At 48.3% G+C, this 140,898-nt stretch overlaps 6 protein-coding genes across 10 annotated transcripts; 3 read left to right on the top strand and 3 right to left on the bottom strand.

Annotated features, from left to right (window-relative positions):
* Positions 1-20,316: 20,316 nt before the first annotated feature.
* LOC129555880 (antileukoproteinase-like) lies at positions 20,317-23,867 on the top strand. 2 transcript variants are annotated; one of them, XM_088843742.1, is made up of 5 exons: positions 20,317-20,670; positions 21,810-21,971; positions 22,385-22,534; positions 22,926-23,028; positions 23,612-23,867. In XM_088843742.1, the coding sequence occupies exons 1-4, from the start codon at positions 20,586-20,588 to the stop codon at positions 23,018-23,020; spliced, it is 492 nt and encodes a 163-aa protein (XP_088699868.1). In that variant the 5' UTR covers positions 20,317-20,585; the 3' UTR covers positions 23,021-23,028; positions 23,612-23,867. The 2 variants fall into 2 exon arrangements, with proteins under 2 accessions (XP_088699868.1, XP_055281791.2); XM_055425816.2 differs by lacking the exon at positions 22,926-23,028 and having other exon boundaries at positions 20,349-20,670.
* Positions 23,868-40,889: 17,022 nt separating this feature from the next.
* Positions 40,890-43,229, bottom strand: SLPI (secretory leukocyte peptidase inhibitor). Its single transcript, XM_055425828.2, has 4 exons — positions 43,078-43,229; positions 42,272-42,430; positions 41,654-41,803; positions 40,890-41,072 (listed from the first exon to the last, which is right to left on the bottom strand). Exons 1-4 carry the CDS (start codon positions 43,157-43,159, stop codon positions 41,068-41,070), a joined length of 396 nt encoding a protein of 131 aa, XP_055281803.2. The 5' UTR covers positions 43,160-43,229; the 3' UTR covers positions 40,890-41,067.
* An 18,343-nt stretch (positions 43,230-61,572) lies between these two features.
* MATN4 (matrilin 4) lies at positions 61,573-78,433 on the bottom strand. 3 transcript variants are annotated; one of them, XM_088843739.1, is made up of 10 exons: positions 77,215-77,413; positions 75,756-75,869; positions 74,443-75,012; positions 72,902-73,024; positions 68,134-68,256; positions 67,917-68,039; positions 65,527-65,940; positions 65,273-65,425; positions 61,949-62,055; positions 61,574-61,866 (listed from the first exon to the last, which is right to left on the bottom strand). In XM_088843739.1, the coding sequence occupies exons 1-10, from the start codon at positions 77,231-77,233 to the stop codon at positions 61,807-61,809; spliced, it is 1,806 nt and encodes a 601-aa protein (XP_088699865.1). In that variant the 5' UTR covers positions 77,234-77,413; the 3' UTR covers positions 61,574-61,806. The 3 variants fall into 3 exon arrangements, with proteins under 3 accessions (XP_088699866.1, XP_088699865.1, XP_088699867.1); XM_088843741.1 differs by lacking the exon at positions 77,215-77,413 and adding an exon at positions 78,058-78,433 and having other exon boundaries at positions 61,575-61,866; XM_088843740.1 differs by lacking the exon at positions 68,134-68,256 and having other exon boundaries at positions 61,573-61,866; positions 77,215-77,414.
* RBPJL (recombination signal binding protein for immunoglobulin kappa J region like) lies at positions 76,624-90,155 on the top strand. The gene is made up of 12 exons (XM_055437721.2): positions 76,624-76,802; positions 78,026-78,134; positions 79,434-79,559; positions 80,921-80,991; positions 81,170-81,285; positions 81,577-81,751; positions 83,611-83,748; positions 84,137-84,246; positions 84,530-84,682; positions 85,567-85,722; positions 85,869-85,972; positions 86,084-90,155. The coding sequence occupies exons 1-12, from the start codon at positions 76,784-76,786 to the stop codon at positions 86,358-86,360; spliced, it is 1,554 nt and encodes a 517-aa protein (XP_055293696.2). The 5' UTR covers positions 76,624-76,783; the 3' UTR covers positions 86,361-90,155.
* Positions 90,156-95,010: 4,855 nt separating this feature from the next.
* Positions 95,011-116,228, bottom strand: SDC4 (syndecan 4). Its single transcript, XM_055437744.2, has 5 exons — positions 116,101-116,228; positions 103,527-103,665; positions 102,337-102,383; positions 100,926-101,118; positions 95,011-97,039 (listed from the first exon to the last, which is right to left on the bottom strand). Exons 1-5 carry the CDS (start codon positions 116,170-116,172, stop codon positions 96,888-96,890), a joined length of 603 nt encoding a protein of 200 aa, XP_055293719.1. The 5' UTR covers positions 116,173-116,228; the 3' UTR covers positions 95,011-96,887.
* Positions 116,229-130,905: 14,677 nt separating this feature from the next.
* On the top strand, positions 130,906-137,087 carry SYS1 (SYS1 golgi trafficking protein). 2 transcript variants are annotated; one of them, XM_055437782.2, is made up of 4 exons: positions 130,906-131,073; positions 131,273-131,530; positions 132,979-133,046; positions 134,215-137,087. In XM_055437782.2, the coding sequence occupies exons 2-4, from the start codon at positions 131,369-131,371 to the stop codon at positions 134,453-134,455; spliced, it is 471 nt and encodes a 156-aa protein (XP_055293757.1). In that variant the 5' UTR covers positions 130,906-131,073; positions 131,273-131,368; the 3' UTR covers positions 134,456-137,087. The 2 variants fall into 2 exon arrangements, with proteins under 2 accessions (XP_055293757.1, XP_055293748.1); XM_055437773.2 differs by having other exon boundaries at positions 130,907-131,073; positions 131,289-131,530.
* Positions 137,088-140,898: the final 3,811 nt, after the last annotated feature.

The raw sequence follows: 140,898 nt of genomic DNA, 5'->3' as shown, positions 1-140,898 counted from the left end.
CAGAATGGGCAGGGGGGAGGGGTGCCTGGCTAGCTCGGGGTGGGGGGGAGCACCTCTTTCTTTCCTAGAGCAGGGGTTCAACCCAGTCCTTCCACTGGGCACCCCCGGAAAGGGACCCCTGACAAACAGAGACCAAGCCCTCGTGAGGGCTTCATCTGGGAGTGTGCCTGGACCTCCTGAAAGATCCCTTGCGCAGACGGCGCTGCTGCCACATCCTGTGTGTCTCACCTGCTTCCTGCCTCCCTCTCGCTCCTCTCGTTCTCTGCATCTTCTTCTCTTGCTGTTCATTTTCTTTCCCCTCCGTATCCTTGTCATTTCCGGCTTGTTTTATTACTGTCTTGCTGTCTTTCTCTCCTTTGCCGTCTGGCTCGTCCTGCCGTCTCGGCTTTCATCCAGTGTTTTCACGTGTGTTTTATTTTCTCTCTCTTTCTGTCCTGCTTTGTTCTGTGTCACTGTTATCTTTCTCTGGGCCAGAAACACCTGTGTGGGAGCCCAGCGCATTTCCTCAGGGGTCAGCGACATGGCACGGCCCCTTGTCAGGCTGTCCTTAGCACCCTCCCCATGCCCACCTCTGGGTCATGTCTGCTCACCCACCGCCTTCCTTCTGGTTTCTGGGAATTCCTTTCATCTTCCTGGGAAGATGGTCTCTGAGCCCTTAATTCGACCTCCCTCCTTTGTCTATGTTGTATCTCTTGAGGAAGAGAAAGCTGAAGACTCTCCCCTGCCCAAAACTCCCTACTGGGGTTGGAGCTTCCAGCCAGCCCCTGCCCCCGCCCCTGCCCCCCGAGGGGTGCCAGGATGGCCAGCAGTGTTCAGAGAAGAAGCAATGCTGGCCTCATATTGGTTGCATGAAAGGCAAGAATCCTCCAGCTGTTCTGAACCCATGAGAGGGGCAAAGATGGAGACGGAGGGTAGAGGGTCTTGGGATGCTGGTGTTCAGTTCAGTCACTCAGTTGTGTCTGACGCTTTGCAACCCCATAGACTGCAGCACGCCAAGCCTCCCTGTCCATCACCAACTCTCGAAGCCTACTCAAACTCATGTCCATCACGTTGGTGATGCCATCCAACCATCTCATCCTCTGTTGTTCCCTTCTCCTCCTGCCCTCAATCTGTCCCCGCATCAGGGTCTTTTGCAGTGAGTCAGTTTTTCGCATCAGGTGGCCAAAGTATTGGAGTTTCATCTTTAACATCAGTCCTTCCAATGAATATTCAGGACTGATTTCCTTTAGGATGGACTGGTTGGACCTCCTTGCAGTCCAAGGGACTCTCAAGAGGCTTCTCCAACACCACAGTTCAAAAGCATCAATTCTTCAGCGCTCAGCTTTCTTTATAGTCCAACTCTCACATCCATACATGACCACAGGAAAAACCATAGCCTTGATTGGATGGACCTTTGTTGGTAAAGTAATGTCTCTGCTTTTTATTATGCCATCTAGGTTGGTCATAGCTTTCCTTCCAAGGAGCAAGTGTCTTTTAATTTCATGGCTGCAGTCACCATCTGCAGTGCTTTTGGAGCCCCCCCCCCCACCACCAAATAAAATCTCTCACTGTTTCCATTGTTTCCCCATCTATCTGCTGAAGGTGGCTGGGGATAAGGGCTCGTCCGGTCCCTGCCATTGCCAACTTTGCGAATCTTGATCGTTTGATCAGTTGGTGGAACCTACCTTCAGCCTGACTTGAGATCAGCCACCAGTCAGTCCAGCAGGGGGCTCCCTGGGTTAAAGGACTCAGGTCTGCCTTCATGAGATGCTTAGGCCTCAGTTTGGGAATGGGGCAGTTAGCTTCCATGCAGCAGGTAAGACTGGGCTGTGGTCTTGGACAGTAGGAGGGTTTCAAGCTCCAGACCTGCTCTCTCTAATTCATATGAAGCCTGGGAAGCGTTCAGTGGTGAGAGACACTTGGAAGCTGCTTGGTGTTGACATGAGGGCAAGTGTAGAAAGTGGTGCATCGTCCCTGAGGAAGTAAGAAGTCGGGCCAGGCTCAGATCTCTGAGTCATCTGCCATCAGTCTCCCTCAGCCAGACCTAAGTCCCCTGGAGGTCTGTGCTCTGTGACAGGGGGCTGCCTCAGCAGAACGTTGGCCCTTCCACAACATCTCCCGCTGTCTTTTGGAACAAAACCGCAGAGGATCATGTTGCAGGGCCTCGATGTTTGACCTCTCACCTGGGCCCCGGGCAGGAGATGGTCTGGAGAAGCTGGAGAAGCAGCCCTGACTTAGGGTTCATGAGACTGAAGTCTGAATGTCAGCTTTGCCTGACCGATTTATTGCGGGGGGCGGGTGACGGTGCCTCTCTGACACAGTTGAATGAAAGCCCAGAAATGGACCTTAAACATATTATGGCCCACTAATGTTTGACCTGGGAACCAAGTATACTCAGTGGGGAGAGGAGAGTCTGCAATAAATGGTGCTGGGAAAACTGGATATCCTCATGCAAAAGAAAGGCATTGGACCCCATCTATACCACTTACAGAAATTAGTTTGAAATGGAGTAAGGACTTACACAGAAGACCTGAAATCATTAAATTATGAGGAGACAACAGAGGATGAAATGGTTGGATGGCATCACTGACTCGATGGACCTGAGTTTGAGTAAACTCCGGGAGTTGTGATGGACAGGGAAGCCTGGCATGCTACAGTCCCTGGGGTCGCAAAGGGCTAGACAGGATGAACGACTGAACTGACTAGGAGAAAACAGGGAAAACATTCTTTGACATCAGTCTTGGCAATGATTTTTTGGCTACAACACCAAAATCACAAGCAACAGAAGCAAAAATCAGTAAGTGGAACTACATCAGACTAAAAAGCTGCACAGCAACATCAACAATCAACACAATGAAAAGGTAACCTAAGGGATGGAAGAAAATATTTTCAAATCATATATCTGATAAGGAGGTTAATATCCAAAATCTATAAATAATTCATATAATCAATAGCAGAAATCAAAACAGACCTCCCAATAAAAAAATGGACAGAGGACTTGAATAGACTTTTTCCAAAGAAGACATACAAATGGCTGACAAGTACATGAAGAGGAACTCAACATTACTAATCATCAACGGAAATAGCAAATCAAAACCACAGTGAGATATTGCCCCACATCTATTAGAATGGCTAACATCAAAAAGAAAAGAAATAAAGTGCTGTTGCGGATGTGGAGGAAAGAGAACCTTCACGTACTGTTGGCTGGTACATAAACTGGTAGACCACTGTGAAAAACAATATGGTGGTTCTTCAAAAAATTAAGAATAGAGCTACTGTATGATCCAGCAGTGTCACTTCTGGGTGTATATACAAAGGAGATAAAACCACTGTCTAGAACATCTAAAAAATCACTATTTATTTGCATTTATTTCTAACATGAAGGATAGTTTACTTTATACACTGTTTTTGCTAAACAATATAACTGACAACTCTCCATCTCGGCTCACAGAGACCGTCCTCATTCTATTTTTTAAAATATTGTCCAAATATTTCATTGTGTTGATATATCACAGTTTATTATCCCGTTTTTCTCATCCTGCACAGATAAGCAATCCTTTGCTATTACAAATGACATTACGAATTATGCTAACATGGTTGTTGACACATGTCTTCAGAGTAGATTCCTAGAAATTAGACTGGTGACAGGCTAAAAGCATGTCATTTTGTTAAACATTGCTCAATTCCTATCCCCAGGAACTGCATTATTTTGGATTCCTACCAGCTATGTCTGAGAAAGACTGTTTCTTCGTAGTCTTGGTAATGGAGTTTGCTGTCAAGCTTTTGAATGTCTGCCAGTTTGGCAGACAGGAAACAGTATAGTTTCAACGTGTAGCTTTCCATTCACGTACCTAAACCACAATGCTTTCACTATAGGGGCATTATAGTGTATTTTAACACATGGTAAGGCTAGCCTGTTTTGATGCTTTTCACTTTTAGGGGCTGCCTAGTGTTCTTGCCTGTTTACTTTTTATATGAAGTTTAGAATCAACTTCTTAAAATTTATTGGTACTTTATTGAAATTATACTAATGAAGAAATTTGACATTTTTATTATGTTGTAGTCATTCCATCCAAGGTCAAGGGATGTTCCTATTTAAGCATACTTTTGAATCTTTGACAAATGTTTTAAAATTTTGATTATTTCCTAAGGCATTTATTTCTAGTATTTGAATGTTTTGTTGCATTAAATCCATAATGTCTTACATTAAATCTTTAAACTTTTTCATATGTAAGAATATCCGTGATTTTTGGTGCTAATATAAAATATGATTGAATGCTTTCATCATTTATATGCTTTAGATTTAACATGGAATCTTCTGGCTTCTACAGATACACAATCATGTTATCTACAATGGTGTTTTTATTTCTAATTTTTGTGTGTCTAATTTTTAAAATCCTGTGCAATGCCTTAGCTATTTCTTCCTTTACAATATGAAACAGCAGTGAACTTGGTGGACATGCTCCCCTTCTTCTTAATCTTAATTGAAAAGTCTTTGTGTTTCTCTATTAAAGAGGTTATTAGTCCACTTTTTAGTTTATGTGCTGCTGCTGCTGCTGCTAAGTCGCTTCAGTCGTGTCCGACTCTGTGCGACCCCATAGACGGCAGCTGACCAGGCTCCGCTGTCCCTGGGATTCTCCAGGCAAGAACACTGGAGTGGGTTGCCATTTCCTTCTCCAATGTGTGAAAGTGAAAAGTGAAAGTAAAGTCGCTCAGTCGTGTCTGACTAGTAGTGACCCCATGGACTGCAGCCCACCAGGCTCCTCTGTCCATGCGATTTTCTAGGCAAGAGTACTGGAGTGGCTTGCCATTGCCTTCTCCGTAGTTTATGTGCATATGGCTTTTAAAAATAATAAATAAGTGTTTATTTTTCTGAAGTTCTTTTCAACATTTATGAGAATAAATTCTATCATTTTTTCCTCCTTAGATATATTTAGATAATAAGTTATATTAAAGATTTCCTAATACTTAACCATCTTGTATTTGAGCATAATGAATTATTTTTTTAAATATACTTTGTATTCTGCTTACTAAATTTTATTTTGGATTTTGGAATTAATATTCATTACTGAAATTGATCAGTAGTTTTCTTTTTTGTGTAGTTTTGCCAAGTTGGGATGTCAATTTTGTATCTACTTCAGAAAAAGAATTGGAAAATTATCTTTTTTACACTTTGAAATCATCTAAGCAGTGTTGGAATTTTGTGTCTTGGAAGGAAAGAAGTATAGCAGGAAATGGTTCTCCCCAAAAGCATCTGTGTAGCGTGTGGCCCTGCCAACACTTTGGTTTCAATCCAGTGAAACTACCTTGGACTTTCAGCCTCCAGAACTTTTATGTAAAAGCATAAATGTGTGTTGTTTTAAGTCAGTAAGTTGATGCCAATTTGTTAAAGCAGTCATAAGAATCTAACACAATAGACTGACTGATAGTTATCGCCACATAAAAATTTGGTACAGAGGCATTTTACAGAGCAGCTACAGAATAATGGAGGACTTAACTAGTTTTTTTTTTTAAGGGAATAAAAATGAAATAATAAGGTAATTCATTACAGGAAAGACCTAAATTTTACAGGCATACCTTGGAGATAATGTGGGGTTAGTTCCAGACCACCACAATAAAACAAGTTCACACAAAAAGTTCACATAAACTTTTTGGTTGCCTACTGCATCTAATGATAGAATCATCTCTGTTCATTTCCAAGGCAAACCATCCAACATGACAACAATCCAAGTCTATGCCCCAACCACTAATGCTGAAGAAGTTCTATGAAGACCTACAAGACCTTCTAGAACGAACAACAACAAAAAGATGTCCTTTTCATCATAGGGGACTGGAACGCAAAAGTAGGAAGTCAAGAGATACCTGGAGTAACAGGTAAGTTTGGCCTTGGAGTACAAAATGAAGGGCAAAAGCTAACAGAGTTTTGCCAAGAGAACACATTGGTCATAGCAAACAGCCTCTTCCAGCAACACAAGATACGACTCTACACATGGACATCACCAGATGGTCAATACTGAAATCAAATTGATTATATTCTTTACAGCCAAAGATACGATACAGTCAACAAAAACAAGACCGGGAGCTGACTGTGACTCAGATCATGAACTCCTTATTGCAAAATTCAGACTTAAATTGAAGAAAGTAGGGAAAACCACTAGACCATTCACGTGTGACCTAAGTAAACACCCTTAGGATTATACGGTGGAAGGGACAAATAGATTCAAGGGATTAGATCTGGTAGACAGAGTGCCTGGAGAACTATGGACGGAGGTTTGTGACACTGTACAGGAGGCGGTGATCAAGACTATGACAAAGAAAAAGAAGTGTAAAAAGGCCAAACGGTTGTCTGAGGAGGCCTCACAAACAGCTGAGAAAAGAAGAGAAGCTAAAGGCCTAGGAAAAATACCCAAAGTAATGCTCAAAATTCTCCAAGCCATACTTCAACTGTCCGTGAACCGTGAACTTCCAGATGGTCAAGCTGGATTTAGAAAAAGCAGAGGAACCAGAGTTCAAATTCCCAACATCCACTGGATCATTGAAAAAGCATGAGAGTTCCAGAAAAACATCTCCTTCTGCTTTGTGGACTATGCCAAAGCCGTTGACTGTGTGGATCACAACAAACTGGAAAATTTTTCAAGAGATGGGAATACCAGACCACCCGATCTGCCTCCTGAGACATCTGTATGCAGGTCAAGAAGCAACAGTTAGAACTGGACATGGAAAAACAGACTGGTTCCAAATCAGGGAAGGAGTATGTCAAGGCTGTATGTTGTCACCCTGCTTATTTAATTTATATGCAGTGTACATCATGAGAAATGCCGGGCTGGATGAAGCCCAAGCTGGAATCAAGATTGCCAGTGGAAATATCAATAAACTCAGATATGCAGATCGCACCATCTTTATGGTAGAAAGCAAAAAGGAACTAAAGAGCCTCTTGATGAAAGTGAAAGAGGAGAGTGAAAAATTGGCTGAAAACTCAACACTCAGAAAACTAAAATCATGGTATCCCCTCCCATCACTTCATGGCAAATAGATGGGGAAATAATGGAAACAGTGTCAGACTTTATTTTTTTGGGCTCCAAAATCACTGCAGATGGTGACTGCAGCCTTGAAATGAAAAGCCGCCTGCTCCTTGAAAGAAAAGCTATGACCAACCTGCTGCTGCTGCTGCTAAGTCACTTCAGTCGTGTCCGACTCTGTGTGACCCCATAGACGGGAGCCTGGTGAGATTCTCCAGGCAAGAACACTGGAGTGGGCCGCCATTTCCTTCTCCAATGTGTGAAAGTGAAGTGTGAAAGTGAAGTCGCTCAGTCGTGTCCGACCTAGACAGCATATTAAAAAGCAGAGACATTACCTTGCTGACAAAGGTCTATAGAGTCAAAGCTTTGGTTTTTCAGTCGTCACATATGGATGTGAGAGCTGGACCGTAAAGAAAGCTGAGTGCCAAAGAATCGATGCTTTTGAACTGTGGTGTTGGAGAAGACTCTGTAGAGTCCCTTGGACTGCAAGGAGATCAAACCGGTCCATCCTAAAGGAAATCAACCATGAAGATTCAGGGCAAGGACTGATGCTAAAGCTGAAACTCCAATACTTTGGCCACCTGATGTGAAGAACTGACTCACTGCAAAAGACCCTGATGCTGGGAAAGACTGAAGGCAGGACGAGAAGGGGACAAGGGAGGATGAGATGGCTGGATGGCATCACTGACTCAATGGGTATGAGTTTGAGCAAACTCCAGGAGTTGGTGATGGACAGGGAAGCCTGGCGTGCTACAGTCCATAGGGTCACAAAGAGTCAGACACAGCTGAGTGACTGAACCGAACTGGGTGCATCTCAAAGTTATGTTTGTACTCCAGTGTGTATGTGTGTACTATACACATTTACTGAATATATGTCTACACTATACTATAGTCTATTGTGGGCAAGAGAATTATGTCTAAAAAATGTACACACTTTAATTTAAAAATACGTTATTGCTAAAAAATTCTGATCATCATCTGAACCTTCAGTGAACTGTAGTGATAACATCAAAAGTCACAGATCATAAGTCCCTACAACAGATGTGATCACACTGAAAAAGTTTCAAATATTGCTAGAATTACCAACACATGACACAGAGACAGAAAGTAAGCATATGTTGTTGGAAAAATGGCATTCACAGACTTGCTCCACACAGGATTGCCACAAACCTTCAGTCTGTAAAAACTGCAGCATCTGTGAAGCACAATAAAACAAAGTACAACAAAATGAGATATGGTTGTATAAAGAATGAACTGAGATCATGGTACACAACTCGACTCAGTAGTGACATTTTTACTGAGTTGCAAAACGTCATCCTTGAAAACAGATTTTACCAAGATTGTGATATACTTGTACTGGAAGAGGACAGAGGTTGTAACAGAAACCGCAATTAGAGTTGGGAGGCCGGAAGGGGGCGCTCTTACACACTCTGACCATAGCAGAGCCCAGCAGGAAGACTTCTTCCCTAGCAAAGACTCTGGCAACGAAAAGCCACAGATCTTCTGTTTCCTAGAGTCCTCCTGACTTCCTTGTTTTGTGCCTGTGCACGCTAAGTTGTTCAGTCGTGTCCGATTCTTTGTGAGTCTATCCTCTGTCCATGGGATTCTCCAGGCAAGAATACTGGAATGGGTTGTTGTTTCCTTCTCCAGGGGATCTTCCCCACCCAGGGATGAAACCTGTGTCTCTTATGTCTCCTGAATTGGCAGGTGGGTTCTTTACCACTAATGCCACTTGGGAAGCCCCCACCACCACTTCCTTTTCCTCTCTGTAAAAGCATTCTATTTCCCTTGCTGGGCAGGGACTTTCACTTGGCCCACCATGGTTGCAAACCCCAAACTGCAATTCTTTGCTGATCCTTAATGTTTTGCTGGAGAAATAACTGGCTATCTGTTATTTTATTTTAAGGTCAACATGATCTTCTCCTTTGCCTAAACATCTCGGTCGCTTTCTCTTATTTTTGTTCTGTTTCTTATTCCCTGTGCCTCCTCACGATCTTTCTCTTCATGCCTCTATTTCTGTCTCTGTCTGGATTCCTTTTAATCTGATTTATCTTCTTTGTCTCTTTCTCTTTGTGTGTGTTCCTTACTCTCTTCTTTGCCTGTCTCTGCCTCCATCTCTCAAGTCTCCATCAAGATGCCTCCATCTGTTTGTCTTTAATCTCCACCCCACCCCCGTTTCTGGCATTCTTTGTCTCTGGGTCTGAAACAGGAGTACCTGATCATGAGCTCTACAACTTTCCTCCTAAGCCAGTGATCTTTTCTTGATGGGATAACCTAACTACAACCCCCTGAATGCCCCCTCCCATCACAACTGCTCCCCCACAGGCTGGATTCTTTCACCACCTTATTGCATTGGGGAACCTATCTCCTTCTCACGGCATGTGGGAAGGATGAGAAAGCTGGGTTCTTCCCCTCAAAACCAATCTTTCATGCTAGGGGGCTCAGCCCCCATGATGCCATATGATGGCAGTGCCCAGGCAGAAAAGACACCACCCTAGCCTCTGTTGCAACACATATGGGGATTCCACAGGCATCTCAGACTCCAAAGCAAAGGTCCTGCCCAGAAAAAGTAGTTCCCACTGTATGTCAGTGTCCATTTCCATTGGGGGTTAGTCAGTTGGTGACCCAGTCAGCTAGCCTGGCTATCAGTGCTACATGCCATGAGCTACGGGCACTGCTAGAAGGCTTCCTGGAGGAATCAGTCGCTCTTTCAGGAGTTGCTTGGACCTCAGGTATGGGAGGTATGGTCGTGAGATATGGGAGATATGGGAGAGGTTGATTTCTTTACTAATGCTCAGACCTGGGCTGGGATTTGGCAGTGTGCAGGAGGCATCCAGGGGCATTCTGTAACCTGCACCTCTGTCTTGTCCAGTTAAGGTGAAGCCTGGGAGATGCCAAGGAGATTCTGGCAAGGATGGGGGACTCTACCTGCTGCATCAATGTGAGCAGGATGGCTAGGGTAATAACTTCAAGGGCCACGAGGGCAGTTGTGGGCACATGTGTGCCCCTTCATGAAAGCTAAAGAGGAGGTCCAGGCTTATTTCAACATCCCAATTCATCTTCCACTTGGTCCAGACCCACAGAAAGGGGCTCTCCACCTTGTTCCCGCTGCCAGGCTTCCTGGCCTTCAGTATCATCCCCACTCCCAGTCCTTCAACAAGAGTCCCACAGAGTCACCATCTCAGGGGGTTCCCCCCCCTTACCCATCTCTCTGGTGCCAAGGGCTCAAGGGCACCCAGGAGAAACTGGTAAGGAGATGAGGGAAAGAAGCCTAGCAGTGGTGCCATTTCAGAGGATGTCCCAGACACAGCCTGATCCCAGAGGGCTCTTTGAAGCATTAAAAAGAGGGATTTGGGGGACTTCCCTGAAGGTCCAGTGGTTACGACTCCACCCTTCCAAAGCAGGAGGTGTGAGTTCAATCCTTGATTGGGGAACTAAGAATCCACGTGCTGCGTGGCACAGCCAAAAAAAAATTATTTTAATTAAAAAAAAACACACCAAAAGAGGGGTTTTGTACTCCCATAGTGGTCAAACATTGCCTAGGAGCTGAAGGGAGATCAGAGGAAGTCCCAGGGCATTTCTGGTTCTTCCTCTGGACAAAGGGACTGCAATAGCTCAAAGATGTGCCTCAGGGCAAGATGTTAGCATGAAACACTAATTGGGGTCCTAGACATACAGAGACAATCAAAGGTATTGAAGGCACCTGGGCATGGAAACAACAGTGTTCAATGTAACCAGTTACCCACAGCAGTGCTCCCATCACAGACATCTTTGGTATGAACCCTTGAAGAGAGAGTAGCTTTGATGGGTCAGGAGGTAGTGCCCAGTGCCCTGCTCTGTCTAGTTGGGAAGGTTGGAAGGCATCTGGTGGTACAAAGCCACAGCAGAAGGTCCTCTTACAATGATAAATGTCAACACCAGCCAGTGCAGAAGTGTGTCTAAACATCGTGAGGTCCTGTGTAGGAACGCAATGCATTTACCTCGCAGAAGGGAAAGAGGAAGTCCAAACTCAGATCAAACTTCTTCAATCCAGTTGGCCTCAGTACCCCAGACCCACGGGGAGGGGCTGCCTCCTTAGTTATTTCTGGCAGAGCTTGTGCAAGGCCTCCCTGAAATTAACACCACCCTTGCCCCAGGCAAGGATTCCCAACCAGGTACCTGGGACAGTGCTTTCTCCCAGACGCCTCCGAAGGCCCTGGGCTCATTGTGGGGGCGTTTGCGGGGACATTCGAACCTTACATAAATTTCAAAAGATCCACGTGGAAAGAGCTGGAGCCGGAAAACCCCTGCAGAAAGGATTCAACTGTGAAGCACGTTTATGATGGGAGATCTGACGGCCACAGCTGTCATCCCTTAAATGACTGGAAAGAGAGGGAGTGTGCTTGGAGTGACCTTCCCTTGTTTTCACCAGATTTCCCAATTTCATTTTTCGGTCAAACTCAGCAGGTTTCTACCCTGCCGCCCACCACCAACTTGTTGGCACAAGACCACGGTCTCAGACAGCCAGCCTCATGGTGAAGGGGCCCTCCAATCCCCTTAGAGATTACTGGAATTTTTCAGAGACACTTTTCCAAATGTGAAAACAATACTGTGCATACCAGGACATGGATGAGTGTCTCCCAGGACTAGGGAGGGAGAGGTCAGAGTGTGGCTGAGAGCACTCCCTGGCTTCCTTCACTGGTTCCCTCAAGGAATCATTCATTCAACGCGTACTATGTGTCAGCGTGCCAAACTACACAGACGCCACCCTCCTTCTGACGACAATCGGAGTCTCCACGAGTCAGACACTGAGCTGGATGCTGGGATGTAGTTTTGACTGAGTTCTCCTGGAAGCAGACCCTAAGGCAGTAACCTGAGGACAAATAATTTACGCGGGAAGTGATCCAGGAGGCATTTTTCAGAGAATGGGCTTGTGAGGCAGGGAATGGAAGGAAGCCATAAAGGGGGGCAGGGCTGAGGGGTTTACTGTTGTGGGCACCAGGGGCGCGTCCTGTTGGAAAACTCTGGGAGATTTCATAGAGCCTGCCTTGGAACTTCCCACTGTGGATGAGAAAGAGGAGGTATTTATCCTCCAACTCCTATCTGTCATTGGCTAAGGGCTGCTCCCTGAAACCCCTCAGGCAGAGAATCACAGGCTTATAGTAGATGCCACTGGCATGCAATGGGGTGGAAAGTGCCCTGGGACTATGGATAGGGCAGAGAAGGGGTCGCTGAAAATTTTGGCTGAAATGAACACTTATTATAAAACTTTTAAATTTAAAATTTTATTTTTTAAAAAAGTTATACAAGGAAATGGTAACCCACTCCAGTATTCTTGCCTGGAGAAGCCCATGGACGGAGAAGCCTGGTAGGCTACAGTCCACGGGGTTGCATAGAATCGGACATGGCAGAGCGACGGAACGGAACGGAACGGATACAACTTTAAAATTTTATTTTATCCATTTGGCCATGCCCACAGCATGTGGGATCTTAGTTCCCCAACCAGGTATCGAACACATGCCGCCTGCACCAGGTCTTAACACCCGGACCGCCAGGGAAGCCCCCTCAAGCTCCCCGTCCCAATCTACACAGACTGCTACAGCACAATACCATGAACTGGGTGAGTTAAACCACAGAAATTTGTCTCTCACTGTTCTGAAGTCTGTGAAGTCCAAATTCAAGGCTCTGGAAGATTTCGTGTCTTGTGAGGTTCCCCTTCCCGGTTTGTAGATGGCCACCACCTTCTTGCTGTATCCCACCAGAGAGAGAAAGATCATTCCTCTCATTCCTCTTCTTATAAAGACACTAACCCCAGTATGGCTCAGTTTCATTGAGTTAGACAGGGCTGTGGTCTGTGTGATCAGACTGACTAGTTTTCTGTGATTATGGTTTCAGTGTGTCTGCCCTCTGATGCCTTCTTGCAACACCTACCTTCTTACTTGGGTTTCTCTTACCTTGGACATGGGGTATCTCTTCACGGCTGCTCCAGCAAAGCGCAGCCACTGCTCCTTACCTTGGACCAGGGGTATGTCCTCACGGCTGCCCCTGCTGACCTTGAACGTGGAGTAGCTCCTCTCCGCCCTCCTGCATCTGCGCAGCCACCGCTACTTGGACGTGGGGTAGCTCCTCTTGGCCGCACTTCTGTGCGGTCCATCGCAGCCGGCGCACTTCTGTGCGTCCATCTGATCACACGGACCACAGCCTTGTCTAACTTAATGAAACAGCCATGCCGTGTGGGACCACCCAAGACGGGCGGGTCATGGTGGAGAGGTCTGACAGAATGTGGTCCAGTTGAGAAGGGAATGGCAAACCACTTCAGCATTCTTGCCTTGAGAACCCCATGAACAGTATGAAAAGGCAAAATGATAGGATACTGAAAGAGGAACTCCCCAGGGCAGTAGGTGCCCAATATGTTACTGGAGATCAGAGGAGAAATAACTCCAGAAAGAATGAAGGGATGGAGCCAAAGCAAAAGCAATACCCAGTTGTGGATGGGACCGGTGATAGAAGCAAGGTCCAATGCTGTAAAGAGCAATATTGCATAGGAAACTGGAACGTTAGGTCCACGAATCAAGGCAAATTGGAAGTGGTCAAACAGGAGATGGCAAGAGTGAACATTGACATTCTAGGAATCAGTGAACTAAAATGGACTGGAATGGGTGAATTCAACTCAGATGACCCTTATATCTACTACTGTGGGCAGGAACCCCTTAGAAGAAATGGAGTAGCCATCATGGTCAACAAAAGAGTCCGAAATGCAGTACTTGGATGCAATCTCAAAAACGACAGAATGATCTCTGTTTGTTTCCAAGGCAATATCACAGTAATCCAAGCCTATGCCCCAACCAGTAACGCTGAAGAAGCTGAAGTTGAATGGTTCTATGAAGACCCACTAGACCTTTTAGAACTAACGCACAAAAAAGATGTCCTTTTCATCATAGGGAACTGGAATGCAAATGTAGAAAGTCAAGAAACATCCGGGGTAACAGGTAAATTTGGCTTTGGAGTACGGAATAAAGCAGGGCAAAGGCTAATAGAGTTTTGCCAAGAGAATGCACTGGTCATAGCAAACACCCTCTTCCAACAACACAAGAGAAGACTCTACACATGGACATCACCAGATGGTCAACACCAAAATAAGATTGATTATATTCTTTGCAGCCAGAGATGGAGAAGCTCTATACAGTCAGCAAAAACAAGACCGGGAGCTGACTATGGCTCAGATCATGAACTCCTTATTGCCGAATTCAGACTGAAATTGAAGAAAGTAGGGAAAACCACTAGACCATTCAGATATGACCTAAATCAAATCCCTTATGATTATACAGTGGAAGTGAGAAATAGATTTAAGGGACTAGATCTGATAGACAGACTGCCTGATGAGCTATGGACGGAGGTTCATGATATTGTGCAGGAGACAGGGATCAAGACCATCCCCATGAAAAAGAAATGCAAAAAGAAAAATGGCTGTCTGGGGAGGCCTTACAAATAGCTGTGAAAAGAAGAGAAGCGAAAAGCAAAGGAGAAAAGGAAAGATATAAGCATCTGAATGCAGAGTTCCAAAGAATAGCAAGGAGAGATAAGAAAGCCTTCCTCAGCGATCAATGCAAAGAAATAGAGAAAGAACAGAATAGGGAAGACTAGAGATCTCTTCAAGAAAATTAGAGATACCAAGGGAACATGTCATGCAAGAATGGGCTCAATAAAGGACAGAAATGGTGTGAACCTAACAATGCAAAGAAATAGAGAAACAACAGAATAGGAAAGACTAGAGATCTCTTCAAGAAAATTAGAGATACCAAGGGAACATGTCATGCAAGAATGGGCTCAATAAAGGACAGAAATGGTGTGAACCTAACAGAAGCAGAAGATATTAAAAAGAGGTGGCAAGAATACACAGAAGAACTGTACAAAAAAGATCTTCACGACCAAGATAATCACAATGGTGTGGTCACTCACCTAGAGCCAGACATCCTGGAATGTGAAGTTATGTGGGCCTTAGAAAGCATCACTACAAACAAAGCTAGTGGAGGTGATGGAATTCCAGTTGAGCTATTTCACATCCTGAAAGATGATGCTGTGAAAGTGCTGCACTCAATATGCCAGCAAATTTGGAAAACTCAGCAGTGGCCACAGGACTGGAAAAGGTCAGTTTTCATCCCAATCCCAAAGAAAGGCAATGCCAAAGAATGCTCAAACTACTGCACAATTGCACTTATCTCACACGCTAGTAAAATAATGCTCAAAATTCTCTAAGCCAGGCTTTAGCAATATGTGAACCATGAACTTCCAGATGTTCAAGCAGGTTTTAGAAAAGGCAGAGGCACCAGAGATCAAATTGCCAGCATCCGCTGGATCATGGAGAAAGCAAGAGAGTTCCAGAAAAACATCTATTTCTGCTTTATTGACTATGCCAAAGCCTTTGACTGTGTGGATCACAATAAACTGTGGAAAATTCTTCAAGAGATGGGAATACCAGACCACCTGACCTACCTCTTGAGAAACCTATATGCAGGTCAGGAAGCAACGGTTAGAACTGGACATGGAAAAACAGACAGGTTCCAAATAGGAAAAGGAGTACGTCAAGGTTGTATATTGTCACCCTGCTTATTTAACTTATATGCAGAGTACATCATGAGGAACGCTGGGCTGGAAGAAGCACAAGCTGGAATCAAGATTGCTGGGAGAAATATCAATAACCTCAGATATGCAGATGACACCACCTTTATGGAAGAAAGTGAAGAGGAACTCAAAAGCCTCTTGATGAATGTGAAAGAGGAGAGTGAAAAGGTTGGCTTGAAGCTCAACATTCATAAGACAAAGATCATGGCATCTGGTCCCATCACTTCATGGGAAATAGATGGGGAAACAGTGGAAACAGTGGCAGACTTTATTTTCTTGGGCTCTAAAATCACTGTGGATGCTGATTGCAGCCATGAAATTAAAAGATGCTTACTCCTTGGAAGGAAAGTTATGACCAACCTGGATGGCATATTAAAAAGCAGAGACATTACTTTGCCAACCAAGGTCCGTCTAGTCAAGGCTATGGTTTTTCCCGTGGTCATGTACGGATGTGAGAGTTGGACTGTGGAGAAAGCTGATCGCTGAAGAATTTATGCTTTTGAAGTGTGGTGTTGGAGAAGACTCTTGAGAGTCCCTTGGACTGCAAGGAGATCCAACCAGTCCATCCTAAAGGAGATCAGTCCTGGGTGTTCATTGGAAGGACTGATGCTGAAGATGAAACTCCAATACTTTGGCCACCTCATGCGAAGAGTTGACTCATTTGAAAAGACTCTGATGCTGGGAGGGATTGGGGGCAGGAGGAGAAGGGGATGATAGAGGATGAGATGGCTGGATGGCATCACTGACTCAATGGACATGATGTTGAGTGAACTCCGGGAGTTGGTGATGGACAGGGAGGCATGGCATGCTGTGATTCATGGGATTGCAAAGAGTCAGACATGACTGACTGACTGAACTGAAACTGAACTGAATCCTTGTATTGAAGGCTCCACCCTCATGACCTAATCACCTCCCTAAGGCCCCAGTTCCTAATATCACCACATTGGGTGTTGGGGCTTCAACATAGGAATTTTGAGGGAACACAGACATTCAGACCACAGCGCTATAGTAATAAAGGCACCATGGTATTGACAAAAGGATACACACACTGATCAATGGACAGTGCAGAAGTGAATTCACCTGCAAGTAGTCAATTGACAGTTGACAAAAGTGCAAACGGAATTCATCAGAGAATGAATGGTCTTTTCAACCAGTGATGCCAGAACAGTTGGACATCCATATACAAAACTATGGACCTTGAGCCATACTTCATATCATTTGCAAGAACTCACTCAAAACGAATCATAGACATAAATGCAAAAATGAAAACTATGGAACCTATAGCAGAAAACATAAGAAGAAAACCTCTGTGACCTTAGGTTATGCAATGATTTCTCAGGTACAACACCAAAAGCGTGATGAAGAAAATACTAATGAATGCGACATCATCAAAATTAAAAACTTCTGCTCTTTGAAAAATCACTCTTAAGAAAATGAAAAGACAGGTCACTGAGGACTCCCAATTCAGAAAGAAAGTCACGTTTTAAAGAACCCGATCGTGGGACTTCTCTGGTGATAGAGTGGTTAAGAATCTGCCTTTCAATGGAGGGGACGTGGGTTCAATCCCTGTTTGGAGAACTAAGATCCCACATACCTCAGGGGCAACTAAGCTCCCACACCACACCTAGAGAGAGGACTGCGTGCCAAAACTAAGACCCAACACAGCTAAGTCAATATTGCTGGGTGATTGTACATGGGGATCTGGGTGAGAAAATAGGCTTTCTTTTTAAAATAATTTTCTTTATTTTTGTTGAAGTCATACATGTAGGTAAGAGCTTCCCTAATGGCTCAGATGGTATAGAATCTGCCTGAAATGTGGGATACCCAGGTTTGATCCCTGGCTTGGGAAGATCCCCTGGAGAAGGGAATGACAATCCACTCCAATATTCTTGCCTGGAAAATCCCATGGATGGAGGAGCCTGGAGGCTACAGATCGCAAAGAGTCGTACAGGACTGAGCGACTATCACTCACTCATACAGGAAGATAGACTAAGAAGTCACATGCTTTTACAAAGCATGTTGTGAAGAGTATCGGTTGCTTACCATCAGCCTCCCCCTAGGGGAAACCATGTCTAGTTTATCATTTTGGCATTTGTAGCTCCATTTCCAAGTAATATTCATTGTATTACACCGTGACAAAATAATGCTGCATCTCGACTTTTCAGTTTTAGATCTAGTCCATTGAATTCCCATGGCTGAAAAGGAGACTTTCGTCCACCTCCTTGCTCCCTACACCTCTGGCACCTAGGCTCACCTTCCCACCCGCCTCCCTCCCATCAACACTATATGCTCCTTGTGATTTGATCCACGCTGTTGTTTACATTATCATGATTACGGAAACATGTTATAGTTGAACTCTGTTGTAAACCAAAAGCCTTTTCCCTTCTGACGTGGCTTTTTTATTTTCTCTGAGGTGAAAAACATTGTCTGATTTTGTGTTTGCTACATTTCCTATGTACATTGGGCTTTCCAGGTGGCTCAGTGGTAAAGAATCTGCCTACCAAGCAGGAGACACAGGAGATGAGGGTTCGATCCTGGGATCGGGAAGATCCTCTGGAGGAGGAAACGGCAACCCACTTCAGTAATGTTGCCTGGAGAATTCTGTGGACAGAGGAGCCTGGTGGGCTACAGTCCATGAGGCCGAAAGAGCTGAACTCAACTGAGCGCGTATGAGTTGCTGCTGCTGCTGCTAAGTCGCTTCAGTCGTGTCCGACTCTGTGCGACCCCACAGACGGCAGCGCACCAGGCTCCCCATCCCTGGGATTCTCCAGGCAAGAACACTGGAGTGGGTTGCCATTTCCTTCTCCAATGCATGAAAGTGACAAGTGAAAGTGAAGTCGCTCAGTCGTGTCCGACTCCTAGCAACCCCATGGACTGCAGCTCACCAGGCTCCTCCGTCCACGGGATTCTCCAGGCCAGAGCACTGGAGCGGGTGCCACCGCCTTCTCCGCATGAGTTGAGAGAGCATCCATTCAACCATATCCTTATCACCGGTTGCCCCATCTCTCCGTGGTTCATCGGTGCCAGATGTTCTCTGTTAATCTCACCTTTTGGAAGATGAATTTCCTGCGGCCCTCTGACCCTCTCCAGTCTGCTCTCCTAGTTCTGTTTTTTTCTTTTTTCTTTTGAAGTAGCAAATGTGCAATGCTTTTATTTTTTCTCCTTATATTTCTTAAAATTTTTGTGTCAAAGTAGAGTTGATATCGGAGAAGGCAATGGCAGCCCACTCCAGTACTCTGGCCTGGAAAATCCCATGGACGGAGGAGCCTGGTGGGCTGCAGTCCATGGGGTTGCTACTAGTCAGACACGACTGAGCGACTTCACTTTCACTTTTCACTTTCATGCATTGGAGAAGGAAATGGCAACCCGCTCCAGTGCTCTTGCCTAGAGAAGCCCAGGGACGGCGGAGCCTGGTGGGCTGTTGTCTATGGGGTCGCACAGAGTCGGACACAACTAAAGTGACTTAGCAGCAGTAGTAGCAGCAGAGTTGATATACAATATTATACGTTACAGGTATATTATATAGTGACTGACATTTTAAGGGTTATACTCCGTTTATAGTTATAGTAAAATATTGGCTCTATCCCCCAGGTTGTGCAATATATCCTTGTAGCTTATTTTTGTTTGTACCTCTTAGTCCCCCTGGGCTTCCTGGTGGCGCTAATGGCAAAGAACCTGCCTGCCTATGCAGGAGACGAAAGAGACACAGATTTGATTTCTGGGTTGGGAAGATCCTTTGAACAAGGCCATGGCAACCCACGCCCATATTCTTGCCTGGAGAATACTATAGACAGATGAGGCTAGCAGGCTACAGTCTATAGGGTTGCAAAGAGTCAGACACAACTGAAACGACACTTAGTCCCCTACCCCTATATTGTCCCTCCCCGCTTCCTTCTCCCCACATAACCTCTAGTTTGTTCTATCTGTATTTCTGGCACTCAGCTCTCACTCTGGGATCTTCTGTCACCATCATCTTGGGGACTCTCTTCTTTTCCTCTCCTACATTCTACTTTCTGTATTTCATGCTTTTTTTTTTCTTGGTTTCACCTTAAGAGGCTTTCTTTTGCTATTTAGAATTGTTTAAACTTCTCATCATGTAGCCAGTGTACAATAAATGTCCATTATGATCATGCAAGAGCAGTGAGGATGACTCGGGTGTGAGAGGATTTTTTTGAGCATATGAAATGACACACCTGTTTCAATGGGCTCTTCAGCTGGCTGCTAAGAAGAGCCCCATCGGTTTGTCTCAGGAAACAGGCTCCAACGTGGTTGCTCGCTTCCATTCTGCTAACAGGTAGTGTGTTCACCCTTCAACTTCCTTCCACTCTTTTCGACTCAAGTTCCCCCTCTGCGATCGAGTCCGTTACTGTCATCCCCACTTCACAACTGGGAAAGCTGAAGCCCAGAGAGGTTTTCCCTGCTGTCCCCTCTCCACCTGTCATTCTGCAAAGATTCTCTGTGTGACTGGCCCTGCAAGTATTACATGGTAATAACTCAGGACAGAACAAGAGAAAATGTCACCCGCCCTTTAGGGAAGGGAGTGACCCTGGGTAATGTGGTAACAAATGTGGCAATCCTCCAGAGTCCCGGAGTGTGGGAAAATCATGGCACTTTGAGAGGCCCCAGCTCGCTGATGATTCCGGGTTTCTAACAAGTTCCTTTGTAATGTCCTGTTTGGCTCTCTTTGCCCCTCTCCCACTCCTCCCCAAAGGAGGGTGATTCAGGGTCCCCTAACGTGTTCCCAAGTGGCTTTCTGACACCACCCCCTCCAAGTCTTTCATTCCCCTTCCTAGTCCTCACGCTCTTGCCTAAGGGCAGGAAAGAGCCAGCAACACTCTGGATGGCGGTCACTGTCCTTACCTGAATTTCCTGCTGAGGAAATAGCAGCTGAGAGAACTCAGGGCAGTTCCGGCGGGAGCACACCCATCGGGGCGGGTATAAAGGGTGAGGCTGACACTGGTCACCACCGCCCCACCTGCGCTCAAGATGAAGTCCAGCAGCCTTATCGTCTTCCTGGTGATATTTGCCTTTGGATTCCTGATGCCCTGGGCTGTAGAAGGTGCTCCCAAACGTGAGTTGGACTCTCTCAGGCCATACCCAGGTGCCAGAATCAATGATGGCTCAGGGTGGGAATAACCCCTTCTTTTTAGCCTGGGGGCTGGCCTTGAAGCCCTCTTTCCAGTGGCCTATGGCCCTTAATTTTAAGCATGTCTCTGAGGACTTCAACTAAGAGGGCTTCTGTGTATCCAGAAATAAGCCCCTGTATTTCTTATTTTTCTTTCTCTATAGCTCCTTCTTTACTGTTTAATTTTTTCCTCTGTCACATTATTTTGGTTACTATCTGTTTTAATTTTCCAAATTGTTCTCTGTTTCTCTTAATTTTTTTTTTTGTTGTTGTTGTTGTTAATGGTCACTCTCTATTTCTTTCTATTTGCTGAGAAGCAAATAGAAAGTGTTACTTCCTTCTCAGTTGATCTGTTCTCTTTTGTTTAATCTCGAATGAGTGGCCTCTCCTGCCATCACTGTCTCTTTCTGCCTCCCTCCCAGCCAGCCCTGGGCCAAGGATACCTGACAATGAACTCTGTTCAGCACTCCCTGGAGCTGACTTATACAAACATGCAATAGCTGATTGTGAGATCTTCAGAACTTCTGTGAGGTAGTTGATGTCACATTCCGTTCCATTCCGTTCAGTCGCTCAGTCGTGTCCGACTCTTTGCGACCCATGGACTGTAGCCTACCAGGCTTCTCCGTCCACGGGATTCTCCAGGCAAGAATACTGGAGTGGGTTACCGTTTCCTTCTCCAGGGGATCTTCCCGACCCAGGGATCGAACCCGGGTCTCCCGCAGTGGAGGCAGACGCTTTAACCTCTGAGCCACCAGGGAAGCCCTCACATTGGTAGCTTGAAATAAGGAACAGTGGGAATATTTATGCCAGGGAAATTGGCAAACTCCACAAAGTCTCCGTCTTGAAAGACCTAGTGGCACACCACCATCTCTACCTCCTTTCCCATTGACTCCCTCTTGGTGGAGGGCTTGGCTGAGCTTGGCACTGTCCCACACCGGCCTTGAAACTGGAATCCTAATGGCTCCCTTCATTTCTCTGGGGTCAGCTACTTGGGCTCGGTTTTCTCTCTCACCTGGTTCCTTCTGCAGGATTGTGATCATGACTCAGCGCCAGCTTCTTCTTCCTCATTTGTTCTTACCCTTCAGAAAAAGGTAAACCTGGAGCCTGTCCTTTCATACGCCCTGTGCCGTGCCTTGTATATGAACCCCCTGAATGCCAGAGTGACTGGCAGTGTCCGAAGAGGCAGAAATGCTGCCAGGGTCTTTGTGGCATCAAATGCACGGACCCCGTAGACGCGTCAAAGCCAGGTGAGGAAGTCCAGTCCTGGGAAGGGGGTCAGGGAGGTCTGAGCTTGAGGACACGCTTCTTGGGCAAGTGGAGGCGGCCCGTCTGAACTGGGGTGGAGGATGGGAGAGTCAGGGCTCCTCCACCCGCTCTACCTGCTCTGCTTTCTCAGGCAGACAGTAGGCCAGTTGGTGAGCCTGTCAGCCAGCAGGTCAGTCAGTTCACAAATCAGTCTGTCCATCAGACACACGTATGTCAGACACTGGTAGGGGTCCCATTGGTGGGAGGGAGTCTCCTTTAGGATGTGCACCAGCCTCAGATTGGATCCTGAAGTTGGGGAAGAACCAATTCCCACGTATGGGGTGAAGGTGGAGTTGGGAATTTGGGTGATGTCCCAAGGGGTGAAGCCTCTGAATTGTGACTTTGTTTTCATCAGTTAAAGTCACTCCTGGGAAGTGTCCAGTGGTCACCGGCCACTGTGAGAGGCCCAACTCCTTTAATGACTGCCAGAACGACAGCCACTGCCTGAATGGTTTCAAGTGCTGCAGGGGTCCATGTGGGAATTCATGCGTCCTGCCGGTGAAAGGTTAGAAGATCTAGCAAGCTCCGCATCCCCCTGGACCTTAATATACTCTCAATCTAATGGTACCTTTGTATGTGAAAGAGGTTGCTTGACATCTTCCAGTACTTTTCCATTCCCCAGGCAGATTCTCTGCCCCTCAGTGACCTTCACTCCTTAGTGTTCTCTAGACAAGTCTCAGGAGGCACCTATGACAGGCTGTGCTGTGTCCTAGGAAGGAAATCTTCTTGGAATAAGGCAGGAGGAAGGAGCGTGATACAAGAGGCAAAAGTTCTATCTTTGAATATCATCTCTGCCTCTGACTGACTGTGTGACTATGAGCATCTGATTATTTCATCCTCGACCTCAGTTTCCCCATCTGTAAAATGGATGCAATTATATATATTTCCTTCTCCAGGGGATCTTCCCAACCCAGGGATTGAACGCGGGTCTCCTGCATTGCAGGCAGATGCTTTATCCTCTGAGCCACCAGGGAAGCCCCATCCACGGTGATACTAAATGTAAAAGTGATTTTTAAGATTTGAAGTACAGTTTGCATTCAGAGAATGTTGCTATGGTTATGGCCCTGATTGGCTGAGTTATCTGGAACCACAGGGAACTCTCCGTTCCGTTCCGTCGCTCAGTCATGTCCGACTCTTTGCGACCCCGTGGACTGTAGCCTACCAGGCTTCTCCATCCATGGGATTCTCCAGGCAAGAATACTGGAGTGGGTTACCATTTCCTTCTCCAGGGGATCTTCCTGACCCAGGGATTGAACCCAGGTCTTCCACATTGGAAGCAGACGCTTTAACCTCTGAGCCACCAGGGAAACCCCAGGGAACTCTAGTAAGATGCATAGATGTCAATCTAGCTCAATGCTCTGATTTTATAAGAAGGCAGCAGAGAAGAGCCTGTGAAAAGCCTGGATTCTGTCTTGATTCCTACATCAAAGGCCAGCACCGTTTCAACCATTCCAGAACCATGCTCTCTACTCATCAAAAGGGACCTAGGACTTGGTGGTGGAAGGACCATCTTGGTGGGAAGGATATAGGGGTCACTTAAACAATTCCTGTGCTGAGGCTCCACTTTATTTTCTTTCTACAGATTCATCCTTTCCAGGTCAAAAACATTAGAACTTCCTGGTCTGTGTGCTCTGGGGATTCCCCCCACTCCCCACCCTGCAGGCCTGGAAAACAATGAAAGCACCTTGGTCAAGATGTGGTTTTGTGACCACTGCTCCTTTGGGGACGAGATCTGGCCTGTTTTATCTATGTACCCCAGCATCCAACATGAAGCTTGGCACACGACAGGAAATGCCTGTTGATCCGTGAATAAATAAATGTACTAGATTTTCTCTGCATTTCCATCTTCCTTGACTCTTTTGAGTGTGGGGCTAGGGTATGAGGAGTGAGATGAAGAATAAGATGTCTGAATGTGAGGGGTTTCTCCAAAAACCCATAAAATAGCAATCGGAAGAAGAGAGTGTTTTGGTTCCAAGCAGATACAGGTTTAAATCTTACATTCATAGATTACAGGTTCTGTAGATTTGGGCAATGACTTTGTCCTACTGAGCTGTAGTCTTGTCAACTGTAACACGGAAATGACAACAGCAATGACAGTTTCTTAACGTTATCAGGATTGGAGGTGATAACATGTGAATGGAATAGCTCACTGGCCGTCACAAAGTAGATGCTCAGCAAAAGTTAGACTTACCTCAGAGTAAGCAAGGTGCAAAGAGTTTAAGGAAATGATTACATTTGATGACATCAGGAACAAAACTGACACACACACAAAGTTGAAAGATAAATGAGAGCTTAGAAGTAAATGATTATCACAGACAAAGAAATAGAAAAATACGTGAAGAATTTCTACAGATCAGTAAGAAAAACAGCCAACCTCTTAGAAAAAAAATGAACTATGAATAGGATGGACAATCAAATAAGAGATTATTATAGCAGATTGTATGTAGATATATAGGACCTTCAATGTCACTGCTGCTGCTGCTGCTGCTGCTAAGTCACTTCAGTTGTGTCCGACTCTGTGCGACCCCACAGACAGAAGCCCACCAGGCTCCCCCGTCCCCGGGATTCTCCTAGTTACAAGAAAAAACCAGTAAAACAACCAGACACCATTTTTTATTTTTCAGAATGGCAGGAATGAAAAGTCTACATCGTAGGTCTTCCCTGGTGATCCACTGGTTATGAGTCCACCTGCCAATGCAGGGTTGGTCTTTGGTGCAGGAACATCCCACGTGCGGTGGAGCAACCACTGAAGCCTGTGTACTTAGAGCTTGTGCTCTGCAGCAAGAGAAGCCGCTGCAATGAGAACTCGCTAGCCACAGAGAGTAGACTACACTCGCTGCAACTAGAGAAAGTCCACACACAGCAATGAAGACCCAGTACAGCCAAAAGAGTAAAATAAGCAAATAAATAATTTTAAGAAAGGCTACAATATAAACACTCAGAGACCGTTCATAGTTTGCTGATGGAAATGTAAATTGGTACAATCACTTGGAAGAGTGATCTGGCTATGCCTAATAAAACTAAAAAGTTACATATATCATTTAGCAATTTTCCTTTCAGAAACACAGGAAAGATAAAATATTTGCCAATGGGAATCTAATACATGTATTAGGATGCTTAGCATTAGATTGTTCCAAAGAGTCAGGAACTGATACCAGTCAACATGGCCTGCATTTGTGAAATAGTTAAATTTCATACTTTGATATACTTGCTATGCTGTAGAAAAATAAAAATAAATTTATATGAATCAATATGGAGACTTATCACAGAAAATTTATTAGGAAAATAGCATTGGTGATACAAATGTATAGAATGAAATATTCATATGTATTAAAAAATTACACATAAAGGGACTTCCCTGGTGGTCCAGTGGTTGACTCCATGCTCCCAATACATGGGGCTGGGTTTGATCCCTGGTCAGGGAACTAGATCCCACACGCCAAAACTAAGAGTTTGCATGTCTCAGTTAAAGATCCCAGGACTGCAACTAAGACCTGGCATAACCAAGTAAACAAATAAATATGTTTTTTAAAAGTTGCACATAAATAATCAAGCTGGTTATGAGTACATACCAAAGAATATACACCAAATGCAGGATGATGCCTTCTTTCATAGAAGAGGAATTAAAAATGAGACAGGTAGTACTGACTATGGAAACTGGTTATTTATCTTTAAGATTTAATACATCAATGACATAATGCCATCTCTAACAACATGGATGGACCTTTGCCAACAAGGCTATGGTTTGTCCAGTGGTCATGTATGGATGTGAGAGTTGGACTATAAAGAAAGCTGAGCGCCGAAAAATTGATGCTTTTGAATTGTTGTGTTGGAGAAGACTCTTGAGAGTCCCTTAGACTGCAAAGAGATCCAACCAGTCCATCCTAAAGGAGATCAGTCCTGGGTGTTCATTAGGAGGTCTGATGTTGAAGCTGAAACTCCAATACTTTGGCCACCTGATATGAAGAGCTGACTCATTTGAAAAGACCCTGATGATGGGAAAGATTGAGGGCAGGAGGAGAAGGGGACGACAGAGGATGAGATGGTTGGACGGCATCTCCGACTCAATGGACATGAGTTTGGGTAGGCTCCAGGAGTTGGTGTTGGACAGGGAGGCCTGGTGTGCTGCAGCTCATGGGGTCGCAAAGAGTAGGACATGACTGAGCAACTGAACTGAACTGAACTGGATGGACCTAGAGACTGTCATACTGAGTGAAGTAAGGCAGACAGAGAAATACAAATATCATATGATATCACTTATATTTGGAATCTAAAAAAAATAGTGCAAGTGAACCTATGTACAAAACAGAAATTGGATCACAGATGTAGAAAACAAACTTATGGTTACCAAGGGAGAAAGCAGGGGAGGGATACATTGGGAGACTGACACTGACATATGCACACTACGATATATAAAATAGATAGCTAATAAGAAACTACTGTGTAGCACAAAGAACTCTGTTCAATACTCTAATCACCTATCTGGAAATAGAAGCTAAAAAGAGTAACATGTGTACGCATAACTGACTCACTTTGCTGTACAGCAGAAACTAATACAACATTGTAGATCACCCATTCTCCAATTAAAAAATTAATTTAAAAGATTTACTACTTAAAAATAAAATGAATATATATTGCCACCACTCTAGGTACTTCAAGAATCCAATGTTAGGACAAAACAAATCTTTCTCAAAAAAAAAAAAAAATCTCATTTTCTTTTCCTTCCAAAAGTCACACCTAACACCTAACATGGAGAGTAAGAAACAGAAACTCAAAAACCATCTTGTGTGAAACTAGAAATCGTTTGTATCCAGTGGCTACAATATGGAACTGGAAATAAAAATTTCAAATTGGAGAAAAGTGAAAGCTAAGGGTTTGCAGCAGGAGATATTTATGAGAAGCCCTGTAGAATGCTTCAAAGGCTCTGAAATTAAGAGTAGGAAAGAGAGGGAGATTTTTTCAATAGTGGAGAGGGTGCTGTTTTAATACCTGTACAAATTGTAAAGTCATCATCCTTGAGTTAAATAAATTTTAAGATGAAACTATAAAATTCTTAGGATAAAACACAGAGGTAAATTTTGGCAAATAATTCTTAAATAAGACATCCAAAGCATAAACACTGAAAGAAAAAAGAGAGAAATTTAACTTCATTAAAATTTAAAACTTTGGTGCTTCAAAAGATAGCATCAATAAAGTGAAAGATACTCTACACAGAATGGGAGAAAAAATGTTTACAAATTATGTATCTGATAATTCTTATAACTTAATAATTTAAAAAAACTCACAAGAAAAAAAAAAATAGATTCCCAGGTCTAGGTCTATGTATGCCTGGAACTCAGGCATCTCCTAAAGAAGTTGGAGGCTTTGGTTTCTGCAGAAATTGAAAGGTAGGAACCCTGGGCTCAGCCATTCCTGGCATGGGAAAGAAAGTGAGACATGGCTCTGAAAAAGGGAGGAATCAAAAAACTTTTGTGACTAGTGAGGTCTCCCAGCGGTCTTCCACTCTGGCTAGAACTTATTGTCAACAAGCTTATCTAAAATCAAATATTTGGACCACAAGGCTAATTTTTTCTGCCTTACTGTTTTAAAAGAATGTCTGCCCTTCCAATCCTCTTGGTCAGTTTTGAGTCTGCCCTTCACTGACTGACAGAATTTTGTGCTCAAATCACTAGTCCCTTGGTTTCTTCCTTTTTTAAGAAGCCTGGAGGGTGGGCAGATTTTCTTTCATCCCAACTCTTCACATAGCTCTCCTTTCAGGGAAGTTAGCTCGAGGGGTATCTCTTTCTTTGAACCAAAACAAGCTTTGACTCAGTCTCTCAAGGAAAAGGCAACGTGGATGTTGAGAAACCAGTGAATAAATAAATGTACCAATAAATGTACAAGGTTTCGGGCACAGAGGCTGATTCCCAGCTTGCTGCTGACTCAGTCTGCGACACTGGCCATGTTCCTCGACTCCTTGTATAAAAAAAGGATGAGCCACTTGACCTTTAAGGCTCCACTTTGTTCTGCTGTTTTACGAACTAATGATTCATAGACGCACCTTGGAGGGAAAGTCCCAGTGGGATGGGCCCCCTCATCAAGTTTGGTGAACTCCCTGTGATGAAGGTTCGCTTCTTCACCTCTCAGCCTCATCTCAGGTCATCTTCTCCAGCTCCTGTGGTCAGCTTCCAGGACACCTGCTCACCTGGGGCTTGTGACTTAGGAGTGTCCCAGTGAGTCCAATAACCCTGCCTCGGTGTAGAGATGGAAAAACCTAGACCCAAAGAAAAGATATGCCCAAGATCATAGAGTAAGTCACTGGTGGATCTCAGTATCTTTATCTCCAAGCCTCCTATTCTTTTTCTTTATTTCGAGGTTTTTTTTTTTCCAGATTATATAGTGGCTACTGTAGTGGGCTGTCAGATCCCCTTTGGATGAAGACACTCATTCTCTCTGTCGCTGGGGTGTTGCTCACGCTCACAGCTGAGTCCCTCCCTGGGAATTTTCCTGGGCCATAGTGAGCTGTTTCATCCAAAGTTACACGCCACTCCCAGGGATAATCTGTATCCGCTGACTGGTTGATGCTGGGGTACAAAGGCGTAGCTCCACAGTTTGATTCGGGGCACCTCTGAAGGACCCTCCCCCCAACCCACTCAAAGCTCTCCAGGGGATTGGCTGAGCCTTTGTTGCCATGCATCGCAATTCCACTTCTCCCAGGCCCTGCTTCTCTCTTACGTCTCACAGATGTTGCTTCTCGGTATACAGCCAGCAAACCTCCCGCACACAAGCATCTGCCTCTGAGACCGTTTTCCAGGAAACCTGACCTAAGGAAGATTAGGCAAAATGATCATTGTGACATTCTGGAAAAGGCAAAACTATGGAGACAGTTAAAAGGTCAGTGGTTGCCAGAGATTGGGAAAGGGGAGATAAATAGGCGGACCGCAGAGGATTTTCAGGGCACAGAGAATACTCTGTATGATGTTATAATGACTGATGCATGTCATTATGCATTTGTGCAAACCCATAGAATGTGTAATACCGAGAGAGAGCCTTACTGTAAATGACGGACTTTGGGTGACTGTGACGTGTCGACGTAGGTTCACTGATCGTAACAAATGCACCGCTCTGATGAGGGATGTTGATAATAAGGGGGGCTATACATGTGTGGGGTCAGGGGGTATATGGGAAGTCCTGTACCTTTTTTTAATATTTACTTGTTTAGTTTTGACTGCACTGGGTCTTTGTTGCTGCCCGCAGGCTTTCTCTAGTTGCAGCGAGCGGGTGCTACTCCCCAACTGTGGCTTCTCGTGTGGAGCAGGGGCTCTAGGCACTCGGGCTTCAGCAGCTGTGGTGCACGGACTTAGCTGCTGCACAGCGTGTGAGATCTTCCCGAACCAGGGATCAAACCGGTGTCCCCTGCATTACAAGGCCGACTCCTAACCACTGGATCACCAGGGAAACCTGGAACCTTCTTAGTTTTGCTATGAGCCTGAAAGTACTCTAAAAATGTTAAGTCTTAAAAAAGAATTAGGGAAGCAGAAGGAATTTCTAGACACAAATATTTTTAAATCCATTGATGAGAGTTTCATTTTTAAAAAGTGATCATTGTCCAAAAACTGGAGAAGTACCACTGCTTTTTCAGCATGTGTGCAACCCAGGAGTTTATTTCCTTGCAGGGCTTGGCCTCGTCCCCCTGCTGCAAGATGATAGATGGGCTGGACTGTATTTCCCCGAGCCTGAGATCCTCAGTCTGGAATAACCCTCGCTGAAGATAAGGGAAGGATACAGCAGGATGATCTGGTAAGGTCTTTGGCATTCCATGTTTCTCAAAATTATCTAGAGTGGGCACTGACCCAACACATTTACCTGCTGTCAGTTACAGATAATCTTTATTTGTGCGCCTGTCCAGTGAACACTGGGTGGATGAGATGACAGGCTGAAGGGTAAACATTTGTCAGATTGTGTAGTCTAAATCTACACAAAGAGAAACATTTTCCTAAACCTGCCTGTAATTTGCAAAGCCATCCTCCCCACCAAGCATTGACCTTATTTCACATAGCAGCCCTTTTGTTCCTTTGGAATTGTGACTCTCGCAATCTATGGGGATTAAGAAACAGTTTATAGAGAAGACAAACCAAGGCTTTCACAGGACCACGTGCCCAGGCTTCTTGTCTGAGGTCTCTTGCCTCCTCCCTACCCTTCATCTAGGAGGAAGGTGTGACTTGTTCTGTTTCCAGCGCATTTTGTTCATTGACTGTGATTACACTGTATATTTCATGTCCTCTTTTCTGGTCTGTTACAACACAATTTCCCGATGTCACACAAACTTCATCAATATCTTCACCTTCATCAGAGTGGAGCCACGTCTGTCACCTCTCAGGTACAACATGCACTTGCCTTGGAAAGTCCACGCAGGAAATAATTATTTAGCTGACCTCAGTTAGTGACCACGTTGTTGTCCTCTTCAAGGCTTTGTGGTCATTTCTGTAACTCCACTGGACAAACCAGTTGTGTCTAGTTCTTGGTTTCTATTAAAGATTATGTGTATGTGTAAATCCTTCTGCATGAGTCATGTTTTCTTTAATTCCGATTTCTCTGAGGTCAGATACCTAGAGGTGGAATGTACCAAGTCAAAGCGTTTGGATATTTTTTAAGGCTTTCAACACCAATCATCCCTACTCTCTGCATTCCCCAAGCCCTTCAAGAAACTCAAACGAGGCAGAGGATACAAATGATGGTGTTGAGAATTTTACAGTGTGGGCACTTCCCTGGTGATCCAGTGGTTGAGACTCTATGTTTCCACTGCAGGGAGTGCTGGTTCGATTCCTGGTCAGGGAACTAAGATTCAGCATGCCTCGCAGTGTGGCCAAAATAAACAATAAATTAAAGACCTGTGAACCTATTTACGGGTACTCTACAGTTAAAAAAAAAAAAAAATTTACAGGGTGCCTGGCATATAGTCAGCCCTCAGGAAGAGCTCTTCTCTTTTGAAAAAGATACACAACACACATGTAGACAGACACACAAGAGTGCCCATCAACATGCAGATGTAATCCAATGCATCCAGCCTCTGAGTACTGACCCTTTCTCCTAAATAAAGTATAAGCTCTCCACGGCAGCTGCAAACAGGTTATGCCAGGCTTATCAAACTCGAATGTGTGTAAGAACCATAAAACACATATTCTGATTCAATAATTCTAGCATGGGGCCAGAGATGCTTTACTTCTCCAGCTCCCAAATAAGTACACTGAGGGTTTATGGACCACACTTTGAATCACTAGCAGGTGTGTCACAAAGACACAACAGGCTTGTAGAAACACACATGCAGGCATAGCTGAAAGCCTTCATGAATTTTATGGGCACATGCATTTGTGACTTCTCAAAAATCACTCGGTAATAGGAGATGAAATCTCTAGGGGCATGGACCTATGCTTCATGGGAAAATTTGATCTGTTAGCATCTGCCCAGAACCTAAGAAAAGTTATGATCTGAGAGTGTGATGGTAGAGCCAGGATGGGGTGGGACAGAAAAGAACAGGATAGGACAGCCTGGATATTCTCTCTCTGAAACAAGTGCTGCTCCCATGAAATGCGGCTTGGGCTCCTCAACTGTCCAATCTAGACCTTTCGGGTACCTGGAAGCCTTCACTTCCCCAGGACTAGGCCTCTAAATAGCAGCAGCCTCCCTCATCTGCCCCCAGTTTCCTAGAGGCCCCAGGGTCAGAAAAGCAGGGAGCAATCGGTGAACCTGTGGTTCTCCTTTTCCTTTTCCTAACAGTATCTTTTGTTAAACAGAATTTTAAATGTTATTGTAGTCAAACTTACCAATCTCTTTATGATTAGTATTTTTGTGTCCTCTTTAAAGAATCTTTCTCTATACTGAGGTCATGAAAATATTATCCTGTATCACATTCTAAAAGTTTTACAGTTTTGCCCGTTGTATTGTCTACTTGGAACTGTTTGCATGCTATGAAAGGTTGTGATCAAGTTTCTCTTCTTTCTCCTTCTTTTCTGAAAATATGCATAGGCAGGTGGCCTTTTGCCCCAGTGCTATTTATTGAAAACACTCTTTTCCCTACTGGTTTTCTAGTCAACCCGTGACATAAATCAAATTCCTGCATGTGAAAGGGACTGTTTGGGGCTCTTTATTCTAATTGGTTTGTGTGAGCTTTGAATTTATTGCTTCTCAGCTCCAAATCCATCCTTGATTGCTGGCTTGTAATATGGGAACATTCTCCCTTGTTAGCCAATGTGAGGGCTTCCCTGGTAGCTCAGCTGGTAAAAAGAATCTGCCTGAAATGCAGGAGACCGCGGTTTGATTCCTGGGCCAGGAAGATCCCCTGGAGAAGGGATAGGCTCCCCACTCCAGTATTCTTGGGCTTCCCTGGTGGCTCAGACGGTAAAGAAACTGCCTTCAGTTAGGGAGACCTGGGCTCGATCCCTGGGTTGGGAAGATCGCCTGGAGGAGGGCATGGCAACCCATTCCAGTATTCTGGCCTGGAAAATCCCCATGGACAGAGGAGCCTGGTGGGCTACAGTCCATGGGGTCACAGACAGTTGGACATGACTGAGCGACTAAGCACAGCACAGCTGCCGTGATGTTAATCTTTATTAGTAGTGGGCGCAGGACGGACACAGGAGGGAGGAGAAGGGGGCTCCTTTTCCTGGTTCTAACATGCACTCCTTTTTCTTGCTCTGGCACCACTACCCTGGTGTGTGATGCCCACCCATGGTGCTCACCCAGCAGGTATGTTCAGCAGAACCCCACCTAGCCAGCTCCCAGAAGAGTTCCCAGGACAATCCAGCAGGCTGCTGCTTCCTGGTCAGGGTTTCCCAGTTAGTTCAATAGCACCCCCAGCTGGCCTCTGCCCTCGGACTGTGGCCCAGCTCTGGTTTGGGAAAACTCAGCCAACCAATTTCTCTGCCAACCAATGGACTGCCACCACATCCTCTCTGATAAGTCTGAATCTTAACCTTGGAGAGGATTCACTCTCCGGCAAATTTGTTCTTTCCTTGAGTACTTACTCTCCCTCAGTCCTAGAGCTTTCTTTTTTCCCTTTTTTAGTTATAAGTTTCATATTAAACCTGCCTGGCTCACATTGCTGAGTTGTTTTTTTTTCTGTTGTATATTATTGGTCTGTGAGTCTATCCTTTGCCAATATCACAATATTTTATTTACTTCAATTTATGCTAAATCATAATAATTTGTAGAATAAGTTTTACTGCTTTCTTCCTTTTTTCATGGCCACATTGCATGGCATGTGGGATCTTTATTCCCCGAACAGGGATCAAACCGGTGTCCCCTGCTTTGGAAGGCAAATTATTAACCACTGGACCACCAGGGATGTCCCTATCTTGTTCTTACATTCTTCGTTTATGTTTTTGCTATTCTTGTCCCTTTGCTTTTCCAAATACATTTCTTCAATAGCTTCTGCAAGAGACATACACATGCAAACAAACAGAACAACAATAACCTGTGGGAATTTTTATCCAGGATGGTACCGAATCTATAAATATATCAGGGGAAAGTAAATCTTTATGATCTTAAGGTTTGCAATTTATGAATGTGGTATCTCTTTCTTTCTCTTTAGGTATTCTTTAATTTCTCTTGAAAAATGTTATCATTTTCTCCATAAAGGTTTTGCACATCTTAATCTTATTTGATTTTTTATGAGACTGTAAAAAGTTCATCTTTAATTGTTTCTGGGATATAGAAATATAATTAGTTGTTTACTGCTGAGTGCTGATCTGCCAGAATCAGAAACCAACATCCATGCCCAGTACAGAACCATTCCCTGGGGTGATGAGCCAGCTACCTGGTGGCAGGTTGTTTACATCGGGCCACTTGCATCATGGAAGAGACATCAGGGAATAGACACTCTGGATATGAATTTGCCTTCCCTGTATGCAAAACTACCAGACATGTTCTTACTGAATGCCTTATCCACCTTGCCTTACAATAATGCTCTGATCGAAGAACTCACTTTACAGCAAAAGAAGTGTGGCAAAGGGCCCATGCTCATGGAATTCACCATCATTCTAAAACAAATGACTTGATAGAAAGTGAAATAGCCTTTTGAAGACTCAGCTGGAGGACCAGCCAGATGACAATACCTTGCAGGGCTGGGGCAAGGTTCTCTCGAAGGCTGTCCATTCTCTCAATCAGTGTCCAATATATCTTGCTGTTTCTCCCATAATCAGGATTCATGGGTTCAGAAATCAAGAGGCAGAGACGGAGGGGCACCTCCCACTATGACTCTTAGGGAGCCACTAGCAAATTTTACCTTCTTGTCCCCTTGACTTTGTGCACTGTTGGCCTAGAGGTGTTGGTTCTGGGGGGAGGAACGTTCCTACTAGGTGACACAGCAGTGATCCCATTGAACTGAAAATTAAACTACCATCCGGGTGTGGCCAAAATAAATAAATAAAATAGGACGTCCCTGGTGGCGCAGTGGTTAAGAATCCTCCTGCCAGGGTAGAGGATATGGGTTCGATTCCTGGTCTGGGAAGATTCCACTTGCTGCAGAGCAGCTAAGCCCATGTACCGCAACTACTGAGTACACACTCCAGAGCGTGTGAGACACAGCTCCTGAAGCCCCTGGGCCCAGAGCCTGTGCTCTGCAACAAGAGAAGCCAGAGCAATGAGAAGCCCATGTGCCACAATGAAGAGTAGCCCCAGCTCGCTGCAACTAGAGAAAGCCCTGACAGCAATGAAGACCCAGTGCAACCAAACATTATAAAAATAATAATAAATAAAATAAACTACCATCTGACTACTTTGGGTTCCTCATGTCTCTAAAACAACAGGTAAAGGAGAGAGTTATGGTGTTGTCTGGAGTGGTTGATCATGACTACCAGGGAACACTGGACTATTGCTTAACATTGAAGGTGTGGAAGCATATGTCTGGAATACAGGAGATCCCATAGAGACTTGGTAATATTATATATTTTACTGTGCAATTAAGTCATTGATTGATGAAGACAAAGGACTATAGAAGGACAGTGGAAGAAAGTAACTGTAAATACCGGCTCCAACGATGTGACCAGTTACAGGTGTGAGGCCTGTAATAGTCTTGACATTTCCGCCTTATTTTGCTCTGAACCCATGTGTGTGTATTTTTTTTAATTTTCTTTCTTTCCTCTCTTGTTACCTTATCATGTAACATGAGATGACTTGACGGTAGTATTTATGTATTGTTAATTTTAACATCAGAGTGTTAAGTTACTGGGTATGAAGGAGGAAAGTAAATATCACTCAAGGGCTTTACTTCCTCTTCTGGGAAAGGAGTTAATGTGTTTTGGGTTCTATACAGGATAATTGTATCCTGTCTGGGAGGATTATGACCCTGTCATTATCTTTACTTGAAGATTAAGTATGGTTTAAGGAGATCTGTATGGATGCTCAGCCGACTTGTAATGGTTAATTTTATGTGTCAGCTTGAGTGGCCATGAAATGCACAGGTTAAGCATTATTTCCAGGTGTGTCTGCGGGGTTGGATCTAGATGAGATTAGCATTTGCGTCTGTGCACTCCATAAAGTGAATTGCTTTCCTCAGTGTGTGTGGGCCTCATCCAAACTGTTGAGGGCCCAGTAGGACAAAAGGTGAAGGGAGGAAGAATTTATACGTTTCTCCTGCCTCTCTGGACGAGATGGGAGAACGCAATGGCACCCCACTCCAGTACTTTTGCCTGGAAAATCCCATGGATGGAGGAACCTTGAGGGCTGCAGTCCATGGACACGACTGAGTGACTTCACTTTCACTTTTCACTTTCATGCCTTGGAGAAGGAAATGGCAACCCACCCCAGTGTTCTTGCCTGGAGAATCCCAGGGACTGGGGAGCCTGGTGGGCTGCCATCTGTGGGTTCACACGGAGTCGGACACGACTGAAGCGACTTAGCAGCAACAGCAGCTGCATGAGATGGGACATCTCACCTCTTTGTCTCCTGCCCTTGGAGTAAAATTTACAACTCTTAGGTCTTCAGGCCTAAACTGCATTATACCACTGATTTTCTTGGGTCTTCATTTTACAGATGGCAGATTATGGGACTTAGCCTTCATAACTGCATGAGCTAATTTGTCATAACAATAAATAAATGCACACATATATATATTGCTATGAGTATATATATATATATATATATTTATATCTCCTATTGGTCCTATGTGTTCTATTTCTCTCAGGGTAGAACCCTAATGTCATTTAGTTGTGCAGTCATGTCCAACTCTTTTGTGACCCCATGGACTGTAACCCTCCAGGCTCCTCTCTCCAGGTGGATTCTTTACCACTTAGCCACCTGGGAAGCTAGAAGCCTAATACTCTATGTTAAAAATTACTGTTAAACTCAGTGAAAGTTGTCAGTGTGAACTTAAAAACAAAAATTGGTACTGATGAATCTACTTTCAGGACAGCAATGGAGATACAGGGATAAACAACAGACTTGTGGACAGTGAGGGAAAGAGCAGGAGGGAGGAATTGAGAGAGTAACATTGAAACCTGTACATTCAGTTCAGTTCAGCTGCTCAGTTGTGTCTGACTCTTTGCGACACCATGAACTGCAACACCCCAGGCCTCCCTGTCCATCACCAACTCCCGGAGTTCACCCAAACTCATGTCCATTGAGTCGGTGATGCCATCCAACCATCTCATCCTCTGTCATCCCCTTCTCCTCCTGCCCTCAATCTTTCCCAGCATCAGGGTCTTTTCAAATGAAAAGCTCTTCGCATCAGGTGGCCAAAGTATTGGAGTTTCAGCTTCAACATCAGTTCTTCCAATGAACACCCAGGACTGATCTCCTTTAGAATGGACTGGTTGGATCTCCTTGCAGTCCAAGGGACTCTCAAGAGTCTTCTCCAGCACCACAGTTCAAAAGCATCAATTCTTCGGCGATCAGCTTTCTTCACAGTCCAACTCTCACATCCATACATGACCACTGGAAAAACCATAGCCTTGACTAGATCAACCTTGTTGACAAAGTAATGTCTCTGCTTTTTAATATGCTGTCTAGGCTGGTCATAACTTTCCTTTCAAGGAGTAAGCCTCTTTTAATTTCATGGCTGCAATCAGCATCTGCTGTGATTTTGGAGCCCCAAAAAATAAAGTCAGTCACTGTTTCCACTGTTTCCCCATCTATTTGTCATGAAGTGATGGGACCGAATGCTTATACATTATTAACTATGCCTATACATAACTAATATGTACATATTACTAGTTATGCCTATACATAACTAACCTATACATTACTGTGTGTAAAATAGATAGCCAGAGGGAATTTGCTGTATGAGGCGGGGAACTCAAACATGGTGGTCTGTGACAACCTAGAGGGGTGGGATGTGGTGGGAGGTGGGAAGGAGGTTCACGAGGGAGGGGTAATAATATTTTAATATGTGGTCTGGCTAGCCTCCATTCTTGTACTTTTTAAAAATGTTCTTGGTTCTTCTGTAACCTTTATACTGTATATGAACTGTAGGATAACTGCCAAGTTGTTTTTAAAGATCATATTGGGGTTTTTATTGCATTTTTTTTGAATTTATAAATGCATTTTTAAAGAGTTGCAACCTTTACCTTATTGAGTCTTTCCAAACACAAACATTAATTCTCCATTTATTCAGTTCTTATTTTAGACCTTCAATAAAATTCTTTTTTTTCTTTTTAATCAATGATGTTCTGACATAATTTTTAGATTTGTTCCTAGGAATATTGTAGGGTTTGCTTTTTGGGATTATTTATGTCTACTTTTATTATTTCTGATTGATTTTGGGTAATGTGGAGAAATGCCATAGAATTTTGTATAGACTTTATACCCCACAATTCCAATGAAGTGAAATTTCATCCACTATATTGAAAGTGTTAAATGGTTATATAGGAAATGATACTGTCTGCCAATAATAACAGTAAGCTTTCTCTCATTCTTGCACATTTTATTCCTTTATCTCATTGCATCGTTTTGTGTATCTCATACATTGTTGAAAAATAGTGGTTGACTCATTCTGACTTTAATGACAATACCTCTGAAAATTCAACTTAATGTGGACTTTGCTACAAAGTTTTCTTTTGTTTTTTCCTTATTTTGGATTAATTTCTATCCTTTCATTTCCTTTTTTTAAAAAAAATATTTTGACTGTGCCGCGCAGCATGTGGGATCTTAGTCACTCGACCAGGGATCGAGCCTATGCCCCTTGCACTGGAAGCTCAGAGTCTTAACCACTGGACTGCCAAGGGGAATCCCCATTTCCATTCCTAATTTTATTGAATAATTTGTATTTTAGTTTTAGGAGAGCTGTTTAAAACTTACTGAATTCTGTTGAGCATTTTGTTTAAGATGTTTCCATCTTTGTTCAGAGCAGACAAAATTGGCACATAATTATTTTTGGGTAAACTCCGGGAATTGGTGATGGACAGGGAGGCCTGGGGTGTTGCAGTTCATGGTGTCACAAAGAGTATTTGGTTGTAGTATCAAATTTTTACTAACCTCAGCAAATTTGTCATTTTTGACTATATAACAAATTGTCCCAAAACAGCATCTTAAAACCATTAACATCATCTCACAGTCTGAGAATTAAGGTTTATTGAAATCTTCACGTGTCTTCTTGAAAGCAATAGATACAAGTCATGAGTATATGCTGACATGGTCGAAATAAAGAAATCTTCATAGATAGCCAAGGAAAGTATGTGTACCCCTTCCCTGAAAGGTCATATAATTAAGGCACATCCATCCATTTTGTAAATCATAAATAATTACGGTCTGTTTGTAAACTATAAAAATCACATTTCTCAGATCATATTATCAAAAGAACAAGAAAGTCTGAATTCTTGTAATTTATATTTTGATCAAGGATTGTATTTTGATCAAGGATTATACAGTGGATTTTTGGAAGGCTTTATTTAGACTTTGTGCGAACTTATTATGTGTTAATTAATAAAACTGAGTGGTTATGTGTAAGTGATGAAGTGTTATCCCACCACCAACATTAACATAAACCAGCATTGTCATCTCCCACCTTGTTTAATGTTGTGGATAATAACCAATGATTACAATAAAACACTTGGTAACAGAAAAAAACATCCAGGAACAGCTTGGCCAGATGGTTCTGATGTGGGGTCTCTCACAGGTTATAATCAAGCTGTTTGCTGGGACAAGACTAGATGGAGACTGAAAATTCTACTTCCAAGTCGCTCACATGATGGTGGACCTTGTTTCCACAGAGGCTGTTGACCAGAGGCATTAGTTCCTCTGGGGCCACTCCACAGATGGCTGAGTGTCCTCATGGCATGCCAGCTGAGTTCTGCCTGAGTAGATGATTGAGAAGAGCACAGCCTCCCAAAATGGAAACTAATCTCTTTTAATGATCTAATCTCATAAGGACATAATGATCTATCACTCTGCAATGCTTTATTGGCCACACAGACCAACTGTGCAAAAATGTGGGAGGGGACCACACTAAGGTGTGAATACCAAGAGGTGAGGATCATTGGAAGTCTACTTGGAGGGTGGCTAAAATGAATAAAATAAAATATATGAAATTAACATGAAATGAATGACTCATAAAATGAAATTAGTGGCTCTTCTCCTATTCCCTCATCTCTGAAATGGTGAATTTAATACATGGAGTTGTTGCTCTTAGCATATTGGTTCAAATAGTATGGACTATTCTCTTTGACCTGTCACATTTTTCAGGAGAGGATTGAAATACAATTTTGTTTTGTCTTTTGAAAAAATCATTATCTAATTAAATTCTCTGTTTACTTTAGAATCCATAGAGCACAGAAAAATGTGGAGCAAATTTCCCTGCTTGGCCCTAGCTCTTATTACTTTCCGCTCCACTGAGTCGAGAACAATATCACCCTCCTGTGTTTCTGGCCAAGAACATATCCTCCATGAGACTTACCGTGACAATATTCCTATTGTTGGGAAAGGCAGTCTCAAGCATGCATCCCCCACTGCAAAAGAAGGGGCCTTCAACCTGAAATATGATACTTGCTTGCCAAGAGATAGAGTCCACACAGCCTGTGCCAGACTTACTGTCATGTGTAGAAATACCTTCCCCTGTTTCAACCTCAACACATGCTCCTTCATTTTGTGTCAATGTGTGTGCCCTTGGGCATCTGGTCAACCCCACAGCTGTATCTGTCCTCAGCAAGGAAAGAACGGGGTAGAGTCCCTTTACCATTACATGAGAGGGGTGCATGTAGGTAAATTGCCCAGCGTCAGCTGCCAGGAGAGACTCCCGGGCCATGGGAGATCAAAGCCCACTGTGGAAGTGTCTTATGGGGTTGAAGCATTGTTTCACCCAATGCTTGACTATGTTTTTGCTTTCCTTGGAGACTCTGATACCAATATATTAGTTTGGCAAAAAAAAAATTTTTTTTATGGAAAGATGTGAACAAAATGTTTTGGTCAACCCAATACAATGGACAGACAGAAGTGTTTGGAATCCTCCCAAAGGACTGATAATCAGTTCATGTCTTTCTGCTCAACACTTATTTTAAGACAGAAGAAATTGTGTCTTGGGAGAGAGAAGAAATGAAAGAGGCTCAAGATCACCACAGAAGGCAAGTATCCACCATTTTTTGAGAGCCTGCACTGGCCCCGTAACACTGCTATTCATTTTGCATTGTACATCCCAATGCTCCATACACTGCCAGAAACTGATTTTTATCACCACTTTGCAAGTTAAGAGATTAAGATATTAGAGATAAAGTTGTTTGTCCTAAATCACAGATCTGAGTCTTTTCAGAACTATGATGTGAACTCATGACTAGCTCCTAAACCTCTTTCTTCCACTCATATCTGTGGGAGGAAAGCCTCTTATCCAGATATTTCCTCATCACCACCCACCCAACTCATCCTCCCCAATGGATCACAGAAGCAGGATGTACAGAGAGAAACATGCTCATTTATTTATTCATAAGTCAACAGGCATTTGTTGGTTTCTTCTGCAAAGAAGATATTGGCGTTAGAAGCAAGTCTTCACCACGGAGTGATCCAAGCCTGGGCGTAGAAATGGAATTCCTACACCAAACAGAGTAGGAATCCAGAGACTCTCCCAAACGGCAAGAATCAGGCTGGGAGAGAAAATGAGATCAGGGCTTCAATATCGGAACCAGCCGAGTCCTCTTCACATTCTCCCCCCCACAAGAAATCCCTTGAGATAGAGAAAATAGCAAGGTGCTGATAGAGTTGAATGAGTCTTGGTATCAGGAGGCTGAGTACAAGCCTCTATTTTCCTAGAAAACTCTATAAATCAGAGCCCTGACCTGGATTATCCTCAAAATCCACTGGTCCCTTGGGCTTTGACCCTAGACAACATCCTGGAAATCACCTTAACGACACAGACTGAACAGTACTTTTGACAATGCACTTTCCAGTTCATTGTATCCATTTTACACATAAGGAAGCTGAGATTGAGAGTCTCTTGCCCGGGACCCTTACTCAAGGGCTGGGATAGAATCAAAGCCGTGAGCCACCCTACGGAAATTCTTGCCCCAAAGCCTGGGAGAGAGGGCTCTTGAAGACCACGGAATCTGGCAGAAGCTCTGCTTGGGGTTTGGATCAGGAGTCCCCTGTTCATATGCTGGGAACTTCAGAGGGTTGAGACAGAGAGAGTCGGAGGCAGGGAGGTCAGCCTGCCCCAGCCCCTCCTTACCTTTCACAGGGGAAAGGCAGACTTTCCCACACATGGCCTTGCAGCACTTTAATATACCTACGCACTGGTCGTCTGTCTCACAGTGATTGGGGGGTTTAAGCATCAGACATTGGCCATGGACCACTGGACACGTCCCAGGCTTCTTCTCAACTGGAGAGAGTAGAGTCATGGGTTAGAAGGCTTAGGCCTTCCACATCACCCCCCTGCTTATGGGCCCCAGCCCCTGCCCTAGCCTGAGCAGAGAGAATCCCCCCATGTCCATGACCTCCTCGTCCTTCCTGAGGTCAGGAAGGACCCCCTGAACATAGGATGTTTCTCCTCTGACACCAAACCCTCAGTCAACGCAGGAGGCCAGTTGTCCAGTGGTGAGTGGTTGGGTGGCTGCCCACTGCCTGGCTATCTGAATGACCAGATGACTGTTACCTGCAAAACTGACCTCTTGGCAGACTGGCTGCTTTACCAGCCAAGTGGGTAACTTCCTGTCCGGGGCTGGATGACTTCCTGACAAAGTTGGCTCAACAATTCCTGGCAAGGAGGCGGCCTGGCAGGACCCGCCCCGTCTCCCCAAGGCTGTTTCCCTCGTTCCGCTTCCCCCTACCAGCTCTGCCACCTTCTCACCTGGGTTTGTGATGTTGACAGGGTCCAGACATTTGGTTCCGCAAGTGTCGAAGCAACATTTCTTCTTGTGTGGACACTGCCAGTCAGTAATGCAGTTGGGTTTCTCATCTCCAAAGCACAGGGCAGGTTTTCTAGGAGGGCAGGCCCCAGCTTTGAAAGCTTTTGAAGAGAAGTTCAAGAGTTTGGGAGGCGGCCGGGTGCTGAGTAGGCCATCACAGCTCCTGGACAAAGCACCGCTCTCCAGCAGTGACCCTTGCCCAGGGGACTGTCCACAAAGTCTGAAGGGAAGTCCCCATCTGGACAAGCTTGATGAAATCACACACACAGTCAGGAGAAAGGTATAGGACTCCCAGCCAAGGTTTCTGGCCCCAGACAAAAGCAAAGGCTACACACAGGGAGTAAGCAAGGCTGAGGGTAAGGGAGATGGAGGGAACCAAACAGAGATAAATGGAACTGACAGGTCAGGAGGAGAGCTAGAGCCAGAGGCAGGAAAACAGATTAATGGAAAGGATCAGCAAGAGTCAGACTGATGATTGGAGAACCAGACCAGGAAATAAGGGGGAGAGAGAGAGAGAGGAATACAAACAGGAGTGGAGTGAGACCTGGGCTGACAGATGGCAGAGTAATAGGAGAATTTTCAGATGCTCAGGAGCCCTCACAGAGACCCTGGAGCCCAGGTGGACATGAACACACTCCCAGGGACATCTCCTGAAGCTAAGCTCAGAGTTCACAGTCTAGAGAAGGGTATATTTCCACACCACCTCTGACGTTGCAGCCAGGATGGTACCAGGGTATCTCCAACTCACCATTTTCAGCACCTTCCACAGCCCAAAGTGCAAGGGTTCCCAGGGCAAGAAGCACGAAGGGGAAGAGGCCACTGAGCTTCATGGTGAGGGCAGGGGTGATGCTGACGGCCAGACCTCCCAATTTATACCTTCACTAGTGGGTGTGGCCTCACCAGTATTTCCTTGGCCCCTCCCAGCTTCCATGGCATAAACAGGAAGCCAGAGAACCAGGAAGCTTGATACCAGAGAGACAGCGGCTCATTCCTGTCCTGGGCAAGACGGCAAGGCCACTGAAATAACTGCCAGGGAAGAAAGAGAGGAGAGGCAGGCTTATGAGGAAACTATCTCAGGTGTCCATCTGAACCCTGAACATTGTGGGGGCCTCATGTCCCTTAGCCTTGTTAGTGGAAGGATGCTATTTAGTCCTGGAGTCTTAGCTAAGATGTTGGGATATGCACCCCTAGTTCTCCCACTCCCGGACTCCCAGGGAATTGTGAAACTCTCCACTGGTTGCTCAATGCAGTTTCTTTCTCAAATTTCAGATAACATTGAGACAAGCTGGGATCTGGGATCTGGGAACTAGGACCCGTTTCTCAGTGCTTGCACCTGGACTAACGGCTCCTGCTGCTGCTGCTGCTGCTAAGTCGCTTCAGTCGTGTCCGACTCTGTACAACCCCATAGACGACAGCCGACCAGGCTCCACCATCCCTGGGATTCTCCAGGGCAAGAACACTGGAGTGGGTTGCCATTTCCTTCTCCAATGTGTGAAAGTGAAAAGTGAAAATGAAGTCGTTCAGTCGTGTCCAACTAGTAGCGACCCCATGGACTGCAGCCCACCAGGCTCCTCTGTCCATGCGATTTTCTAGACAAGAGTACTGGAGTGGCTTGCCATTGCCTTCTCCAACCTGCTCCTAGAGCAACAGAATACAAAGAATCTATAAGGGACTAAAAATAACTGCCCGCATGCACAGCTGGGGCAAATTATGAACAACAAGATACAAAAAGCCCAAAAACCCAACTGCCACTTCTGAGATGTGGGAGCAAAAACAGGGTACTACACACACACTCTGCACACAGCACCACCAAGGAGGTGGGCAGACCACTCAAGCCACCCCTCCAGCCCCCTGGACTCATCCCCACCCTCACCCCACATAAAGGAGCAGCTCACCAGCCCCCCAAGCAAGTGAGCAAGAAAAACTGTTACTTGTTTTTGCTCCCTGGTGTGCCAGTAAAGACTTGCCTGAATTAAGAAATCTTATCTGACCTCTTCTCGATTTCCATCGGTTAAAGATTCCAAGAACCGAGGTGGGTCACAACAAATCCTTCAACTAACAGATATTGATCTCCGCACCCCCTCGCCCCGCTCCAATATTTATACCGGTGTGTCTCCAGTGCCTATTCCATGTCTGGACATGGAAGGTGCTCATAAGCAGTTGTCACATAAAAGATACAGAAGAAAGAGCTCTGCCTGCAACAAATCTCTTTGGAGCTCAGTTTTCCTGACTGAAATGGGATGATTCTAACAAATTAGGCTTCTCAGAGAGTTGTGAGGTTATGGATGTAGAAGGACTCTGAAAAGAATAAATGAATTGTTTCCCTTATGACCGAACAGAACTGAATCTGAGCTAAAGGGGCAAAGCAGCTCACCAGTCACTATAATCAACGATTACTTAGAGTATGCAATTTGAGATGTTAGAGGAATGCTTCCTACCGCTATAAATTTCATGCCATAACAAAAAATGGGCTTTTCTCTAGTTGCAGCAAGAGCTTGCTACTGTCTGTGGTGTGTGGGCTTCTCACGCAGTGACTTCTCTTGCTGTGGGGCAACAGCTCTGGGGTGCCCGGCCTTCAGTAGCTGAGGTACATGGGCTCAGTAGTTTAGGCTCCTGGGCTCTAGAGCACAGGCTCAGTAGCTGTGGGGCATGGGCTTAGTTGCTCCATTGCATGTGGGATTTTCCCAGATCAGGGAAAATCCCTGATCATTGACATCATTGAACCCATCAGACATCAGACATCATTGAACCCATGTCTCCTGCATTGGTAGGTGGATTCTTTAGCACTGAGCCACCAGGGAAGCCCTGAATAGATGACTTCTAATTATCAAGGGAGTGATCATTCTCTCTAGAACCCAAACCAAATTTGTCTCACTGCAAAATATAAACTCTTGCCCCATTATCATGTAACTTCTTGATGCTTGGAATTTCCCCATTCACTCTTCAAAGCAGACGTTTGTGGAAATTCAAATAGACACAAGAGTCTTGCATTGCCAAGCTCCATATGAACTAATTTGTAAAATAGCCTGCAACTAGACAGGCAGTTGATCCCTGTATGCAGAAGTCACTCAATGATTGAAATTTGGGGGGACTTCCCTGGTGGTCCAGTGGTTAAGAATCCATCTTCCAATGCAGGGGATGGAGACCCAGTGCAGTTTGAAGAAAAATGGAGGGAAAATAAAAAATAAAATAAAAATGCACCAGGGAGCTGCTACGTGGGGGCTTTCACTCCTGGCTGGCACACTCAGTAAGGCGAGTGAGAGATAGAACGTCTGACCTCCATCAGTGGGTAATACCACGGTCGGGGCAAACAGCATGGCCTCGGTTCAGGACTCTGGTTCTCACTCACATTACCCTGGGGACGATTTGATTCTTCTTCCTCCGGAATAAGAATGACAGAATTGGCCAGACTTCCCACTCTGTTTCTTCCTGTTTTCCTCAATGTCACACTCAAGAGAGTATCTGCCGTTTTCTAAATATTTGCCTCATAAAGTGTGAAAGAGAGGAACTTCCCTGGTGGTCCAGGGGTTAAGAAACTGAGCTGCTACTGCAATGGGCAAGGGAATTAAGACTCATAAGCTGCACAGCATAGCCAAAAAATAAAAAAGTGAAAGAGGGAATGCTCCAGCTAGAGTTCTCTATCTGTGATTGATTATAAAAAGCCAACTCCGTTCTCATCAGAAGAGTTCTGTGATCAATTAGCAATGTCTGCATGGACACTATATTAGGGTTATGACATTGTCTGATCATTTCTGTCCTTTGTACGTGTGGTTCTAAGTTTTTAAATCATAGACTGTTGGGAATTCCCCGGTGGTTTGGTGGTTAGGACCCTGTGTTCTCACTGCAGGGACTGAGGGTTTGATTATGGTTTGGGGAAATAAGATTCTGAAAACCATACAGAGTGGCATATATATATATGTAAAATGGACTGTTAAGATTAAAAGGGATTCAAAGGTCATATAGACCAGCAGTCAGCAAGCTGTAGCCTAGAGACTAAATCCAGACAGCTGCTTATTTTTCTAAATGACTTTTTATTGGAACACAGACACACATTCATCTATGTATTGTCTGAGGCTACTTTCTCACTACAGTGGGAGGGTTGTATAGTTGTGGCAGAGACTCAAATTAGTCTTTAGACAAAGCCAATATTTACTGTCAGTCCTTCACGGAATATGTTTGCTGCCTCCTGATCCAGACCCAACCTCCCACTGGGAGCAGAAGACTGAGGCCCTCAAGAGAAGGTACAAGCCTGAAGCTGCATAGTGAGTGAATTACACGACACCAGATTGAGCGTTTCTGAAACTGGTTACTCCCATGCTGATCCCCAGAGCCCATTTGGTAAGGACAATGGGTGGACACTCGTCCCTCCGAGCCCAATCTCAACCCAAGATTGATTCACTGAGCCTACCTCTCACACCCTCTGTAGTCTTCTATAAATACTATAGACTCATTCAGTCACTCAGTTCATTCACACAAAAATCATTTAATGAAGTCTTACTGTGTGCCGGGCTCTCAGGCTGCAATCAAGAAAATACACAGTCAATACCATGTGGTTGCTAAGAACTTAAACTTCACGACATTATAAATCAATTATATGTCAATAAAATAAATATTTAAAAGTATAAATCAACTATACTTCAATAGAATAGAAATTAAAAAAAAAAAAAAAGAACCTTGGGACTTCCTTGATGGCCTAGTGGTAAATACTCCACTCTTCCACTGCAGGGGACACAGGTTCAATCCCTGGTTGGGAAACTAAGATCCCACATGCCACAGATCAAAAAAATTAAGTTAAAAAAAAAAGAACCTAAGTTTAAGGTCTGAGATATCTAGTTTGGAAGAAAATCATTGACCCTCTCTGAGGCTGTTTCCTCGGCTCTAAGATGCGAGTGTTGGTTTCTCCTGTCATGTGATTGTGGTAAGGAATATTTGACAAGCACTCAGCACAGAGTCCAGTCCACTCAGCGTGGTGGACATTTTTCTTATGACAATCAGGTACACTGGATGTTAGGTCCGCGGGTCCTTTGGTCTGGATCCTTCTTGCTCAGCCCCATTAAATGCCTGACTGAGCCTTTGAAACAGAGTTGTTCTTAGAGTGTGTGTGCAGGTGGGGGCTGCCCTCTATCTATGTAAACAATTTGATTTTAAAATATATTACAAAATTCACAGGCCCATGTAAGGTATCATGGTTTATCCATGAAATTTTGGAATAATTGTAGAGAGGGAATTCCTTGGTGGCCCAGTGGTTAAGACTCCATTCTTCCAATGCAAGGGGCACAGGTTCGATCCCTGGTCAGGGAACTAAGATCCCACAAGCCGTACAGTATGGCCTAAATAAATAAATAAAAATACTTAACAAAACAGAGGTTTCTTGAGGGAGAAGGATGAAATTTAGAAACTTAAGTCTAAAATTTAGAAACTCTGCCTGACTTTCCAACCTGCTGTCCTGCAGAATTTGGGTGCAAGAATGCAACATTCTTACCCAAATTTTCAGCCTGCCCTATGAATTTCATACTGACCAAAAGCCAGGAATGCAAGGGCCAATATTAAAAAAAAAAAGGTACTGTCTTTTGTTTCCTTTCACTGTTTACCCGTCTGTCTGTGCATTTGTCATCCAGGGACCATGTACGTACGTGTGTATGGAAGTGAAAGTGTCAGTCGCTCAGTCATGTCGGACCCTGAGACCCTGTGGACTGTTGCCCCCCCAGACTCCTCCGTGCATGAAATTCTCCAGGCAAGAATACTGGAGTGGGTAGCCATTTCCTTCTCTAGGGGATCTTCCTGATCCAGGGATAGAACCCAGGTCTCCTGTATTGCAGGCGGACTTTTTACTGCCTGAGCCACCAGAGAAGCCCATATATATATATATGGAAACCCATATATAGATATAGATACCCGGTGGCTCAGATGGTAAAGAATCTACCTGCTAGGTGGGAGACCTGGGTTCGATCCCTGAGTTTGGAAGATCGCCCGCAGGAGGGCATGACATCCTACCCCAGTATTCTTGCCTGGAGAATCCCCATGGACAGAGGAGCCTGGCGGGCTACAGTCCAAGGGGTCCCAAAGAGTCCAGCACGACTGAGCGACTAAGCACATCTCAGCACATAGGCATAGATACAGACATATAGATATATAGGTATCATATAGAAAGGTTCCCTTTCTCTCGAGAACCTTAATTAATATACCTTTCCATCTGCTGCAGTTCCCAATACTATTTATTTACTTATTGCCCACGAGGTTGTATCATCCACTACGCCAGCCCTCAATACGAGTGTCCAATGACTGTCTCAAAGGTTGTTCCTTTTTGACCACAAATGCAGTAGCCAGTGACTACTGTCCATGCTGAGTAGTGGGACAGGACCCAGAGCACCCATGGGACTCTGCACTCTCCCTGTGAGTATCCCCATACCTATGGGAGGCAAAGTCAAATGACAAGTTAAAAATATCAAGGGAATTCCCTGGTGGTCCAGTGGTTAGGACTCCGTGCTTTCCCTGCTGGGACCCAGGGTTCAAACTGTGATCAGAGAACTACGATCTTGTAGGGTGCATAGTGTGGCCAAAAAAGAAAAAAACTCCAAACCTTGACAGATTGCAAAAGAAGGGGAAGAAGTTTGCTTGGGTTTTTGTTTTTTAGTGTCTTTAACAGCACTTTTCCCTGACTTCTCTTTTTTTTTTTTTTTCTTTTTTTTTTTGCAACATGGCACGTGGGGTCTTAGTTCCTTGACCAGGGATCGAATATCACCCTGCAGTACTGGAAGCTCAGAGTCTTAACTCCTGAACCGCCAGGGAAGTCTTACTTTTTTCCCGGTTTTGAAGAGAGGCCCCCACACTTCCACTTTGCCCAGAGCCCTCTAACACTGCATGCCCTTGGCCAGGACACGGCAGCTCTGTGAGCCTCAGTCTCCCCATCTGTATAATGAGAAGATTGAACTGGGAGGTGAAGGACTTGTCTAGAATTGATGTTGCATGACTCTACATCCCGGCACAGACGAGGACACAGCGGGTGGGCTCTCCTGTTCTCGGAGGCACTCTTGGCTATGCTCAAAGGCTGGCCTCTTAAGACCTAGGGTAGGAAGAGGGGACAGGAGGGACCAGTGGCTGTTCCTTCTTAAGACTGAGACTCACGGCCATGCCTGTCTGACTGTCTCTCCCTCTTTCTCTCTCAAATACCACCTGCCCTGCCATACACTGGTGTTGGGGGAGAGAAGAGCAGCGGGTCTCTGATATCCTTTATGTTAGATGCTCTCCTCTCTGCCTCAGTTTACCTACCTCTTTGCCAATTGATTTGTCTTTACACTACACTGTGTCTTCCCTGGTGGCTCCGCTGGTAAAGAATCTGCCTGCAATGCAGGAGACCTGGGTTCATTCCCTGGGTTGGGAAGATCCCCTGCAGAAGGGAATGGCTACTCACTCCAGTATTCTTGCCTGGAGAATTCCATGTATAGAGCCGGGCAGGCTGTAGTCCTTGGGGTTGCAAAGAGTCAGACATGACTGAGCGACTAACATACACTACACTATGGTTTCTTTGAGAGAGAAAATTGTGTCATTAAAAGATCACAGACTTTAGAATTACATGGACCTGGTTTCAAATCCTGACTCTCCCACTTAATAAATGTCCCTTTACATAATTATAGTTAATCAGGACTGAGCACTTGCTATGTTCCAGGCTTAGTGCTCAGTCCATTGCATGATTTATCACTTTTAAACATCATGACAGTATGTTAAGTAGGTGTAACAATCATCCAGTTTTCTAAATAGGCTCAGAGTCCGCCTTTCATACAAGGTACAGGAAGAGGGAGTACTCCAGGCGCAGTTGATCGGGGACTGCCTAACCTGATGCTACTTGCCCAGATCTGAAAGCACCCAAGCGGTACCCTGAGTCCAAAGCTGGGGTCAGAGGAGAGAACCCCTGTGAGGATCACCTCCATAGCTTGTGCAATTCGTGTGCCTAATGTACAGATGGTAAATGAGCCCCAGAGAGAAATATCAATTAGCAAGAACTTTGTTTGATGTCATCTTTTAAAAAGAATAGGGAAATCCCTGGTAGTCCAGCGGTTAGTACTCAGCGCTTTTTACAGCTGTGGCCCAGGTTCAATTCAGAACTAAGGTGCTAAGACCCTGCAATCCATGAATGCAGCCAAAAAAAAAAAAAAAGAAAAGGAAATAATATATATATTTTAATTTTGATGGAGTCAGTTTTACCCATCTCTCCCTCTATGGATTGTGCTGTTGATGTCAAATTCCCCTTACACAATCCCTTCCATTTTCTTTAAATCTTCTTATGAATTTTGTCTTCACATTTAAGTCATTAATTCATTTGGAATTTATTTTTCATGGAAAGTTTGAAGTAGGGATCTTGTTTCCGCTTTTTCCTAATAGGAATGCATATCATTGATCCCCTATTAATTTATCAGTCAGTTCAGTTCAGTTCAGTAGCTCAGTCGTGTCTGACTCTTTGTGACCCCGTGAATCACAGCATGCCAGGCCTCCCTGTCCATCACCAACTCCCGGAGTTCACTCAAACTCATGTCCATTGAGTCGGTGATGTCATCCAGCCATCTCATTCTCTGTCGTCCCCTTCTCCTCCCGCCCCCAATCCTTCCCAGCATCAGAGTCTTTTCCAGTGAGTCAACTCGTCGCATGAGGTGGCTAAAGTATTGGAGTTTCAGCTTTAGCATCAGTCCTTCCAATGAACACCCAGGATTGATCTCTTTTAGAATGGACTGGTTGGATCTCCTTGCAGTCCAAGGGACTCTCAAGAGTCTTCTCCAGCACCACAGTTCAAAAGCATCAATTCTTTGGTGATCAGCTTTCTTCACAGTCCAACTCTCACATCCATACATGACCACTGGAAAAACCATAGCCTTGACTAGACGGACCTTGGTTGGCAAAGTAATGTCTCCCCTTTTTAGTATACTATCTAGGTTGGTCAAGGAGTCTACATCTATTTTGTCTCAAGTTTTCATATATAGATAGATGTATTTCTGGGCTCTAGTTTTACTCAACTTGTCTATTATCAAATCCATCTTCCTTGATGCTCTTTAAAAAAAAAATTTATCTCTTTGGCTGTGCCAGGTCTTACTTGCAGCATACAGCATCTTTGATCTTCCTTGAGGGATGTAGTTTCTTTTTAGTTGAAGCACGTGTGATCTAGTTCCCAGACTAGAGACCCAACCCAGGCCCCCTGCATTGGGAGTGCCGAGTTTTAGCCACTGGACCACCAGGGAAGTCCCTGGTGCTCTGTTAATGAGCATCTATGTTTTAAAAATCTTGGTGCTTTACAGCACAAATCTTTTCTGTTTTATTGACTCAGAATTGTTTCGGTTTTGTTGCCTTTTTACTCTCCCACATATGTTTCAGGGTCAGTTTCTCAAGATCCTTAAAAAATTGCATCAGAGCTATACTTTACTGAGAGGAGCGAAAATATTTACCATATTACATCTTTACATATATATATATATATAATGAGCATCACTCTATTCAAGTCCTCTTCAAATCAATAAAGTCTTTTTTTTTTATAAAACTCTTGCAAACTTTTCCTTGATTTATTTTTAGTAATAAGTTTCATGACTACTGTGAATAGGATTTTTTCCTCTTTTTAATTTATTTGATAGTTTTTGGTGTGTAAGCATGCAATTAGTCTTTTGTATATTGACTTTTGTGATTACAAACTCAATATGTTTTCTCATGAATTTTAATAGTTTACCCATGACTCTCTAGGATTTCATCTGAAGACATTCATATCATCTGTAAGCACTGATCATTCTATCTTTTCCTTTCCCACTCCTGTACCTCTTTATTTTTATGCCCAGTTCTACTGCATTGGCCTACAATCAGTAGTTTGATATTGAATCAGAGCAGCGATTGAGGGAAAGTGAGTGAAAACAGCTTAGTCGTGTCTTACTCTTGCAACTCTAGGCCAGAATACTGGAGTGGGTAGCCTTTCCCTTCTCCAGGAGATCTTCCCAACCCAGGGATTGAACCCAGGTTCAGATAGATAGAGGGAACCAGGGTTTGATCCCTGGGTTGGGAAGATCCTCTGGAGAAGGGAATGGCAATCCACTTGAGTATTCTTGCTTGGAGAATTCCATGGCCAGAGAAGCCTGGTGGGCTACAGTTCATGGGGTCACAGACAGTCAGACACGACTGAGCGACTTAACACACACAATGACACAGGGAATCCTGGCCTTTACTCTCTTTAAGGGTGCCACTTTTAGAGTTTCATCATTGAGTAAAATACTTGCTCTAAGTATTTGTAAATAATCTTTATCAGGTGAAGAATGTTCACTTTGGTTGCTAGTATACTGTGTGTTTTTTTATCATGCATGATCATAGAAAAATATGGAATAATTTTTATGAATCAGTTTAAAGATTCATTTGGACTTTTTTTCTGTAAACTTTTAATTTATTTAATCACATTGATAATTTCCTGTTCTTGAACTAACCTTAAACTCCTGGGATGTACCCTGATTATTTATAATTTTAGCATACTGGGAAATTCTATATCCTAACATGTATTATACTTGTCACTTTGAAATAATGTCAGGTGTATAGAAAAAAATTGGAAGAACAGTGCAAAGAGCTATCATTTTTCTTTCACCCAGATCCACTAAATGTTAACCTTTTGCCACATTTATCATTCTCTTTCTTCCGTGTGTGAGAGATAATAGTTTATTCTGATCATTGAGAGTCAGTTGTACACATCACGCTCCTTTATACATGAGTACTTCATTTATATTTCCTATAAATAGCTTGATTACATTTTTATAGCAGCCTTAATGGAACATTTAAATATTGGGGTACATACTATTCTGCTATAAATTTTACTTTGCTGTTACTTCATTTCTATAATTATAGTTAGGATATAATGTTTTTGATTTCATATGTGTAGCAAAGTTATATTAGATATTAGTTTCATTTCAGATTAGTAAAGGGGATATAACAAAAAATGTTACCAAAAAAAAAAAAGGCATCAGAATCTATAGGGTTGAAAACCGCTTATGTAGATAATCTCCACAGGGCCTCTGACTGTGATGCAAGATTGGACTTGACTTTAGGCAACAGTACACCCATTTCCAGGCCACCCAGAGATCCAGCAAACTGGGAGAATCCCAGCAAACCGTTTCAGAGATGGAGAGCAGAGGCTAGAGCGGAATCTATGAATTACTCCCTCAACACCCTTGTTCCTGTACCTCTCTATTGCCAAGAGGCTGGAATGTTAAAAAGTATATTTCTTCTTTTAAAAGATTTTTTTGATGTGGACCATTTTAAAAGTTTTTATTGAATCTGTTACAATGTTGCTTCTGCTTTTTCCTGTGTTTGGTTTTATGTCCACTTGGCATGTGGGATCTTAATTCCCCAACAAGGTATCAAACCCACAACCCTGAATTGGAAGGTGAAGTCAACACTTGGACCACCAGGGAAGTCCCAAAAGTTACGTTTCTGAGACCAACCCTCCACCCCCAGAGCTGGGGTTCTGGGTGTGATTCAAGTTTCACCAATCCGATGCACTATCTAAAGTTTCCAACCAGAACTTAGTCTGGAGGGAAGCAAAACACAGGGCAAAGATCATGGCAGAACTGTGGCCAAGGCAACATGACTTGAGGGAGAAAATTTATCCAGAAACTCAGTTTACAGCCTCCTTCTCCACACTGTCAAGGGCTTCCCTGGTGGCTCAGATGGTGAAGAGTCTGCTTGCAATGTGGGAGATGTGGGTTCAATCCCTGGGTGCGAAAGATCCCCTGGAGAAGGAAATGGGTACCCATTCCAGTATTCTTGTCTGGCAAATTCCATGAACAGAGGACCCTGGAGGGCTACTGTCCATGGGGTCGCAAAGAGCTGGATATGACTGAACGACTAACATTTTCATTTTCACTTTTCTTTAACTAGGAGTCTTTATCAGTGGGAGCAGATAAAGGAGAGGGGACGCTGAGGTTAGAACATTCCTGGTCTCCTCCTATCTTACCATATGTCAAAGCAACCATATATCAAGACACCATACTGGCTTAATTTGAAATCTTGCAGCACAGTTTCCTTGCACAAAATTATTAAAACGATGGGAAAAAGTGCTAAAGTTGGAAATGCCAGGTAGATGTTCCCCTTAAGGGGTGAACGGGCAGGTGATCTCTTATCCATGGCCCAGGGCACCAGAGGTTGTGTTCACAGTGGGTTTTGCATGAGTTCAGCCTCCTCTGATCGTCTACAATGGGGTTATATAGGAATGCACACCGTTGCAATTGTGTGGGAGTTTGAGTATCACATGCTGGCCTCTGGATACTTCTGAGCTTTCATTACAACAGGGAAGCACAAGGCCGTAGATCATCTTCATCATTATGCTTCTCCCCAGCTACTCCTGGAGGTGCAGTTGAGCCCGAGGATTGCCTTCAGGCATGAGCAACCCAGCTGTTGGCCAGTATTGGACTTCCCCTGTCAATACAGCCTGTAACTTAGCTTCTGGTCTTTTGCTGTTGTTCAGTTGCTCAGTCCTGTCGGACTCTCTGCGGCCCCAAGGCCTGCACCACGCCAGGCTTCCCTGTCCTTCATCATCTCCCAGAGCTTGCTCAAACTCACATCCATTGAGTCAGTGATGCCATCCAGTCATCTCGTCCTCTGTCGTCCCCTTCTCCTCCTGCCTTCAATCTTTCCCAGCGTCAGGGTCTTTTCTAACATTTCCAGTAAATGCAGTGCACTTGTAACCTTCTGGAAGGCAGCTGAATTGCCAGTGAAAGGGCTCCCCAGCACTCACCCCAACCCTTCACCAATCCCTCTTTCCTCCCAGACCTCTGCCTTTGGGCAGCTGGTACTAAGTCAGGGGATAGCCTCCCACTTTCACCCCAAACTTTCTCCCCATCACTGATAGAGTGGAAAGAGCCCTGGACATAGACATGCTCCTGGAATGGTTTCGGGAATATCTCTTCCCATCTCTGGCCTCAGTTGCCTTATTTGTGAAATGGGACTGGTGATACCAGCCTCAGAGCGTGGCCACAGGAATTACATGGTGTTGTACAGGATAAAGAGCCCATCATCGTCCCTGGAACACATGATGGTCTCTGTACAGATGTGTGACCCTGGCTGTCTGAAATCCCACCATGAATAGCATTCCCTTTGAGTCAACCTTGCTCCCTACCTTCCAGGCTTCTTTTGAAGTGCAGGTGCCTCTGGGACAGGGACGTACAAGGCACTGGTCCTTCAAAGCATCAAGAGGCTGTGCAGGTATTTCCTCCCACACAGAACTGAGATGACATAGTCCAACACTGGGAGATGAGAGGTCTGGGCATGAGGAGTCCTGGCTGGCTACCCAGATGCACCCACCTTCCCAGAATCATCTGCCATTTCCTCCCTGGCCCACTGAGCTCTTTCTCTGTTATCCTCAATGTTTGGCCAGTCCTCCCTGGATCAAGGTGGCTCAGTGGTAAAGAATCCGCCAGCCAATGCAAGACACTGAAGAGATGGGGGTTCAATCCTTGGGCTTGGAAGAACTCCTGGGCCCCCGTGGACAGAAGCACAGAGAAGTTCAGAAACTTGCTTAAGGTCACACAGCTCATGGCAGAGCTGGGATTTGAATAGGCAGCCTGGCTCCCACAGCTGCACTGTGCCATCAGGCCCACATTCCAGCTTCCAAAGAGTGTAGTGGCTCCTGTAGTCTCCCAAAAAGAGAATCAGGAGACGGACAAGGGAACTAGTCCTTGTCAACACCTGCACACAGTAAGTAGCAAGACTGGTCTTCAAATCCAGGAGTGGGTGGTTATCCTCAAGGGGAATGAAGCAGCTTCTAGGCTGGGGTGGTAGGGTCCACCAGAGTAAGGGGAAGGGTGTGAGAGAGAGGAGGGTCTTTCTGAAATGGGCTGGCCTGGCTCAGTCCAAGTGCCAGATGCTAAAGCCTATAAAGTCGCTGGGTGTGTATGCTCAGTCGCTAAGTCACGTCCAACTCACGTCCAACTCTTTGTGACCCCATGGACTGTAGCCTGCCAGGCTCCTCTGTCCCTGGAATTCTCCAGACAAGGATACTGGAGAGAAGAGGTTGCCATTTCTTTCTCCAGGGGATCTTCCTGACCCAGGGATCCAACCCTCCTCTCCTGCATTGGCAGGCAGATTCTTTGCCACTGAGCCACCTGGGAAGCCCAAGGGCTCTGGCACCCAACTCAGAATCAGAGCTCCAGGCGCCATCTCGTGGCCACTGCAGAGATTGCACGAGAAGTATAGGCGAGAAGGAAAAAACAATCCACAGAAGGCGGTCCTGGCCAGCGCCAAGGAGGGGGCTGAGGCTTTGCCTCATTGCCAGCTCCATCCTTGAGGTCCCCGTTCCAAGCAGGGCACACACCTCCGCCGCCCAGGTTACTGCCTGGCTCAGCTGTGGTTCTCTCACTGTGATCTTGGGCAGACAGACAACTCGGTCCTCTAGGCCCAGATTCAGTTCTGTTCAGTGGCTCAGTCGTGTCCGATTCTTTGCGACCCCATGGACTGCAGCACGCCAGGCTTCCCTGTCCATCATCAACTCCCGGAGCTTACTCAAACTCATGTCTATAGCGTTGGTGATGCCTTCCAACCATCTTATCCTCTGTCGTCCCCTTCTCCTCCTGCCTTCAATCTTTCCCAGCATCAGGGTCTTTTCAAATGAGTCAGTTCTTCTCATCAGGTGGCCAAAGTATTGGAGTTTCAGATTCAGCATCAGTCCTTCCACTGAATGTTCAAGACTGATTTCCTTTAGGATGGACTGGTTGGATCTCCTTGCAGTCCAAGGGACTCCCAAGGGTCCTCTCCAACATCACAGTTCAAAAGCATCAATTCTTCGGCGCTCAGCTTTCTTTAAAGTCCAACTTCCATATGTGACTATTGAAAAACTAGTTTTGACTAGATGGACCTTTGTTTTGTAAAGTAATGTCTTTGCCTTTTAATATGCTTCTAGGTTGGTCATAGCTTTTCTTCCAAAATAGAAGCGTCTTTTCATTTCATGGCTGCAGTCACCATCTGCAGTGATTTTGGAGCCCCCCAAAATAGTCTCTCACTGTTTCCATTGTTTCCCCACCTATTTGTCATGAAGTGATGGGACCGGATGCCATGATCTTAGTTTTCTGAATGTTGAGCTTTAAGTCAACTTTTTCACTGTCCTCTTTCACTTTCATCAAGAGTCTCTTTAGTTCCTTTTTTTTTTCTGCCATAAGGGTGGTGTCATCTGCATATCTGAGGTTATTGATATTTCTCCTGGCAATCTTGATTCCAGCTTGTGCTTCATCCAGCATGGCATTTTGCATGATGTAGTCTGCATGTAAATTAAATAAACAGGGTACCAATATACAGCCTTGACATACTTTTATCCTGATTTGGAACCAGTCTGTTCCATGTCCAGTTTTAACTGTTGCTTCCTGACCTGCATACAGATTTCTCAGGAGGCAGGTAAGGTGGTCTGGTATTCCCATCTCTTGAAGAATTTTCCACAGTTTTTGTGATCCACACAGTCAAAGACTTTGGCATAGTCAACAAAGCAGAAGGAGATGTTTTTCTGGAACTCTTGCTTTTTCGATGATCCAGCGGATGTTGGCAATTTGATCTCTGGTTCCTCTGCCTTTTCTAAATCCAGCTTGAACATCTGTAAGTTCATGGTTAATGTACTGTTGAAGCCTTACTTGGAGAATTTTGAGCATTACTTTGAGTGAGATGAGTGTAACTGTGAAGTAGTTTGAACATTCTTTGGCATTGCCTTTCTTTGAGATTGGAATGAAAGCTGACCTTTTTCAGTCCTGTGGCCACTGCTGAGTCTTCCAAATTTGCTGGCATATTGAGTGCAGCACTTTCACAGCATCATCTTTTAGGATTTGAAATAGCTCAACTAGAATCCTATCACCTCCACTAGCTTTGTTCGTAGTGATGCTTCCTAAGGCCCACTTGACTTCAAACATTCCAGGATGTCTGCCTCTAGGTGAGTGATCACACCATTGTGGTTATCTGGGTCATGAAGATCTTTTTTGTATAGTTCTTCTGTGTATTCTTGCTACCTTTTCTTAATATCTCTGTTTCTGTTAGGTCCATACCATTTCTGTCCTTTATTGAGTCCATCTTTGCATGAAATGTTCCCTTGGTATCTCTAATTTTCTTGAAAGATCTCTAGTCTTTCCCATTCTATTCTTTTCCTCTATTTCTTTGCACTGATCTCTGAAGAAGGCTTTCTTATCTCTCTTTGCTATTCTTTGGAACTTTGCATTCAAACGAGTATATCTTTCCTTTTCTCCTTTGCTTTTCACTTCTTTTCTTTTCACAGCTATTTGTAAGGCCTCCTCAGACAGCCATTTTGCTTTTTGCATTTCTTTTTCTTGGGGATAGTCTTGATCCCTGTCTCCTGTACAATGTCACGAACCTCCATCCACAGTTCTTCAGGCACTCTAGCAGATTTAATCTCTTGAATCTATTTCTCACTTCCTCTGCATAACATAGGAGATTTGATTTAGGTCATACCTGAATGATCTAGTGATTTTGCCTACTTTCTTCAATTTAAGTCTGAATTTGGCAATAAGGAGTTTGTGATCTGAACCACAGTCACTTCCCAGTCTTGTTTTTGCTGACTGCATAGAGCTCTCCATCTTTGGCTGCAAAGAATATAATCAATCTGATTTTGGTGTTAACCATCTGGTGATGTCCATGCGTAGAGTCTTCTCTTGTGTTGTTGCAAGAGGGTGTTTGCTATGACCAGTGCTTTCTCTTGGCAAAACTCTGTTAGCCTTTGACCTGCTTTGGTTTGTACTCCAAGGCCAAATTTGCCTGTTATTCCAGGTAGCTCTTGACTTCCTACTTTTGCATTCCAGTCCCCTATAAAGAAGAAGACATCTTTTTGGATGGTAGTTCTAGAAGGTCTTGTAGGTCTTCATAGAACTAACTGTTCAACTTCAGCTTCTTCAGCATTACTTGTCGAGGCATAGACTTGGATTACTGTGATATTGAATGGTTTGCCTTGGAAACGAACAGAGATCATTCTGTCGTTTTTGAGATTGCATCCAAGTACTGCATTTCAGACTCTTTTGTTGACTATGATGGCTACTCCATTTCTTCTAAGGGATTCTTGCCCACAGTTGTAGATATAATGGCCATCTGAGTTAAATTTACCCATTCCAGTCCATTTTAGTTCACTGATTCCTAAAATGTCGATGTTCATTCTTGCCATCTCCTGTTTGACCACTTCCCCTGCCGTAAAACAAAGAGGCTGGACAGGGCACAGGCTAGGCACTGTACGTAGCACTTTTACTCATCTGACCCTCATGACCAGGTAAGATCTCAATCATCTTGTCACCCCTCACTCCAGCAGTCACTCCTGACCACGCGTATCTGTGGTTTCATTCACCTGTGAGATCCCCATGGACACCTGTGGAAATTCCAGTTGTAGGTCAAGGCTTAGCTGAAAGTCACCTCCTCCAGGATTCCTCCCTGCTTACCTGCCCTTTGCTCCATCCCTTCACCTGAAGGGTCCTCTTTCTGCCACAGGTATAGTCAGGTGGACCTCACCCTCTCCAGCCTGAGGCTCCCCCAACCCGGGGGCCTTTCTCAATCATCTTTCTCCCTCCTCACCAGGTCCAGTGAGGGGCCAGGTGATTCACAGTGCCTGCTCTGAGTTTGGTCCCCCTGACTTCAAGCCCTGTGTGGTAGACAGAATAATGCCCCCCCCACAAGATGTCCACGTCCCAATCTCTGCAACCTGTGAATATGTTATCTTACATGGCAAAGAGAGTTTGCAGGGACTTCCCTGGGGGTCCAGTGGCTGAGACTTCGTGCTTCCAATGCAGGGGACCCGGGTTCAATTGCTGGTCAGGGAACTAGATCCCACATGCTCCAACTAAAACTTGGAGCAGCCAAATAAATAATTTTTAAGAAGTTTTAAGAAGAGAGTTTGCAGATGATGAAGAGCTTCAGATGGGGAGGTTATCATGGATTATCTGAGTCATCACAAGTGTCCTTATACCGTGGAGGCAGGAAGGTCAAAGTTAGAAAAGGAGGTATGATGCCAGCAGCAGAGATTAAGGTGATGAAGGGATTCAGGTAGCTTCTAGAAGCTAGAAAGGGCAAGGAACCAAGTCTCCAGCCCTGCCAGCCCATTTGAGACTTCTGACCCCAAGAACGTTTGTGATGTTTAAGCCCCTGAATTTGCGGTGATGCTATAGCAGCCACAGGAAATGAAAATACACTGGCTCAGCTTCTTAATCGTTATGTGACTCTGGGAGACTTAACCTCTCTTTGACTCAGTTTTCTCGTGATAATGATAAAGGCAAAAATTCCTACCTCACAAGGTTGTTGTGACAATAAAATGAAAATACCTGCAAGTCGCTCTGAATAATGCCAGAGACTAAGCATGTTCATAGCTGCCATTAAGTGAGAGCCTAATAGGTACCACGTACAAGGTCAGATGCCTTAGAATAATTTCCTCCATTCTCACTACCACCCTTGGGAGTGACTATTTCAATCCCCATTTTACACATAAGGAAACAAACCCAGAGTAATTTGCCTGTCATCACTCTAGGACTGGAAGCATTTTCATCCTCACAGTTTCTCAATGCACTTGGGAGACTGTACCGGTTTGTGCTCTTTACTTACAGAGGATTAGTTTTTATTTTGTTTTTGTTTTTTTGGAGGAGAGCAGAGGGTGAAGCAGAAGCTGTGCAGGCCACTCTGGTCCAGAGGTCCTGGTTGCCCCCATCCCCCCAAAAAAACCCCACATACCTCTTCCTACCTGGTGCAGGGAGATAAAATCCAAGTGAAACTCACCTATGCGCCACCCCCTAAATCCATCCCTTCAGGAGGTCCGATTACTGCCTCCCGCTTCTTCATCATTCACCCCTCAACTCTGCTCAGTTCTAACAGCCCTTAAGCCAGAGTCGGGGGGGGGGGGGACACCAGGAGACTGGCACAGCCAGAGAGCCAGGTGCCTGACCGCTGAGAGATGGAGGGCAGACTTGCCCAGACCCCAAGGGTACCCGTGGAGCCCCCTTCCCACCGCCTGCATAAGGAGCCATCTGTTCTCGGCTGAATAAACCAGCGGGGGGAAGCAGCTCGCAGTCCCCTGCCCCCCGGCCCGACCCCTGCACAATGCGCCTTTCTCCGAGGAGACGCCGCCCGGGCGCCGCCGGAGCGCGCTCCGTCTGGCCTCCCCTACCCCTGGCGGCACAGCAAGACACACACACCGACCCCGTGGAAACCAGACTTTTTTTTTTTTTAAGAAAACAAAAAAAAAGAAATCCTACAAAGAACTGAGCGCAGCACGCGTCTTCCACATCCCCTCCCCCAATCCCTCCCCGCAGTCCGACTTCTGGTCCAGGCGAGCCCAGCTCGAGCGCAGCGCTGGGAGCCCGCCAGCGCCTCCCCCGCGACAGCCCAAGCCCGGGGGGACCCAGGTTCTGTCCCGGCCCGGCGCCCCGACGGCGCCCCCGGAGCGGGGGTGGAAGGCCGGGGCCGTCCGCGGGGCCGCGTTCCTTGCCCGGGTCTGGGCCACCCGCGGCCCTCACTTCTGGGTGGCCAGCTGGTTCTCCAGATCCTCCAGGCGTGCGGTCAGCTGGGCCAGTGAGAGGTTAAGGAAGCCTCCGGGGCTCTCGGGGGTCCCTTCGTCTCCCCTCCGGCCCGCGCCCCGGGACCCAAAGGATATGCTTCTGCGACAGACTCTCGAGCGCCCCCAGCGTGCGGCCCTGGAACTCCACGAGGCTTTCGCATTCGCAGGGGCTCCGAAGCTCTGTTCCCGCGCCGATGCCCTCCTCTGCCAGAGGGGCACAGAGAGTCGGGGGAGTGAGAAGCCCTGGCCGAGGCCCCCCGATATCCCTCCACCCCGCCTGCGGCTGAGTGCACCGGTTTGAGATTCAGACAGACCTGGGATGAGTCCCAGCTCGATTGCTGTGAGATGCTGGAAAACCCATTCAACCTTTCTAAGCCGTGGATTCATTGTCTATAAAAATGGGTACAATGAGAAAACCTATTCGTTGGGCGGTGCTGAAGACTCTACGATTTTCATGTATGTCTTATGTGGGTACCCATCTCAGAAGGTTTCTGAAACCTTGGTGCTCTTTGGACTCACTAGGAGATCTTGTTAAAATATGGATGCTTGGACTCCCCTGGTGGTACAGTGGATAAGAATCTGCCTGCCGATGCAGGGGACACGGGTCCAATCCCTGGCCCAAGAAGATCCCACATGCCTCGGAGCAACTAAGCCTGTGAACCACAACTAACGCGAGGCTCTGTGCAACAACTACTGAAGCCCATGCATCCTAGAGCCAGCAAGTTGCAACTGCTGAGGCCACGTGCTGCAGGAACTACTGAAGCCTGAGCGCCTTAGAGCCTGAGCTCTGCAACAAGACAAACCACTGCAATGAGAAGCCTGGGCAACTGGAGAGTAACCCCTGCTTTCCACAACTAGAGAAAGACTGGATGTTCACACACACACACACAGCACAGCCAAAAACAAAAATATCGATAGATAAAGAGATAGAGATATAGACAGATAGGTTCTTATTCTTAATGGGGAAGGAGCAGAGATGCTGTATTTCTAGTAAGCTTCCAAGTGGTACTGATGCTGCTGGTCCATGGACCACACTTTGAGTAGCAAGAGTCGGCAGAAACACGGTCCATATGAAACTTTATGTGGTGATCTGTCAGTGTGGTAGCACACAGATGGCTGTTTAACTCTTTAAATGTGGTTAGTGCAATTGAGGAAGTGAATTATTTCGTTTAAGTGAAATGGGCATATGTTGCTAGTGACTAGTTTACTGGAGGGTGAAACGCTGGAACCGACACAAGTAAACACTTTATAGTGGATTTCAACTGGGCCAATGGTTCCCTAGGTCCATGAGTCAAAGTAAATTGGAAGTGGCCGAACAGGAGATGGCAAGAGTGAACATCAACATTTTAGGGATCACTGGTTCTCAAGTGCGGTCCCTGGACCAGCAGCATCAGCATCCCCTAGGAAGTTATTAGAAATGCAAATGATCAGTATCTACTCCAGACCTACTGCATGGAAACTCTGGGGTTGGAGACAGTCTGTCTTTTAACAAACCCGCCAGGTGCATCGGATGCACACTAATGTTTAAGACCACTGATTCAAGTCTATTTCCTCACACATTTCAACATCTCTGAAGTCAAAATATGTGCCTTACAGTTAAATCCGGCATCTTTTTTTTCTTAGCAGTATAGAAAATAATAGTGAATCTTACAATGGATGGTATCTTAGAGTCACTAAATTCTGTAAATGTGTGCCATTTTGAATACTACAGCACAATGCCTGGCAATTGGCTTTCAATACACAGTTGCTATTATGATTTAAAAATTATATCTTAGTCTTGTATGTACCCTCAGCAAACTGCCATATGTTGCATCATCAGTGGTATTGATAACAGCCCCAGAATGGCTCCTAACTTTGCAGGCGGGGAAACCAAGGGCCAGAGAGAGAGGAGGATCTACCCAAGGTCATCCTTCATTGGTTGGTGAAGATCCTCAATCACAGAGGCCGGATTTCTGTTGGAATTCTAGAACTAGAGGCAACCTGGGGCAGCCAGCACCCTGCCCTATCACAGAAGAGGAAAGGTAAGGGCAAGGTGAGGGTTAAGTGACTTGTCCAAAGTCACACTGCAGGGGACATAAGAGTTAGGGACTTCCCTGGTGGTGCAGTGGCTAAGGCTCCATGCTCTCAATGCAGGGGACCTGGGTTTGATCCCTGGTCAGGGAATTAGATCCCACATGCCACAGCTAAGAGTTCTCATGCTGCAATGAAAGATCCTGTGTGCTGCAGCTAAGACCCGGCACAGCCAAATAAATAAATGAGTAAAAGAGGACAGGAAGGGCCTGAAGGGGAAGTTCATCCAGTGTCTCCACAATATCCTCGCTAATTATTAGAATTAGCCTGAAGAGAGGGAGAGGGAGAAGGGTGTGTGTGTGTGTGTGTTTGTATGCATATATATGTATATATACATATATACAGAGATATTTTAAACATAGATTGTCCAGGCCCAGCATAGCCCTACTGAACCTAACTCTGGAGTGGGGCCTGTTTATCTGAAAGAAGAGTCACACTATAGGCCTGGGTTACAGTCTAAAGACTCTATAGTTAAAAAAAAAAAAAAAATCCCTCTGTGAGAAATTCCCTATATTACCTATAAAGGTACTTGTACACAAAGTTCAAGCCCATGCTCCCTCCACAAATAGAGTTGGTCCCCTTTTCCTTAGCTGAGCACCATATGAAGCAGATGGATTGAATTTATGGGATATATACATTTAATATGGGGCCTCCCAGTTGGTGCTAGTGGTAAAGAATCCGCCTGCCGATGCAAGAGACAGCAAGAGATGTGGGTTCCATCCCTGGGCCGGGAAGATCCCCCGGAAAAGGAAATGGCAACCCACTCGAGCATTCTTGCCTGGAGAATCGCATGGACAGAAGAGCCTGGCAGGTTATAGTCCCTAGCGTCACAAAGAGTCGGACACGACTGAGCGACTCAGCACACATATATTTAATACACATCTTTGTGTACTTGAAACACGCCCAATCCTGCCCCTTTCCCAGGTCTGTGAAGCTGAATTCCAGCAAGATATACGGACTTATGATGTGGCTCCCCTTACCAATGCTGAATTGGGCGTGCCTTTAAAAAAAATCCACTCCAAATTATTCTGAATTCCCGCTAATTTGGGCAACAGATTGCTTAGAATTGCGCTTCTTAAATTTAGTACTAATTCCCTGAGGGTCTTGTCAAAGTGCAACATTGTATTCAGTAGCTCTTGAGAGCACTAAAAACTCTGCAGTTTTAACAAATTACCGGGTGACAGCCCTGCCGACGGTCCAGCCAGGGACCACACTTTGAGTAAGGACGCTCTGACCAGCGAGCCCATCCGCCGGCTGTCACTCCGCGAAGCGGGCGGAGCGAATAGGACCGGGAGGTGTCGGAGGACGCGCGGTGAGAGAAGGGGCGGGGTCCCGAGACGGCTGCGCTCACCCGGGCAGATGCTGCCTTTGAGGTTCTCCAGCAGGGGCGTCATGGTGCTGAAGTCCGGGGAGTAGGACACGTGCAGCTCGGCTGGCTCCGAGGCGATCTCTCGCAGTTCTTCCTCCACGGCTTTGCCCACGCCCACGGCGTACATGACGATGCCTGCGGGGTCGGGGGAACAGAGGGGGCGCCCTGGGCTGCAGGAAAGCTGCCTCCCCGCGTCCAACCCAGCCGCGGGTCAGCCTGGCCCTCGCCCAGCCCACCTTCCTCCTTGGCGCGCGCCGCCCACACGGAGATGTTATCCTGGGAGCGGCCGTCGGTGAAGACCAGGCCCACGCGGGGCACGTTGAGCGCCCGGGGCCGCGCGCCCTGCGCCTCGGAGAAGCTGTGCTCCACCATGTGGCGCAGGGCCAGCCCCGTCATGGTGCCGCGCTCCATGTACTCCACGGCCCGGACCGCCTGCTTCACCTCGGCCGCGGTGCCGTAGCGGCCCAGCGGGAACTCGGTGCGCACGCGGCTGGAGAACTGCACCAGCCCCACGCGCGTGCCCTCGGGGGACACGTCCAGGAAGTCCACGATCTGGTTCACGAAGCGTTTCACCAGCTCGAAGTTCTGCGGGCGCACGCTCTTGGAGCCATCGACGAGCAGAACCAGGTCTACGTGGCCTTCGCGGCAACCTACACCCACGGGAGGAGAAGAGCTTGGAGTGAGGGCTGGCAGCAGCCACTTGCTCACGCATTCATTCATTCGCAAACATTTATCATGTAACAGACACTATGTGTGAGGTCCTTCCTATGCCAGGCACTGTGCTAGAATAATAAAAACGAATCATCACACCATCATCATTGGCATCCTTATCATCTTTGCCATTTATTAAGTGCTTAGCACAGGGCTTCTCTAGTGGCTCAGTGGTAAAGAATCTGCCTCCAATGCAGGAGCTGCAAGAGACTCGGGTTTGATCCCTGGGTGGGGAAGATCCCCTGTAGAAGGCCATGGCAACCGACTCCAGTATTCTTGCCTGGAAATCCCATGGACAGAAGCTGGTGGGCTACAGTCCATGGGATCACAAAGAGTGGGACACGACTGAAGCGACTTAGCAAGCAAGTGCTTAGCATAAGCCAGGCAACCCTCTAAAAGCATCTTTTTCATCATCATCATCACAGTAGCTACTGTTTCTGATCATCTACTATGTTAACCGACAGAATTCTGAGCACTTTGCTTCCCCTGTTCTCCGCCAGAGACCTTGCTAGGCCCCAAGGAAGGTTCAACAATAAATGAAACATAATCCTGATCCATAAGGAAACAGGGATGAAGCAGAGCAGTCACATATGCCATTCAGTTCAGTCGCTCAGTCGTGTCCGACTCTTTGTGACCCCATGAATCACAGCACGCCAGGCCTCCCTATCCATCACCAACTGCCAGAGTTCACTCAAACTCATGTCCATTGAGTCGGTGATGCCATCCAGCCATCTCATTCTCTGTTGTCCCCGTCTCCTCCCACCCCCAATCCCTCCCAGCATCAGACTCTTTTCCAGTGAGTCAACTCGTCTCATGAGGTGGCCAAAGTATTGGAGTTTCAGCTTTAGCATCAGTCCTTCCAATGAGCACCCAGGATTGATCTCCTTTAGAATGGACTGGTTGGATCTTAGTGACCATCAAAGGAAGTGTCTGAATAGAGGGGCATGCAGGGAGCAAGGTAGGATTCTTCCTGGAGTTGGTGAGGAAGGCTGCATGGAGGTGGTGACAAGTGATTTGGTCTTCAGGGATGAGTAGGAGGTCTCCAAGGCAGGAAGGGACATTCTAGATGGTGGGGGCAATGTATGTAGAGGCATGGGTGGGCCAGTACGGCTCAAATGTTTAAGTCTGGCAGGAGACAGGATGATGGGGTTGGCTGAACCAATATTTTAATGACCTAAGGCAGTGGTTTTAAAAATTTGACCACAACTCGCAGTAAAATAATAATAATAATGCATTATGATGCAGTTATGTGCCATGCCATGCCAAGTTGCTTCAGTTGTGTCTGACTCTTTTTGACAATATCAACTGGAGCCCGCCAGGCTTCTCTGTCCATGGGGATTCTCCAGGCAAGAATACTGGACTGGGTTGCCATTCCCTTCCCCAGGGGATCTTCTCGACCCAGGGATCGAACCTGTGTTTCTTACCTCCTCTGCATTGACAGGCGAGTTATCACTAGCGCCTCCTGGTAAGCCCATGATGCCCTTATACTCACATACAATTAAAACTGAGTTTCATGAAGCAATACTTATTCTTTCTACATACATGCAGTAAACTCTATTTTCTCTCTCTTTTTTAAAAAGAATTCTGACTTGTAACCCACTAATTTGATTTTGTTATCCACTATGGTTACACCCACCATTTGAAAAACTCGGGTAAGGCATTTGAAGCCACAGAAGGCTTTCGAGCAAGGGAGAAATGTGATCAAATAGTGTTTTTGAAATTAACTTTGACAGCAGGATAGAAGAAGGCAAAGAGGTAGAGGCAGGGCATGGCAGAACCTCCAACTCCACCACCACCAACACACACACACTTACATCACACTCACGGGTCACAGTGAGGAAAGAGTTAAGGATGCTGAGAATGGGGCAGAGGGGCAGAGGCAGGCAGAATTAGCCCCCTTTCACCCGTAACTCACGGCTGCAGCTCTTGCCATCTGCCTGGAGCTGCCGCCCCTCAGGACACACACAGCGGTAGGAGAAGCCCTCACTCACACACTGGAACTCACATCCATGGTCCACGCCATTACAAAGATCCCGGGCTGAAAGGAGAGACAAGTCAGGATGAGTCAGGGTGGACTCCATCAGTTGAGATCCCTCGCTGCTCTGCACAAATGGAGAAGACCCCCTCCTCACCCTGACAGCTCCTCCCGTCGGGCAGCAAGTCATAGCCCTCTCTGCAGCGGCACTGTGGCCCACCAAAAGCGCTAACACAGTCATGCTGGCAGCTGTGGTTCCCGAAGCTGCAGTGGTCAACGGCTGGAGGTAAGGAAGAGACAAAGGCACATGTCGGTTCTGACTGGAGTCATCAGAGACCTCAGCATAGGGTACCAGCTGGGGGCCGGCTCATCCCGGCAGCGCCTCTGGTCCTGCTGGAGTACAAAGCCAGCTTGGCACCGACAGAAATAGGAGCCAGGGATGCTGACACAGTGATGCTCACAGCCGTGGTCCCCTTCAGTGCAGAGGTCGAAGGCTGAGGAAATGGTAAGGTCAGCCTGGGCCCCGAGTGCTGCACTTCTCAGCCCTGACAGCACAACTGCCTGGGAGCTTTTTACAAACACCTATGCCTGGGACTTCCCTGGTGGCCCAGCGGTTAAGACTCCACACTCCCAATGCAGGGGGCATGGGTTCAACCCCTGGTTGAGATTTAAGATCCCACACAACACAGGGCATGGCCAAAAAACACAAATAAATAAAAATACTTATGTTTGGGCCCCAACCCCCAAAGATCCTGACTCAATTAGTCTGGGGTGGTACCCAGGCACCTGTGATTCTCCAAGTAGAGGCCTCCTTCCTACTGAGCCAAGCAGCCCTCCCAGCTCAAGCCCCAGCATGCCCACTACTAAGCCAGGCATAAGAATGGGACTCCACAGCTGTAAGAGACAGGGCTTCTGCCCTCAAGATGCTCATTGATGCACAGGGGAGGACCAGGCTCTGCCATTTAACCTGTCTGAGCCTCCATTTCCCCCTCTGCAAAATGGGAATACAATGGAAGAACGCTTGTGCATGCTAGGTCATTCTGTCATTTCCAACTCTTTGCAACTCTATGGACTTTAGCCCGCCAGACTCCTCTGTTCATGGGGTTCTCCAGGCCAGAATACTGGAGTGGGTTGCCATGCCCTCCTCCAGGGGATCCTCCCAACCCAAGGATCGAACCCACATCTCTTACATCTCCTGCACTGGCAGACCGATTCTTTACCACTAGCAAACACCCGGGAAGCCCTAACGAAAGAGAACGACTGCTATTTACACCCACCTTCTGAGGAGGGTAAAGGACAGAAATGGTATGGACCTAACAGAAGCAGAAGATATTAAGAAGAGGTGGCAGGAATACACAGAAGAACTGTACAAAAAAGATCTTCACGACCAAGATAGTCACAATAACGTGATCACTGACCTAGAGCCAGACATCTTGGAATGTGAAGTCAAGTGGGCCTTAGAAAGCATCACTACTAACAAAGCTAGTGGAGGTGATGGAATTCCAGTTGAGCTATTTCAAGTCTTGAAAGATGATGCTGTGAAAGTGCTGCACTCAATATGCCAGCAGATTTGGAAAACTCAGCAGTGGCCACAGGGCTGGAAGAGGTCAGTCTTCATTCCAATCCCAAAGAAAGGCAATGCCAAAGAATGCTCAAACTACCGCACAATTGCACTCATCTCACATGCTAGTAAAGTCATGCTCAAAATTCTCCAAGCCAGGCTTCAGCAGTATGTAAACCGTGAACTCCCAGATGTTCAAGCAGGTTTTAGAAAAGGCAGAGGCACCAGAGATCAAATTGCCAACATCTGCTGGATCATGGAGAAAGCAAGAGAGTTTCAGAAAAACATCTATTTCTGCTTCATTGACTAAGCCAAAGCCTTTGACTGTGTCGATCACAATAAACTGTGGAACATTCTGAAAGAGATGGGAATCCCAGACCACCTGACCTGCCTTTTGAGAAACCTGTATGCAGGTCAGGAAGCAACAGTTAGAACTGTACATGGAACAGCAGACTGGTTCCAAATAGGAAAAGGTGTACGTCAAGGTTGTATATTGTCACCTTGCTTATTTAACTTATATGCAGAGTACATCATGAGTAATGCTGGGCTGGAAGAAGCACAGGCTGGAATCAAGATTGCTGGGAGAAATATCAATAACCTCAGATATGCAGATGACACCACCCTTATGGCAGAAAGTGAAGAGGAACTCAAAAGCCTCTTGATGAAAGTGAAAGAGGAGAGTGAAAAGGTTGGCTTGAAGCTCAACATTCAGAAAACAAAGATCATGGCATCTGGTCCCATCACTTCATGGGAAATAGATGGAAAAACAGTGGAAAGAGTGTCAGACTTTATTTTTTTGGGCTCCAAAATCACTGCAGATGCTGATTGCAGCCATGAAATTAAAAGACGCTTGCTCCTTGGAAGGAAAGTTATGACCAACCTTGATAGTATATTAAAAAGCAGAGACATTACTTTGCCAACCAAGGTCCGTCTAGTCAAGGCTATGGTTTTTCCCGTGGTCATGTATGGATGTGAGAGTTGGACTGTGAAGAAAGCTGATTGCCGAAGAATCGATGCTTTTGAACTGTGGTGTTGGAGAAGACTCTTGAGAGTCCCTTATACTGCAAGGAGATCCAACCAGTCCATTTTAAAGGAGATCAATCCTGGGTGTTCATTGGAAGGACTGATGCTAAAGCTGAAACTGCAATACTTTGGCCACCTCATGTGACGAGTTGACTCACTGGAAAAGACTCTTATGCTAGGAAATGTTGGGGGCGGGAGGAGAAGGGGATGACGGAGAATGAGATGGCTGGATGGCATCACCGACTCTGTGGACATGAGTTTGAGTGTACTCTGGGAGTTGGTGATGGACAGGGAGGCCTGGAGTGCTGTGATTCATGGGGTCGCGGAGAGTCGGACACGACTGAGCGACTGAACTGAACTGAACTGACTCTGAGGAGGGTGAGCTACTGCACTGCCAAGTGTCTTGATGATTTCAGTGTATGGATATGGCCTAGAGCTGAACTGGGGGATAGGGACTAGAGAAGATGGGCTGCTCTGTATAAACGTGTGAGAATGTGGGGGTCCTAGAAAAGAGATGGGGAGTGGAGAGAGGGGAAAAAAGAACAAGAGAGACAGTGTGGAGATGAGTAACATGGGTCCATCCCCATATGGATTCCCTACAGTGGGGTGACTAAGCACTTTCAGAACCCAGGGTGCCTAATATTCATTTATAAATAAAGGATGTCTCATTTTCTGTGTGTTTGACTTCACTTAGATATAAGTCACATCTCTGTCCACCCCCATTATTTAGTAAAATAGACGTATGCACAACTTACACAGACACACACACCCTTGTGTGCACACGTGTGCAAACCAGTGAAGAGGCTGGTTTACATGCATAGCACGCATGGACTGAGAAACTGAGAGAGGACCCATAAATCAAGTGAATCCAGCAGAAGCTCAGAGCGAGAGGGGACCACAGAATGTAAGCACTTGGAGTTCCCAGAGATCTTGAGGAAGGTTTTGAATGTTCACAGGTCTTCAAATAGGGTTTCAAGCCAGTCTTTTCTAAGCCCCCCAAACAAGAAGACCCCAGCTGACATCTGGATTATTGGAAACACGGGACTTCTTTTTTCCAAAATGTTGTGAGACTGAGAGATGCTATATGTAACAATCTTAGTTCAATATCCGATGCTCACTTGGCATTCAGTAAATGGTTCAATCCAGTTGCTCAGTCATGTCCGACTCTTTGCGACCCCATGAACAGCAGCACACCAGGCTTCCCTGTCCATCACCAACTCCCAGAGCTTGCTCAAACTCATGTCCATTGAGTTGCTGATGCCATCCAACCATCTCATCCTCTGTCAACCCCTTCTCCTCCTGCCTTCAATCTTTCCCAGTATCAGGGTCTTTTCCAATGAGTCAGTTCTTCAAATCAGGTGGCCAAAGTATTGGAGCTTCAGCATTAGTCCTTCCAACAAATATTCAGGACTGATCTCCTTTAGGAGTGACTGGTTGGATCTCCTTGCAGTCCAAGGGACTCTCAAGAGTCTTCTCCAACACCCCAGTTCGAAAGCATTAATTCTGCAGTGCTCAGCTTTCTTTATGGCTCAACTCTCACATCCATACATGACTACTGGGATAACCATAGCTTTGACTAAGTGGACCTTTGTTGGCAAAGTAATGTCTCTGCTTTTTAATATGCTGTCTAGGTTTGCATAGGTTTTCTTCCAAGAAGCAAGCATCTTTTAATTTCATGGCTGTAGTCACCATCTGCAGTGATTTTTGGAGCCCAAGAAAATAAAGTGTGTCACTAATCCATTCCAGTAAATGGTAGCTGCCATTACGATCACAAGACTGGACACACATATATTCCATACACAGAAGGGGGAAACCCCAATTGCATAAGCAAGGTAATGTGTGTCATCGCTTTTCAGAAGGCAAAAATGAAGAACCAGGCTTTGAGAGATTGCAGGTGCTGAGAGGCTAGGCAAGAGCAGCCCAGGTGAGCAGCGGGGAAAGAACTGAGATGCAGAAGCAGAGACGAGCAGCATGGGTGGGGAACACAGGGGATGTATGTATGGAAATTCCAGCAGTGTTTAAGTAACAGAAACAGTGAAGATGCGCCTCTGAAAAGGCGGGTTTGGGAGGTGTTTTGGAGCCAACAGAGATGCGCCTGAAAGAGGGAGGAGAGAAGATTGCAGAAAGTCCACTCAACCGTGGGATCAAGACTTCTAGCCCTTGTCCCACCATGGACTTGTGTGACCCCAAGCAATACTTTTTCTTTCCTAGACCTGAAAAGTGAGGGTGCTGGACTTTGACTTCCAAAGACCCTGCCAGACTCGCTGGACTGATGCTGAGTCAATAAGAAGCCGCAGAAGGTTCAGGAACTGGGAAAGTGCAGGATGGGGGTAGTTCTCACCCATACAGCTCTTGTTATCTGTTGCTAGCTGGTAGCCAGGATTGCAGGCACAGTGGAAGGTGCCCAGGGCGCTGACACACTGGTGCTGGCAGCCATGTCCCGCCTGAGCACACAGGTCCTTTCCTGAGGACGCACAAGAGTAGAATCATCAGGGAACAGACGGGGAGAACAGTCCAGCAAGAGAGAGCTGGATGGGGTCAGAGGCAGGCCCCGTGCTCCAGGATGTCTTGGATGAAATATGACTCGTTTGAGAGAGGCCGATCCAGAGGAGGGCTTAGGGAAAATATATGACCTGAGTGGCCCCTGTGAGTAGGCTCTGAAAACCTGGGCATCTAGCCAGATGGGTCAGGGGGATAAGGAAGGACTCCATGGAGTTAAGCAGAGGAAGTGAAGAGATCAAGTGAAACTGAAAGTCGCGTCCAACTCTTTGCGACCCCGTGGACTGGGTCCATGGAATTCTCCAGGCCAGAATCCTGGAGTGGGTGGCCTTTCCCTTCTCCAGGAGATCTTCCCAACCCAGGGATCAAACCCAGGTCTCGCGCATTGCAGGCGGATTCCTTACCACCTGAGCTATAAGTAGGGCAGCAAAAGACAAGGTGTGACAAGAATGCATCTGGCAGCATTGTGGGAGGAGCTATAACAAGAGTGGGTGGGTCCTGTCCTGGTGGACGGGGCTTGGCTCTTCTAGGAGGGAGATGGAGCTCAGCCGTTAGGGGTGGTGCTTCTTGCGTAAAGGGGCGGTTTTGGAGTTAGACATTGCTGCTGCTGCTGCTAAGTCACTTCAGTCGTGTCCGACTCTGTGTGACCCCATAGATGGAAGCCCACCAGGCTCCCCCGTTCCTGGGATTCTCCAGGCAAGAACACTGGAGTGGGTTGCCATTTCCTTCTCCAATGTGTGAAAGTGAAAAGTGAAAGTGAAGTCGCTCAGTCGTGTCCAATCCTTAGCGACCCCACGGACTGCAGCCTACCAGGCTGTTCCATCTATGGGATTTTCTAGGCAAGAGTACTGGAGTGGCTTGCCATTGCCTTCTCCGAGGAGTTAGACATTAAACCCGTGGAAACCACCATGGTTCTTCAAGGTGGCTGGGCACGATAAACGTCGCTCCTCGTTGCGGGGAAGCCTTAAGCCAAAACTGGGCAGAGCTGGAATTTGACACAGCCCGCAGTGGGCCACTGACTCATTGGAAAAGACCCTGATGCTGGGAAAGATTGAAGGTGGGAGGAAAAGGGGACCACAGAGGATGAGATGGTTGGATGGCATCACCGACTCGATGGACATGGGTTTGCGTAAACTCCGGGAGTTGGTGATGGATGGGGAGGCCTAGCGTGCTGCAGTCCACGGGGTCGCAAAGAATCGGACACTACTGAGCCACTGAACAGAACCACAGTTGCCAGGGCAACGCCGGAGCCTGGTGGGCGGGGCTAAAGGTGATGGGCGGAGCCACCGGGGGGGACGGGATTTCACTGCGGTGGGAACCGGAATCTCCGGAATTTCCCGGAGCGGTGGGAGAGTTGGAGCATCCAGCGCTCCCCGCACTCACGACACAGCCGGCCCTGGAACTGCCGGCCGAACTCCTGGATAAGGTCGAAGGACTCGACGAGGAAGACGTGCTCGTTCAGCGGCGGGGACGCCATGGCGCGCAGGGAGCCCACATCGGCGCGCTGCACCCCCACGGCGTAGATCTCGATGCCGCGGGCGCGCGCCTGGGCGGCCACCTCTGCCACGCGGTCCTGGGGCCGCCCGTCGGTCACGATGACGGCCACGCGAGGCACGCGCGCCTCCGGCGGGCGCGCGCCCTCGGCCACGCTGAAGGCCACATTCATGGCGTACTGGATCGCCAGTCCGGTCATGGTGCCCTGCGCCAGCGGCACCAGAGCGCGGATGGCGCGCTCCATATCCTCGCGGCGCGAGAAGGCTCGGAGCGGGAAGACGCTCTGCACTTGACTCGAATACTGGATCACGCCGACGCGAGTGGCGTTGGGCCCCACGTCCAAGCTGCGGAGAAGGCCCACCAGGAACTGCCGCATAGTCTCGAACTCGAAGGGGCGCACGCTGCGCGAGCTGTCAATCACGAACACCAGATCTAGGGGCCCAGTACTGCACCTGGGACCTGCGAGGAGATCGGGAAAGACTCTCTTAGGTTAGCAAAGCCTCACGTCCCGGGAGAACCTCCACGGAAACCCAGAGCGGAACAATGCTCTCCCGGCGTCACAGCGCCCAGCTCAGAATTAACCTTGCAAATGCAGGTTAAATCCACCCACTCGCCCAGCATTTGCTGAGGGCCTGGGGAAGGAGACTGCACCGAATCTCTATCCTAAAGCTCTGAGGGCTACTCAGAGGAGGTATTATCCATTCGAAAGGGGGACAAAGGGATGTAGCAAACTCAAATGCCTCTAGGAGCCAGGCAGGCAACATAAAGGAGGAAATGTATTGGGGTTAGGACGGTGGACATCCAGAGAGCCCATGTGGTTCCTGAAGTGGGCAGCCCCAACCAAATGTTGCCTTGCAGTCGTGAGGACCCCGTGTTAGCAGATCTTTAGTCTTTTCATGAGAAGCCCCAAATTGTTTTTTTTTTTTTAATGTGAAATCGCCTGTTTTTTTTTTTTTTCAATTAACTTTTAAAAATGAAACGCCAACTGGGCAGTTCTGCATGAGACCAACTTAGCTGCCTCCAAGCCACATAATACAAACTGAGGAAACCGAGGCCCACTGAAGGGAAGCTGTGAACTCGAACCCAACCCCTTAGACTTGCAAAGCTCTTCCTTTTCTCTCCCTGGTGTGCAGTTGGCTGCAGATGAAGAACCCGCTTTTGCTCCCTTCCCCGCCTGCTGGTGAGGGTGGGCCTTGGCTCACCTGCGAACTGCAGTTGGGTTTCCCAAGGCTGGAGAAGGAGCAGCAACAGGGGCAGCAGCGAATATAGAAGCCCCCTCATGGCGCTCAGCCAACAGAGAACGGAGGTGTCCGAGCCTGAAGAGGAAGGAAAATATCAGAGCAATAGTGTTTACAGAGCTCTTATTCTAGGTGATGGGTATTTGCAGGGGGAGGAGGGCCATGGATTTATTTTACTAATCTCTCTACTTTTGTGCATGGTGAAATTTTTCATTATAAAAAAATTTCATCACAGTGAGTTTGCTGGAAACACAGGGAATTCTGCTTTTCAGGACTGAAGAACAGTAAATAAATAGAAAGTAGATTTTAAAATATACAAAAATTTAAAAGGAAAGGCCTTTCCTCAGTGCCAGGCACGATGATAAGTGCTTTCATGCACTGTGGCATTTATTGAGTCCTCTCAACAATTCTATGAGTCCAAGGCTGTTGCTGTCCCCAGAGTATAGATGAGGAAAGAGGCTCAGAAACTTCACCGGGTGTACCAAAAGTCGCGTGGCAAGAAAGTGACTCCTCCAGGATATAATCTTACGCCTATGGGGTTCCAAGGAGCAGTCGCGTGACTCTGCAGAGGGAAGCCATTCCCCACAGCACCCCCTCCCCTTTGCACACAAGGCAGCTCTGTATGGCTGTGCTCCCACCCACCACCACCCCACCCCTCGACTCAAACAGGCAGGGCCCCAATGCAGGCCTGCTGCCGCCTTGGCCGAAACCCACCACGCGGATGAACTTGTGACTGGTGCCGCCCCTTCCCGCCTGCTCTCAGGAGCGGCCTCCAGGGGGCGCCCTCTCGGGTCTGGCTGTGTTGGCTAGTTGGCCGTGGGAAGCCCACGTCCGCCCAGCAGGTGCTCCTGCCCAAAGCAAACAGGGAGCCAGGAGCCCCAGGGCCTTGCAGATAAGGCTGGGGTAGAAAATATCCGGCGCTGGAGCAGAGGAGCAGAAGTGCGCACGGAGGGCTCCGGGGACAGTGGCATTGGACGCCCCCGGACTCGGCCATGGACCCCGTGGGGGCAGGTGAGCGCTCACTCTCTCTTGGCCCTTGGCGACGCCCGTTGAGAATCACGAAGGACTCCCATTGTACAAATACGAAAAGTGAGGCCCAAGAAGGTAGCCCGCAGAGCTGCAAAGAAACCTAGGACTCCTCGCTCCCGTTCTTCCTTCTGAGCGACCTGGCAACCTGGTTCTTAGGCGTCACCTTTTTTTCTTCTGTTCCCTTCCTGGGGTCCCCACTCCACCTCCATCCCCTCGCCCCTTGCTGAAGCTGTGCTAACCATTTTTCTGTTTCTATTTCTTGGCAGAGGGGGCCGGCTACCCCTAATCCAACCGCAGCCCCACCCCCTCCCCAATTCCGTGAATGGTTTCTATTCTGAGAAAGGCCGGGTGCCTGTCGCTCCCTCTAGGCGCCCTCCGCGTTGCGGATCCTCACCTCCTTTGCCTTTCAGCATTGGTAGAGGAACAAATACCCCTCTGGCAGAACCTGTCGTGGGAGGGTGACTAAGCCAGACGTGCCAGCCGCTCCTGGAGGTGGGAGGGTGTGGAATGCCTCCTCCAGCGTGGGCCACAGCCCAGCAGGCGAGCACGCCTGGGGAGCAAGAGGGTACAGGCACAAGGCCCCTGGCCCCCTCCCATCCGTTCCTGTCTGCAGAAGCTTCTGGGCCCCTAAATCTTAAGTTTCTCCTTCTCCTGCTCTTGGACAGATGCAACATCTCTCTTGGCACCCCACCTCCACCCAATCCTAGAAAGTCAAAATAGGGCTTGCGTCCAAGTTCATACCCTTCCAACTCCTCATTCTAGAGAGGAAGGAGCCAGGACCAGAGAGGGTAATGTCTTGCCCAGGTCACACAGCAACGTGGCAAGGTGACAGGGCTGACCCCAGAACCCGGAGGTCCTCGAGGGGGTTAATCCTTGCGTTAAGAAATGCCCTTAGGATGGAGAAAGTGGATTCTCGAGGGAGGAGAGGTTTGTGAATAATTCCTCAAGAGCTGGCTGAAGAATAAACACTTCGAGGACGTTCTGGGGAACGGTGGTGGCGGGGAGGGTTGCCGGGGGTTGCTAGAGGGAGGAGATTGGGGATAAGGTCCCCCTTCTCCGTTTCGGCGGTCGTGCTCGTGGGGGCTGTATTTGGAGAGGGCCTTGCAGAGGTGGAGAAGGGCACTGCAGGTCAGACGGGGCACCGTAGGCGGTGCAGCCGCGGCTAATACGGGCGCCTGGTCTGGCTGGATGCCTGCTCCCCGCAGCCCCCTCGGCACCCCCAGGCCCTTTGACTCACCTGAGTCTGCCGGACAGCTCAGAGGCGCGGCCGCAGAGCGGAGCCGACGGGCGGAGCCTCCCCAGCAGTTGGACCAGGTACCGGCGCGGGCAGTGTGCCCGAGGTGGGGACCGCCAGGCTGCTGGAGCGGGCGGAGGCGGCGGCCGCATTTAACCCGGGGGCCGACGGGTGGGGAGGGGGAACGCGGGCCGCGACCCCTCCCACTGGCAGGGAGCGACCCCCGCCTTCTTCCGAGGGCTGGGGCGGGGCCAGCGCGACGCCCCCTGCTCCCGCCACCCCTCGAGCCACAGACGCGAGTTGCGGGGCGGGAATCGGGCTCCCGCGGGAGGCTGGGCGGCTACGCTCTCCTCAGTCGGAATGCGTTGGAAGCCTCCAAGGCCCTTCCCCGGGGAGAGCCCCAAGGGGCGGAGCGGGGCCTGGCTCGGCCGCCGGCTGCTTGGCCCCGCTTCCGAGGGCGCGGCCGGGCTCTTGACCCCGCCGCCCCTTCCAGGGGTGGAGAGAGGCTCCGGACTCTGGTCCTGCAAGGAGGGATAAAGGGTTCAGAAGGGCAGCCTGAGGCTTCATGGCTCTCCCCAGGCCCCACCTGGTGGTGCCTCGGATCCTGCCCTCACGGACGCCTTTCCACGTTTTCTGCAATTACTGAGGTCCTGGACCCAGCCGTCCTCGCCCATCAAAACACCCTGGTGGAGAAGACCCCAGGCCCCTAGGCCCTGACTGGTCCCCTCCACAGGGCCGATGGAGGCCCTGTTTTCAGGGGAAGGAAAGCTGAGACATCAATAGACGCCTTCTCTTGGGAGATAGGGGGTTAGGAGTGTTGCTTTAACCCGAAAAATACGAAAATATTCCAAGATCCTAGGCACACAGTTCGGGGTGCCTGTCCAATTTTTCAGGCATCTGCTGGCGGGCCAGAGAGCACTCTTCTGGTCCGGGGTCCAGCCACCACTCTCCCCTCCTCTCTCTCTCCGCGCCCCGCCCCCATCCGCATCAGGGCTGCCCCGGGTGGGTCCCCTCAGAGTGCTGGGAAGCCATGCGCCCTCACAAACTCAGCCTCCGCCTCAAGGCCGGCACAAGTGAGTGCTTTATGCCGCTGGGGCCTCACCCCAGGGCTCCAGGCTGCAGTGGGCGTGGAGCCAGACCTGCGGAGTGGCGCCTGGGTGGTCCCGGTGGTCGCCACGAAGACCTCACTGAGCGGCATACCACCCAAATATTTAGCCCACAGCTTACACTCAAGTCGCCTCTCTTGCCTAAGACTTTTCTTTGACCCCAAGGGGGCAGAACTAGGAGGGTCCCTTCCTCCAATTCATTTACTCAATCTGCCCGCTTGGGTCTCTAAGCTCCCTGTTGCGGGCGCCCGGCCCGCCCCAACCCGGTCCCAGGTCGTCCTTGGAGCCCAGTGCGGTCCTGAGGGAAGGCGTGCGCCGCTGCCTGCAGCAGCAGTGCGAGCAGACGGTTCGGATCCTGCACGCCAAGGTGGCCCAGAAATCATACGGAAATGAGAAGAGGTAGGTCCTTCGGTGGCCCTCCAAGGTCCCCAGGACCAGCCTTTAGCCCTGTGGTCCCCCTCCCTGTTTAGTCTTTTCGCTTCCCAGGTGGTGCAGGTGGTAGAGTCCACCTGTTAAGGTGCGAGACACAAGAGACATGGGTTCGATCCCTGGGTCGGGAAGATCCCCTGGAGAAGGAAATGGCAGCTCACTCCAGTATTTTTTTGCCTGGAAAATTCCATAGACAGAGGAGTCTGGTGGGGTCTATGGGGTCGCAGAGTCAGACATGACTGAGCACGCATATGCACACTCGCTACACACAGAACCTGGAGAGGACTCAGGGCTCTGCTCTTAGCCAATCAGCAGCCTTTTTCCCTTAGTCACCATCAGCCCTGACTTCGACCTGTAGCAGAACCACCCTGTAAATCTACAGTCCCCATTCCCTCATTCACCCATTCACTCATTCCACAACTGCCTACTGAGCGCTTATCATGCATCAGGCTCTCTGGCACTGCTGGGCACCCGGCACACAGTTGGACAGGACAGATACGATCCCTGCATTCCTTGTGGCATCTTTGCTCTAGTGTGAGAGAGACAGCCAATAACCACCTCACAGATCAGTGAAGAAGATGCTCCCAGGTGGTGATGAGAGCTGGAAGGGAAACAGAAGAGGACAAGCTGAGGGGCAGGGGTGTACTTTAGCTCGCAAGGTCAAGGTGGTAGGAGGGCCTTTTAAGGAGGTCACGTCTGAACTAAGACTTGAACGTGAAAATGGAGCCAGACGTGAGAAAGTCTGGGGGAAGCATGTTTTAATTAGAAGCAATGAAAAATGCAAAGACCTTAACTCACTTGGTACTAACTTGGCCTGTTCGAGGCCAAAAGAAGTCAGAGTGGCTAGAATTAGAGAAGCAGAGGGGTCATTGTAGGAAGTGACGTTGGAGAAGTAAGCAGGGGCTAGATCATGTAAGTACTTTGAATTTAAACCACTGGAGGATTTTAAGATAAGTAACATATCCTAAAAAAAGAAAAGAAAAACCCCATTTGGCTGTTGTGTGAAAAACAAGTCGAAGAGGGGTAGGAGTGGAAGCAGAGAGACCAGATTAAATTGATGGCAGTTGGGACAAAGATGGAGGTGGTCAGAAGTCAATGGATTCTGAATACGTTTTAAAGGTGGTGGATAGGACTTCCTGACGGATTGAGTGAGGAATGTGAAAAAAAATAAAGATTCGGGTATTAATGGGGTTCACAGTCTCGGAGAAACCTGGGGAGACAGAGGAAGAAGTAAGGATCCCGTTGGCTTTCTGCTGTCTTTGAGATGCCTCAAAGACGGGACGCTAAAGTGGAGATGGATATACAAGTCCGGCGCTTGCATGTCTCCGCAGGTTCTTCTGCCCGCCGCCCTGTGTCTACCTCGCAGGTCCCGGCTGGAGGGTGAAGCCAGTGCCGGGCCAAGGTGAGGGCGGACTCCAGGGCTGCCGGGCGGCTCCGTTTGTAAGGGGACCAGCCACTCTGCAGGGCCCGGGAGCGGGGCGGTTCTCAGGCGCAGTCTCGCCGCGCCCTCTGGCGGCGAGAACTAAGCTTGCCTGGCTGACGCCTGAGTGCTTCCAGAGCCCGCTCGCATCCCTTTGCAGCCCACCAGGCAGGGGAGACTGGGCCCCTGGTCTGCGGTTACATGGGACTAGACGGCGCGTCCGGCAGCGCCGCCGAGACGCAGAAGTTGAATTTCGAAGAGCAGCCCGACTCCAGGGTGAGAGCCCTTGGCAGGAGGGGGCGGTGGGGGTGGGTGGCCTGCTATTCCTTCTCCCATCCTCACCTCTCCCTTGGAGGGGACCGGGGAGGGGAGGGGGCTCCTTCATTCCCCCTGCAGGAGCCAAAAGATAGGTGGGGATGCGGAGAGACCAGGCCTTGAGGCTGAGCCCAAGAGCTTGGATGTGTCATGTCACGTCCGACGGGGCGGGCGTCAGATAACTGGGGGAGGTGGGCTCATCCCGGGACTTAGCGCTGCGATGAGACGACCCCGTCCCCGCGAACCCGGTAGGAATTCAGTTGCGCCAAGACTCTGTACATCTCGGACGCAGACAAGAGGAAGCACTTCCGACTGGTGTTGCGGCTCATGCTCCGAGGCGGCCGCGAGCTGGGCACCTTCCACAGCCGCCTCATCAAGGTCATCTCCAAGCCCTCGCAGAAGAAACAGTCGCTAAAGAACACCGACCGTGAGCGGGGGTGGGGCCTGGCCGCGGGGCGGGCTTGGGGAGATGCCCCAGGTCTGCAAGCGTCTTGATTTGGGAAGGGGCAGGGGGAGAGGCCTGGGAGTCTGAGCCGAAAGCCGGGCGGGTCTAGATGGGTGGGTGTGGCCTAGGAACCCAATCTGAGGTTGGAGGTCCCCCAAATAGCTGGTAGGTGCTGAAGTAAAGACAAAATAGAATAATAAAAGGGCAGAGGAAATTCAGTTAAAAATGTTCATTTAGTGCTTCATGTGCTTTGCAAGTGTCTGTTCTGGAGGCACAGCCTAGCCTAGCAGGGGAGAGAAACGCATTGCTGATCAAAGAGACAGTTGGAGATAAGTGCTGCCCTGGATGCCAAGTGATAAACCCCGGGGCTAATGGGTTTGAAAATACAGGGGAAAAAAGCCTGAATGACAATAACACCATCACCCTCCCTGGAAGATGGAAGGGAGAAGCTGGGCAAAGGAGGCCTTTCTTGGCAGGCATGTACATTCATCACCCTGTTTGATGCTCATCCTTGTAAGGTGAGTGGTAGGTGAGGAAAATGAGACGCGGAACATCCATCCATTCTTTTAAGAAATGTTCGGGCCTTGGACTTCCCTGGCAGTTCAGTGGTTAAGACTCTGTGATTCCACTGTAGGGGACTCAGGCTTGATCCCTGGTTGGTGAACCCTAAGATCCTGTATGCCACTCAGTGGGACCAGAAAAAAGGAAAAGAAAAATGAAAAAAAGAAATATTGGGCCCCATCACCTTCCAAATGACTTGCTTAGGTTTGCCCAGTTAGAAAAGTGGTCCAGCCAGCATTTGAACTTGAGTTGATGTGACTCAAGCCCACTCCCACCCCTTACCTTATTTACTTTCTGTTAAAAACGCTGAAGGATGTCTCAGATTCAGGTAGTGCTCTGGCTGGCCGCTGGTGTGAGGGCAGGGCCAGGGAATGGTAAGGTGATATAGTGTGACTGTTTTAAGTGCAAATTCTGGAGCGAGGTGGCCTGGGTTTGAATCCCGACTCTGCCGCTGGCTAGCTGTGTGATCTTGAGGGAGTTGTTCTCGTAAGTAAAGATAATATTATCGACTGCAGAGGGTTGTTGAGAAGCAAAAGAGCTAACTCGTGTTCAGCATTTAAATCAGTGCCTGAAGAACAATGAACGCTAGCTATCATCATGATGATAGTGGATGGGAACTTGGGTTAAGTATACATTGAGCACTCACAGTGTGCCTAGCACTCTGAGGGAAGAATGGGTGATGACGCAGTGCTTTCTCCCCACCGGTGCTCAAAATCCAATCAGAGAGCAGAATGGTGGCTCTGAATCTGTGCTAAAGGCCAAAAGAGATTAATATTAAACCGTAGAAATACACTGCTATTTCACAGCACATGCCTTTGCTTACAGTCTCCTGAGCAACTCCTACCTACCTCGTCCTCCCCAGCTGAGAGTATAACCTCCTCCAGGAAGCCTTCTGGAGCCCAGCCAGCCCTGACTACATCCTACTGAAAGTTTCTATTTATTCCTTGTTCCCACTCTGAGACTCAACTCCTCCAGAGCAAAACTAGGTCTCATTCACCCTTTGGTGCCCGGCACCCAGCATAGGGCAGGCCACCAAGCAGGCATTTAGTAACTACTACTTGATAAAATTCTGGTTTTCATGCCCAGGCAGCGAAAAGGACCAGACAGAGGTACAGAAGCAGGATCATAGCAGGTGCTAGATAAATCGCCATGAGACAATGAATGGCTAGTGTCTCTGGGAATTTGAGCCAGATTGGCTCAGGGGACCGAGGATGGGAATGTCACTGGCAATGCCAAGGAGCCAAGCCAGGCCCGGGCACTGACTCCACCTCCCCTCACAGTGTGCATATCCTCGGGCTCGAAGGTCTCCCTCTTCAACCGCCTGCGCTCCCAGACGGTCTCCACGCGCTACCTCTCTGTGGAGGACGGGGACTTTGTGGCCAGCGCACGCCAGTGGGCTGCCTTCACTCTCCACCTGGGTAATCCCACCAGCAGGCCCGGGGCTGGGCACTTCACATCCATTCACTTATTTAATCTTCACCACAACTCGTCCAGGGAAGTAAATGTTGCCCCATGGAACCAAGGCTTACAGACATCAAAAGACTTGTCAAAAGTCCTAGTGAGTCGGTAACTGAACCCGGCTACTCTGACTCCAGTATCCAGCCCCTGCCCCCAGACCACAGGCATTCTCAAGGATGGGCCACAAGGGGTTTCTCCAGGCCGAGAATTTTCAGCCTGAGCCTCCTCCCTGTGTGCCAGCCCTGCCCATAAGCCCCACGTGTGATGCGAGGCAGAGCCAGAGGCAAAAGGATCTGGGACAGAAGCTTAGGACCCCTGAAGCCCTCCTGCCTTTTGTTTACTCCTCAGCTGATGAACACTGTTCCCAGGGGGACTTCCCGCCTCGAGAGGGCTACGTCCGCTACGGCTCCCTGGTGCAGCTCGTCTGCACGGTCACGGGCATCACTCTACCCCCGATGGTATGGGAAGGGAGGGCACAGCTGGACGGGTCACCCCAGATCCATCCCCAAGGGAAGGGCTAAGGGCGAGCACCCAAAGCGTGATGACCCCTATCCTCACTGGGGACACTCAGCGTTTGTGGGACTGTGTGGAGGTCAAGGGCTGTCATGGTTGGGGGGTGGATATGCCAGCAATATGCCAGCATTCCACATGGCTATTGGGGTAGCAGAGAGCTGGCTGGGAGGGCAGCCTGTGGGCACCCAGGCACCCTGCTGCCACACCTCCCCCACACTTCTGCCGTAGATCATCCGCAAAGTAGCCAAACAGTGTGCCCTCCTCGACGTGGATGAGCCCATCTCCCAACTCCACAAGTGTGCATTCCAGTTTCCCGGTGGTCCTCCAGGAGGAGGCGGCACCTACTTATGTCTCGCTACAGAGAAGGTGGTGCAGTTTCAGGTGAGAAGCAGAGACTCTCAGCACCAAGCATCCCAGAAAATCAGAACTGCAAAGGACAGTAGGATATAAGATCACCGTTACTGTCACCATCATGGTTGCTACTCACCGAGCAACACTGCCTCCTATGGAAGGTTAGACGTGAAGACTATCAGGATAGAATCAGAGAATGTAGAAAAAAGTAGTAGCATTGAGCAATGCTCCCTCCCAAAGGCTATTAAAGTCATAGAATGTTGTTATATAAAATTGTAGGGGAATTCCCTGGTGGTCCAGTGCTTATGACTCTGCACTTCTACTGTAGGGGGCCGGGGTTCCATCCCTGGTCTGAGAACTAAGATCCCACAAGCCCAGAGGCACGGGGCTAAGAAAAAAAAAAAAATTGTAGAATGTAGATAAAAATCAGTAATAAATAGTAGTTGTGAGTATTACTGAGCAAAGATGAATCATGGAATGTTAAGACATAGGATTGTCAAATATGAAAAATTGCTATTATTATTAAGCAATACAAAGAACATTATCATGGAATGTTGAGATAAAATCATAATACGTAGAAAATCACATTATTATTGAGCAACAATCCTTCCAAAAGCATTTTAAAGTGTTGGAATGTTTAGGGCACAGGATTGCACAATGTTTTCCTTTTTTTTTTTTTAATGAAATTCTAGAATTCTAAGAACGTAGATCTTTAGAAACCAGCTAGTCCAGAGAGCTGAGGTAACTCTAAAAAGAGAAATTAAAGGTTTGGTTCAAGCTCACAGGGCAGGTAAACCGCAGAGCCCAGGACTGAAATGTTAGGAATGCGGAAGCCCAGGCATTGCGCCGGCCGGATGCGCTGATGGCCGCCCATGGCTGCAGCTTCTTCTCCATCCCCTGGGGTCTCCCCTCAGGCCTCCCCCTGCCCTAAGGAGGCCAACAGAGCGCTGCTCAACGACAACTCTTGCTGGACCATCATCGGCACCGAGTCGGTGGAATTCTCCTTCAGCACCAGCCTGGCGTGCACCCGGGAGCCGGTCACTCCCGTGCCGCTCATCAGCACCCTCGAGGTGAATCCGGGCGCTGCGGGGCGCTGGCGGGCGTGGATCCTGACTGCTCCGGGCGGGGTGGGAGTGCAGATGAGGGAGGGGAGCGAGCTCTCAGCTCCCCCCCGCCCCTCGCTTCTCCCACACCCCTTGGTCTCGCCCTCCCCCAGCTGAGTGGCGGGGGCGACGTGGCCACCCTGGAGCTCCACGGTGAGAACTTCCACGCGGGGCTCAAGGTGTGGTTCGGGGACGTGGAGGCCGAAACCATGTACAGGTATGGGGGTGGGGGTTTCCCTATCACCCAGAGAACGGAGCTGGTAGGGTGTGGGGTGCACGCCATCGGCATCGCTGATGTGATGCCCTGACCTCGATGCCCCACCCCCAGGAGCCCGCGGTCCCTGGTGTGTGTGGTACCCGACGTAGCCGTCTTCGGCAGCGACTGGCGCTGGCTGCGCACACCCATCACAGTGCCCGTGAGCCTCGTGCGCACCGACGGCCTTTTCTACCCCAGCGCCTTCTCCTTCACCTACACGCCCGAGTACAGCGCGCGGCCGGGGGCTCAGGGCGCCCCGGAGGCGCCCGCCGCTGACGCCGACGCGCTCCTGGAGAGCATCCATCACGAGTTCACGCGCACCAACTTCCACCTCTTCATCCAGACGTAGTAGGAGCGCCCTGGACTCTGAGATCTGGCCGGGGGCGGGTTTTCTGGGTCCTGAGACCTGCCCTCCGCCTCGGTGCTGCGAAAGTGAAGGCTGCAGGCCGACTTGCAGAAAGCTCTCGCCCTAGAAACCCTGCGGGTCTTACACCGGTTACTCCCTCGTCCTTTTCCGTCTAGGAAGACTCCGCCTGAGTGATGCTCCCTTTGTATCCGGTCAGGAGTGTGGTGTTCTCTGCCATTGTCTTTTTCACGCTCACACTCTCTCCCGCAGTAACGATATTTTTTTTGTTTTTGGCATGCCACGTGGCTTGTAGGATCTTAATTCCCAGACCAGGAATGGAACCCGAACCCCATGCGGTGGAAGTGCAGTCTTAGTCCCTGGACCACCAGGGGGTTTCCTGTAGATCTCTCTTCTTTGTGCGTCCCTGTCCCTGCATCTTTCCATCTCTCTGGGTGTGGCATACAGTTTCACACACTGTGAAAAAGCCTAGCCTAGAGCAATGACCTTCCAGGAAGCTGTGTCTTCCCTGAAAGAAGAAACGGGTAGTTTCACGCACATGGGGCATGGGCTCACGCTTGCCCTGCTGGCCCTGAAGCAACAGGTCCCGCCTGGAATATTAGGTCCCACTCCAAGCACCAAGTCCCTTCTGGAGCATGGGAAACCTGTCCTGGAGTGCTGGCTTCCACCCTGCAGTACAAAGCTCAGTCCTTTCCTTAGTCTTCTTCTGGCTGGAGCCAGGCACAGTACCCATGCAGATGTTTGCCCTCTGGTCCACAACTTTGGTGGCTGGGCAGGTCCCTGGGGCAGTGGTCAGGTCTTGCCATCTTAATTGTCTACCCAAGCATTTCTTTTGCAGGCCCAGTAAGATGCAGTCAGTCCTAAGGGTCGGAGATTGCTCTGCTGTGTTGACATCAACTCCCCAGCCAGGGCAGAGTCTGATCTGTATGACCCAACTCCTCCCAGAGGGAGATGTCCCAGTGTGCTTCCCACCACATCCAGACAGAATAGAGGACCACATGTGTGACGGAGCAGATAGCTCACATTTGTGATACTTCCTGGAGGAGCAATGGGGGTTCAGAGGCAGCCATCATCTCTGAGCCCCTGTCCCTGCTCTGGGGACCACCTGCTGCCTCTGGGCAGGCCCAGGGGCAACCACAAGACCCAAAACAAAACTTGCCCAGGACAACTCTAGGCAGAACTCATGGGATCTGCTGGGCAATCACCAAGAAAGAATAGCTTCTTTAGATGGAGCCCAGGGATAAAATTGCAATTTATCACTGCCCGGACTCTCCACCCTCTGCCAAATGTGTGCCCCACAGGGAGGGTCCTGACTCGGGCTGTGGAAACCATGACCCAGCTATCATAGGTGCCAACTGCTTGTATCAGCCCCTGCGGGTGCCAAAAGGGGAGAACTGGTCTGAAATGTGGGTCAAGGGCTCTCACCCCTCTGGGCCTTTCTTTAAGCTCTAAGTTCATTTCCTGAGATGCTTTCCTCAGAACATGGAAACCCCCGTGAAAAAGAGGAAGCTGATATTTCCCAAGGGGGCAAAATGGGCTTTGCTCTTAGAGTCCTCAAAGTCTTGGCTAAGTTCCGTTTTCTGCCATCAGCAGACTGAAACCCACAATGATGGGAAAGAGAAACTTGTTCAGAGTCTGCCATGGCCCCGGAGAATGGATCCTGGCAGAGGAACCCAGGGAACAAATGGATGGAAAGCATCCTCCACATGAGTGCCCGTCCCAGGAGAGTTTGAGCTCAATGCCCTGTGAGGTTGAAGCAGGAAACCACTTGTAAAGACGCTAAAAGGTTTCATAGCATATCATACGGGGAGTTGGGGCTCAAGCACCTTTCCGGTTCTGCCCTCAAGAACTTCCTCCACCACTCCACCAGGCAGGAGTCCCGGAAGCCAAGGACCTAGCTTGACCTGAAAGCCCAGCCATGCAGCTCTATTTTTGCACTCTTCGCAGGACACTCCCAGACCCTTGGTCCCACCTACAGAAGTCTGTGCCCTCAGAGCTCCAACCCTGGCCTGTCTTCTGAGTTTCAGCTGCTGGACTGTCCTGGGAGGTCTTCTCTCCCCCAAGCCTTAATCTAACATCAAACTCCCCTCCCTCTCCATCTCCCTTGCTAGAAGAGGCTTCCTCCTTCTCTCCACTACAGCTCGATTCTCCAAACTCAGCTCAGACAGTCCCTTCTTCGAGATTTCCCTAATTCGGGACTTCCCTGGTGGTCCAGTGGGTAAGAATCCATCTGCCAACACAGAGAACAGGGGTTTGATCCCTGGTCCAGGAAGATCCCACATGCCACAGGGCAACTAAACCTGTGCGCCATGACTACTGAGCCTGCGCCCTAGAGCTGTTGCTCCACAATGAGAGAAGCCACCTCAGTGAGAAGCCTGCACACCACAGCTAGAGAAAGCCCGCGTGCAGCAGCAATGAAGACCCAGCGCAGCCAAAAAAAAATTCCCTGATTAGACTTAGTACAGTGATCGTTTCACACTGTAGTCAAATATTGCATCATTATGTTGTACACAGAAACTAATATAATGTTATATGTCAAAAAAAGACTTCCCCAAGGCAAGACTACATAATTTGCAGGCCCAGGGCAAAATGAAAATATATAACCCCTTGTTCAAAAATTATTAAGACTTTCAAGACAGCGATAGCAGAGCATGAAATCAAGGCAGGGCCCTGCCAAGCACCAAGGCCTTGTGTGCCTGTCAAGGTCACAAGCCCACAAAGCTGGCTCTGGCTTTCCATCTTGCTTTCCCATAGAATCCCACTAGAACCATGTACCGCCCACCTTGGATCAAAGGGCTTTATGTGCGCGTCAGTTGTCCCCTGTAGACTGTGAGCTTCATGTGGGAAGGAGCTCATCCTGGTGTGGCCTAGGAGGCGCATTGCAACGCTTGAACATTGAATGAATACCAAAGAGCATGGGATTGTATTGGCAGGTATTAAATTTGGATTTTGCAAGTGCAACATGAAACCAGCAGGTGGCACTGTTGTCCTCCCAAGCGTTGAGTCTTCATTTATAGTTAAACAGTTCTGGTCCTTAAAGATAATCTTCACCTTTTCATGTTCTCAGGATCAGAACAGAGTTGAGAGTCATTGCTGTCCTCCATATTTCATCCTCATTTTACAGATGGGGAAACCGGGGCTCTGAGAGAGAAGACCCAGCAAACAGAGCAGGTTGATGGCAGCGTCTGATTTGAATCCTATACTTTTGATGCAAAGTCTGGGCCTCTGAGCTTCTTTTAATTTTCTACTTCATAGTCTTTAATACTCTTAATTCCCTGCTATGTGTAGGTAGCATATGTGTGTGTTACAAAGGGCAGGATTGGGGGTGGGGAGTGGATGGGGTACATAGTGTATTCTTGCTGTGAATAAGGTCAAAATCTCCGTTCCCAAAATCTCCCAGTTTACCAGCTCTCCTGCTGCCTGAGGGCCCACTGGGGGGAAAAAAAAGCAAGTCTTTCAGTTTAAGTCTTCTGTGAACATTGAACTTTGAATTTCTCTCTCTCTTCTGTTTCTTTGAAGTTGACTTTCTTTAAATAGAAAGCCATCATGACCACAGTGTGGGTAATATTCTCAGACACCTTCCTCCCTGGGGAGGATGCTGATGGCTGTGGGCACAGACCATGAAGATGGCTGAGGAGACAGGAAGTGGTTTTAAGGGGAATGAAACCAGCAGGGTGACATGTCCTGAGTTTTGCAACTTCAGCCCTGATCATATTCACCTGGCTCTGTTCCAGACCCCACGGGACAAAGGCAGGTTGGACAGCTGTGCCAAAACAGTGATTTCAGTGGTAAATCGGTGAACACCTGTTAGAACTGGTTGTTCGCTCCCTGGGGTGGGGGAGGAGCAGGTAAAGTTCAGAGGTGAGGGCGGGGGCTAAGGCAGAGCCTTGGGGCCAAGTTCTTTACAGACTCAGTGGTGCTAGAATCTTAAAGTGGAATCCACTCTGCCAAGTTCATCCCAAGCCCCTATCAGGTTCTAAGCATCCCCTCCCCACCCTGGCTGGTGTCTGTATATACACACCCCTAGCACCTCATCCTGGGTGGGAGTATCCTGGACTCAGCTAGTTTTGTGGTCCCTGACTTACCATGGTTCCAATTACGATTGTTTTCACTTTACCCGGTGAGACAGCAACACACGTTCAGTAGAAACCGTACTTCAAACTGATCTTTTTCTGGGCTGGCAATAGGCAGTCTGGTCTTCTCTCCTGATGCTAGGGCCGCGGCAAAGAGCCTCGGTTTTCGGTCCACCAGGTGACTGTGAGGGTAAGCAGCTGATAAACTGAAAACCATTCTGTTTTTCACTTTCATTACAGTATTAATAAATTACATGAGAGATTCAACATTTTATTATTAAATAGGCCTTGTGTTAGATGATTTTGCCCAACTCTAGGCCAATGTAAGTGTTCTGAGTACATTTAAGGTGGGCTAGAATAGCATCAGGGCTTCCCAGCTGGCACTAGTAAAGAATCCACCTACCAATGCAGGAGATATAAGAGATGCAGGTTCGAGTCCTGGAGGAGGAAATGGCAACCCCAGAGTTCTTGCCTGGAGAATCCCATGGACAGAGGAGCCGGGTGGCCTGCAGTCTGCAGGGTCGCAGAGTCGGACATGACTGAAGCGACTTAGCATGCACGCACATAGGATGGCATCACCACCTCAATGGACATGAATTTGAGCAAACTCCAGGGGACAGTGGAGGACAGAGGAGCCTGGTGTGCTTTAGTCCATGATTTCGCAAAGAGTCGGACGTGACTTAGTGACTGAACAACAAAGGCTAACCTAGGATGTTTCCCTTGTGGCTCAGCTGGTAAAGAATCCGCCTGCAATGCAGAAGACCTGGATTCCATCCATGGGTTGGAAAAAATCCCTTGGAGAAGGAAAAGGCTACCTACTCCGATATTCTGGCCTGGAGAATTCCATGGACTTTGTAGTCCATGGGGTTGCAAAGAGTCGGACAAGACTGAGTGACTTTCACTTGGTAGGTTAGGTGAATTAAATAAATTTTCAACTTCAATTATTTTCAATTTATGATGGATTTATTGGGACATAGCCCGATTGCAGGTCAAGAAAGATGTGTATGTACATACACTATGTATATATGCATACCTTCCCTTCTCCTCACACTAATTATGTGTATGTATTTTCAGAAGGGTCACCTTAAAATGAAGGAATGTAGAGCTGACAGTGGCTTTTCAGACAATGGCCAAGCAGTGTGAACGCTAGTTGTGTGACTTGCGTGACTTTGTCTAGTTCGAGGCACTTAACCTCTTTGTGCCTCAGCTTCCTCTTCTGTAAACGGGGAAAACTGGATTGGTTTCATAAGATGTCTGTCATGCTGCTGCTGCTGCTAAGTTGCTTCAGTCGTGTCCGACTCTGTGAGACCCCATAGACGGCAGCCCACCAGGCTCCCCTATCCCTGGGATTCTCCAGGCAGGAACACTGGAGTGGGTTGCCATTTCCTTCTCCAATGCATGAAAGTGAAGTCGCTTAGTCGTGTCTGACTCTTAGAGACCCCATGGACTGCAACCTGCCAGGCTCCTCCGCCCATGGGATTTTCCAGGCAAGAGTACTGGCGTGGGGTGCCATTGCCTTCCCCGAAGATGTCATGAGCAATAAGATAACGTATGGAACATACTTTCAGCCGTGGCCCAAAGTGAACCAGTTTATATGGACTAGTCGTTGCCATTGTTTTTCCAGAAGCACATTTAAAATTTTTAAATATTTATTTTTGTCTGCATACGCTCTTGTTTGGGGCATGCCGGAGATTTTGTTGTGGCTTGTGGGATCTAGTTCCCTGACCAGGAATCGAAACTCGGTTCCCTGCCTTGGGAACATGGAGTTTTAGCCACTGGACCACCAGGGAATTCCCCAGAAGCACTTTTAGAGACGATCCAAACGCTGCAGGCTTCTTCCAATGTACAGATGAGGAATTTGATGGTTCAGAGGAGGTAAGTGAGAGGGGCTTCCTTGGTGGCTCAGAGAGTGAAGAATCTTAGACCCGGGTTCGATCCTTGGGTTGGGAAGATCCCTGGAGAAGAGAATGGCTACCCACTCCAGTATTCTAGACTGGATAACAGAAGAGGTAAGTGAACTTCTTGTATTTGTTTTCTCTGTTACATAACTAATTACCACAAACATAGCAGGTTGTAACCACACTTTTTATTGTCCCACAGTTTTCATGGGTCAGGAGTTCAAGCACAGCTTGGCTGGGTCATCTACTGAAGAGCTCCCAGACTGTCGTCAAGGTGTCAGTCAGGCCTGCGGTCTCTCCGAGGCACATGGTTATAGGAAAAATCCTTGTCCTTGAAGCTGTAGAACTCACGGCAGCTTGCTTGTTCAGGGCCAACAAGGGAGCACCACTCTCTTCAGGAAGGTTCCAGACCCTCTTTTACATATCTTCAACTGTTTTCCTTTAGCCATGGACTTTATTGTCTGAATATTTGCGACTATTATTCTATACACAAATTTAATTTCTTGCAAAACTCCATATTGCATATTAGTAGGTCACTTCACTCTGCATTTTATGCCATGTTTCTGTCGAGAAGTATTTCCCCAAATCACAATCTGCCTGGTTGTGGTTGTTCAGTTGCTAAGTTGTGTCCGGCTCTTTGTGATGCCATGAACTGTAGCCTGCCAGGCTCCTCTGTCCATGGGATTTTTCAGGCAAGCATACTGGAGTGGGCTGTCATTTCCTTTTCCAGGGGCTCTTTCCCACCCTGGAAAGAGCTACATTGGCAGGTAGATTCTTTAGCAATGAGCCACCAGGGAAATCCAGTGTGGGAACTCTGTGAGATATTTGTGTTGCCATAAACTCCTAAGTTGGGGTAATTTAACACAGCAATAAAAGAGACAGGGTCTCTGGAACCCATACCTAACCCAAAAGAAGTGCCCGTGACGAGAATAAAGTACTATTTATGGAGTGCTTCCTAGGGACCAGGTTCTGACCTACCACCCCAGAGGATGCTGGAGAGCAAGGCAATGGCTAATGAAGCTGAAATCCAAATCCTGGGGTTCTGACCCAATCTCACACCATCCAACCTAGCCCTGCCACACTCAACATGTTCCATATCTACTCTATCTGATAGAGTAGCCACCAGCCACATGTGGCTCTTGAGTACTTGAAATGTGACTGGTGCCACTGAGGGACTGAATTTTAATTAATTTTAACTGAAATAGTCACGTGTGACAAATGACCACTGGATTGGATAACGCAGATAGAACAGATGGGAGGGCCTTCTGCAAGATTCCAGTGGTTACGACTCTGAGCTTCCAGTGCAGGAGGAATGGATTTGATCCCTGGTCAGGGAAGGTCCGCATACTGCACAGTGCAGTCAAAAAACAAATAACAGTTGCAAGTGCAGAGACCCACTCAAGCTTCATGGGCCTCAGAAGGGATCTGAAACCAGGCTCTCTGCTTCAAAGGGAGTGTGACCTGAAGGAGCCCTGGGTTACATAAACTCTCATATGGGCAGTGATGAGAAACTCCAGATCTTGACCGCAAGTGTTCAAATCCTGCTTCTACTTACTGTTGGTAAGCTGTGTCTCTTTGGGCAAGTTCTTTAACTTCTTAGCTGCAGTTTCCCCATCTATAGATGGGACTACTAATAGCACCTACTTTGTTGAATTATTGTGACGACTCAGTGGGTACAGGGGTAAAGGACAGAATGGGTTCCTGGAATGCAGGTTTGTGATGTGAGGGTTTGCTTTTACTACCAATTCTTCTTTGCATTCTTTCCTTGACCCCAACGAACCACTGGGCCACGAAGCACCAAAGCAAGACCATCGAAGTTCAAGCATGACATGGACTTGGACTTGAAGTCCTAGCATGAAGGTTTAACTGCACAGACAAGCAAAGTTTGGGTTGCCCTCTCGGTATAAAGGATTTTACCCACCTCAGAAGGGGCTTCCTTGGTGACTCAGATGGTAAAGCATCTGCCTGCAATGCGGGAGACCTGTGTTCGATCCCTGGGTTGGGAAGATCTCCTGAAGGAGGGGATGGTAACCCACTCCAGTATTCTTGACTGGAAGATTCCATGGACAGAGGAGCCTGGCAGGCTACAGTCCATGGGGTCGCAAAGAGTCGGACAGAACTTAGTGACTGTCACTTTCACCCACCTCAGAGGGTTGCTGTGAGGATCAAGAGGGGTGTCAATGCTACCTGTCCAGAGACCACCAGCTATGATGCCCAGAGGCCAAGGAGGTGACGTGAGTAAAGCAGATGGACAGACTGGCAAAGGAGAGAGCCTGCATCTAAGTGGGGACCTGCCTTTATGCAACTCCCCGTGGTTACCTGAGTTGCCAATTCTTGATTTCTCCCCCCTCCCCCCACAAGAAAAACAGGGAATCTGGAATTTTTATGCGAAACATCCTCACTTCCACAGTTGGCAAGGAATCCAAGGATTTCTGTGTTTGTTTTTTAAACACAGGGCCGCCTAAACAAATCTCCGAGGTAGGCAGGCCATGGCTGCAGGCCACCGTGTGCACGTTCTGACTTTCTTCTCTCCTTTCCCGGCCCTTTCTTGGCTTCTTATATATCTCTGCCTTCCGGTGTCTGGCAGCAATTATCTCAGGATCCGCTGAGATCAAGGGAAAGGATGATGTCTGACGAGCTTTGAAATGATGAAGGCAGGCAAGCTAGAAAGTACCAGGTTTTATTATCTTTTTATCAAAAAATCAGTAACAGACAACAATGTGAGGTGCTCACTCCCAACATGGCCAGAGGAAAAGGGATGTAGGGGGAGGAAGAGGACCCAGCCAGCTGGGACCCTGGGGTCACAGAAGGGAGGGAAGCAAGGGTAACTCCCCCCAGTCCCCCCATGGGGTCAGGAGATGTGGTCTGGCCAGCCTGAGCCACTAGGCCTCTCCTCTCTGGATAAGATAAGCCCCAGAGCCAGGCCCTGATCAGCCCTCCCCGTGTCCCCCTTTGTCTAGAGGGACAAAGGTCATCTTAACCAGGCTGAGCCTGTGACTTATTAAACCAGTTTAGTTCTCGAGCTGTGCTATCAACAGGGGCCAGTGGGCTCTACTTGTCTGTCTGGTCCACCAGCCACTGGCCCCAGGTGGCTGCTGAGCACTTGAAATGTGGGTTAGTGTAACTGAGGAACAAACTTTAACTTCCTGTCATTTTAATTGATTTCAGTGTGGTCAGCACTTTTCATGCTGGATAGCACAGCTCTCCGATTTGCTCTTAAATTTGGAGATCGCAAATGAAGGTACCCCAGCTGGGCTCAAAGCGAAAGCTAGCAAGAAGGTTTCCAGCCCAGTCGGGAGAAGGCACCAAGAAACAGGACCAGAGAAAGAGGCAAAAATCCACTCAGCCCCACAAACATTCACTCACTCAACCATCCAGCCAACTTCACACAGGAATATATCACACTATTTCCTGAAAAAATATATTTATCTATTTTTCTAGAACCAAGGAAGAATAATAATATATTACACAAAAGAGACACAAATATCCCACCATCCCCTACATTATAGCTTGGGATCTGCTAAAAAAAAAAAAAAAAAAACAAAACCCTATACTTCAGCAAAAGCTTCTTAGAGGAAGCAGCTTCAGAAAGGGCCAAGGTCATGAGCAGGGAAGTAGGAAGAATTAAAAAAACAAAAGCATGGGGATAAAAAAGAAAAAAAGGCAAAAGAGGGAAAGAAAGGCCCTGTCTGAAGCTATAAATAGTAGTAAAAAAATTAATAAAAATTATATCTCCGACTCTTCTCTCATTTTCGAGTAACATAAACAAAAACACAAACACCATTAAATACAAACTTAGCAGGTACTGTGGAAAGGTGCAGGAGGGCAGAGAAAGCCTTGGTTTCTGTGTACTCTTGCCCACAGAGAGAGGCTCTGTACAAAGGAATGAACCATTAAAAAAAAGCCCACTAAAAATAGACTTAAGAATATTCTACAAGTCTGATTCAGGATGAACTTTCAGCTCTTCCCCCCAAATAAAAAAGGTTGACTTCCAAAAGTCACTTGGAAGAGCCTAGAATGGCCCAAGACGTACCACAGACTCCCACAGTGTGGTTGCAGGTGCCTTTGATGGACACATCTCAAGGTGCAGATAGATAGTTCTGGTTCCTTCTCCCAGCTCCTGGCCGAGGGGCCAGGCTGTGGAAGGCGGGTAGGGGAGGAAGGCTGGCAGGTGGGGGGCTGACCTCCAGCAGGACTCGTACAATAGCTTAGAAAGACCCTGGATCAGACCTGTTCAGTACAGGCTCTAAGGTGAGCCTAGATTCTAAATGGGAAGATGAAGAAACAGATCCAACCCCGGACCTGCCTTGAGAAAGGCCAAGTTTAACCCCATTTTTCTGCTGGGGCAGTGGAGGCCCAGAGAATCAAGAGGCAAGCAGGAACAGTAGAAGGTGATGTCTCTTCCGACACGGAAACTGTAATCGGAGCGGGAGATGCTGATCGATGAGGACTGGGCCCCCTCCCCTTCCCCGAACATCCACCCTTCAAAAGCCTTCAGCGCCCCTTCCCCCTGAAGTCCAAGGAGGCGCGCCGGGGGAGCTTCAGGCGTAGAACTCGTTGGTGGGGGCTTTTTTGTAGATGGGTTTCTTGCCCAGGTCGTAGCTGCCCTCATCCTTCTTCTTCATGCGGTGGACCAGCAGCAGGACGAGGAAGACGGCGAAGAGGATGCCCACGACACCGCCCACGATCAGCGCTGCAGGGGAGAGAGGGGAGCGGCGAGGTGAGGGCGGGCTGCCCGTCGGGACCTCGGCGTGCACGGGCCCCTTCTGCTCGGCCGGTTCTCTGACCCCCGGACACCCTCGCCATCACCCCCAGGGGCATACTCTGCTGATGCCTTACTGAATGTGATCCTCACCACCTCATTCATGAGAAGGGAGTCACTGTAAAGCACTAAAAAAACCACAGACCCAGAGTGACAAAGGCATCCTTCCAACCCACATTGCTGGAGTCCAAAGCCAGGTTCTTTCCCAACGCGAGGCCAATTCCCCAGCAACAGCTCAGCCCTGAGCCAGGAAGCAGAAAAATCGCAGGCTGTGGAAATCCCCCTTGGACCTACTTACCCCACAGTTCTTAGCACAGGGCGCTCTCTAGCTGACCTTGTGTGCACACATCCCTATGCAGACCTACACGTATACCGATCAGGTGTACACACTCTGTACACACGCGGGTATATGCTACTATACAGTTACAACATGCACGTGTGTCCACACTCCCATGTTATAAAGAATTACACATGTGGTTTGGGACTTTCTGGTGGTCCTGTGGTTAAGACTCTGTGCTTCCAATGCAAGGGGCACAGCTTTGATCCCTGGTCAGGGAACAAAGATCCCACATGCCACGTGGTGTGGCCAAAAAAAAAAATTATATACATGATTTACGTCCCCACATATGAAGCTCATCGCTTAAGGCTTACACTCCATTCCTGTCTCTGCCACTTACTGGAAATGGGTTCTAAATAATCACGTTCCTTCATCTCTTTCATTGTAAAATGGGAACAATAGTACCTTTCTTACAGGTTTGTCCCTCAGTTGAAATAAATCAATCCCCTTAAGAGCGCTCAGAACAATGTATAGCATATACTCAATATTCATTAACTGTGACTTTTTGTGGTTTGTATCTGTGGCCCGGCCACCCTGAATTGTTCCGGCACAACAGTGGGTGCTTAATAAATGACTCCGTTTGGCTCAGAGACGAGCACTGGCCAAGAGCAGACACGCGTTTCTCGCTTCAGGTGAACGTACGTTCTCTTCTCTGTATGACCCCAGACAGCCTGGAGGGCTCACTCCTGTTTGTTGAGGGGGCAGGGATGTCTCCTAGAATCCTTCCTGTGACAGATTGAGTCCCCTAATTCGGTCTTAGCCTAAGAAGATTAATTTTCTGCCCCTGCACACACTCCAAATCTACGCACAGAATGGGGACGGAGTGGAAGGGGAGCCAAGGAAGGTTCTCTCTTGGCTAAAACGACGAAAAAGCAGCAACACAGTGCCCTCGGGAAATACCAGAGAAAAGACTCGGACCGTCAGGTATCAACCCCTTTCGCATTTCTATCGCCGCTTCCTCTGATGTCTGTTCTGTTAGACCCTTGGTCTGTGCTGGGAGTCCCCAGAAGCTCAAGGCTCAAGGACAGTCTCAGAAGCGACTAGGTTCCAATGCCAGGTTCACCACTTGTCTGGTCTTGTGCTTTTGGATAAGAGATAAGGCTTCTTGGAGCCTCATTTTCCTTATTTGTAAGAGTATAGATAACCATACATGTCGGATTGGGGTGTTGTGGGGACTCAGTGAGGGGGCGTGTGAATCATATGGCACATGGCAAGCACTTGATAAACTCCCAGGTTCCAGGGTGTTTTCTTTTGGCTGCGCTGTGCAGCTTATAGGATCTTAGATCTCCCACCAAGGATAGCACCCATGCCCCCTACCATGGAAGTGCTGAGTCTTAACCGCTGGACCACCAGGGAATTCCATGTTTCACTCCCCTCCCCCCACCAGGTACTGTTTAAAAGCTACTGGAATGCAGGATCTCACCCCAGCCATCTCAACAATGCAACTTTTCACATGAAGATCTTGCACGTGTGTCATTATCCATTGGAAGTATTAAGAGATGACCGGTTCTCACTCTCTATATGACCTAAAGCAAGTGGCTTGCTTTCTCTGGGCCTGAGTCTCCCATGTTATAAGAAACAGTTACTTGAACTACATCAATGGATTTTACATTTTTCTTTAAAAGCAGTAGAACCATTGTTTGGTGAAAGCAAAACCTTATACTAACCCCACATCCACCAACTAAAAGTGAAACTCTGTGGGTGAAGAAAGATGGGCCGGGTTTTACCTCAAAAAGACTTCCGCCAAATAGTTTGAAACTTACAAGACTAAAAGGTCTCCAAGGGCCCTCTAGCTTCCCCAGCCCACCCACATCACACAGAAGGTTAAAAGAACACTGACTCAGGGACCTGGAAGCCAGAGTCAGGGCTGGCCTGGGCCCACTGCAAGATGCAGGACCCAGGGCTCTTTCCTTGCACCTCCAGCCTCCTCAGAGATGCTGGCCCAGCTGGTTGCCAGGAGACAGGAGTAAGCCAGCCTGGACCCACGGTGCCCTCCTCACTAGGCTGGTTCATCCGGACTGGCCCTTGGCCTGTAAAAAACCTGGCTAAAGAGGGAGTCCCCTCTGAGAAAGTCCCAACCCAGTTTTGGAGACCCTCAAAGCTGCCGGGGAAGAAGAGAAAGAGCCAGTTGCCACCCCAGCTGAAGGCCCCATAGTGAGGCTAGACAGAGCCATCCTTGAACTCTCACCTTGGGACACATCTTTCCCTACACAGCACATTAGTCAGGAAGCCTGTGGCTCCCACTTGAGGCCAAACATACTCTCTGTTAGTTTCTTAATCTGGCACAGGAAGTTTCCCTGTGGGCCACCTACTACTTGCTATGCTACGCCACATGCTATACTATACTGTATACTATGGGGCTTCCCTGATAGCTCAGTTGTAAAAGAATCCTCCTGCAATTCAGGAGGCCCCAGTTTGATTCCTGGGTCGGGAAGATCTGCTGGAGAAGGGATAGGCTACCCACTCCAGTAGTCTTGGGCTTCCTTTGTGGCTCAGCTGGTAAAGAATCCGCTCATAATGCAGAAGACCCGGGTTTGATCCCTGGGTGAGGAAGATCCCCTGGAGAAAGGAATGGCTACCCACTCCAGTATTCTGTCCTGAGAAATCCCACGAACAGAGGAGACTGGCTGGTTACGGTCCATAGGGTTACAAAGGGTTGGACACGACTAAAGGACTAACACACACACCATCTACCACTGGGAACCGTGCAAACAAACATTTTACAGTCCGCCAAGTTATTTTAGATTCTATTTTTCACAAAGTTATTACACCAACCCAAGGAGGTTAACACGGTGGCTGTTTGCTGACATGAAAACTGAGGCTGGAAAGTGTCTCAGCCAAGGTCACCAGGCTGCCAGGTGACAGCAGGGGGAGGGGAAGCCAGCCCAACTCAAAGGAGCCTCTGGGCTTAACGGGGAAGTTTCCACGGGAAGTTTAACTTTTAATAATTAACATCCCAGGTGCCAAACCCAGGCTGGGAAAGTGCTTTGTAAATAGAAAAGGATTTACAGCAAGTGAACGACTCAAAATTTATTGTTTTTTTAGCCTCTGATATGCAATTGGTCCGCCAGGCTGCACACATAGTCAGAGTCACCTGTAAGGGGAAGGGTCATCCTTCAAGGCCCCAGCACACACAGTGGCTGCAAGGAATGGCTACCAGATCGCCTAACGGGCTAGAGCAGGGGTTCCCAACCCCCGGGATGGTACTGGTCAGTGGCCTACTAGGAACCCAGCTGCCCAGCAGGAGGCGAGCAGCAGGGGAGCAAGCAAAGTTTCATCTGCCCCCATCACTCGCATTACCATCTGAACCATCATCACCCCGACCCCATCCCGTCTGTAGAGAAACTGTCTTCCATGAAACTGGTCCCTGGTGCCAAAAATGTCAGAACCACTGGGCCAGAGGCATCCTCGCCTGCAGCACTATCCCTGCCCAAGCCCTCTCCCCTTTCAAGGTATCTTGCGGGAAGCCCAGGACCTTACCTGCCAGCACCTCTGTCCTCTCAAAGATGTTGCCGCCCTGGGCTGTGCTGGACATGGACACCTTGTTGGACACATCCTCGTCCCCATCAAAAGGGGATGGCCTCTTGGGGATAACTTCATTCTCCTCCAGTTCCTTGGGTTCGGAGGGAACTCGGCTCCCTGTCTTCTCAGGGATGTGGTTATCTATAGGGACCTGGATGGTGGAGAGGAGAAGAGACCAACACTCAGTGTGGTTTGCGGGGAGGGGGAGCCAAGGCAGCAGATAGGGACATTCAGACGGGCTGGAACGGTTCTGCCTCTCGCCGGCCAAACCACATGGTCCTAGAGCAGACGTCAGCAACCACCCCTCAACAATCATGCTGCCAAACCCTTGCCCTCAACTTTTCTTATGTGTGAGTTGCTCAGTCGTGTCCGACTGTTTGCAACCCCATGGACTGTAGCCCACCAGGCTCTTCTGTCCACGGAATTCACCAGGCAAGAATACTGGAATGGGTTGCCATTCCCTTCTCTAGGGGATCTTCCCGACTCAGGGATTGAACCTGGGTTTCCTGCACTGCAGCCAGATACTTTACAATCTGAATCACCAGGGAAGCCCAACTTTTCCAGTAAATCTATCCCCAGTGGGGAATGAATGATGTGACCAAGGGCACAGGGAAGCAGGTGTTTTGCAGTAATACCCTGGAGGGTGGTTTGGCAAAACTGTAGAGACAGTTTGCCCTTCAATGTAGCAGTTTGCCTCTGGGACTCTGTCCTAAGGAGCTAATCAGAGATTTGTGTAAAAGATGCTTGTTATACTATTGTTGTAGGATGTCAAAAAATCATAAACCGCTTTCCCATAGATAAAGGCAACTGGGTGAACTCTGGTTATGAAGGTTATAAAAATGAATAGGAAAAACGGTGAGTTACGTGGGGAAATACTCATGATCACTGTAAGTGAAAAATGCAGTACACAGAATGGTATGTGTAACTTGATATTAATGTTGGGAAATACCTAGGAATGCACACAAAAATGAGGCTGGAAGGACTTCCTTGGTGGTCCAGTGGTTAAGATTCTGAGCTCCCAAGGCAGGGGGCCCCGAGTGTGATCCCTGGTCAGGGAGCTAGATCCCACCTACTGCAACTAAAGATCCCGCATGATCCCAAGTGCCACAACCGGGATCCAGCGCAGTCAGATAAATAAATGAAATAAAAATTAAAAAGCAAAAGAGACTGAAAATACATCCAAGTGTTTATCACTTAGTGATTATCCCTACAGAGAGGAAGGTCTAACTGCAACCCTTAGCTGTGCCGGTCCCAAGAGTTCGGGGCCACAGATAAAAGACTTCTTGCAGAATGAGGTCAGACTCGAATTTATTCTGTTTGTCTCAACAGGTGCTGAGAGCAGGAGAGGCCAAAGTGCAGAGCTACTTACCAAGGGGTGCATCACTTCTGGGAAGATCCGGATGTCCTCTGAGTCATCTGTAAGGTCAGAAAGGCCATGTGAATGTGAGGTTGGTCACCCCCAGGTCGATGACCCCTACAGCCATGGCTGGTGGGAGTTCTAATTCACAACTGGCCCCCAAATGCTCAACAGGTGATAAGCATATGTCCGGCATATGTCCGGCAGGTGATCATTCCCGCCCCAGCCTCAGTCATCTCATCTGTACAATGGAGCTCCTGAGACCTGCCTCCCTGGTTCTTTCATGTGAATGTTGAGCTGGTCACTGGGCAGATGTTCTGTCAGCTCTAAACCCTTGCTCCATATAGATCCCAGGACCAAGAACATCACCCAGGAGGGGTTAGAAATGCAGAATTTCAGGGGCCACTAAATCAAAATCTGGATTTTAACAAGATCCCCAGGGGATTCATTTGAGAAGACTCTAGATTGCAACAGTAAATATTAGAAATTCCAATATGAATGTATTTACTGAAAACGTGGTAAGTGCCCAGGGCTTTTAACTCAGTCTAATCTCCGCAACAAGTACTGTCATTTCTATTCCCCTGTTACAGATTAGGACACCGAGGCTCAGAGGTCACAGAGTGGCAGTTTGAACTCAAGATTATGTGACTCCAGAACTCAAACTTCAAATCGTTACACCACCCCACACAGAGGAGGGAGGCTTTTCAGTAGCTCTGTCTAGCCTGGCAGCCAGGGCCAGGAAGTGACCAAGAAAGACACGGGCCCCTGGCCCTGCCCCAGGAGGCCCCTTCACTGATTCCCAATCCCATCCATGCAGAAGTAGGGGTTGGTTCCTGGTTCCCAGCCACAGCTCTCCCCACCCTGCCCCCAGGCTCCTGAGCACTCTCTTTGCTTTTCAAAAGAAGGAAAACAGGCCACAGTTCAGTTCTCCTCCCAACGCCCACTCCCACCCAATCCTGTCCAAAGGCGGACAGGTTTGGACTGGTTTTCTACTACAAATGGACTCGGAGCAACAAACAACGTGCCCAGAAAGGGTCTCAGGGATGGGTTTATCCGGTTACTTTTGTCCCCCCCACCCCCCCTTTTTTAATAATGGGGAGGGGCACAATAGGAAAATTCAAGCCCCAAAGTGGGGCCACCCTTGTAAAAGACAGGTTCCCTGCAGCCTCGAGCCCTAGGCCGGAACCCTACTTCCTCCGTACCTAGATCTCCAGAGCCAGACAGCTCAAAGTCATCGGATTCCTGCCCAGGCCCCCCGACGTCCTCATCATCTGGTAAGTCTCCAGAAAAGTATCGGCCTTCTAGGAGGTCTTGAGGGTCGATGACCTCAGTTTCTCGGATCTAGGGTGAAAACAGGAGACACATCAACCAGTAGCTCCCCTGCCAATGCTCTTTAGCAGCCCCCGAACCCTGCAAGGCAGTGAAGCAGGTGTTCAGGAAGGGGAGCTGGGGAGCTGGAAGGGCATCAGGCTAGAGCCTAACTTGCTCTGTGACCTTAGACAAAACCCTTTCCCATTCTGAACCAATAAAAATAATGAAGGTGGCATCATCAGAATATAAATAAGCTAGGTACCCTATGGGCTTCCCTGGTGGCTCAGAGGTTAAAGCGTCTGCCTCCAATGCGGGAGACCCGGGTTCTATCCCTGGGTCGGGAAGATCCCCTGGAGAAGGAAATGGTAACCCACTCCAGTATTCTTGCCTGAAGAATCCCATGGACGGAGAAACCTGGTAGGCTACAGTCCACAGGGTCGCAAAGAGTCGGACACGACTGAGCGACTGAACAGAACAGAACAGAGGTACCCTATACTGAGCACTTGCTATAGGCCAGGACCTGCTCTTAATAACTCTAAAGACCAGCCTTCGCCTCCGTTTTACGACGGAGGAAACTGGGCCCTGAAGACACTAAGTCATTCTCTTTGGGTGACTCGTGGGAGCAGACGGAGTGAAGACTGACTTCAGAGCCACGGTTCCCAGTCCACGCTCCAGGGTGCTCTGATGCTGTCACTGCTGATTCACCCACGGCAGGGACAAGGCTGCTGGCTCTGGTCCTGCCCTGACCCGGACATCTTTCCCAGCTGAATCAGACCAGGCTGGGACAGGCAGGGCTGGCTCACTCACGTCCCAGGACAGCCTCGGGTCAGGGCGCTGCCCGGAACTGGGTGAGTCAAGCTTACGTGAGCACACTCATGTCTTCAGCCTTCCAAACATCTCCCACGGAGCCATTCTGCAGCCGTGCAGTACGGAGCCCCGTCCCTGCTCTCACGGACTATTCCCTCCAGCACCCCTAAGTACCCCTCCGCTGCCACATATGGGGGCCCCAGCTGTCTCCAGCTAGAATCTCAGGTCCACCACCACTGAGAAGTTTTCACAAGGAAAGTATGAAAGGTCCAGGAAGGCAGAGAGCTTGCCCCAGGACCTGCAGAACATCAGCCACCCTACTCCCAAACCCTCAAATTCCGCTGAGGGGAAAACAAAGCTCCTTCTAGAGAGTCAGAAATACTTGGGATTCGCACCACCCTCCCAGCTAGCTTCTGGGCTGAGGCTTTGTCTGCCCACAAGAACAGCAACCCGGGGCAAAGTTCATTCTTTCACTAATGAACTCAAATATCCAAGTGCCTACCATTTCCCAGAAGAGTCAGGGTGGTGAATAAGGTCAATACAAACCCGCTGCCCCAAACAATCTTCTTCCCCCCAGCCCCCTAACTGAGAGGTGTGGAGAGGGGCGGGTCTGCTCAGGACCGCGGAACACCAGCTGGAGGCCAGGGAGGTCCTGCCCTCCCATTTCACAGAAAGGGAAAGAATCTAAGCCCTCCTACAGCGACTTGCCTAAGGTCACACGGTGAGTCAGCTACACACTCAGAGAAGAGGCCAGGCTGACTGCCCCACGCAGTCCTCCACCCAGCGGAGACCTGCCAGTGACACAGAGCGGGCCTGGAAAGGAACATTCGTTCCTGAGACAAGGTTACCCTCTGTGGGAGAGGCCCAGGCTTCCGGGGAGAGGTGGGCGGAACCAGACTTTTGGGTCTCCTTCCACCCTGTTTGTCTGTGTGTGGGGGGGCAGCTGGATTCCAGGGAGGGAGGTCAGGCTGGGCGCGAGATTTCTCCCCTCTCACCACGGAAGGGAGACTCTCACATGGGGGTGGGGCGCGAGAAGGGGTTAAGCCTTGGTGAGGGATGACTTCATGACTCGGGAATCAGGAGCTGGGGAGCTGCTGGCGCTGGAATTCCAGCCCCCGCAAGGCCCCGTGCCTGTGGCTTTAGTTTGGCAGCTCCAGAAGATGGCTCCTCCATGGTTGCGCAAGCTGCCTGCACCTAGGGCGGGGTCCCTGTGCTCCCAGCCGCACGTCCTGCTGCAAATTCCCCAGGGGCGGCGGTAGGGATGGGGGGCAGAATCGGAAACATCAGGATCTAGGCAGCTTACCAAACTAAGCACTTAGCTTCAAGTAGGTCCTCCTCACAGCTCTTACTTGCTGAAACTCTGGGGAGGGAAGGGGTTGGGGGATGCACAGAAAATTGAAGTCACTCACTCAAGATCACCCAGGCAGAAAGTGGCCACTCTGGACCGGAACCCAGGCATAGGTCACCCGAGCCTTTAGCCAAATACAAATCAACACACCTATAAACACACGGGTACACGTAGTGTCCGCCTACCTTGGCCAGGATGGAGCCTTGTCAAATGGCAGTCAAACTCAGCCCAGGAGGGAAAGAGGATAGTTTGGCCACTTGCATATGGAGCCTGGAGACCAGTCAGAGCTCCAAGTACTCAAGACAGGGGCTGGGGTCCGGACACTGGGCTGTTTCAGGCTGGGCCCTTCCCCTACCTCCCCAACCCCGAGAGCCAGAGCTGTTTATTTATGGATCCTGCCTTTCTCTTAGTGGGTGAAAGTACTGGGGAGTGTTTCAAAACCACCCTTGGGATTAGCACGTTGATTGGCTGGTAGTGGCTATCTCTGTTTTACATCAGGAAATGAAGACCAAGTCAGAACAAAACTCAGACTGAAACCTAAATCGATTCCCAGTTCAGCCACCTTGGGGGTCACCGGGTCATCCCTAACTCTTCATTATTTTACATCAATTTTTTAATTGGGGGAAAATTGCTTCACAATGTTGTGCTGGTTTCTGCCATCCAACAATGCGAATCAGCCGTAATTATACATATATCTTCTCCCTCTTGAGTCTCCCTCCCCTCCCCAATTACAACCCTTCATTTTTATACCAGGTTCCTGGAGAGCATAAATGACTTTACTTAAAGTCACGCCAGGAAAGGTTCAGATCCCGTCAGATCTAATCACACAAGGATTAGATCCTATTGGGCACCCAGCTTGGCTCTAAAAGCACAGGACTTGGGACCTCCCTGGTGGTCAAGTGCTTCCACTGCAGGGGGCACCGGTTTGATCCTAGGTCAGGAAGAAAGATCCTGCATGCCTCGCGGGTCGCTAATAAATAAAATCAATCCTTCTCCAACTCCAGAAGTGGTCCTGCTCTGCCCAAGACCCCTGACAAGAGAGAAATTGCCAAGAGTGCGGGAGCCCTAAGACTATGCCAGCAAGGTGGAGCCATGCTTCCTGGGATTGTGGGCAAGCATCCCTTAGAGTGTGTGTGTGTGTGTGAGTGAGTGTGTGTAGGTGTGCATGTGAGTTTGAAGAGGCCACGTGCCAGCAGCCTTCCCTTCCCCCACCCTCTTTTCAGACTAGGCCCATTCAGTCTGGGGTGACTCTGAAGAACCAGGCCACCCAGCAGCCAGGCCCCACCCTGACCAGAGAGGGGCCCCACCCTGCTCTTGGCTCACCCCATCGTCACTTGGGGAGCGGGTGTCCACACGTGTGTGCACGCACAGGCGCCCTCTCTGGGCCCTCAGGTCTCTCTGTATCTTTGTCTTACTCGTGCACACACAGCAGCAATCAAGAACTGAGTAAGCAGACCCTGGTGGGCACCTGGACGCTTAGACTCTCCATAGAAAAGAAGGGTAGGGATTTCCCCGGTGGTCCAGTGGCTAAGACTCCGCGCTCCCAATGCAGGGGGCTCAGGTTCAACCCCTGGTCAGGGAACTTTATGTCACAACTTAGAGTTGGCATGCCGCAACTAAAGATCCCGCAGGACACAGCAAAGTTGAAGATCCCACGTGCCACAACTAAGAGCGGGTGCAGCCAAATAAACAAAAAAGGGCAGGTGTGTTTTGAGCTGTTGAGACTAACGCCTACCAACAGAAGGTAGCTGAGGCCCTAGCCCAACTATCTCATTTTATTACCCAGCAAACAGATGAAAAGATAAGCACCCTTGCCAAGGTCACCGATGCAGAACTGGACTTAGAACCTAGGTCTCTTTAAAAAAACAACAACAACATTAAAATAACCTAGGTCTCTGGGCTCCTAGGCTGGACTTGTCTTCGTTTCAAACTTCCAGGTCTTCTCCAGAAGTCCTACTCATAGACACATGACAGAAATCAACATCTGAATAAGCAGGCCCTGGTGGGCACCTGGGGTTGGGCCTGGATGCTTTCTGGTAGAGGTTTCAGGGCATGGCAACCCACTCCAGTATTCTTGCCCGGAGAATCCCAGGGACAGAGGAGCCTGGTGGGCTACAGTCCACGGGGTCGCAAAGAGTCCGACACGACTGAAGTGACTGATCACGCATGCAAAGGTCTCAACAAATCCACAGGCAGCTGCGGCCACTCCAGCTGTAACCCCCATTCCATCCTGAGGTGATGGGCATGAAGCTAGGAAAGTCACCAATCCTATTGCAAAGTCTTACAGCTTCAGTCCCCCGGGAAAAGCGCGGGGGCTGGGGTGACCGTAGTATCCTTGGCACGCCGGGCACCACAGCTGGGTTTCCTCCGTCCGAGCTCATTTGATTGGCACAACAGCCTGGTGAGGTGCTCAACCCGTGTGGCCGGAAAGTGACTTTCCCTTGAGTCACTCGTATGAAGTCACTCAGCTAGAAAGCGACACAGCTGGGATTCAAACTGAGACCTTTCTCGAGACCTAGTCTTCACCAGAGCCAGACTTCTCACTGCCTCCCACACTACCATCCACAGCACCCGCTGCCAGGCCAGGGCTCCAGGGCACCCCTTCCCTTGGCCAGGGAGTCAACAGAGGTAAAAGTGATATTGCTCAAACAAAAGAAGAGAAATTTTGGCTGGGGCATTGGGGAGAAGTTCAGGGTCAGAGCTTGCTTAACTGTGAAGGGGTGGGAGGCAAAGAGAAGGGAGTCTCCGCCTGTCTCTTTCCCAGGGGAGGGAGGGACACGCTTCTTCAGGGGCAGGGGGTGAGAGAGAAAGACAACTGGGCAAGTTAAATTCTGGAAGAAGTAGAAATGCTGAGGACCCTGGGCCCTAACTGCTGAACACAGCAGAGGGGTCCTGGCAGGAGATCCCCAGAAGGGGCCACTGATGAGTGGCAGCTATTATTAACCCCCATCTGCCTTCCTTCCAGCTGAGGGGATTAGTGCTCAAAGGGTCATAGACTTGAGAATAGTCATACAAGTTAGTTGCATTGCTAGAAAGAGGGTGGTGGGTAGACGGGGAGGTGCTTTGCAAACTATGAAGGGACATGCTCTATAAAATGTATTTCTTGTGCTTCTGAGACCAGAGACTTATCAACAGCCAATCAGGCCCCTTGAGAATGTGGAAGAGAGAAAGGTTCAGAGATGAGCAGAGATCTGTGCAAGCTCCCACAGCTTGGAGCACCTGTTTGAAGCAGAGAGAGGCAGTATTGTACTTTTCCAAAAGAGAAAAAGGCAGTGACCAGAGACACTTGAAACTCAACTGTGCCCCTGAGTCCCCAGAGTATTTCCTGACCTGCCTTGAGGATGAACAAAGTATCTAGGAGACCCGAAGAGACCACCCACCACCAGTACAGGATCTGGTGTGCTGGTCCGGGAAGGGTTAAGCCAGGTCTGGGGATGGGAATGGGGGTGGGGCGGGGGTTCGAATGTCCGCCCTGCCCACTCCAAGGTCGGGTTACTCCAAACACAATCGCTCAGGAGAGAAGCCAGGCCTGGCACTGCCAGTGGCTTTTTCACCAGGCCCCCCTCCCCCAACCCAGGGCAGCCCATTCCCAGAGCCAGGGCTCTTGGACGGAGGGACGCTAGCTGCAGGTGGGAAGGGTAAGGGTCAGGGAAGCTTCTAGAGCCTCTAGACATCTCCCCGCCAGAGGCTGATGCTGTGGCATCCTTGTCACTAACAGCCCAGATGATCCTGGGAGATTCCCTCTCGGGGCCTCGGTTTCCCCACCTATACAAGACAGTTCTCAAACAGACAAGCCTTCCTCTGTCTGCAGGCCTGGTAACCAAGCTGTTCCAATTACCAGCGGAGACGGCGGGGAGGGGGCTGGCTCCCTCAGGGGCCGAAGAGACAGAGGTGCATTGAGGCCGGGCTTGTAATCTAGCAGCGGATCCCAGGTCCCCGCTGGATCTGAGGGCGGCCCCGTAAACAAGCCTCCCGTGTGCTCTAGAGCCAAGCCGATATCTCCTCGTCTGGGCCAATTAGGTCCGCCCTGGGTGCTGGCTTCCTGCCCCTTCCCAGCCTCCCCATCGCCTCTCAGGGAAGCCACTGCTCCGGATCGGGTCAGCCTGTCCCACAGACCTCTCCTGGCCAGGCTTCCCCAGGGCCAGGAGTGTCCCAGCCGTTGGTCACCCCTGCCCCCACGCCCCGAGGTGGAGTAGTACTGCCAGTCCCCACAGGCCGGGCCCCACCGAGTCACTCTTTCCGCACATACCAGCCGATCCCTGCCTCCCCTTTCCATTACCCCAAGTGTCACCTGACTAGCAGCCCCTGCCAGTGTGCCAGACAAAACTGGGGCAGCCGAGCTCGGGCCTGAAGGAGGGGGAGGGGAGGGGCAGAGTAGGGCAGCAGGGAGGGGGTGCTGACTCCCAGGGCCTGACCCGGGGCAGGCCCACGGAAGGCTGAAGCTGCAAAGAGCTGATCAGATAGCAGAGTATCTTCTGGGGACGCCTGGAGCCTGAGGAGAGGAAGGAAAAGTTCTGAACCCTAAGAGCCACAACCACTGGTTCTTATTTTTCAACCTGCACCCAGACACCCTGCCTCCCCAAGCCACCCAGGTTAAGAACCCTTGTCTAGCCGCTAATAATAAACAAAACTTAAGCTAGACCTTTACACAAAAGTTTGCCAAACGCCAGTGATGGCCCGGGAGTGATACACGTGTTTTCTAGAGGACGCTGGGGCTCACACCAGCCCAGTGACTTATTAACTAACTTGTGTGTCCCAAGCTGAGCCGTAGAGCTGGGTTTATCTGACTGTGAAACGTACCCATTTTCCAGTCATCTTGCCTCCCGGGGACAGGGCCCGGAGGGGATGCACCCAGAGGTCACCCATGAGTTAATAACAAACCTGCCCAAGAAGTCAGGTTTATTGAACTCAGGGTTAAATTAGGCTCCAACTGTTGACATATGCCTTCCCCGAGCTCCCTAGGCATCACGCGGTGAAAACATCTGAAAACTGGCTTTCCAGAACACAGTACCTTTTCTATCCACCATCGCACCCCCTCTCCCCGCCAAACACTGGGTTTTTTTTGCAATTCCCTTGGCCTCCAGACTGGAAACAACTCCGGCCCTCTTACAGGACAAGGCTCCGCCAGGACCAAGGATGACCCCAGAGGTTCCCAGTCCCCTGTCCCTTCTCCCTCCTGGTTGAAAATTGCTCAACAGGGGGGTTCCCACTGATCCCTGCAGGAGGGGTGGGGCAGTCAGGAACTGGTTCTTGTTTAAATATCAACCCATCCAGTAATTAGCAAACGGCCCACTTCTAAGACAAACAAATAGGAGATTTGGGCTCAGCCAGCCCCACCCTAGACTCCTCCCCACCCACCTTGCAGCTGTTGGGGGGAGGGGAGAGAGCTTTCCAAGGGGCCTCTGGGGGTGGGATCCTCAAAAGGAAAGGACCATCTGGCATCAAGGCGGCCTGGGCAAAGCTGGGAACCGTCGCTAAGAACGCCTCCCGTTTACCAGGCCAGATTCTAAGAGCTTCAGTTGCAGCCTTGTTACCTCCAACAAGGCTCTCTACAATCCCGTTCTTACAGACCAGAGAGCTGAGGTCCCAAGCCATGGAACTAGTAAGAGGGGGCCTTCACAGCTCTGGAGTCAGGTCTACTTAACTCCAAATCAGTGTTCCAAAGCCCTCCGGCCAACAGCCAATCCCAAGAAGAGGGCGTCAGAGAATCCTGGGTTCAAGTCAAGTCTGGACTATACTTTGCTCCATAAACTCAGACCAATTGCAACCGCAGTTTTGCTTTAAGGATGGGGGGGGGGCAGGGCACTACACTCTCTGCAGAGGTCTCACTCTCTATATATATTAAGTAATTAAAAAAAAAATTGAAGTATAGTTGATTTACAATGTATTAATTTCTGCTGTACAGAAAAGTGATTCAGTTAAATATATACACACATATACAATATTTTTTATATTTTTTCCATTATGATTTATCACAGGATGTTGAATATGGTTCCCTGTGCTATACAGGAGGCTCTTATCATTTATCCATTCCATGTGTGAGAGTTTGCACCTGCTAACCCCAAATTCCCAATCCATCCCTTCCCCGCCTCCCTCTTCCCACCTTGGCAACCACAAGTCCTGCAGAGGACAATCTGGAGAACTGGCTGAACTCTATCCTGTCAAAGTCCACAGCTGGGCAAGGCCCTGTGAGGGTCTGGGGCCTAGGGCTTGTATTTTCTGTATGTCTCTTCAAGGCCCTGGACACTGGCTTGACTATCCTTAACAGCCCCTAAAGGGGGGTGCCAATTCCAACATCCCCAGGAGGCTGAAAGGAAATGGGGGTGACTCAGGCAGGCCAGCTACGGCTCTTCTCCAGTGACTGTCACAGAGCCCTGTCCAGCCCCTTCCCCCAATTTTAAGTAGTCACTTGAAAATCACATCCACCAGTCTGGGAGGCCTAGGAGAGCTAGGAGCCAACTCCTCCCTAGAGGGAACTGGGGCGCGAAGCCCAGCTTGGCTCCCCCAGCCCCTCATTCAGGCCGGCTCAGCACTCCAAGTTCTTGGAGAAGCCTTCTGTTTCCAGGAGCTGGCGATGGCAGGGGCTGAATGTCTCCACCACCCGCCTCCCCAACATTGCTTCTCCCGTAGGCTCTTTACCAAGGAGGCTGAGAAAGCGTTCCCTGTTCCCCACCAGAAAGGACCTACGAGAGGTTTTGGTCCAACCTCCTCCTTCCAGAATTGGCGACACTAAGACCCAGAAGGCACGGGTGCTCAAGGTCAACCAGCGATTCAGGAGGGACCCAAGGCATCTGCCTTCAAAGCCAGCCAGCTTCCTCATGTGCAATGGTCTCCGAGGAACTGCAAATCAGACAGCCAGCGTGACCTGTCAGACCTGGTTCAGACCTTGGCAGGCCCCTCCATTCCTCTGAGCATCACTTTCCTGTAAAAGTGAAGCTAATGATACCTACCTCCCAGTATCACGGGGAGGCATCCGTATCAGTAATAAACAACCTCAGTGCGCCTTTTAGCATGAAGTTACGAGAACACACTTATTTGTTCATTCATACAGACATTTCCGGGCGAGGTATTTCACTGAAAATCCACAGAGCAGAGTTCCTGTGTGCGTGGGTGGAAGGGAGGTAGGGGATGAGGGCTCAGAATTTGATGGAGGATGTTAACGCTCCTCGTGAACCATAAGCCTCTTCAAGGGAGGGAATGCCTTAGATGTCTTTAGGGTTTCCACCATCCTTTCAAAGAGTAGGTACTTAATTATTAATAGACTATCCAAGCTGGAAAGGGCTGTCTATTCAGTTCAAATTCTATTTTACAGATGGGGGATATCAACCCACAGAGAGAAAGAGACCCAATCTCACACCCTCCAAAGTAAGGCTCAAATATTTTCCTATCATAGCTCTCTGCGCTTCTAAGAATTCCAAAGGGCTCTCTCTGGCCACTTAAAGGTCCTAGACCCCCCTGGGCTTCCGTTCCTACCCCCGCAATCAATGAGAAACCTCTCAAGAAGACCAGAAAGGTCTCTTAGCTGAAGTACACGGAGTGGGTAGGGGGCACTTCCAGAAGTGACTGGGCCAGGTGCCATGTCTATGCCCCTGGGCAGCAACACCGCTGGAGCGGGCGGGTGGTGGGGGTCCCGTGGCGGCTCCCAAAACAAGGCTGTCTTTAACTGGCCAAGGAGGGAGTGGCAGGAAGGTAGATCAGGGGAATGCTTCCAGCTGGACAGGAAGAACTGGTTTAGGCCTGCAAGACCCGCCAAACACAGAAGAGGCTGTGGCTCGGGCTGGGTTCCCTTCCCAAAACCTGTGGCACCAAGGGGCACATGGTGGGTGGCAGGGGGCAGACCCAAAATTTGCAAAGTGGTCCCAACAGCACTTTTGGAGGGGGACGACAGGACAGAGATTCTGATGGCCTGGGAGCTCTCTGCTACCCCAAGATGGTACCACTTGACCACTTGTAAAGTGGGCATAGTATAATCCCCACATGCTAGGCCTTTTATGAGACTAAAACACCAGGACTTGGTCTACGGAGAGCACTCCATAAATGACAATTGTTATCAGCCCACCCTTCTCCCTGGGCCTCAGTTTTCTCTGCAAAAAAAGGAAAGAACTGACCACCAGATCATCTCTGTGGTCTAATCCAACCGTGACTAGGTCTGATTTTTCCATCTACAGCCCTGGGAGGAAAGGGACTGAGAGAGGAGATAAAAGGGGAAGCCCTGTGACCCAGTTCGAGGTGGGAGACCTTATAACATTAGCCAGGAAGGCAGTGCTGAGGTCAGGGTGGGAGAGACCGACAGACACCTCTCTCAGGAAGCAGCTGCCCAGGGCTCACTTCTCCTGCAGCTCAGGGGTCACCACCTGCCCTTCCCCAAACCACATCCTTCTGACCGCCCCCAGGGCACAGCTGCCTGCCTCTCTCGCCACACACACCCCCACCCCACCCCACCACCTGCAGGCTTTGCAACCCCTAAGCTAAGACTGACATGTGACTGTCCAAGCAGTGACCTTTCAACCTCCAGGGTCTTTTCCCTTTTCCCCAGTCTGCCCAGGCTGGTGGGACGCGCCACGCCGTTCCTTTGGAAACCTCCACCACTGTGACACCAACACGTCCTTCAGGGCCTAGTTTAGAGCACTTCGTGGGGGAGCAGCAGGCTTGGGTTCCAGTCCTGACTCAGCCACTCATCTTTTGACAAGCTTGCCCTTCTTAGTTTGGGAAGGTCATCACCTTACTTGGGGCCTCGGTTTCCTTCTCCCTCTGAATTCTCTGTGGCTGGCCAGCCCCAAATCTTTATCTACTCTAAACTAGTTTTGAGTATGACACACAACTGCAGCCACTCAGAGTAGCGTCAGACTACACATCAAGATAGAAGCAAAAGATTAAAAAAGGGACGAGGAGGCCTGGCTGCCTAATTTGCATCTGACTCAGCCCCTTATCAGCTGTGTGACCTTGGGCAGGTTGGTTAACCTCTAGCCTCAGGACCAGTTTAAAACAGTAAACACAAGGGCTGAACTAAACTAGTTGATAGAGCCATTACAACAGCTATCAGAAAGCTATTAGAACAGTTCCATAAGCACTGAAGGCTTGCTGTCATCACTCAGGGCTGCAACTGTTATCTGGGGGTTGGCGAGGAAGGGGTTCCTGGGGAGGGGAGGGGGGTATAGCTCAGGGTCTCAAATGAAGCCTACCAGGCAGAAAGGACTTATTCTAAGTCATCCCAGAGAAATGGGAGCCCCACTGAGAACTGATATTAAGATTAAACGCCACTTGCTCTTCCCAAAACGGAGGTTTAAGGGTACCAAAGAGGCCAGGCTTGTGGCGGGGGGCAGGGTCAGACAGCCTCTCTCAGAAATTCCTGTGGCCCAGTTTCCCAGAGGAGATGGCTTCCCTCCTTCCCAACTGAGCGCTGGGATGAATGGAGCTTCTGGTGGGCCCAGGGCTTTGGACACTATGACAGGGACAGGTAAGTGGGGAGACCAGTAAAGGACCAGTAAGGAGGTTATTCAGGGCCCACAGAGACCTTGTCTTCCCCCAGTCCCCCTTCACCCCACCCAAAGGTGAGTGCTTTGGGTTTCCCCAGCGGTCAGATCGGTGGAAAGAAACGCTCTTCTGGCAGAAAGCAGAGGCTCATCTCCTGGCGAAGTTCTGAGCCTACACAGTCCCTCCAGTCTGCCCCGAAAGATCAGAGTCCCAACTTTGTACCGACACTACTGAAGCACTGCTCACCTCCCATTCCAGTCCCCCAGACTCTTTGGGTCTCAGAAGAGGGCAGGGCCTTGCCCAAAGTCATAGGCCAGTGGCAGGGCTGAGGCCAAACCTGGGGTCAGGGCTCAGTCCTCTATCCCGGTGCGTGAAACAAGGCCCCTCAGAACCCTGCACCCCTCCCCCTTCCGAGTACACGCAGCCCCCAGTCATGTCGAGGCCATCTCGGATTCTGGAGGGCGCGAAGGGGGATCAGGGCTCGAGCCTGCCCTGGGATCACCGGGGAAGGGGCGAGAGGGTGAGGGGAGGCGAGGTGACACCAGCTTAGTCACGTCCGAGCCTGGAGCCCGCGGCGGGGCTGAGGCCAGGGGGAGGCGAGAAGCGCAACAGGCTGAGGGCGCACGGTGCGCGGAGGGGTCTCCCCCCAGCCCCGGCCCGGAGCCTCCCTGGGACCCCAGGGCAAAGTTTCCAGCAAAGTTTCCCTGGTCTAGCTGGGGACGACGCACTCCCCCGATTGCCCGCCCCTGGACCCCACCGTAGGATCCCAGAACAAAGAAGATACCGGTCCGGCCCCTCGCCCCCCGGCCCCACCTCGGGGATCTCCAAGCACATACCGACTCGGCGGCGGCGGCGGGGACGCCCACGAGGAGCAGCAGCAGCAGCGCGAGCAGGCGGGCGGGGGCCATCGTACCACGGTCCGCAGAGGGCGCGCAGGCGGGTGGCCAGGGCTGGCGCGCGTCCCTTCTTATAGGCGGTGATCGGCCCCGCCCCCGGCCCCGCCCCGGCCCGCCCCCGCTGCCCGCACCCCGCCCGGAATTCCCCCGCGAAAGCTGGGCCTCCGGGGTGCTGCTCCTACCCGCCCCGTTGGAAACCCGAGGGACCCGCCCCGTGGGCGCGGGCCGCTCAGTCCGTCCAGTCTCTGGTCTCCAGCAGCCCCGATCCCCAATCCCTTGCTAGGCAGGTGACCCCAGAGCGCTGTGCATAAACCTATTTTACAGTTGGGGAAACTGAGGCCCACAGACAGGAAGGACTTGCCCAGGCCGTGAATTTAGATCAGCGCTCTTCCAGATGGGTACATGCCCCTCCGAGAATGGGCAACAATCGCCGGCTGTTTTTAGACTGGAGTCAGCAGGCACTTTTCTGTAAAGAGCTAAATGTTTTAGGCCGGAATGGTCTCTGTCACAATTACTCAAACTCTAGCCTTTGCAGCACAAAGGCAACCTTAAATACTTAAAGGAAAGAGAGTGGCTGGGTCCTGATTAAACTGGACTCTGAAATTTGAATTTCATATAATTTTCACGTGTCATGAGATAGAATTCTTCTTTTGACTTTTCTTTCTTTCCCAACCATTTAAATATGTAAAACATTCTTTTTTTAAAAAATAAAGGTTTATTTTTATTTAGTTGTTTGCACACGCTGGGTCTTGGTTGCAGCTCACAGGATCTTTAGTTGTGGCAAGCAAACTCTTACCTCCATCATGTGGGATCTAGTTCTCTGACCAGGGATGGAACCTAGGCCTCCTGCATTGGGATTTCAGAGTCTTAGCCGCTGGACCACCAGGGAGGTCCCTGTAAAAGCATTCTTAGTGGGCTGAGCATAAACAAGCTAGGGGTGGGCTTGTTGGTCTTAGGATGGCAGACCTCTGTTTTAAGGGATTTGTTTTCTTGATATTGAACTTCCTAAAAAGTTTGGTCTCTTTGAGAGTTGTTTGGCAAGTTCATCTTTTAAAAAAAATATTTATTCGCTTGGCAGTGCAAGGCCTTAGTTGTGGCATGCAAAATCTTTAGTTGTGGCATGTGAGCTCTTGTGTGTTACCTGCTCATTTGTGTCCGACTCTTTGGGACGCCATGGACGTCATTGAGGCGTATGGGATCTAGTTCCTGACCAGAGATCAAATCCAGCCTCCCTGCATTAGGAGCTTGCAGTTTTAGCCACTGGACCACCAGGAATGTCTCTGGCAAGCTTCTCTTAATTCTCAGAGCCCACCTTTTGTATAAGACAGTTTCATGTTCACATTACCCTCTGCATATCCTCCTTACTTTCTCTGTGTGTGTGTGTGTATGTGTGAGGAAGGGTTTGGTAAAATCCTCTGAGGTCCCAAGTACAAGTACTGTTGGAATTATTAGGGGGAAGTATCATATGACAATCAAAGTACCAAGGGTGACATATACATACATATATATATGGCATATGGGACTTCCCAGATGGCGATAGTGGTAAAGAACCTGCCTGCCAATGCAGGAGACATAAGAGACGTGGGTTGGATCCCTGGGTGGGGAAGATCCCCTGGAGAGGGCATGGCAACCCATTCCATTATTCTTGCCTGGAGAATCCCACAGGGTCACAAAGAGTAGGACATGACTAAAGCAACTTGGCACGCACACCTATGGCATATATTTATATCTTTATGGGATATATATATATAGGCTATATCTATATATCTACGTGTATATCTATCTTTCCAAGACTGAAGCATGGCTTCAGAAGCAGAGTATTTGGCCTCTGTGGGAAATAGATGGAAAAACAGTGGAAACAGTGTCAGACTTTATTTTTTTGGGCTCCAAAATCACTGCAGATGCTGATTGCAGCCATGAAATTAAAAGACGCTTACACCTTGGAAGGAAAGTTATGACCAACCTAGATAGCATATTGAAAAGCAGACACATTACTTTGCCAACAAAGGTCCGTCTAGTCAAGGCTATGGTTTTTCCCGTGGTCATGTATGGATGTGAGAGTTGGACTGTGAAGAAAGCTGATCGCCGAAGAATTGATGCTTTTGAACTGTGGTGCTGGAGAAGACTCTTGAGAGTCCCTTGGACTGCAAGGAGATCCAACCAGTCCATTCTAAGGGAGATTGATCCTGGGTGTTCATTGGAAGGACTGATGCTAAAGCTGAAACTGCAATACTTTGGCAACCTCATGTGACGAGCTGACTCACTGGAAAAGACTCTGATGCTGGGAAAGGTTGGGGGCGGGAGGAGAAGGGGACGACGGAGAATGAGATGGCTGGATGGCATCACCGACTCTGTGGACATGAGTTTGAATGTACTCCGGGAGTTGGTGATGGACAGGGAGGCCTGGCGTGCTGTGGTTCATGGGGTCGCGGAGAGTTGGACACGACTGAGCGACTGAACTGAACTGAACTGGCATATAATGAATTCATATACTTTGTGGAGAGTTGGGAATAGCTTCCTCTTTTCCATCCCTTAATTATTATCAAAGGATGAAAAATCTTTTTGAAGCAGAGTCTTGACAATAAAGTAAACTTCCAATGCAGACCATGTTTTTCTCTACAGATTCAAAGGCCAGCAATTATTTTCAGCTCTTCTCAATACTCCTCCTTAGGATTTGGAAATAAACCAGGAAAATAAATGACTTTTATGTCAGAATAAGAAATCCTTTTGCAAGTCAGATGGGTTTTGCAATCCTTGATTTCCACAGAATGGAAGGATAAGGTCTAATCTAGTTGTCAGTAGATAGATCATTAAACATAATTTTTTCACTATGCAATTTCAGTTACCTGTCATCACATCGCTCTAACAACACTCCTTTTGTTCCCACCATCTTCATTAAGTTGAAGGTTTCTCAGCACTTACTGCCAGCCCTGTGCTGGTAAACGTGTAACAATAGTTGGGGGAGGTGGGAAGTGCTAACTTGCACCATTTGCCAATTTCTATGGTGTAAATACTACCCCTGGGCTGATTTCAAGCAACCAAGGTGATATCACTGAGTTGGTGACAGATAAGCAGTATTTCCACCACACAAATACAATAGAGGCAGATAATATCAAGAGCGTAGATAACAGTAAAATGTAGGGAAATAATTAGTAAGTGATGAGTGTGCTGAGTACTTATTTCCTTTGTCTTTAACACAGATAATTTAATTGCAAGTTCATATAATTTAGTTTTCAGGAGTCATTATGTGAAACAACTACTCACAAATTCCCCCAAACTGAATTAGTACAAGCTGGCTTCAGTGCACCACTTTGACAAAAAAAAAAAAACAAAATCAAACATGGGAATAAAATCATTGCAAAAAATCTACCTCATTCTAGCTCAAGCAACATTCATCCAGGAATATGTGACTCATTGGTGGGGGTGGGGGGAATCTTCCTTTTTAATTTTTTTGGTTAAATAATTATTTATCTAAGTTTGTAGGAGTGGTTTCATGAGTGTATACATGTGTCAAACTGTATGCTTTAAATATGTCATTTATTTTATGTCAATTATAGCACAATTAAGAGTTAAATTTTCTCCTCTGACTTTTAAAAATGGAAATATGTGTACCTTTTTATTTCTTTGCTTTGGCTGTGCCAGGTGGCATGTGGGATCTTAGCTCCCTGTGTGTGTACTCAGACACTTAAGTCGTGTCTGGATTGGAGCCCACCAGGCTCCTCTGCCCGTGGGATTCTCCAGGTAAGAATACTGGAGCAGGTTGCCATGCCCACCTCCAGGGGATCTTCCCAACCCAGGGATCAAACCCGCATCTGGCTGCATCTCCTGCATTGCAGGTGGATTTCTTTACCCACCGAGCCACCTGGGAAGCCCTTAGTTCCCTGTGCAGAGATCAAACCCATGTCCCCAGCACCAAGTGTTAACCACTGGACTACCAGGGAAGTCTTTATATTGCTTTGATCAATCACATTTATATGATAATTGTAATAATAGAAAAATTAGTGCCTAGTGTTAAAGTCATAGAAAGTATATAATGATCCAATTTACATATAAGTAAATATATATGTGCAGAGAATTATGATAAAATTATCCATGTATCATTTAAACATAAAAAATACACTGTTGTAAAATATTGTAGGGGAACATGGAACAGAAATTTGAGTTCAAGTAGAAAAAGGAATGATGTAAAATTGCACTGTTAGAGAAGCTTGCTCAATTTTTTTTTTAAATTTACTATGCTGTGTCTTAGTTGTGGCACTCTGGATCTTAGATCTTTGTTGTGGCATGCAGGACTTTTAGTTGCATCATGTAGGATCTAGTTCCTTGACCAGGGATCAAACCAAGATCCCCTGCATTGGGAGCATGGAGTCTTGGCCACTGGACCACCTGTGAAGTCCCTACATATATATATATATATATATTTTTTTTTTTAATAGATGGGTGTAGCTATCAAATTGCTAGGGTACTTAACTCAACTGGATACATACATTTAAGAATGATATAACCATTTCTTTTTAAGGTATGAATTTACAACATGTTGGAAATTACAACCTTTGTAACTATGCAAACTTCTGATGAACAAGGTTAGCTGTCAACTGAAAAATATGCCAGGAAGTACATGGCTTTTCCATTAGAAAGTAACTAGCAGAAGAGACTGAGGCATGCTAAGTTGAGGCAATTAATGGAAGCGTTTCTATAATCTATCCTAACCTTCTGCTTGCCCAAGTTCTAAGAATCTCTCTGAAGGCATCCAACATGTGTGAATGTAATAATTTGTGAATTTGTAGGATTTTAACTTGTGTTTCTTGGATTGGGGCTAAAAGTACATGGATGGTCCCTACTTCTGTTGAGTATGTGTCTCCGTGCAAAGTTTCCTGGGGCATGAAATTTCAGAGTTTATTTTCAGATTCACAAAGAAGTCCTAACCCTCAAAGAGTTAAAAGCAACTTGCCTTGAGCCCCTTTAAAAAGCTCTAACAGGTTTTTTTTCCCTTGGCTCCTATAAAACCAAATGCAGTAGTTTAAGGTTTGTAGAACCAAAGTTCCCAATTCCCTCCTCTAGACTGAGACATCAAGCCCAAGAAACTACAACCAATCCGGTCCTTAATGGCCCACCTCAAATGCCTTCTCCTCCAGGAAGCCTTCTCAGATCCCTCACTCTTTCCTTCTAGCTCTCATCTCTCTTTCCCCTAAGACATCTTGTACTCCATCTATCTCTCTCCTTGAGCAGGCATCCCTTTCTCGCTCATGTTATAGTTAGAAATTAAGAGTCCAGGTTTCAGGCTCAGAAAGACCTGGGCTATAATCCTCGCTATGTGACCTGGGGCGGGGCCTTTTCCCTCTCTGTGTCCCAGTTTCCTCATTTGTAACCTGGGAGTCCTTATGGTTCTTATCATGAGTGTTGAGAGTACAGTTCTTAGCACATACCCTGCACAGAGATGTTACCTGTTGTTATGATCACAGAGGTCTCCCTCTGAGAATCTCAAGTTGGAAAGTTCCCTCCCCAACAGCTCTTCACACATAGCAAATAACAGGGAGTCATGTCATTATTTTTAGACCATCTGAGAGAGTGAGCCCTGGGGCCTTCTCTCTCCCAGAATGGCACCAACCTTCCCTGGTCTTCTTTGCTCCATGCAAATCTCTCTTCAGCTCCAGATAATGATGGCCTGGGGTTTCCAGAGGCTGTATGGAATGTCCAGCCACCGCCTTGTATAACCACAGAAACTGGGAACACTGGATTCAGATGGACGCTCCCAGTCCATTCTATACAACAGCATCCCCATTGTGAGAAGGTGAACCAAGGCCCGAAAAGTGAGTCAGCATCCACAAGGTATTTTAAAGACTTCTCAAAACAGCCCTCCCCTCTTTCAGTCCCTCTTTCTCTTTGCTTTCCTTTATTTTTTGTCATAGCACCTCCCTTACCAGACAGCATATGTTGATCCTTTTTCTTGTTTATCATCCACTTCAACACCAGACCTAACCTTCATGAGAGCAGGGAAGGTGTCTTGTCCACAGAGAGATCCCTAGCCCCTCGCCTAGGATCTGGCACAAGTGGATGTCTGATGACTCTTTGCTGTGTACATAAAACGATGAATGCCATTTGGCTATTTCTCCGTAGGGGCTCAGGCATAGAAGTTCACTCATTTGGTCATTTACCCAATAAAAACATCTGATGAACACCTTCTATGCGACAGACCTTTTGAAAAATCAAGGGATCCCATCCTTGCTCTTAAGCAGCTCCCTGATTACTGAACAGTAGCTACCAGGTGCTAAGAACCTACTGCATGCCAAGTTCAAGGCTGGCAACTTTAAATGCACCTTCTCCATGTTAGCACAATGCTTCTAAGTGCAAAGTGCAATGCTTTATTTACTCAGGACTCCTTAAGAAAAAAAAGGGCTTGGGGGTTGTTAGAAGGTTATAGGTAGGCTAAAGACTAAAACTGAAAGGAAGATATCAATAGCTGAGATGATTCCAAGAGCTGGCAGACTTATCTCCAGCTCTTGAAACCTGCCCAGTATTTATTTGAGAGTATCTGTTCTTCCTGGAGGTATGCCGCTGTCTCTTTTACAGACTTACTGGCTCTGTCTTCTGCGCTGCATTTGGGGGACAGCCAGTCTGATTGGCTTGGCCAGTAGCTTTCATTGTCCCCTTCAGGTCAGACCACTTCTTGGATTACTAACTGGCCTAGAGGGTGAACACCATCTAGCGACTATCATATCCTAAGCAAAGGGTATGTTTAGTTAAAAGGGAGGATAGAACATCATCCTCAGTCTGACGCTGTAAAGTAATATTACTTCTATTTTACAGAAGACAGGCTTAGAGCAGAGAAATGATAACAAAGCTGTAGCAAAGCTGCCCTGGCTGACCTGCAAATCCAGCATTGAGAAGTACATGCTATTGTGGATTGCCCCTGAGATTTGGTGGCTGTTTGTTATGCAGTAACAGCTAACTAATACAGGATTGAAGTCAGGTTTCTTTGATTCTGTCTTACTGTGTTGTCCCACTGAGTTTTCAGTACTCATTTCTGTTCTCCCTGCAAAATCATCTTTGAAATATCTTGTCCTCAAAGGAGCAGAGGGGAAGACGCTGGGAAAGAGATTGAGAGATTGGTCCCTGAAAACTTCCTGCATAATAAATTTGTGCTTTCCCTGCAGTTTCCCATTCTGACAGCTGAAGAAAAGGACAGATATTAACAATTCCAACATTCACAGAAAGCCGTGTAGTTCTTCAATGAGATTTCATCTTAGTTATTGCATCTATGGGCTTCCCTGGTAGCTCAGCTGGTAAAGAATTCACCTGCAATGCAGTAGACCCTAGTTGGGAAGTTCTCCTGGAGAAGGGATAGGTGACCTATTCAGCATTCTTGAGCTTCCCTGGTGGCCCAGATGATAAAGAATCCACCTGCAATGCAGGAGACCTGGGTTTGATCCCTGGGTTGGAAAGATCCCCCAGAGGAGGGCATGGCAACCCACTCCAGTATTCTTGCCTGGAGAATTCCATGGACAGAGGACCCTGGTGGGCTACAGTCCATGGGGTCGAAAAGAGTCAGACACAGCTGAGCAGGCAAGCACAGCACAGGACAGCACAATGCATCTACAGGTGTTCCCTGGTGGCTTGGACGGTAGAGAATCTGCCTGCATTGCAGGAGACACGGGTTCAATCCCTGGGTTGGGAAGATCCGCTGGAGAAGGAAATGGCAACACACTCTAGTATTCTTGCCTGAAAAACTCTATGGACAGAGGAGCCTGGTGGGTTACAGTCCATGGAGTCTCAAAGGTCGGACACAACTGAGAGCATCTATAGACCACAAACAGTCCTAGAGGGCACACATGGCTGGTGTTATTACAATCATTTAAAATAAGAACAAAAACTCAAAGAGATGATAAGTTGCCCAGGTTGCAGAGCTTCGTCTAAACCCAGATCCTTTCGTTTCTAGCCCTGGGCTCTTTTCCATCACACCCTATTACTTCTGAGTCCTTGGTAGAGCCCTTCCTCTGGGCACTTAGATGTGGTCGGCACAGTGCCATGTGATTCACACCCTGCAGCGCCGGGGGCTGGAGTGCAGTGGAGCAGGGCGCTTCCAACCTTAGCCCATCACTTCCCTTCACCTATCACTCAGCTCAGCTTGTTCAGCTGTCCTTGCTCCCGCGTGGTCCTTTTCCCCAGCCTCTAGCCACATCTGGTCAAGGCAGAGATAGCACAATTATTTCCTAGATGCCACCGCAGTCAGAATCTGCTCTTCACCAACAGCCAAAGCTGTCAGGGCCAACAGAAGGTCACAGGGCAGAGAGGTAAAAACCTCTGGTTGACACCTGGCTTGGCCATTTGATTTATCACATGGGCGATTTTTACATCCCTTGTCTCAGGTCTGCTTTCTCCTTCAGTGAATGAGAATGAACGTGTTGACACAGGGGCTGTAATAAATGTGTGGATGCATCCTTGTCCTGGCTAGCACCACCCATCTTTCAGGGCTACTCCTTTCATGCTACTTCCTCAAACAGACCTTCCCCTGAGGTCAAATTATGTTCTTGTCCAGATTCTTCAAGTGGCTTCCTTCATTGCATTCACTGCGGTTTATAGTCATTCAATTATATCTTTTAAAAAGTAATTTTATGTATGTATTTATGGCTGTGCTGGGTCTTGGTTGCTGCGTGGGCTTTTCTCTAGTTGCGGAGAGCAGGGGGCCTACTCTCTGGTTGTTCAGTTCAGTCGCTCAGTCGTGTCCGACTCTTTGCGACCCCATGGACTGCAGCACGCCAGGCCTCCCTGTCCATCACCAACTCCCGGAGTTCACTCAAACTCACGTCCACAGAGTCGGTGATGCCAACTGTCTAGCTGTGGTGCTTCTCATTGCTGCGGCTTCTCTTGTTTCGGAGAATGGGCTCTAGAGCACTTGGACTTCAGTAGCTGTGGCTCCCGGGCTCTAGAGCACAGGCTCAGTAGCTGTGGTGCTCGGGTTTAGTTTCTCCGCAGCACGTGGGATCTTCCCGGATCAGGGATCGAACCCGTGTCTCCTACACTGGGAGGAGAATTCTTTACCACTGGGCCACCAGGAAGCCCCCAGATCTTCTCCTTACTCATTTTGATCATTTCTATCTGTATACTCAGAGATATTTTTTGCACATAGTAAATGCTGAATGAAGTTTTATTGAATAAAAACATCTTTCATCCTTAAAGTCCTGAATCTCAAGGTCAGAGAACGGAGCAATTTCTAGGGAGGGGCAGAGAGTATAGTACAGGGTGGGGTCAGAAAACCTGAAGGGCTGGGGCGACTGTTTCAGAAAATTTCAATTCTCTGCAGGGTGTCTTTGACCTGGGTAACCAATCTCTGGAAAAGACTTCTTTTTTAAAAAACAATTTTACTGATGGATTGATTTTTGGCTGTACTGGGTCTTCACTGTTGCGCAGGCTTTTCTCTCGTGATGGAGAATGTGGGCTGCTCTCTAGTTTCTCTGTACGCAGTAGCTTCTCATTGTGGTAGCTTCTCTTGTTACGGCTCTGCTGCTGCTGCTGCTAAGTCGCTTCAGTCGTGTCCGACTCTGCGATGGCAGCATATGGACTTAGTTGCTCTGTGGCGTGTGGGATCTTCCTGGACCAGGGATTGAAACCACATGTCCCGCATCGGCAGGCCGATTCTTTAACACTGAGCCACCAGGGGAAGCCCTGGAGAATAGTTTTTGATTCAAGAGAAACAACACGCTCTGCTTGGAGGCCCAGCCACCCACTGGTCCATCCTTCACAGAGAGGGGATCTGTACAAAGCACTGATCGCGGAGCACAAAACACAGAAAACCAGCTCCTCGACTGCCTCTGAAGTAAAGAAGTGGGAGGCTGGAGTGGAAAGACGAGCACTCCAGAGGGTTCTTTACTCTGATCATTCCAACTGACAAGACCAACCATACCCCAGCTGTGTATAGAGTTGTGTCGCTTCCTTCTCCGAGCCTTGGTTTCCTCATCTGTAAAATGGAGAAAATGTGTATACCTACCTCCCCATGGCTGTTGGGATAATGAGATCAAGTAAGTGAAAGCTCTATTGGTCCAGTGGTTCAGACTCATGCTCTTAGTGGTTAAGACTACGCGCTTCCAATGCTGGGGGCCCAGGCTCAATCCCTGCTCAGGGAACTAAGATCCCACATGCTGTGTGGTGCAGCCATAAACACATAAATCAAAATGAAAGCGCTATGTAAACTGCAATGTACAGTGCACTTTCTACTGTGCACTGGGAACAGGTGTGTGCGGTCAGGCTGAGCTGGGTTGGAGTTCTTGCTCTCCTGTCACTGGCAGCGTGGTCTTGGGTAAACAGGGTCCTTTTTCTCAGCCTCAGGCTCTTCATCTGTTAACTGCGACTATTCATTGTCTCCACAGTTCACAGGCCTGTTTTGAAATTAAGTAAAGATTAAACGAGATAATATAAATGTCTGGCATATAGTAGGCCCTCAGCAAACATCCTTCCCCAGCAACAGAGGCACACTCAGCCCTTAAAACCCTGGGGGTAACAAGGGGTTCTCAATCCAGAAGAAAAAACAAGCAGGTGGTGAACGAGTCCTCTCTGGTTTCTCTTCTAAGAGAGTGCCTCACTGGCCAGAGTCCAGGTTGATCACCGAGGCAGAGCACAGACAGTCAAACACTAGTCTCCCACATGGAGTTTCCAAAATATGCAAGCGCAGAGTTGCATAACCTGAGACACTTGTCTCCCTGAAGTGTTTTCCTGCAAATCTTCCCTGAAAAAGATCACGTGCTCCGGGGCTGTAGGGCAGCCTTGGGGAGGAAGAAGGGAGAAAGGGAGGGGCTTGGAGACCTTTGGGGTGGGGTGGGATTAGAAAGAGAAGGTATCACGTTTACTGAGCTCCTACTGTATGCCAGGCACTGGGGCTCCCTCGGGGCTCGCTCTGTCTGTTATCTACTTAGAACTTTGCCATAAACCTGGGAGAACAGCTTTTACCACTCCCACATTCCAAGGGAAGAAATAATAACAATAATTAATATCGCTGATGTTTACATAACACTGACTACGTATCCGGCAGTGGGACACTGCCTGGCACACATCTGATTCTCAGGACAGCCCAGCACGTGAGCGCTATTCAGACTCCCATTTCACAGAGGAGGACAGTGAGACTCAGAGAGATAAAGTAACTTCCCCAAGGTCACCCAGCTAGACAGCAGGAGACCTAGTATTCAAAGACTACCAGAGTTCCCAGGTCCACAGACCTCTGGGAGGGCATTTCCCAAAGGACTGACAGAGGTGGAGCTGGAAAGTGGATCCCAGCAGGAGTTGTCCTTGGGTGCCCACAGTGGGAGCCCAGTGTGGGAGTGACATCAATGACCAAGTGACCAGAGGCTGTCTCTTCCTCTGGGCCCAGAGGACAGTTTGTTCCAGCTTGTGGCTATTTGTCATTCTGCCTCTGACCTAAAAGTTTAACATTTCATTCATAAGTTTGGACACTACAAACTTGGCAGTGTGGGAAAGGTCCTTGGAGATCAGCTATTTTAGTCCATATTACAGACTCAGGGGAGGGAGGGGGGACAAAAAAAACCCCCTGAGGCCCAAAGGGAGCTGTGGATAAGGCAAGGTCACAGCGTAATTTTCTGTTAGCAGGAGAATTAGTTTGAGGTCAATGACAGATCATCTCGTTGTGTAATAATCAAATGTGGGTGTACCTCTGAATCACCCGGGGAGCGCTTAGAGGTTTCTACATTCCCCTTCTGGAGATTCAGACTTCGGTTGGCAGCAAGGCTTGGGGATCTGACTGTATCCCTCAGGTGACTCAGATGGCACAGGGCCATGGACTGTGTTTGGAAGTTGGAGTCCAACGCCCCACTTTGATTTGACAGTTTGGGATACTAAGACTCAGCATGGGACTTGCCCAATGTCACGTAGCAAGTGAGCAGGGCCTTTGCACCGGCTTTGTGGTCTGAACCCAAAGCTCGTTCTCCTTTTCCATGCCACCTATAGTCAAATTCTCAAAGTGGGCCAGGAAGCCTGGCCAAGAGTATGACTGTGGTTTTCCCCAGCTCTTGGTTTCCTTCTCGCACCCAAATTACGACTTGGGATGGTGCCCATTTCCGGGGCCTGGAGAGGGAGGGATTCAAGAGCTGAGATTCTACCGGGAAAAGAAAACTGCAAGAGGTTGTTCAGCAGGTCCGCGGGGGTTTCCCAATGGCGAGCTCCAGGACCCAAGGATGACTCAGACACCAGCTTCATTTTCCATTTCAGGAGAAAGGGGAGGGAACGCCTTCCCTCCATGGGAGGAGACGGAGTGGAGAAGGCCCAGTTGTCATTCGAGGGGGCCCGATTCAGGAAGAGCCACACCATCCAGCACTCAAAAGGAAGAGGAATTTGCTTACCCAAACCAAGCCGAATCTCTCAAGCATTTTTCTGGAACCTCTGCTTCAATCTCTTCTTAACCCCACACCCCAGAACCACTTAAGCCTAGGGATTCACTGCTCCTTTTCCCCCTTCCCACCGTCCCATCACATATTTCACTGTCTCCTTCCTTCCTCTCTTTTTATCTATTTATTTGCTTCATTTTGTTTTTGGTTGCACTGGGTCTTTGGTGCCGTGCATGGGCTTTCTCTACTTGCAGTGAGTGTGGGTTACTCTTCATTGAGGTGCGCAAGCTTCTTTTTAAAAATGGTGGCTTCTCTCCTGAAGCACAGGCTCTGGGGCTAGCCGGCTTCAGACTTGCGGAACACAGGCTCACTAGATGTGGCCAGTAGCTGTGGTTCACAGGCTTAGTTGCTCTGAGACACGTTGAATCTTCCCTGACGAGGTATCAAACCCGGGTCCCCTGCGTTGGCAGGCAGATTTTTATCCACTGAGCCAATAAAAAGGAAGTCCCCTTTCTTTCTCTTTTTCTTTTTTAAAAGTCTGGAATGGTATCTTGGTATTTGGAGTCAGATGTCCCGGATTTGAATCTCAGCTCAACCTCTTATGAGCTCTGACCTGGGTAGAGTCATGCCCCATCTTGGAACCTCAGTTTCCTCACCTTTAAAGTGGGGGATAATATCTACCCTCTCTGATTATATTATTACTGTTATTATTATTCTGGTCATTGTGGGATCTGAGTTCCCCAACTGGGATTGAACTCAGGCCCTTGGCAGTCAAAGTGCAGAGTCCTAACCATTGGACTGCCAGGGAATTCCCATATCTTCTCTAATTATGAAGATGAAACAAGATCACATAGATACTTAATAAACAGAAGATGTTTTCTCAGAAGCACTAGATCATGTGAGTCATTAATAGACCAGAGAGATTTGTTGAGCTGAAACAAGGTGCTTAAAAGAACTGTTGAGCTGGAAAGCACCTCAGAAATCTTTGAGCCTTAATGACTTCCAAACCGGAGTCCAAGGGAACTGTTTACAATATTTCCAAATGATAAGGGAAGTCACACGTCTACTTTTGATAGAGTCTCAAGTTTCTTTACCTCTGTCTGGAACTGGATCAACTCAAGGTGATAACATGGTTATCACATGCTGTTCAGAAGTTCTGATTGGCAAGTTACATGGGTCTTGAATGAAAAGTTTTTTTTTAAAGTGAAAATAATTAGCAGAGGGTAGATTAAATGATGGAAAACATTAATCTTGTCTAACTCCTCATTTCATAAACAGGGAAGCTGAGGTTTAAAGAAGGAAGTGACTTGCTAGTCACCCAGCTAGTATGGCAAGCTCTCAAAAACCTGAATTCTTTTCCTGGAACCAGTTACTTCCCTTCTTTCCATTCCAGAGGAGAACCTACGATCAAGAAAATCAAGGGGGTTTGGTTGGCTGAGGCAGGAGTGAAATGACTCATCAACTTGCTGTTGTCCTTTCTCTATTCCTGACTTATTCAGCAAATATTTACTGAATGTCCACACTGTTTGGACTCAGAAGAGGTTAGAGAGGAAAGAGTTATGGCGGCAGACAGCGTCAGGATCTGCTTCCAGGTATGACTTCAGAACCTGGGCCTCTTCCCCCGCCCTCACCCATTATAAATATAAATGGATATACAGATATAACTCAATATCTACATTATAAAACACCTTCTACTGTGTCTTCTAATATAGCTAAGTTGTGTCTGAGGACAAGGACGGTCTCATTTTAACATGTACAAATCTCCCTGACACTCAGTAGGGCATGAAATCAGTGCTGCGGTATTGGAAGCATCTGAATTTTAAAACAGGTTTTTTGTTTGTTTTATTTTGGCCATTTCATGTTGCATATGGGATCTTAGTTTCTGGACCAGTGATAGAACTCCTGACCCCTGCACTGGAGGCCGGGAGTTTTAACCCTGGGTGACCAGGGAAATCCCCACCTGAATTCTAACTGCCACTAACTCTGTATCTTTGAGACAGTGATGTTGCTTTCCTTCTCTGGCCCTTAGTTTTAATTATCTATAAACCAGAAACAGTGGCAAAATCATGTATGGACTTCCTGGCTGGTTCATTTCAAGTTCTCCTAGCCTTTCACCAGGAGAAAGAAGATGATGGGAGTTTGGGCTGAAAACGGAATGGACGTTATCATTTCGTTAACTCCCAAACATCTCTCCCTCGCCCTTTGCCACTCGTCAACCGTCTGCTCTCGCCGCCCTCTTTTTTTTTTTTCCCTCAACATTCTCCTCTAGAGGGCAAGCAAGCTCTACGTTCTGTTGCCATACTTCCGTTCGCCTTCACTTTTTTCTTGCGCGCATGTGCGGATTTCATTTCCGGGCTGCCCTCCTTTGTGTGGCACCACGCCTGCGCAGTCTCAGCCCCGCCTCCTCCACCCCGGAAACGCTTCTTTCCTACGCAGCCGCTACAGCCGCTGCCGCCGGTGGGCCTTTGCCTCTCTAGGCCGGTAGGGCCTCTCCTCCATGGTCCTGACTGTCAGCACCGTTTCGGTAGCCAGTCGGTGCGGCTGAGCCGCGCTCGGAAGCTTCGGATCCTCGAGACCGTAACAGGTGAGTGAACCCCACAGGAGCTCGAGGACGAGCGGGCCCCGAGCACGCTGGAACGGGCAGGGTTTCCCCTCACGCTGGGAATGGGTCTGTCCGCCCCGTCCTCCCTCCCGCTCTCGGAATGGGCTCTCCGCCTCCATCCCAGTCCCTCCTCCCTGGCGGGGCGACGTTGTCATGGTGACGGCGGGCTGGCTGAGGCCAGGCGTGTGTCCTCGCAGGTGCAGGGGCGGCCCGGGGCCCATGGCGCGGCGGCGGCGCTGACCCGGGCCCGGGCGGCGGCCGGGCTCCGGGCGCCGGCATGGCGGGCCAGTTCCGCAGCTACGTGTGGGACCCGTTGCTGATCCTGTCGCAGATCGTCCTCATGCAGACCGTCTATTACGGCTCGCTGGGCCTGTGGCTGGCGCTGGTGGACGGGCTGGTGCACAGCAGCCCCTCGCTGGACCAGGTGTTCGACGCCGAGGTAGGACCCCGGGCTGGCGTGGGCGGCGTTTCGGCCTCACCTGGTGGTCTGACACTACCAGGCTCTAGACTTGTCTGGACCACCTGATGCTGAGGAAGTGACTTCACTTCTCTAAGCCCGGGATCTCGGGTGCCAAATTGCGGCGGGGGGCGGGGGGAATGGGTAAAAGCATTCGTGGAGGTATAGTGGGAATTGCCTGGACTTTGGAGTTAGGCCTCTGTTTAAGTTACACGTACTAGCAGTGTCGCCTGGGACAAGTGTTGTCCTGTCTCTGAACCATCACTTTTCCTGTCTGCAAAATCACGAGACCGCTAGCACGGAGGCCGGGGACTGCAGTACACAGAGCCTGGCTTTGGATTCAGAAATGCTTAGTGTCCAGCCCAGGCTGAAACATACCAGCTGTGGGACTTTGGGCAAGTTGCTTCATCTTTCTGAGCCTGTTTCCTCTTCCGGAATAAAATAATCCTCAGCAAAATGTTATGAGACCCAGAGGGGCCTGGGAATAAGAAAGTGCTTTGTAAAAGTGTAACGGAGGGCAGAGAAGTGTTAGCTTCACAGAGGCAGATGTGGTATGTGGTAATAAGCACAATTCTTGGAGCCAGGAGATTTGGGATGGAATCTTTTCTCCTGTTTATCCTCTGTGTAGCCGCTGGGCAAGTTACTATCCCCAAAGAGGTAATAGTAAGCAAGTTATTATCCAAAAAAGGTAACGACAACACTAATAATAATTTTATGAGGTTATTGTGAGGATACTATGGAGTAGTGAATATGACTGTTGCATGCTGAAAGAGTGTAGCTGTTCGGTATTTGATAGTACTGTAACAATAGTGGTGGAAGCTGCGTACCCATCAGGTGCCTAGTAGAATCCTCTTAGGAGCCTCTGTCCTCCTGAGAAGGACATGTGGAAATCTGAGGCTTTGTTGAAGAGCTGTCTCATGCACACTACCTGAATTCTAGACCAGTAGTTGACAGACCTTTTGGTAAAGGGCAAGATTTTAGGTCACAGCTACTCAATTCTGCCATCACAGCACAAAAGCAGCCATGGACAATACTAAGTGAATAGATGTGACTGTGTTTCAATAAAACTTAATTTACAAAAATAAGTGCCTGGCCCCTGGGGCCATAGTTTGCTGAACACTGTTCCAACTTTTATGCTGTTTACTTACTGTATCACTTGGGGCAAGTTACTTAACTTCTTTGGGTTTTTATTCCTTCTTTGTAAAATGAGGATGGTGATCCTTTTCTGGCTACTGTGAGGGGTTGGGTGAGATACAGTGATGAATGTCTGTAAAAGCAGCTTGTTAGAAATAGGTCGCCATACAGACGAAGGGGCGTATTGGCTTCTGTGGTCCCGGTAGGATGTATATTCCTTGGAGGGGGGTCCTGGAGCCTAGGGGCTCTGCCAGTTTTCTCCTTCAGCATATTTCCATTTGTGATTTCTCCCTCAGATCCTGGGCTTTTCCACCCCTCCAGGCCGGCTCTCCACGATGTCCTTCGTCCTCAACGCCCTCACCTGGTGAGTATCACCAGTTCTCCTGTCCAGCTTTTGGGGTCTTAGCGCTGGAACTAACTTTCTAAATTCGGACCTGACACAGGCTGGCACTTGTTCCTGGGTAGAGGTAGACTGACGTGGGTGCTAGAGACCAGTTCTGGGACTGGCTCCATCATAGGATTTCTTCCACCACTGTTCTGACTTAGCTGGAAAGCTCTTATGTCATTCTGTGCATGCTGCCCGGGGACCGTGTCCCTCTCAGATCACTTCCCTGATGTGGAATGAGATGAGGGGAGGGTTGGACTGGAAGTCGGGAGAACTGGATTCTATTCTTGGCCCATGTGCCATTAGCCAAGTTCCTTCCCTTCTCTCTGGGCATCAGGTCCTCACTTGTACGCTGAGGACTTGGACTGAGAGGCGGTTTAAGCAAAGTGATTAAAGAGCTTCGGCTCTAGAGGCTGACTCACTTGGCTTTGACTCTCAACTCTACCACTAGTCTCGTGACTGTGGACAAGTTAATCTGTCTAAGCCCAGTTTCTTCACCAGTAAAATGAGGCTAATAATATTACCCACCTCATAATGGTAAGGGTTTCATGAGTTCATTCACAGGAGGTACTTAGAACTATGCCTTGCACGTTGCTGTTCTTGACCTTTCACTGGAGGTTGAAAACTGGTGGGGTGACTGTGATCTGGATTTGGCTCCCAGATATGTTCTGTTTGACTTACCCAGTTGTCAACCCATGCAGAGTGTTTAAGATCTTTTTTTCCACTTAATTGAAAATCAGGATATTTTATATTAAAAATCTAGATTTCTGGCGTCTCTTAAGTAAATGGGATGATCAACCGATTCCAGGCCAGCCTTCTAGCCTGGTGGTTTGTCTCGCTGCAGGCCCCACTTTAGATGGAACATATCTGCTTCATGGTGCCACAGTCCTCCCCAGTCTCTCGGAGCCCCTTGAGTGGCAGCTGCCCTGATTGTCATGCTCATACTTTTCCCTCCTCCCCCGCCTGACTTACTCTCAGCACTACCCGCCAGGCTGCTCTGGGCATCTGACAATGTAACCTCTGCCTCCCACTTCTCTCGCTTGCTTCTGACCCCTGTGCTGTCATCCTGTGCCCCCCACTCCCCCAGATAAGCTAATAGAAGGCCAGGACAACCCAGTGACAGCTCACTGCCGTCCTCTCCCCACAGTGCCCTGGGCTTGCTGTACTTCATCCGGCGAGGGAAGCAGTGTCTGGATTTCACGGTCACTGTCCATTTCTTTCACCTCCTGGGCTGCTGGCTCTACAGCTCCCGTTTCCCCTCGGCGCTGACCTGGTGGCTGGTCCAGGCCGTGTGCATTGCACTCATGGCTGTCATCGGGGAGTACCTATGCATGCGGTCGGAGCTCAAGGAGATCCCCCTCAACTCAGCCCCGAAGTCCAGTGTGTAGTGTCGGGTCCTTTGGATACCCTGCTGGACACTTGACCACCCCTCCAACCCCTTGGGCTGCTCGGACCGCCAGATGAGGTCCAGCCCAGGCCTGAGAGGAACCTGGGAAATGTGAAATCTTGGTTGGTGTGGGGGAGAGAGTGAGGCCCCCGTCAAGAAGGTGGGTAGCGGGGCAGGATCAGAGCTGCAAGAACCACCTCTGTCCGCGGAAGCCTTGGTGTCTGGGAGGTCGGCGTGGGCACCTCTTTCAGGGTCATAGCAGAATTGGAACCATGTCACTCTTGAGCCACCATACCTGTCACCAGCCTGTTATTTTAAAAAGGAAAAAAAAAATCAAAGATATCTGATCGGAGCGAACCACTCTTCTAGCCATCTGTCTTACCTCCTGGGACAGCCGTTACATACCTTTGCCACGTTGCCCTGACTGCGGCTGTTCAGTTGGAACCACCCTTGGTTTCTGGATCCAGAGCTACAGAAAGAGATGTAGGTGCCCAGTAAGTAGCAGTCTGCTGTCAGGCAGAGAATGGCAGGTGGAGGCATCAAGCAGAAAAAAAAAAACAAACCCCAAAACGCACAACCTGTGTTCTGCAGCACGCATGCGCGCACACACCCCTGAACCCCATGACTGTCTTCCGGTTCTCTCTACTGGGTCCCCACCCTGCTGCCAGCTTTCCCCATAGCGGGCCAGAGGACCCAGAGAAGAATCCCAGCATCGCTGCCCATCTCGTGTTTGACCTGGGGTCACGGCCTGTTCTCTAGGAATGACCAGGCACTCCTGCTCCCACAGGACCTCTGTTCTGGCAGTAATTCCGTTTTCCTGCCTTATTTGGAATCCCACAGTGGGAGGGAACTGTGAGCGCCCCAGACCCAGGGAGCCCAGCCTTCCAGCTTGAGGTGTACTTGATTGTACTGAAGGAGATAGGAATTTGCTACCAAGGTTTTTCTTTGAGGTGGAGTGTCCTCTGTGAGGGGGCTTGCAGCTGCCCTTCCTGTGTACATAAATACAGTATTTTCCACGGTTCTGCCTGCGCTTTATTTTATAATGCCATGCTTGGGACTGGGAGGGGTCAGCACAGTCAGACATTCATTAGAGCCAGGAGCTATAAAGAATTATTAGGCCGCCACCTTCTTTTTTTTTTCCCCTTGAGTCCAGGTATTCCTCCAGTTGGTTAGAATATGGAGTGCAGGGAACTCCTGTGTCCCACCCCCACCTGCAGCCTTTTCTGCTTAGCCTTGGGTGAACCGCCCTGACTCAGGATGCCTTTCCCACTTGCCAGTGATTTCTGACTGTGCCCAGTGAAACGCACCGGTCTAGACCCACTTCCTCATTGAAACCACTGCTGCTCCCCTCAGGCCCTCCGCAGCCTCCCTGAGCGAGCTGATGGAGTTCCTCTCTCAGAGTTAGGGCTATGCAGATGGGAACTTGTGCCGTCTCCCGCAGAAGCCTTTCCAGCCTCCTGGCTCCCAGCCCCGCAGGATAGGAAGTGGAGGCTGACAGGATGAAAGCTGAAGAGCGAACATGCCTGGGCAGAAGCTGGGAAAAGGCTCGGGTGAGGCACCTCAGGAACAGGGTGCCCTGGCCAAGCAGGGAGGGAGCAGGTTGTTAATGGGCCGCTAATCCTGGCTGCAGAGTCCAGGAGATGAAACCGTGCTGAGATGGCTTCCCCTGTGTTGGTGGGTTTCCCCCAGACACCAGAGACTCTACAGGCAGCTGCCTCCCTTTATTTTGAGGAAAGCCTCAGAGCCCTCACGTCACGTGGCCAGCTGTGGTGGCACACCTCTTTGGGACTTTCCCACAAGGGCTCATGACACCCCACCGCATGTCTTTGATGACGGGTCTCTGCCCCCAGAGTATCAGTTGGATCTTTTTTGGAAACTGCCAAAAGTCAGGGGAGCCAACGTGTTTTGTTTTTAAATAATACAATGACTAAACTGCGACTTTACTGAGATGTTGATGAATTCTAAAGTGGCAAAGCAGTGTCTAGAGGCAAGTTCCAGAGAGGAATACTAGCATCCACTGAGTACAAGAAATGTCCAACAGTAGACTAAGTGCTGTACGTCTCCTTGCTCATTGAATCTTCCTAGCAACCTTCAGAAATAGGTAGTATTGGGACTTTCCCTGGCAGTCCAGTGGTTAAGACTCTGCTCTCTCAGTGTAGAGGGCACAGGTTTGATCCCTGCTTGGGGAACTAGGGTCCCATATGCTGCTCGGTGCGACCAAAAATAAGGAAGAAGTAGGAAAAGCATCTGTATCTTACAGATGAGGAAACTGTAAGGAACTTGCCCAAGGTTACGTTAGGAGCTGGCAGACCAGGATTTGGGTTTCAGTAGTGAAATCAGAGAAGGCAATGGCAAGCCACTCCAGTACTCTTGCCTAGAAAATCCCATGGACGGAGGAGCCTGGTGGGCTGCAGTCCATGGGGTCGCTACGAGTCAGACATGACTGAGCGACTTCACTTTCACACATTGGAGAAGGAGGTGGCAACCCACTCCAGTGTTCTTGCCTGGAGAATCCCAGAGACGGGGGAGCCTGGTGGGCTGCCGTCTATGGGGTCACACAGAGTTGGACACGACTGAAGTGACTTTCACACTGCAGTAGCAGCAGTGAAATTATAATAAACTCATTCTGAAGACATTAATAGTCAAGAATGTTTACGTTCTTATTGGTTAAGCAATCTGTACTTTGTAATCGTACTTTCTCATCCTACTGTATTGTTGTAAATACTAAGGATGTAAAAAGCTTTGTAAGTATTACTTGTTTTCCAAGAAAAACTAATAGGCAGTACATTAAACATGGCCACAGATTTTCAAGTGAACATGAGGGTGTTGGATATGTTTTTATTTCCAAAGGATAAGGAAGAATACCTGGATCAGAAAGTTACCTCCACCCCCCACTGAGTTGGTGTAGCTCTTGACTTTGTAGGGGTGTGATGGCTAGACACTCTGTTCTTCCCGTTCACTACTCAACTCCAGCTGTTTGCAGAGAGAAATGGAAACCAGGACATAGCTGGTACTCAGACTAGTTTATGACCTGGAAGAAGGATGCTAAGGGAGAAAGGGATGTCTAACTCAGAGGATGCCTCTACCCCTTAGTTCTAGGCAGGCCTGTTCAGATCAGAGCCAAATGGGGGCCAGGATGGCACCGGGGGTGGGTGTGGTGGGAAGCTCCAGGTCCCCTTGAGTCTTATGGGAGGGACAATTAAAACAGGTTAACTTCCCCTAGAAGGTGAGTCTTACACTCTGTTCAGTCACTCCCCAGATCAGGGTAGCTTCCTCCTGGCATTCCCAGAGGGCAGTCAGCACTTAGCCCAGGGACCACAGAGCCTTAGGGGCCGGGGGAGTAGGGGCCAGTTCTGGGCCCCAAAGGGAGGGGCCTTGTGGAGGGGGAATTAAAAGCTGCTGCCTTGGAGGACGTCCCTGGTGGTTCAGTGGCTGACTCCATGCTCCCAAGGCAGGGGGCACAGGTTTGGTCCCTGGTGGAGGAACTATATCCCACATGCTGCAACAGACCTGGCTCAGCCAAATTAAAAGTACATACGTGTTTTTTTAAAAAGCTGCTGCCCTGCTTGAGGTTTTCTGTAGGAAAGTAGCAAAGGGTGATGAAACAGTACTGAGACAAGCGGGTAGAGAGAGAAAGCTGAGAGCTTTAATCCTTGTCCTGCCTGCCTGGCCAAGCCAGGGCGAATTCTAGGGGCCCGACGTTAGAAGGCTTTAGAGAGCGGCTGTGGAGTGCGTGGTTACGTCCTGGAGTCCCATTGCTAGCTGTGAGACCTTGGATAAGCTACTTAACCTTCCCTGGCTTGAACTTCGCTGGCTTTTTGTGACGGTTCAGTGAGATGTCATATGTAAAGCACTGTGCCTGATATGTAAGAAGTGATTCATGAATTTAAGCAGTTAGGATTAAGACACCATGACCTCCTCCCCATTTTACAGAGGAGACCCCTTTCTTCGGAGCCTTGGCTGTTAGATGGGGGACAGGCCTGTGCCCTTAACGTAAGTACAGCAACAAAGTATTGAGCTCCTATGTTCCATGTGCTGTAAAGTGACACGTTTCTAACTTAATCCAGTGACGTCGGCACCATTGTTTTCCCCATTTTGCAGACAGTGAAACAGGTTTAGGAATAAACAGCTTTCCTCAGCATCAAACAGCTGATAAGAAGCCAGGCCTGTCTGCCTCAGCAGCCTCGTCCCCATTTCATATTCCAATCATGTTTAAATAGTTCATGGCCCACATTGGGAGAGGGGCAGCCTCCAGGATCCAGATGCTATTTTAGCAAAAGGTTGTGAACTTGAACATAAGGTTGGCTTTTTAAACAAGCAGCTGGTTCCCTAAAGGTGGGCAGTTAGCCAACTGCCCGTAAGTGAGAAACAGGGCCAGTACTGGCCTTGGGGCTTTATTATGGCAAGGAGGCATGGAAAAAAGGCCAAACGTTCAATGTCCCGCAAGCTAATTTCAGCTACATCAAGCCTGATTTGCTCAGAGCCCTCTGGAATGGCTCTTAGTATCCCTCCTTTTATAAACAGATGAAATAGGCTCTGAGAGATCATGTGACTTGTTAAAAATTCAAACACTTGACATTTTCCCCTAGTTAACTGTTGGGTAGCCGTTTCTCCTATAGTCAGTTTCTTTATCTTCGAGATCATTTGCAGCATCCTGCCCAAATCAGGATCTAACTGGACTCTGAAGAGGAGCCTCAGATTGAGGTTGTTAAACAAAGGCAAAGTGGTAATGGGGAGACCCTGGTTCTGGGATCGTGGGAGGCGGATTGCCTGAGCCCTAAATACCAGCAGGTAGAAGGGATAAGGCTCCAAGGAGCGAACTGCTGGGAGTTATTCATATGCATGAGCCCTGCATCCTGCCTCCCCCTGTAGCACGCTGGCCACGCTGGGTCCTGACCAGCCTAGGCACACAGGCTCCTGTCTGCTCACTTGATGGCCTCCCCATGGGCCGCTCAGGCCCAGCTCTGGCTCCCAGTTGGGCAAAGCAGAAGTTGCCAATCTCCCCTAGGCTCAGGGCTTTTCATGCTCTACTTGGGGCTCCCCAGGGGAAGGTTCAAATGAAGATTAGTACAGCCCCCCTTGCCCCCGGGGTTGGTTGGTTGATTTGAGAGCGAGTTGCCCTGATTGCTCGCTGATAGCCCACTGGATAGAAGGTTACTTGAAGTTTGGCAGAATGGAAGGCACTTGGTGGAGGAAAGGTTGAGTAGAAGGTTGATGGGACTGATGATGCCAGGCAAGGGAGTGGAAATGGGGAGCACCCAGGGGTCAGGCTCGGGCAGGCGTATAGCTTGAGGTGGGGGTTGCAGGAATGGAAGTTGTGAGGAGGAAGAGGGGCGGGATGCCCGGGATGGGAACTCTGCACCTGGTGACCACAGGTGGGGAGCAGTGAGGTACAGAGTTGTCCCATGCCAGGCTGTCTGCGGCGGCCTGGTTTCCGCTGATGCCCACCCCAGGGATTCTCAGTCACGGTGCTGGGCCCCAGTGGGGAGGAGGGATGTGAACCTGTGGATTCAGCGGGAGCCTCTCCTGTCCTTCCCCCTCCCTCCCAATCTGAGGGTCTCCATCACTGCCCTGATTCCCAGGGGGTGGGGTTGGAAGCTCTGCACCCCTCCGTGGCCCTGCTGCTTCCCCGAGGGCACCTGCCTGCCTCCAGGGCAAGATGGAGGATGGCAGTCTTCATCCAGAGAAGGCCTGGGCCCCTCGGTTTTCCTCTCCCTAACGGCACATTCAGGGCCCTGTGGCTCCTACCTACAGTGGGGGTGACCCTGACCAGACGTGGGGGTGGAGGATGGACGTGCTGTGTCTGTCACGAGGGAGCAGTGAGACAAAAAACCAATTCCCGGCCTGACTGATGCTTCCTGCTGCGGCGCCCGGTTCATTGGAGATGCCGGCTTTGCTGATGGGGCGGCCTCTTCCTGTGACCCAGGAGGGGCACAGTTCACATTTCTAGCTGACATCTGCTGACATTGGGAGCTGTGATAATCAGGGCACAACACATGTGTTTGGTGGGCTGGATGCGGTGTTGCACCTTTTCCCATTTGGGAGGTGGGATGGGGAGCAGCCAGGAGACCTGGTTTAGAGCTCTTACCGTGCCACTTGCTAGGACGTCCCATCTCGGCTGCAGTGGTTTCCTCCTCTCTTAGCCTTGCAGGGCCATTGTGAGGCACCCAGCAGCCAGGAAGCACACAGCAAACGTTCCTCTTCTATGACTTCATGGAGTGCCCCGTCTGGAGGCCAGCTTACAGAGTGGGGGAGGGGAGCAGCCCACTGGCTTCTTCGTTCCGGGTTCTACACTGACGTCAGGGACCTGGGGACAGACTGAGATGGCCCTGAAGTAGTGATTCACACCCCCACCCCCAGCCCTTACCTTGTCGGAGAGACTCTTTCCTCCATCCTGTCCAGCCCCAGAAAAACAGGCAGAGCCGGTGGCATATGGAAGATTTT

The sequence above is a fragment of the Moschus berezovskii genome, chromosome 15 (genome assembly GCF_049115385.1).
Source record: "Moschus berezovskii isolate FMDL1 chromosome 15, NW_MosBer_1.0, whole genome shotgun sequence".
NCBI classification, from domain to species: domain Eukaryota; kingdom Metazoa; phylum Chordata; class Mammalia; order Artiodactyla; family Moschidae; genus Moschus; species Moschus berezovskii.
Note: the sequence above shows the minus strand (reverse complement) of the source record. Positions and strands in the feature narration are given on the sequence as shown.

Coding starts and splice junctions, on each gene's coding strand:
- SLPI (XM_055425828.2), bottom strand. CDS start 43,159: ATGAAGCTCAGTGGCCTCTTCCCCTTCGTGCTTCTTGCCCTGGGAACC. Junction 42,431..43,077: donor TGTGGAAGGTGCTGAAAATG/GTGAGTTGGAGA, acceptor TCTCTTCAAAAG/CTTTCAAAGCTGGGGCCTGC. Junction 41,804..42,271: donor TGTCAACATCACAAACCCAG/GTGAGAAGGTGG, acceptor TACTCTCTCCAG/TTGAGAAGAAGCCTGGGACG.
- MATN4 (XM_088843739.1), bottom strand. Junction 73,025..74,442: donor GTTCCAGGGCCGGCTGTGTC/GTGAGTGCGGGG, acceptor GTGCGTCCTCAG/GAAAGGACCTGTGTGCTCAG. Junction 62,056..65,272: donor CAAAGGCAGCATCTGCCCGG/GTGAGCGCAGCC, acceptor CCCCTCTGGCAG/AGGAGGGCATCGGCGCGGGA.
- SYS1 (XM_055437782.2), top strand. CDS start 131,369: ATGGCGGGCCAGTTCCGCAGCTACGTGTGGGACCCGTTGCTGATCCTG. Junction 131,531..132,978: donor ACCAGGTGTTCGACGCCGAG/GTAGGACCCCGG, acceptor TTTCTCCCTCAG/ATCCTGGGCTTTTCCACCCC. Junction 133,047..134,214: donor GTCCTCAACGCCCTCACCTG/GTGAGTATCACC, acceptor CTCTCCCCACAG/TGCCCTGGGCTTGCTGTACT.
- RBPJL (XM_055437721.2), top strand. Junction 78,135..79,433: donor CTCCCCAGCAGTTGGACCAG/GTACCGGCGCGG, acceptor ACCCGGTCCCAG/GTCGTCCTTGGAGCCCAGTG. Junction 84,683..85,566: donor AGAAGGTGGTGCAGTTTCAG/GTGAGAAGCAGA, acceptor GTCTCCCCTCAG/GCCTCCCCCTGCCCTAAGGA.
- LOC129555880 (XM_088843742.1), top strand. CDS start 20,586: ATGAAGTCCAGCAGCCTTATCGTCTTCCTGGTGATATTTGCCTTTGGA. Junction 21,972..22,384: donor CGTAGACGCGTCAAAGCCAG/GTGAGGAAGTCC, acceptor TGTTTTCATCAG/TTAAAGTCACTCCTGGGAAG. Junction 22,535..22,925: donor ATGCGTCCTGCCGGTGAAAG/GTTAGAAGATCT, acceptor TTCCTTCTCCAG/GGGATCTTCCCAACCCAGGG.
- SDC4 (XM_055437744.2), bottom strand. CDS start 116,172: ATGGCCCCCGCCCGCCTGCTCGCGCTGCTGCTGCTGCTCCTCGTGGGC. Junction 102,384..103,526: donor GTCTGGCTCTGGAGATCTAG/GTACGGAGGAAG, acceptor CTGACCTTACAG/ATGACTCAGAGGACATCCGG. Junction 101,119..102,336: donor CAGAAGTGATGCACCCCTTG/GTAAGTAGCTCT, acceptor TCCACCATCCAG/GTCCCTATAGATAACCACAT.